General features: G+C 45.4%; 5 protein-coding genes and 4 pseudogenes across 6 annotated transcripts in view; 5 read left to right on the top strand and 4 right to left on the bottom strand.

Annotated features, from left to right (window-relative positions):
- Positions 1–9288, top strand: part of LOC134377897 (butyrophilin subfamily 3 member A1-like) — an 11860-nt gene extending 2572 nt beyond the window's left edge. Inside the window, 10 exon segments of the mRNA XM_063096702.1 lie at positions 1681–1815; positions 2054–2401; positions 2891–3172; positions 4913–5113; positions 5272–5292; positions 5381–5407; positions 6282–6308; positions 6730–6756; positions 8204–8748; positions 8750–9288. Of these exon segments, the coding sequence (XP_062952772.1) occupies positions 1737–1815; positions 2054–2401; positions 2891–3172; positions 4913–5113; positions 5272–5292; positions 5381–5407; positions 6282–6308; positions 6730–6756; positions 8204–8748; positions 8750–8926 (1734 nt within the window). The 5' untranslated portion in view covers positions 1681–1736 and the 3' untranslated portion in view covers positions 8927–9288.
- Positions 9289–13281: 3993 nt separating this feature from the next.
- Positions 13282–22495, top strand: LOC134378948 (butyrophilin subfamily 2 member A2-like). The gene is made up of 8 exons (XM_063098235.1): positions 13282–13471; positions 13921–14047; positions 15047–15394; positions 17720–18001; positions 19488–19709; positions 20109–20129; positions 20228–20254; positions 21891–22495. Exons 2-8 carry the CDS (start codon positions 13963–13965, stop codon positions 22493–22495), a joined length of 1590 nt encoding a protein of 529 aa, XP_062954305.1. The 5' UTR covers positions 13282–13471; positions 13921–13962.
- A 449-nt stretch (positions 22496–22944) lies between these two features.
- LOC134378947 (butyrophilin subfamily 1 member A1-like) lies at positions 22945–28781 on the top strand (annotated as a pseudogene).
- LOC134377948 (ragulator complex protein LAMTOR3-like) lies at positions 26511–26885 on the top strand (annotated as a pseudogene).
- Positions 28782–46527: 17746 nt separating the features above from the next.
- Positions 46528–55823, bottom strand: LOC134377899 (butyrophilin subfamily 2 member A2-like). Its single transcript, XM_063096705.1, has 8 exons — positions 55744–55823; positions 55167–55294; positions 53820–54167; positions 51218–51499; positions 49510–49731; positions 49090–49110; positions 48965–48991; positions 46528–47336 (listed from the first exon to the last, which is right to left on the bottom strand). Exons 2-8 carry the CDS (start codon positions 55249–55251, stop codon positions 46711–46713), a joined length of 1611 nt encoding a protein of 536 aa, XP_062952775.1. The 5' UTR covers positions 55252–55294; positions 55744–55823; the 3' UTR covers positions 46528–46710.
- Positions 55824–60139: 4316 nt separating this feature from the next.
- On the bottom strand, positions 60140–67486 carry LOC134378074 (butyrophilin subfamily 3 member A3-like; annotated as a pseudogene).
- A 5438-nt stretch (positions 67487–72924) lies between these two features.
- Positions 72925–94458, bottom strand: LOC134377902 (butyrophilin subfamily 1 member A1-like). 2 transcript variants are annotated; one of them, XM_063096708.1, is made up of 7 exons: positions 94120–94458; positions 86271–86393; positions 85675–86022; positions 84001–84282; positions 75870–76004; positions 75087–75113; positions 72925–74099 (listed from the first exon to the last, which is right to left on the bottom strand). In XM_063096708.1, exons 2-7 carry the CDS (start codon positions 86338–86340, stop codon positions 73486–73488), a joined length of 1476 nt encoding a protein of 491 aa, XP_062952778.1. In that variant the 5' UTR covers positions 86341–86393; positions 94120–94458; the 3' UTR covers positions 72925–73485. The 2 variants fall into 2 exon arrangements, with proteins under 2 accessions (XP_062952778.1, XP_062952779.1); XM_063096709.1 differs by lacking the exon at positions 94120–94458 and adding an exon at positions 88298–88364.
- LOC134378946 (ATPase PAAT-like) lies at positions 89335–99383 on the top strand (annotated as a pseudogene).
- A 2886-nt stretch (positions 99384–102269) lies between these two features.
- LOC134378945 (butyrophilin subfamily 3 member A3-like) lies at positions 102270–127056 on the bottom strand. Its single transcript, XM_063098233.1, has 18 exons — positions 126970–127056; positions 123933–124067; positions 123343–123690; positions 122576–122857; positions 120644–120844; positions 120465–120485; positions 120350–120376; positions 119444–119470; positions 118996–119022; positions 116862–117545; positions 115232–115308; positions 110829–110955; positions 109541–109888; positions 106829–107110; positions 105265–105432; positions 104803–104823; positions 104678–104704; positions 102270–103035 (listed from the first exon to the last, which is right to left on the bottom strand). Exons 2-18 carry the CDS (start codon positions 124015–124017, stop codon positions 102413–102415), a joined length of 3375 nt encoding a protein of 1124 aa, XP_062954303.1. The 5' UTR covers positions 124018–124067; positions 126970–127056; the 3' UTR covers positions 102270–102412.
- Between the last annotated feature and the right edge of the window lie 14666 nt (positions 127057–141722).

Raw genomic sequence — 141722 nt, 5'->3', positions numbered from 1 at the left:
TGGAGGGAGAGCCACCTGCACAGACCTCTGTTCCCTTGCCCCCTCCTAACCCCTCCCAATGCCCCTGCAGACCTCCTCACAGGCAGTTCCCAGGCCCAGGTACCCGAAGCACAGGGACTATGACTTCATCCTCAGTCTCCTTTGATTTGGACGAAATGGTGTGAGGAGTTAATATTTACTGAGCAACTAGTATGAGCCAGTCACTAGAATTACTCATAACAATTACAATTAAGTAATACGTAAAATTGTTAAAATTGAAAACATTCACATAAATTTAAAGAAAAGGAAGCGATGGGCCAGTGTCCTTTCACTACCCTAACCTCCAGTCTGCAGTTCAGCATGCAGCTATTGAGACCTTTTGAAATTACACATGTATGTGTACACAAGTCTACAGCTTTGCTTTTGTTTACTATACAGTCAGTAGGACAGCTCTGCAACGTGCTTGTTAATCACTTATGACATCTCCATCATACAGGTTAGTGACAACAAACCACTCTTTCCAACTGCAGAGTGGAATTCCCTCACAGGGATGAGCCGTCACCCTTCTCACCAGTCTCCGGAGGGGCCTGGTCGGTTCCTACTACTTACATACAATGAAAAGCAATGCCACTGTGCCAACCTCTGCACTCGTGGCACTACTGTGCTGAACTAGACATCACGAGTGCAATTGCTGAGTGAATTGTGCACATTCTGATTTTCACATTTCCCAATGTTTTAGGTGTTAACTAAAGTTCACATAGGTTTTGTCACATGACTGAGATCACACAGCTTGTGAATCACAGTGCCATTACCTATTTTCTACCCTCTTGCTGTCCCTAACAACTAACTTAGTGGGCCTGGCACATTGTGGGTTCTCAGTAAGTATTTGTTGACTGACTGAAGGAAGGAAAACACGGGAGAGAGCTGGTCCTACTCCCAGCATTCCCACTCACTGGCCTTGTGATTAAGAAACAGTGGGTTCAGCCCCTGACTGACTCTGGATCCTCCACAGGGAGTCTGCCCAGATCCTGTCCAGAGTCTGCTTGGCTGTGATGTGACTATGCTGATGGTCAGGAGTTGGTGTCTAGAGGAGTCCACAGTGTTACTCCCAGCGGGGCACACCTTCCAGTCACTTTGTTGGGACTCCTTTCCACCGGACTTCTTCCCAGCAGGAGGGAACAATACAGGAGTGGAGGGAGGGGGAAGGGAGGGGCCTGGGGCCAGTTCTCAGCCCTGTCTCTGAGGGATCCACCCAGAGGGGCTCTCCTGGGCTCTTCCTCTGTTTAGGGATGCACCAACTCTGAGTGGTTAGGTGGAAGCAAGCTAGAAACACAACAAGAACAAGCCATGCTAGCTGGCACACCCACAGTGTGGGAACAAGTAAAACAAGGGAGTCCATTGAGGAGGGTCCTGTGTTAATCAGAGGGCGATGATGGAGGCCTGGACCTGGCTGCCGCAGGGGAAGTGTGGGGAAAGATTCTGAGTATTTTCAGACAGTAGAATGGTAGAATTCCTGATGGAATAGCACACGTACATCAAACACATACATATTTTTACGGATGATCTTCCATGGTGAAACCCAACGGTGAAGAGACTTTAGGACAGACATTTCTCACAGCTGAGGATCTTCTTGGGTCACCACAGTTGAGTTAGGCCTGGGGAAGTGGAGGTTCCAACGTGGAATCGTATGTCTTCTTCCAGGCCATAGTGTCTGCCCCGTCCCTTCTGCTGAGTCGTGATATGCAGCACAGACGAAAATGGCAACTTCCAGGCCCTTCCTCCTGCTCGACCTCCTTGTGTGCCTCATCTTGGTCCAGCTACTCACCCCTTGCTCAGGTAGGAAATGATTCTGCTTCTATGTGTCTGAAGCAGACATTACCTGTTCACGCCCACTGAGAACCTGGAAGTCCCATCTGAAGTGAAGGTTCACCCATCATTAAGAGACAAGCTGAACTTCTGTTAGGCTCTCCTCTCTGGACTCTTTCTACCTTGCCTTCCCTACCTGAGAACTACCCTTTCTCTCATGGCCCCGACTCTAACCCCTCTGATGGAGCTTTCCCCTTTGGCTGACCAGCTCACTTTGCTGTAACTGGACCCCCTGGGCCCATCCTGGCTATGGTGGGTGAAGACGCTGATCTGCCCTGTCACCTGTCCCCAGCGATGAGTGCAGAGTCCATGGAGCTGAGGTGGGTGAGGTCTAGCCTTAGGCAGGAGGTGAATGTGTATGCAGATGGAAAGGAAGTGGAAGACAAACAGGCCGCAGCCTATCGAGGGAGAACTTCGATTCTAAGCGACGGCATCAGTGCAGGGAAGGCTGCTCTCCGGATATACAACGTCAGAGCCTCTGACAGTGGAAACTACCTCTGTTATTTCCAAGATGGCAAATTCTATGAAAAAGCCATCGTGGAGCTGAAGGTTGCAGGTGAGCCTCCGGGTTTTGTTCTGAAATCTTTCCTCCCTGGGACCTGGGGGAAGAGGCAGAGTTCCAGAATTCTTGGTGCAATCTCTTGCCCTGTGGCTCTGGTTGGGTTTGGTCAGTGGGGAGCTGTAGCAGAGGATATGGGGAGGGAGACCCTGCAGGATTGCCTCTGGCTGGCTGCGTGCCCTTACCTAGGATCACAACTCCTCTCAATGATACCATCCATACAAGACTCTCATCTTTTAGGTCTTCAAAACAGCTCCTTCTTCTCCTCCTTTGTGTATAGGGGTGGGTGGTGATATCCCATTGTAAATGGCCCTGGGGTACTGCACCAGTCCATGTAGTTTTCCCCTCACCACCACCACACTTTATAAACTGCTCCTGAATGAAACCCTCATTGAGATATCCAATGTGCCTGTGCCATCTCTCCTGTTGAGACCCTCCCTGGTGCAGGAGGCTTCCAGGTGTGTAGGCTGCTTTATCCTTCCACAGCACTGGGTTCTGATCCTCACATGGAAATGAAGGGTTATGAGGATGGAGGGATCCACGTGGACTGCACCTCCACTGGCTGGTATCCCCAGCCCCAAATACAGTGGAGAGATGCCAAGGGACACAGCATCCCAGCTGTGGCAGCGCCTGTGGTTGCAGACGAAGCAGGACTGTATGCAGTGGCAGCATCCGTGGTCCTGAGAGGTGGCTCCAGGGAGGGGCCATCCTGTACCATCAGAAATTCCCTCATCAGCCAGGAAAAGACAGCCAGGATTTCCATCGCAGGTCGGTACCCTTCTTGGCCTCAGGTATACCGAGCTGGACTGTGGCTATGGAAAGAAGGAGGGTGTGTGATTCTCCCCCGTGTGAGTCTCTCCTGCTGACCTGGGTCCTTGCAGTGAATACAAGGACCAGAGCAGGGACCTGGAGCCTCCTCCTTCCTCCAGGGGAGCTTCTCTCCTCCATAAATCTGGTTATGCCACTAACATTTACTGAAATTTTCCGGTCCAAAAGTGTGACAGGCAATGGGAATTGGGTGGAAATGGTTAAGATATGATCCTTAAGCAAAGACAAATGAGAAAATGGGGGGAAAATGTACTTGCAACTCATATCATGGAGAAAGAGGTAATCTCCTTGAAATATAAGAAGGTTTCAAAGACCCTAGTAGAAAAATTAGCAAAGAACAAGAATTATTAATTTACAGAAAAGAAAATAACACAGAAAAAGATTCTCAATGTTACTAATTAGAGAGGCGTATAGCAAAGAATTTTTCACTCATGAGATTGGCAAAACAAAGTGAAATCAAACTGAGGTGGTGGATAACACTTGCTGATGTCAGGAGCAGGGGAGGCAATAACTCTCGGGCATTTGCTATATTAATTCATTGTTTTTTGGTTTTTGATAGCTGGCCAGTTTAGGGATGTGAGCCCTTGACCTTGGTGTTCCAATACCCCACTCTAACCAACTGAGCTAACAACCAAACCCTAATTTGTTGAATTTTTGACATACATTAGCACAACTGCTATTGGGGGCTATCCAATGTCTATCCAAACTACATATTTGTTGATCCAAAATTCCACTTCTGCAGCTAGCCAGTTAGCTTAGCTTGTTAGGGCATGGTGCTAATAATGCCAAGGTCCAGGGTTCTATAACTGTACCCTTTAGCTGCCAAAAGTAAAGAAATAAAATTCTACTTTTTGGAATTTATCTGACAGATAAGATGGCCTCTATGTGTGGTGACCCACGTGAAATGCTATTTCTCATAGCATTATGATTGCACAAAGTTACAAGCTATGCAAATGTTTCCTGATGGGGAACTTCCATACAAGGAAATACTGCGCAGGTGTGAATGGAAACAAAGAAATTCTCGCTATACTAATATAGAAAAATTTCCGAGGTACACTTTACACAGAAAGAACAAGATGCAGAGCAATGGATATAGAATGCTATCTTTAGTGTAAATAGAGGAAAAGTAAGAATATATTTCTATTTATGTTTTCTAAATTTAACAGTTATATAACACTCGCTATATGTCAACCACTTTCTAAGCATTCATTTCATCCTTCTAACGTCAGGAGGTAGGTGCTATTATTACCCCCACTTTACCCATAAGGACACTAGGAACACACAGTTAAGTAACTAGTCCAGGGTCGCAGTGCTGGTCAAGTGGAGGAGTCACAATTAGAGCCCAGGCCCTCTGGCTGCACAGTTTATGTCACCATCATATTAAGCTGACAAATGAGAAGCTAATCGATGGGGAAGAGAGGAGGAGGGCTGTGTGGTGAGAGACTTGGGTATTAGAAAGTATCTCCATGCTCGTGGCGCTCATGTCACTCGGATAGAGGCGCACGTGCACGGTTCTCTGAGACTTTAGGAAGAGAAACATGACTTGCTCTCATGGGGTAAATGAGCGGCCCCCCCAAGCGCTGAGCAGCTGAAGCTCCGGACCCACGGGCTGGGGAGGGGGCGGGCGTGTCCCACCCTCTGCCCACAGCCCAGGCCCTTCGTCCCCTCGTCCCCTCGCAGGCCCCTTCTTCAGGAGCGCCCAGCCCTGGATCACAGCCCTGGCAGCGACCCTGCCGGCCTTGTTTCTGCTTCTCGCGGGGGCCGCTTACTTCCTGTGGCGACAGCAGGAGGAGAAAAAGGCTCTATCCCAGGAGAAAGAGCGAGAACAGGAGGAGAAAGAAAAGGCTCGGGCCGAAAAGGAGCAGGAACGAAGCGCGAGAGGTATCTGGCCTCGGCAGGGAATCGAACCCCTGGCTTCCAGGCCTGCGCGCGAACACCTCACCCCATCCCCACCCAGGCGCTGTGTAGTTTCTAAGGTTTATTTTCCAGAAGGTCCCCTCTCCGCTAACAGTTCGTGACTGCTTCTGCTTATTTTCCAGAGAAGCTCCAGGAGGAACTCGGTAAGTTCCTGTCTCCCCAGAGACCAGGCGTGTCTTCCTATCCCTGCTTCAAGCCACTCGATGACTCTTCCTGTTTATTCCATTGCAGAGTGGAGAAAAATCCAGTACATGACTCGTGAGTGGCCTGACATTTTCTCAGAATTCTAATCTCAGACTCTCTGCTTGGATAGTTTGCAGCCCTAGCTCTTTGCCCAGGGTTGACAAATGACCCCAGATCCTTTTACGGTGGGAAAGAAAATAGACACCCAGGAGTGTCTCTTTTTCTCCTTTTATTTCAATTATTTGATTTTGTTTGAAGGACAGCACAGGCCTTCAATCTCTCTCCTCTAGGGGCCCACAACCCTTTAGCCCCACAAAGCACAGAGGAAAATGCAGGGTACAATTGAAAAGGAAAGGGGAGAGGAGGACGGAACAACAGATGAGGTGCCTTCTCTGTGCCAGGATCTGCACTGGCTGCTTTACATCCTGTATGGGATGCGGAGAAGGAAAGAAGAACGGACGATTATAAGGAAAGGGAAAATCAGAAAAGATGGAGGGAGAAAACTGTCCCTCATAAACAGGAGTAGCTATAGTGACTCAGTTCTTAAACACTTATTGTATCTGCTATCGAAAATTAGTCCCAGAAATTTCCTCATTAAGTTCCCCAAATTCTTTTCAGAAGGAGGCAGGAAATAGCACAGATTGAAATAGATGGATCTTGTACACTTGCACATACACATATAGACATGGCGACACTTTCTCCCAGATACAGGAGCATAGATACACACAGAGTAGATCAGGCGGACCACAGCTGGGAAGACATTCACACGGTGCCTGCGGCATCACTAGGGGGCCATTGATGTTCCCTGACTTGAAATGAAGGAGAGGAGAGGAGAGCCTTGTACATGCACAGAGAGAAGGGAGGGAAGGGGGGGGTCAAAAAGAAGGGAAAGGGGATGACCCAGACATGGCAGAGTCCAGGTGACATCTATTCGCTTCTTCCATTGTAGGCGGGGAGAAGTCTTCAGCCTATGCTGGTGAGTGACCCTGAAGCTCTCTGAGTTTGCTGGGACATGTGCCCTGAACATTTCAACCTTTTCTCTGAAGGGAGCCATTGGCGTTGTCACTAGGAATAATGAGATCAAAACCAAACGCTCATTTTCTGTGGGGTTCCACGTCTGCTTTTCCAGAGGCTTTGAGAGAACCCTCCCCCTGCTGGACCACTTGCTCACCCCCTAGCAAAGCCTGTCCATGTAGCCCATGGCCCTCATGACAAAGGGAACACAGTCCACCATTTGTGAGAAGCCGACGCCCCTGATCCATCAGAGCTGTGGAGGAGAGAAGCTGGGCCTTGGAGAGATTGTGCAGAAAGAGGGAAAGACAGGACGTAATGAGGAGAATGGGGTGGGGGCAACGACAGAAATACTGACCTTTTCCTTGTCTGTTTCCTCCTCTCAGAATGGAAAGACGCCCTCTTTCAAGCTGGTGAGTGAATCACTGCAGGCCAGCAATCTGATGGGCCCTATTCCTTTTTCATCTCCAACTCTTGAGATTTGGGGAAGGGAAGTCCCCATAACTAGGAGAGTTTTCAGTGGGTGTCTTTAGTTCCCAATCGGAAAGGTGTGCCTAAGTCCAGGGCCCTTCCGCTGAGAGCCCAGGGAACTGGGGAGGGTTGCTGTCCTGGGCTTCTAGAGACCTTCATGGGAAGGAGGAAGCATGAAGGGTGGAGCCGAGGGGCAGAGGGAGGCTGCAGGACCCTGCAGGGGATGAGGATGGGAAATGCCAAGTGGAGAAGGCAGCGCGCAGGGAACTTTGCCTCTCCAGGGCTTCTGCCACCTACTGCCGTTGCGTGTCCTCTGATGAGTTAATGTTTCTGAGCTTCGGCCTCCACATGAGATGATGATCATACCTCCTATGCTGGGAGGTCTAAGGTAAAGACTGAAGGACTATGTATTAGCCAAAAAGCTAGCAAGAAAGATGGCATATTCAAAGTAAGTAGTTGAGGAGCGTTTGGAGAAAGCAGGGTCAAGAGAAACCAGTGAGGGAAAGTGAGGTGTCCCAGGCCTCACAGCAGTGGGGAGCTGTCTCCAGCCCTAGGCTTGGAGGGATGGGGAGGCAGGCAGTTCTTGGAGGCCAGAGGAAGCTGCAGCTCAAAAACAGGCTGCCTCCAAAGAGTCATGCCTTTGTCAGAGCAACACCATGTGATCCTTCCAGTCTTCTGCCAGGGCCTCCCACTGGCCACACCCAACAGGAAATCAGAGGACAAGGGAGCCCAGAGATGCTGTCCATACAGGACAGATTCCTGGGGCCCAGAAGAGGGTGTATGTGGGGGCACATAAAGCCCCCAACATAGCCCCTAGCACAGAGAAGGCATGGCACCTGTTACATGTCAGGTGCGTCCTCTGTGCCTTGCCCTGGGCTGAGTGAGTTACACTGTTGACTTATACAACCCTAAAGATTAGTACTTTTATCCCCACTTTTCAGGTAAGGAAATGCTTCAGGTAAGGCTCAACGATGTTCCATCACTTGGATGTGTGGAAAGAGAGACTATGCAGAAAGGAAAAAGTCATTCAGCTCACCACTGGTGGAGTGATAACTGAAAGTTAAATGTATGTGACTAGAAAGCTGAAATGGGCAGGGTCAATTTCAGGAAGAAGTAAGAAAAATGTAAAGGAAGGAGTCCTGTTGCCTTCTGAGCCAGCATCAGGATATCTGGCTAGGCAGACCTTGACCCTCATTTCACCCTCCCGTCCCCTTCCCCATTGGACACAGGACCCCTGGGGCTTTCTCCCATGTTAGTTACTGGAGTGACATTCAGGGCAGGCGAGGGGTGCCAGGCTCTGTTTCTGGCCTCCTTGGCAAGGCTCAGTCCTTGAATGCTGAGGCTGTGAGGTCCAGGAAGAATGGCTGAGCCCATCTTCAAACTCTGCAGCTGATGTGATTCTGGATCCAGACACAGCAAACCCCATCCTACGTATTTCTGAGGACCAGAGGAGTCTGCAGCAGGCAAAGGAGCAGGAGAATCTGCCAGACAGCCCTGAGAGATTTGATTGGCATCACTGCGTGCTTGGCTGTGACAGCTTCACATCAGGGAGGCATTACTGGGAGGTGGAGGTGGGCGACAGGAAAGACTGGCATATCGGAGTGTGTAGAGAGAACGTGGAGAGAAAAGGTTGGGTTAAAATGAAACCCGAGAATGGATACTGGACTATGGGGCTATCTGACGGGGAGAAGTATCGGGCTCTCACGGAGCCCAGGACCGAACTGAAGATTGCCGGGCCCCCTAGAAGAGTGGGGGTGTTCCTGGACTATGAGTCTGGAGAGGTCTCGTTCTACAATGCTCTGGATGGCTCTCATGTCTACACCTTTCCCCACACCTCCTTCTCTGGGCCTCTGTTTCCTGTTTTCAGAATTCTGACTTTAGAGCCCACTGCTCTGACTGTTTGCCCAGCACCAAAAGGAGCGGAAAGTCCCCATTGTTCCTGACCTAAACGCTGACCTTTCCCTGGAGACCCCACTAATCCAGGGCCCAGCTAATGGGAGCCAGGAGCTTCATGCTGATCTAAGGTCTCTGCTTCTCTCTGCCAGTCTGGAGCTGAGGGCGTCCTCCTCCAAAGCAGCCAGTGACAACTGTAAAGCTGTGTGCACACGCTGAGGCACTTCACTGGAAATAATACAGTTGTCTCCTGTGACAGTTGTGTTTGCTACCATCACGGAACCAAAACCAATCTTCCTGATTTCAAAGTCTCTATGAAGTGTAGCTAATAATCTAATGACTGTTTGGGATATATGAATTTGGGAGAAAGGAAGCTAGAAGAACTTCAGGATGTTTTTAACCACTCTGTGAAATCCATCTCCTGGAAAGGCGTATACACACTCCGGAGCATTGGTGGAGGTTCAGAGGATATTCCTTTCAGCTGACAGATGCTTTATCGTCATCACCACTGTTGCTCCTCACTGTATCCCCTCTGCCTGGCATGTTGTGGTTAAGTTCTATTTGTTCAATAAACTTGTCAATAACCCTCACTCTTCTCCTGAACTTTTTCTGTCCTCTGATGAGTCTGCTCACCACAGTGGTCTCCACACCCACTCTCTGACCACAGTTTCACAGCTTACCTCATTGAAACATCTGCACAAAATCTTTATTGTATTAGTTTTCCATTGCTGCTCTAATGAATTACTACAAATTTAGAGATTTAAAACAACTCAAATTTATTATCTTACATTTGCGTAGGTCAGGAGTCTGACAGATCTCACTGAGCTAAAATCAAGGTATCTGTAGGGTTCTTTTCAAGATGCTCTAGGGAAGAATCTGTGTCCTTATGCAGAGTGGTGGCAGAATTCAGTTCCTTGCAGTTATAGGACTGAGGTCACCGATACTTGTTAACTGAGGGCTATTCTCTGCTTCTAGCAGCTGCCACACCCTGGCTCATGGCTTTCTTCCTCCATTTCAAAGGAGCAAACATGGACTGAGCTCCTCTCAATCTTTGTATTTCTCCCTGTTCTTTCACTTTCTGATTCTTCGGCCTTCTGCTTTTAAGGACTAGATTAAATTGATTAGATTGAGTGTGATTAGATTGAACCCACCCAAATAATTCAAGATTATCTCTCTATTTTGAGGTCCATAATTTAATTCCATGTGTAATGTTCATTTTGCCATGTAATATATCATATTCATAAGTTTCGCAGTGGGCATCACTGGGCGATGGGGCACTATTCAGCCTACCACACTTACTTGGAAAGTGATCCCTGGAAACACAAGTGCAGAAATAAAGTGAGACACAGAAGACAGAAAAACAATTAAGAAATGGCATAATGGGCTTATTAATGGGCCCCTTACCATGTAGGTACGTGGGCTCAATCCCACCCTGGAATCTCTATGAAACCATATGAAATTGTGACATGAATCTCAAAATCTTCCTAAGGGTTGGCGAGCCTGGAGTGGAGCATTTACTCACAACTCCCATCGTCTTTCACTTGAACTGGCTAAAGTTTGCCCCTGGAGTTGTTAATTTTCTTGCACTTCCAGGCTGGACCATACATCTGCAAGAAAGCAAACACCACTGGAATTGGAGAAGGCTCCCAGAGAGGTAGAAGAAGGCAGGCCTCATGAGGTCTGAAGTTGTTATCCTTTCAGGAAACCGTCTGCCTCAGTTATGGGTGAACTGAGATGGGCCAAGAGGATATGGGATGAGGCATTAACAGCATCTGTTCACAGGGCCCTGCTGTGAACATAGTGAGTACCTACTAAATTCCGTCTGCCCTTCTTGTCTTCCATGGTGAGGGATGCCTGCATCCCCAACATGCAGCAGTAGTGACCTCCTTTCTTCCAACACACGTCCATGTCACATGGCCCTGCTGCCCTAACACATGGACTGGATGTGGGATGGACACCTGACCCAGGCTAGGCTAGGGGATCCCCATGTGACATCTGACAAGTTACACCTGTAAGAGGTATGCATAGGAGCTGTGGGAAGGCATATTCCACTCACAGTGTGGTCCAGAAAATCAAAGGTGGACTGCAGAGAGAGAAGACCAAAGCAGCAGTGCATAGAAAGCTTGGAGATGGAAAACGTTGGGGCAACTCTCCTGTCTCTGGTTCCTTTGGGGGCCCACTATCACTTCTGCTGTGTTTGGTGAGATATTTTCTTTTCTGAGAAGGTAAATGTACCAGTTACTATTGCTGCAGCCCTAAAAATTAGCAGCTTGCACACTGTTTCACTATGCTCATGGATTCTGAGAGTCAAGAATCTGAAATTTGAACGGGTAAGAATAGAAATGTTTGTTCTGTGTTCCAATATGTCTGGGCCTCAAAGGGAGGACTCCATGGCTGGAGGTGACTCACAGGAAGAGATGCAGACAGATTGCCTTCAAAGATTGGAGTTCGGCTGGCCAGTTGGCTCAGTTAGATAGAGCATAGCCTTATAACACTCAGGTCATGGGTTTGGAACCCACAGTGACCAGCCCCTAAAAAATAAAAAGAAAAAAAGAAATTAGAGTTTCTCGGAAAGAACAGGGGATCAGAAGTCACTCTGGGTTCTTGCAGTACTGCCATGTCCACCAGGTCCATAGAGAACCATACCAAGGAGACCCTCCCTCTGTGTTGACTCCTCCCAAGGCAGAGAATGATTAGGTCAGGTTCTCACCACCCAATGGGGCACACCCCAGTTGGACACGGTCTCTTGCTAACTACTGCATGGGCAGTGGACCCTTCTCCTGCTCAGAACATATGTTTCCCTCTGGCTCAGGCCAGCCGTGGCAGGTGCCCGGGCCTGGCTTCACTGGGTGCATCTGGCATAAATGGCCTCAGAAGGCCTGGGCCTCATTTTCTTCAGATAAAAGCTGTGGGTGTCCAGGCTCTTTGATCCTTATGGTCTCCCCTTCTGTGCCTTCTCAATAGCAACTCCTGCATGGGGTGATCATACTTACTACATTTTTATTCTCATTTGTGGCTGAACTCAGAAGCCTCTTTAATTTTAAACCAGAAGCATCAGGCGATGAGTGAAGCTGCTGTATGAGAAACAGACAGTTAAAGGGTCAGCACAATACAAAAAGCAGTTCTTGGGGCCTTCTGTAGCTTATTCTAATCAAAGATTTCCCTCTGCAGAGTAGAGAAGGAACCTGCTTTGGTAACTTATTCTGGGTACCTCTGATCCTCCTTCCCTGTCCAAGAACCACTGACCATGGGTGGCCTGATCCTGCTGCCACCTTGCTCTTGGCTCTGGTGCCAGATGAGTCAAGGAACAAGGTCATGCTGTTGGGAAAATGACCTACACAGACCTTTCTCATGCGTGCGTTGAACCACAACTGAGTGCACAGCCAGGGGTGGGCCCTGTAAGGAGAGAGGAATGACGTCGCCAGATACCTGTCCTGAGAAACAGACACTCCAGTTCCTGGGAAGATAACAATTGTTCCCTAAATAACAATTATGCAGGACAGAGTATAGGAACAGCAAAAACTGTGGGTGTCAAAAGAGGCTGAGAACATCCTGAGTTGTTCTTAGATGAGGTGGGCATCAAGGCCAGGCAGGATTTCAAGAGGCAGAAATGGAGGGAACAGGTCAGGCGAGGGGAATGTCATGGGAAAAGGAGTGCTGGCCTCAGGTGCAGGAGGGACACAAGCAAGGGGGATCCATTGCTAGCGGGTCAACTGCACAGTTCTGAGTTGAATCAAAAGGGGATCGTAGGACTCCGAGGAAGCATTTGGACACTTGAGGGGACTATTGAGAACTGAGACTTAGGGTGATTATTACAGAGAAAATCTATTCCTGGATTTTGGATTGGAGTCTGTGGGGCATGTTGGTGGCGAGGAGAGTATGTGTGGGTGTGGGTGCAGGTTGGGCCCAACCAGACCATCTTCTGGCAGATGTTAAGCCCAACTAGGAAGTCTCTGTCCACTTCCATCTCCTGCCCGCACTAGAATGCCACCTGCCTGAGGGAAAGGGCTTCTGACTCTCGCTCAGTCTCCTCAGCTTCTCTTACCCGACAGTTGTGAATGAGTGACGAGGTCTTCATAACAGCTGCTGCAGCTGCTGTCTCACTTCCTTCTCTACCCCTTCCCATCAGCCCTTGCCTGATCTCTGCAATCCTTCCCCTGCCGGCAAGACCACCCCGAAACAACCTCCAAAGCCAGGAACTAGAACAAGATATCTCTGGCTTGGCAAAGAAGGCTGCTTATGTTTACCTCATCTTCTCTCCACACACACTACGGCAAACAGAGGCCTCTACTCGTGGTTGGCATCAACGCCACAATCCGCGGGGGACCTAAAGGCCTCGGAAAAAACAAAAAGTGCCTTGTGTCTAAAGAAGTAAAAGGAAATTTAACAACGTAATCATCTCAAAAGGTTATTCGCTTGTGATTTTTTTTAAAAAAACTACTTCTGTGTATTCTACCCAGTAACTGGTGACAATTAAGGCCCAGGGACACCATTGGCTGGCTGACCACAGCCGGCCAATCCCGGGCTCCAAACCATTAACAGGAAATCTTGGGACACCGGACACTGAGAGAACGGGTCCCAGGTCTCCGTCCCGCAGCTCTGCACATCGCGACTGATGGGAGGTGAAGAAAAGTTTTCTCTCCGTCTTCCCGACGTTTTGTTCCCTGGTGGTGACTGTGCTCATGGGAGCGTTAGAAGAAAAGAGACGACCGGAAAATGGTCATCGAGGGTCGGCCGAGTAAGACGCGAGGTTAACTGGAGAAGGTAGGAAAGGGAGGGGAAGCGCTGCAGCTCCGGGGTGGGCGGGAGGGGGCCGGAATCTGCTGCGGAGGAAAAACGGGGTCCCTGGGAGAGGGGAGCCCCCGGTGGGTGCCCGGCCTGGCTGACGGGGAGGAAGAAGAGAAGGGAGGGAGTGCGGAAGCTGTCAAGTGACAACTGAGGGAAGTGCCCTGTGGCGAGAGACGTGAGCCGGGGAGGGCGGGCACCGCCTGCCTCCGCGTCGTACTAGTGGCTTATTTCATGGCGCGTCTCACGAACCCACCTGTCAGGAGGTACCTGAACCGTGGGACCAAGGAGGCTGCCCAAGCCCGAAGTTAGGACGCTGATGCGACCACATGGTGACGGGCGAGTTTGACGTAGATGGCAGCTGCGGTGCCCAGTCTGTTCTGCCGAGTTCTTCTCCTCTGCTGACTTCTCCTCCTCTGCACACCTAGGCCCTGGTCCCTGCCTGTACCGGTGACTCCGTCCTTGTACGTATGGAGCCAGCTGCCTCCGGACCCTTCTCCCTGCCGGCCGCCCTTCTCCTCTCCCTGCTCCTCAGCCTGTTTGCACGAGTCTCAGGTAGGGATGCATGCCACTAGCTCCTGTCACCTTCTCAGAAAGCAACACCAGCTCTGCAGTCTGCAAGGAGGAGGAGCCAAGAAGGACTGCAGCCCTGTGGACTCTTCTTTTAGTCTGAGCGTGTTCATCAAATTTATACCAGCGCTGCCCAAAAGAAATACGTTGAGAGCCACAAAGGCGAGCTGCGTATTTAGTTGTAACTTATCAAAAAAAATTTTTTTATACCTTTTATTTTAAAAAGTAAACAGAACCATAAAGTAAATTTTAATAATATATTTCATTTAACTGCAACTAAAGATTTACATTTAAGTCTATTTTACTACAAAATATTACAAATGAGAAATTTAACATTTTGCAATTTAATTCAATTTAATTTAATTTTTATTTTTTCTTAGAACCTGTCAGAGTGGTTTTTATTATTACAAATCATACTTATTCTTTATATTTCTTATCCAGTCTCTCCCCATACCCTTCTCCCTCCCCTGTCCCACCTCTGATAACCCTCGATTTCTTCTCTCTTTCTGAAACAGTAACAGGTATTCTGTTGATTTCCTTTCTAGATGATCTGTCCAGTACTAAGAGAGATGTGTTCAGCTCAACTTTTTAAAATTTTCACTTCAAAGTCCTGTGTGTATTTTACACTTTCAGGTCATTTTGATTGACACTAGGCTTGTGGCTCCCCTATTGGACAGCTCAAGTTCATGCTACACTCAGGCACTGCACTAGAATGGGAAATAGAGGAAAAGTCCTAGGGAGCGCAGGTCCCAGAGGTGATCAGGGTGAGCTCCTCAATATATTGCTAATGAAGCATTAGCAGCCTCAATAGGTACCGCTCCCAAGGGTCAGCCATGGCTACTGGTCCCCCAAATCCTTCCTCAGCCCAGGAAGTTCCTGTGGCCTTGGAAAGAATTTATGTGTCTCCCAGAATATCCATTTCCTTTCCTGCCTGAGATATTTGATGCCTAGTGTCCCCTCTGATTCTTCCCCTTTGTTGGGCAGCACAGCTTACTGTCGTGGGACCAGCAGATCCAATCCTGGCCATGGTGGGAGACAACATCACATTAAGCTGCCACCTGTCTCCCGAGAAAAATGCTGAGGACATGGAGGTGCGGTGGTTCCGGTCGCAGTTCTCCCCGGCGGTGCTGGTGTATAAGGGAGGGCTAGAGAGAGCAGAGGAGCAGATGGAGGACTACCGAGGAAGAACCACCTTTGTGAGCAACGACATCAGCAGGGGGAGTGTGGCCCTGGTCATACACAACGTCACAGCCCAGGAGGACGGCTTCTACCGCTGTTACTTCCAAGAAGGCAGGTCCTATGATGAGGCCATCCTGCGCCTCATGGTGGCAGGTGCGTCACTTTATCTTGCTTTGTTGCCTTTGCGCAGTGTTCCTTTTGAGGAAACCTTTTCTCTTAACCTTGGGCCCATTGCAGACCAACAGATTTTTGCCTGGAATGCCCTTTATGCGGGGAGGGTGGCTTCTTACTGCCCAAGGGCCACATGAGTGGGTTTTCTATGCTAAGCTGTGGGCATCACTGCTTGAGAAGCCCACACGATCTCAGCTGAGGCCCTGGGCAGGAGAGAGTGGTTAATCCCTGCAGATTATTCTTGTACCTGCCCAATCATTCAAACTCTGCCCTCTTGAGGGTGACAGGAAGCACTGTGAGGCATTGCACTTGCCAAGTGGAATAAACAAGGACTGCCCAGAGAAGGACATGTGCGTGTCTCGTTGTTGATAAATATTCATCTTGCCTTTGTCCCTTCCCCCAAACACTGATTGTAGTGAGAGTGGCTGACATTTAAATAGGTGATTTTATTAAAGCAAAATTAAGTACACAGGCAAACTTATGTACTTGGCCTGGTGGCCCCACCAACAAAACGAATGAGAATTCGGCTGGGAGGAATTTGTCAAGACTTCAAAATAGAAGCAGCATTTATACTGGTATTTCCAAGAGTTTATTACAATGGCTTTAAGGGATGACCTCACTCCTGGGGTCAGTATGTTATTCTTTAAAGGAAATGTTTGAAGACTGGAAAATCCTTTAAGACACATAAAAATCAATGGTGGTATTTCAGTCCATCAGGGGAGGTGAGGTTTGGAGACAGTGTGACCTTCCCAGGGGGTCTCAAATCATAACTGGTAGGAGACCCCATCATTGTTGCTCACAGTGGCAATGTTGTATGTAATTAATACAGAACATGAAGGAAGGAGGCTTTTTTGACCCTTGTGTCCTGACTCTGTTTGAAGCAGTACTTACCAGTTGACCCATTATGATTTGTGTGTGGCAGGAACTCTTTATTCTTTCCCTGTAACCATGACCTTGCTCTGGCCTGTCCTACTCTGAATGGGGTTGGCATAGGATTTTTTGTTTGTTGGATCATTCGGCTGACTGGTTCTGTCCTTAAGTCTTTTGTCTCCCACTTGCTCTTATTGAACCGTGTAAAATGTATTGTAGAACTTTCTTGTAATTAAGTTATTTTATTTGTTATTCTACTACACGGTTTCTGTGTGAGCCTTTAAATGTGCAACTAGGTTGTTTTTTTTTTTTTTTTTTTTTTCTCTTGGCAAAATCACATTGAACAGGAAGCGCTGGACAAGTGATTGCTTTAATTTTCTGTCTGATATAACTTGCTGGGGAGGCTTTACAAAGGAATTACTCAATGGAAGTTTGGATGGTCAGACACAACTGAAGGGCCTCCAGCACCATGTCTTTGCAGTTTTCTCACATCAGGTATTCTCTTTTATTAAAGGTTGTTTTAAAGACAGAATATAGTTAGGATGAGTCTGGATTCCTAGGGTTTTTAGTGATGATCTTCTGACATCAAGGATGTCACAGGGTCATCTTAAGGATATCCCAGTAGCGTCCAGATCTTTCTAATACATTGATGTTCTCAAGGGACTATAACTGAATTAGCTAATTGACTGAGCCCCTGGAGGGTAAACTTCTGTGAATCAGGGCAAGGATTGGCTTTGCAGGCCAGCTCTGTCCATTCTCCTAAGAAGCACCAGCTCCTGTGGGTAGTCGATAGCGGTGGTGCTGTGAAGCCCTGAACCTGCATAGAAGGGACACGGTCTTTCGTCATAAGGTTTCTTAATATTCTGTCAGCCTGGCAGGTTTCTGCCCTTGACATATTATTCTAGAGATTTAGGAAACCCCATGTACGGATAAGTCATCCCAGGAGGAAAAAGTGAAATCCTAAACCTGCCCCTTTCAGGTTAAACTAGACACACCCACCCAGAAGTGAAAAAATGATAGTGTTTGGCAGAATAAATTGAACAACAAGCATTTATTATAGACAGAGGGAGACGCTTGGTGCTGTGATGGGGCCTGTAGGTGGAGCACAAATGAAAGTGTCCAGTGTGATTTTCTCCTCAAGGAGCTTACAGTTTGTTTGTCATATGGTGTCACGTTGTTCTCCAGCACCAAGGTTCATTCTTGCTTCCTTCATCCTTCCTGTCCTCCTTCCTGTTTCTCGGTCCCTCTTTTCCTTCCTTCCTTTGTCCCTTCACAGAGGGGTCCTGTGGGAACGCATGGGACATGCACATTCAGGGGGGCTGGGTGCGGCCCACTTGCTCTCTCCCCTTCACTGGATGCCCACCATTAAGAGCTGCTCTAGGACACGTTGGCTGAGACACCCCTGCCTTTGTAGCTGAGCCTGGTCTGTCCCCTCAGGCCTGGGCTCTAAGCCCGTCATTGAAATGAAGGGCCACGAGGACGGGGGCATCCGGCTGGAGTGCACATCTGGAGGGTGGTACCCTGAGCCCCGCGCGGTGTGGAGGGACCCCTACGGTGAGGTCATGCCCGCCCTGGAGGAGGCTTACACAGCTGACGCAGACGGCCTCTTCACGGTCACCACGGCTGTGATCATCGTTGATTCCTCTGTGAGGAACATGTCCTGCTCCATCAACAACACGCTGCTTGGCCAGAAGAAGGAAACCGTGATTTTCATCCCAGGTCAGTTCTCTGCCCTCTGGAGACTCAGCCTGTGGAGGCGGATCCTCAGCAGAGAGATTGCAGCCCAGAATGGGGAAGGGGATTGAGGGGAAGGGTCTGGGGCCCTGAAGAGCTGGAGGCTACAGCTGAACTGAGGCCTTGCCCCCTGTCACAAGGGGAAAATCCAGTAGTCTCAGACCACATGAGTAGGAGCCTCTTCTCTGAGGGTAAATCTGATCTTTTTCCCTGATAGAGTCCTTGTGCTGCAGCAATTTTTAAACATCCAGAACATCAGAAAACACACAGTGTGGTATGGGTGGGTGTCTATCTACACCTGGAGGTGCTGTCTATTAAAGCCCTTCCTTTCCCCGTCTACAGACATCCGTAAATTCTCAACAAGTACTTTACACACATCTCCTCTGTTCATGGCACTGTTCCAGAACTGGACATAAATCACTGAACAAAGTTCACCAAGTTCACAGCCCCCATGGAGCTCACATTTTCAAAGGACAAAGGAAACTGTACAATGTAATGTTTCCTCAGAGATCTCACAATTCATTTGGCATTTTGATCTCCTGTCATTCTACACCATCACGGTCCATTCTTGCTTCCTTCATCCTTCCTTTGCTCCTTCCTGTGTCTTTTCCCCTCTTTCCCTTCCTTCCTTCATCCCTTCACAGGGGGTCCTGTGGGAATGCACGGACATAAATAAATGAAATAATTAATTTTAAAAAGTGATTAAATAATTAAAGTTCAAATTATATCACATGGTGACAAATACTATAGGAAATCAAGCAAGCGGGGCTAGGAATTGTCAGGGACATTAGCAGCATGGTCAGGAAGACATCATTGTGAAGATGGGAACTGAGCAGTCAAGGGATCAGCCAAGCAGGTGTAGGAGAACTGAGCAACCAGGAACAGGAACAGCACATGCAAAGGCCCTGAGGTAGATACATGTCTGCTGGTTTTGAGGAAGTCCAAGCCGGGATGCTGGTGATGCTGGAATGGAATGAGTGCAGGGAATGGGAAGAAATGAACTCACAGAACCTAAGAGACCACACTACATGTGGCAACACAGGCCACACTCAGGCCTGTAGTCTGAGAGAAATGGGAAGCTTTGGAGGTTCTGAGCAAAGCATTGACATGATGCAGATGGTAAGGGCACAGCGAGGAGGAGGGCATTGCAGCTCTCCAGGCACGGGGTGATGGGGCTTGTTCCCATGCGCTGGCTGTGGTGACTCAGCATGCCCGATGAGCCTTGATTACCCGGTCCTTCCCGTGCTGACTCCAGAGGTTTCTGCTCTTCTATCTCCTGGGGCCCAGCCCTGGCAGTCACTGTGGGGCCAGGAAAGGCAGAGCCAGCGTCACTTTCTCCATTTGATGTCTGAGGCAGATGCTGACCAAGCAGGGACCTGAGGGAGCTCTTCAGATGTGCTCCTGAGGGGCGGCCTCAGCCCGGCTCTCCTGTTTCTCACTAAATGGAATTTTTTTCTGGCTCGCTTTTCAGAATCCTTTATGCCCCACACATCTCCCTGGACAGTGGCCCTGGCTGTCTTCCTGGCTATTCTGATCATCCTCCTGGCTGGGAGCGTCTGTCTCATCAAGAAACTCCACAGGGAAAAAGAGATTCTGTCAGGGGAAAGGGAGTTTGAACGTGAAGAGAGAGAAAATGCACGGAAGGAACTGGGGAAAGAACGTGTGGAAAAAGAGAGAGAACGTCAAATGAAAGGTAAAAGAGTGGGAAGACAAGTCACTGTCATAGAAGGGACACAGCTGTGACAGGTGGAAGCTTGGGAACAGCAGAGGCACGCATCACGGCAGCAGTGAGGCTGGAACTCTGTCCAGTAGCTGGTCCCTCAGGGCCCTCTGTCTTCCACTTTGCACACCTTGCACTCAGTGACCTGGCTACGCACAATGCTCATTGTTAGACAAAAGTGAGCCTAGAAACGTAGTGGTACTGTCCAGCCACCTGATCCTGTGTCATTTCTGGTTTCCTACTGTTCCCAAGGCACAGGGGAGGGGACAGTGCTGTTCACGGAAAGGGGGCAGTCGTGCATCATTTAACACAAACCCAGCCTCTCTCGTTTCTTCTGTTGAGAACGTTATTTTGTTTCTGTTTCTTTTTTAGAGCAACTTCAAGAAGAATTGCGTAAGTTTAACCTTTCCTGAACCACTCAATGCACGAAGTGTGTTCTGCTCAGTCAGCTGTTACCTCATGACATTCACCTCTGTGTCTGTCCCTTGCAGGGTGGAGAAGAACCCTCCTACATGCTGGTGAGCGCAACTGACATACCCTCAGACCCTGAGCTTTCTCCCCATTCAGCCAGCCAACAGGACCCTAGAGCTGATGAACAGGGGGCCCAGGGCTGGGTGGGGGGCTGTAGGGTACTGGGGTCGGTTCACCAGCAGTGTCCCACCTGTGCTGGATCCCAGCTCTCCTGTCAGGGATTCCTGCAGCTCCTAATCAACCCTACAGTTTACTTCCCATGATCCTTCCATTATTATTATTATTATTATTATTGTTCGGTGACTTGCCGGTAAGGGGATCTGAACCCTTGACCTTGGTGCTGGCAGCACCACGCTCTGACCAAGTGAGCTAACCGAATAGCCTTTCTTAGAATAATTTAATACGTGATTACCAGAGGTCCCCCATACGTAGTGAACCTCCTCAAGAGTTCCATTTCTATAGTTATTGCTCTTGGATCCTGGATTAATTTGAAAGAGGACAATGCTGGCTTAGCTCTTTATAAACTGGGCGTTGGTGTAGACTCTCATTGAAGAGCCACATGAGGAAAATGCAATTAGGTTCCCCAGTAAACCTGACTCAAAGCTTTATAAATAGCCAGAAACGCCTTCCTGCTCCCAAAATGCACTTGTGCTCTACATGTAGCCTGCCAGGCAGAGGGTCAGGCGAGTGGAGAGCTCAGAATCCAACTGACCACTCCTAACGAGCACTCTGCATTTCATGATTTGTCACCTTCCGCACATAAGCACCAAAGAATCCAGGGTTTACTTGCTGCCATGACACACAGACCTTCCCTCTTTGGGTGAATTTCAAAATTGCTACAGTTAATTTGGGACACAATCCCTAGTTGTCATAATCAGATATTCCAACTTGGGGAAAGGAGGAAATCTTATTAACAAAATAGAAAGATAGATTGAATGACTAATAATATATGTAGATTAGATAGGTCTGCAGAATGTCCAGGGTCTGAAGCATTTCCTACACCCAGAAAGGTCATAGCTATAGATTTCAGACCCATGTTGTTAAAGCAAAACTGGATGGAAATATTTCCTCTTATGTTTGCCCCACATACTTCTCAGGAAACAGACTGGGTTTTGGGGATATTCATTATCCTTTATAACCCCTTGAAGGGTGCCCTTCTCAGTCATTTAAGTCAGTTGTCACTTGTGAAAGGAATACAAGGAACAAATGAAGAAACTCCATACCACCAAGGACACTGTCGTGAGAGACTCACCTTAATTAATTTATGAGACTAGGGCAGGGGAGTTGGGGTGAAGCAGGGGATGAACCATCTTCATTGGTTTCAGCCAAGTGGGAGTGTTTCCAGAGGCCTAGAGATCATATGTCCTAAATAGGAAAGAGGGCAAAATCTGAGAATGCTGAGAGAAAGTGGGAATTATTAATTTGGGCTCATTTGCTAATTTTCTTGATTTCTTGGCACCCCAATTCTCTTCTGCCTGAGGGCACTGCTCCTGTCTCTAGAGAGACTGAAGTGCAGCCTCAGTAATTCCTAGACTGTGAGCTCCTGGGATAAGTTGTCTTCATGAAAAAGGCCACCCTATGGGGGATCCCACCCCAGCTTTCTGGGACCTCTCTAGGACCAGGGATCATACAATCCTCAGGGGTCCTGAGACCCCCGGTCTAAACCTGAGACTTCCTCTACAGCTGGTGTGAGGCTGGACCCAGACACCGCTCACCCTGAGCTCTACCTGTCAGAGGACCGGAGAAGTGTGAAACGGGGCCCTTCCCGGCAGAGGGTGCCTGACAACCCGGAGAGATTCGACTGTCACCCTTGTGTCCTGGGTCGGGAGACCTTCAGTTCAGGGAAACATTACTGGGAGGTGGAGGTTGAAAACGTGATGATGTGGACCGTGGGGGTTTGTAGAGATGGTGTTGAGAGAAAAGGAGAGGCCTTGCTGGTCCCTGAGAATGGCTTCTGGACCCTGGAGATGTTTGGAAACCAGTACCGGGCCCTGTCTTCCCCTGACAGGATTCTCCCTCTGAAAGAGCGCCTTGGCCGGGTGGGCGTCTTCCTGGACTATGAGGCTGGAGATGTCTCCTTCTACAACATGAGGGACAGATCACACATCTACACGTGTCCCCGTTCAGTGTTTTCTGGGCCCCTGAGGCCCTTCTTCAGGCTGGGGTCTGATGACAGCCCCCTCTTCATCTGCCCAGCATTCACAGGAGCCAATGAGATCACGGTGCCTGAGGGTGGCCTCATCCTTCACAGGGCAAAGACCCAATTCCCTGGAGTCAGAGAAACATAGAGAAGCCATGGTCACCTCAGCTACATCTGCACAGCGCCCCCTGCTGGAAAATGGGCCCTTCTTCCCTTTGTCACACAAGAGAACATCTTCAGCTGCCTCCTTCTCACCCACTGCAGGAGCAGCCCCAGCTCTCCCCTCACTAGGCCATGGGGCAGGGTCCAGTCTGAGGGATGCTGTTGCTGCCACAGGGCTCCCATGCAGGAGGAAAGTGTGTGAAGGTGACAGGCTGAAAACCTGCTGCTTTAACATCTGGGCGACATGTTCAGCCTGAAGCTGTAGTTGGCATCAGACAGTGTGGACTTGGGGCAAGGGCAGCAGGACCCTTGTAATGTGGGAAGAGGGAGGGGACCACAGAGCTTCCTGAGGGAAGGAGGAAACCACACATGGAGTCAGAGCTGGAGAAAAGGGACCTTTCCTAAGAGAGCTGGGAGGGAGCCAAGGCTGTGAGCATGTTCAAGCCTCACCATGACAGCTACATGGCCCAGGAGCTGATGGCCCATTTCCACCCAACCCCAAAGATTTCCAGATCACAAGGTAAGGCCCCCCAGGCCTAGAAGTGGGATGAGGGAGGATGAAGGAGAAGGACTTCTCGAGATCTGGCCTGCCTCTGATGTCCCTGAAATAAGGAAGGCATCGGTACTCAGTCACTGAGTATGGCTTAAGGGTTAAGGTCCTAGTGGAACAGGTGAGTCCTGGGCCACGTCTAGCACAGGGTTCAGGTTCAGTTGGCACAGCAGTGGTGTCACGATTCCTGGTCTCAACATGCCTGTAGACGTTAAAAATTACTGAGGACCCTAATAGCTTTTTTAAAATTTGGGTTCTATCTTTAATATTTATGACATTAGAGATTGAAACTGACAGATTTTAAAAATAAATATTTTAATTTATATTAAAATAACATTAATAAACTAACTATAGTTTAAATAGCATTCTTATGAAAAATAACTATTGTTGGCAAGGCAAAATAAATTCTATTGAGAAGTGTGGCATGTTTAACTTCCCAAATCGAATGTCTGTCTGAATAGAAGATGGCTGGATCCTTGTGGCCTTTGTTTTCAATCAGTGGGGATATTGCAGGTCATTTAGACTCAAGAACACTTTCCTGTACATTAGTGAGAGAATGAGATTGAAACAACAAATTATGTTTTTATTATTATTATAGAAATAGCATTAACCTTGTTGACCCCTTGAAAGTATATCAGAGATCCACTAGGACTCCCCAGACCATATCTGAGAACTAAGATAGAAGATCCTGGTATTGAATTAGTGTGATGTGTGATGTTTAACTTTATATGTCACCTTGACTGTATTAAGTGATACCTAGAAAACTGGTAAAGCATTATGTCTGGGTGTGTCTGTGAGGATGTTTCTGAAGGATTTGGGCCTGTAAGTCGATGAACCGAGTGGGGAAGATTCACCCTCTATTTTGAGCACCATCCCGTCACTTGGGGCCTGAATAGAACAAAAAGGCAGAGGAAAGGCAAATTCTCCCTCTCTCTCCTGGAGCTGAAACACCCTGTTTCTCCTGCCCTCGGACATCAGAACTCCAGGTTCTCTAACCTTTGGACTCCAGTACTTGTAGAAGCAACACCTCTCACCCCTCAGTTTCTCAGGCCTTCGGCCTCTGACTGATAGTTACTTCTTCAAGTTCTGTGCTTATGAGGCTTTTGGACTTGCACTGAGCCATGGTACTGGCAGAATGCCTTTTGTGGGACTTCACAATTTCCGTAACTGTGTGTACCAATTCCACTAACATATCTATTCCATATACCGGTATCTATAACTATGTCTATACCTGAATCTATATATCATCTATACCTATATTTATTTCTATTTATCCTGTTCGTTCTGTCTGTATGGAGAACCCTGACTAACACAATCAGGCTTTGAAAATGCTGGCTTAAATGGTAGTATTTTGGATATTAGGTAATTCAGGAATCCAATTGTAAAACTGGGCAAAAAAATAAGTTTTTAAACAGTACAAAATTGTATTACTGCACTTACAAATGGATTTATAATGGAAAGAATTAGTAACATATTGAAATACCTGGATTGTTAAGATGGAAAACTGGGTTATTTATCTTTATGTGTATGTTTTAAGTTTATTCAATCAGCTATAATGAAAATACCAAGACTGTATGGTTTGTAAACAACAGAAATTTATTTTCCACAGTTCTGGAGGCTGAGAAATCCAGGATCCAGTCACTAGTAAATCAGAGTCTGCTGACAGCCCTATCCCTTGTTCATAGTCTTTTTGCTATATCCTCACATGGCGAAGGGGGGTGTAGTTCTCTGAGGTGTCTTTTATAAGGGCAATAATCCCATTCCTGAGAGTTCTACCCACCTCAGAGGAAAAATAGAAGGAGGAGATTTCAAACTTCCTGCCCCTCCCCTCATCCGGCCCTCCCCTCCTGACCTGTTTCCTCTGACTTGAACGGAGCAGCTGTCTTTCCTTTCTCCTGTCTGAGGCTAATCCTTCACCTGCACCCTGGGCCACCAACTCCCCAGCTTCCCCCAGGGCTTCTCTGTTCAGTCCATTCTTTCATTCATTCAACAAGGATTCATGAGCACTAAATATGTGCCAATCAGTGTTCTAGGTACTGGGGCACAGAAGTGAACATAACAGAAAGACCCCTTCCCAAAGAACCTAACTCTGTGCGGTAAGAGACAAGACAAAAAACAAGAAGTAAATATGTGGCTTGTTACTTGGTGATAAGTGTTTTGAAAATAAATAAATAAATCAAAGGAAAATCTGTAGTTGACATTTAAAATAGGAGACAGTGATGAGCAGGAGGAGCAGGCCACAGGAGCACTGGGGGGAAAGCATTCCATTAGAGAGAACAGCAGTGCCAAAGCCAGAGGCATGACCATGGGTGGCATGTGTCAGGACTGGCAATGAGGCTGCTGTGACTGGAGCACAGGGAGTGACCAGCAGAGTGGGAAGGGGCAAAGTCAGAGGGGTTTGAGGGCCAGATCACGTATGGCCTTAAAAATTATGCTGACCTTGGCTTTGCTTCTAAAAGGGGAGCCACTGAAGGTTTTGAGCAGAGGAGGGACTGGATCTGACCTGTGTTTTAAGAAGTTATATCAGATGCTAGACAGAGTGAGGTGGAAGCAGTCGGTGGAGGATAGAAAGCTGAAGATCGGCTGTGAGCTAGTGCAGTGATCCAGGTGACAGATGAGGATGACTTGTACTGGGGGAAACCCTGAGGAGGTGAGAACTGGTCCAATGCTGGGTTTATTTTAAAAATAAAGTAAAAAAGCTTTGCTGACAGAGTGAGATATGTGGTGCGAATGAAGGAGGATTTCAAGGGTGACTGCAAGCCATTAGTTCTAAAAAACTGGGAAGATGAAGTTACCAATATCTGAGATGGGAAAACTTAGAGACAAGAGACAAGAGAGGAGGTAGAGCTGAATCCAAAGTTCAGTTATGGACACGTTTATGGTTGAGGAGTCTGTTAGAGTTCCACGGGGAGGTGCAGAGTGGGCAGTTAGATCATCAATGGTACAGTCCAGCTGAGAGGTCAGGGCCAGAGATAAAAATTACATACTCAACCTTGCCCATCCTCTTCATGGTGGGTGAAGAGACAGAGCTGCCCTGTCACCTGTCCCCAAATGTGAGTGGTGAGCACACGGAGCTGCAATGGTTCTGGAAGAAGTTCTCGCCAGTCTTACTGGTGCGCTGGGACGGGCAAGAGCAGCAGGGAGAGCAGATGCCCAAGTACCGAGGCAGGGTGACACTGGTGGAGGAGAACATCACCTGCGGGGTGCGTTGCTGTGAGGGTACATCAGGGCCTCTGATGACGGGGTCTATGGATGATCTTTCAGAGATAAAGAAGCCCAGGAAGAAGCCTTCCTGCGTCTGAAAATCGCTGGTGAGTGCACAGGTTTTGAGATTTTCATTGACACCACGAGGTATGGGAAAGTGCTTTGTAACCTTTAAAAGTGTAACAGGGAACCTGGCAGCCCAGAAACCCAGGTGTGGAGATTGATCCTGCCAGAGAAAGGGTTCGTTATGGCTGATGATCTAAAGTGATTCCTGTATAAAAAGCAACCATGTGTGGAAGGACTCCATGCTATTGTTGTGTCAGATAGAGACGGAGTATCTGTTACTAAGGTGGCCAATGATAATGCTCCAGAGCATGCTTTGAGACCTGTTTTCTTATGTACTTTTGCCCTTGCAACAGACCAAGGGAGCAAACTTGGACTTTCAAAAAATAAAAGTATCATCTGCTACTATAACACCTACCAGGTAGTTCCATTTCATTATTTGCGTTTGGTGGTGAATGTCATAGCAAGCGGCAATACCAACACAGGACTAATCGTCAGCCTAGAAGAGGAACTTGCTCCACTATTTGAAGAGTTGAGACAACTTGTGGAAGTTTCTTAATCTGACATTGGTTTCAATGTGTTCCTTATCTTTATTATAACAATACAGTATCAATCCAGCAATCTTTAGGCAACAGTAATACCTGTATCCATGTACTCAAGAAAGCGTCCCCTTTTCCAACTTATACTAAAGAAAGAGCCTGTAGATATAATTTGTAGACAGATCAGTTGTTATAATTCCTTGTGTAGGATCTTTTCTTATTTAGTGAGATCTTGGGATACTGCAAAAAATGGTTCAGTCTATCACAGCTCATATGGAGTTAGTCCAGTCACTGAATATGGATGAGATTCTATTCAGTGGATCAGAATCAAAATGGTACATTCATCCATTTGAGCCATAAAATGCTCCCTACTGTACCATATGCCCAGGCCTGTGGAATGAAGCAGAGTGTTTTTATTGTGAATAGTAAGGACATATTTTTCTTTGGATTATATTTTATTTCCTTGCATTGAGTGTGAGGAAGATAAAATGGCTCTTATCACTAAAAAAATTAAAGTAAATAATAACAATCCTAAATTATTATCAATGTGCTTGCAATGTGCTAAAAACATCTGTAAATACAGTAGTACCTTTTAATATCATTCATGTTTAGCTACTCACATAAGCTTTCCATTTAATAACTGTGGTGCTGAAATCTAGATCTTGGCTCTATGACCATGGACCCTCTGTGGTGGCAGCTTGTATAGTGCATGTCCTCGTACTTGTAGAGGAGAAGAAATATCTTGAAGATCATTTCTAAAACCCTAGAAACTTGATGGGATACAACAATGGTTCCTTCATAAAGTGACAGACTTAATTTTTAAAATTCTAACTTCTGTTAACTCTTGTCAGATAAATGTTCAATCTCATATATAGACATAAATTTGGGTAAATACTTAGTGGCTTTGCTGTGAAACTCTGTAGAGTGTTTTCTGTAGTCTGTACAGTTACAAGAATAGATTCAGGCAGAAGAGGAAAGAAAAGAAGCCTCTGTGATAGAAATTTAAATGCTTGAGGGAAGCTGAGGTAGAAACTGTGTAAGAGAATCCCTGAATCTACATCCCAGCACGGGAATGCTATATCCTCCACCGTGATTCCCAATTCTCCCAAGGACATTCAGAGAGAAGAATAGGAAACAATTTTCCTTTCTCCCATTCTTGCCTATCCCTCAAGACCCAACAGAAGTTCTCCTTCCTCTCCAAAGCCTTCTCCTATATTTCCAACAACAGGGCTCCTTCTGATTGCTGGAGCTCCCTACCTGGACCACTTACCCACCTGTAAGCCATTGGTCCTGCTGTTCCCTCTGTCTGAAAGAGCCTTTCTTATGTCTGCCCATCAAACTCCTGTCCAAATATCAAAGAGCACCTCAAATGGCCATCCATCCTTTAGGGGAAACACTTGTGCCTCATCCCAAAATGGCATCTTTCTGATGAGGTGTGTGAAATGTCATTTTATTGATACTTCAGTTTCCTTTGAACTGAGAACTTAAGATGTCTCTACTCCTAGTTTTCCTGGGTTACTGTGTATCTCCCTTCTTACAAACACTGCAGCCCTGTACTTATAAGGCTCCAAGAAAGGTGTCCTCTAAAAGATTAAGGCCAGCTTGTCTCTCCATAGCTCTTCTCTCTTCATAGTCCCTACATCCATATGGAAGTTGAAAAAAGTGGAGATATCCAGCTGGAGTGCACCTCAATGGGAAGGTACCCAGAACCCCAACTGCTTTGGAGAACTCCCAGGGAGCAGAAGTTTCTGTCCTCATCAGAGTCCAGGAATCCCGATAAAGAAGGCTTGTTCATGGTGGCTGCTTCACTGATCATCACAGACACCTCCATGGAGAACGTGTCCTGCTGCATCCAGAATCTCCTTCTTGGGAAGGAGAAGGAAGTGAGGATTTCCATACCAGGTCAGTGGAACTAGTGCTGAATTCCTATGTTCAAACAACTTATGAGTCACACAACCTGGGACACCTGCCTTGATGTGACCTCATGACAGAGTTGTCCGCCTCCGCTCACCTTCGCAAAGTCTCCTGCATGATGGTTTGAGGGAGCTCCCCAAGATTTCACTAGATGTATAAGAATTCTGAAGGTACAAACTCTACACACCTCAGAGAGATTCCAATTTGGGGTTCTTACGAAATACATCTAAATTAGAAAAGCTTGTCAGTGGGTGTCATTGTGCGTTTCTGATACAAAGAGTCCTTCCTTTGAACAGCTAGAACATTTATATTATTTTTCTAGTTTTCCAAATAATCATCTGTTCCTTTGTGTTGCTTTGCCCCCCACGGATTTGTCACCCCACTTCCCCTGGGTGACTGAGACATAAAGGATTACTCAAAGCCCATCTTTTCTGAGCAGTGAGAGGCCCCGAAATGGTTAACTTCCCTTGGGAATGCTCAAGCGAGAGGCATCACTTCCTCAGGAAATTAACCCCAAATTGGGGTTCTCTTCCTGCATTTCTTTTCCAGACCAGGAAGTTACAGGAAGAGAACATAGGTGGGGTTATAGTTTAACAATATAGGCTGGTAACTTTCAGCGAAACAAGTCAGATGACATTCCCTTAGACAATTAAGTGATCTTACAGCAATTTCTCAGTATCTTTACATAACAATCAGTAACTAGTCTGTCCTTGAGCCAGCAACCTTGCTGTGTTACAAATCTTTATCTTACATCAGAGACTTTATAGCCTGAGGAAAATTTCCATTCCTCCACAAGGTCAATATCTGAAACTGCAAGGCTTTGGAAAACCAGGCCCTGTGAGGTACATATGCTTTATAGTACATTCCACAATCATCAGCTCTCACTGTTTATTAGAACTTTGTTCCAGTTCCAAGGGTCCTCAGTGAAGCAGGTTATCTCATTTATTCCCCAGATACTACCTCTGATTTAAACAGCAGCATCTCATGTCCAGTTCACTTGTTATCTCACGTCCATTTCCCCTGTAGTTTTCGCCAATTCTTGTGTCTTCTTCCCTGTGCTCTCCTTGCACCCTAGGAATCTATGTTTGCTTTCAGAGAGGCCTTACTTTTAAGATAATATACTCTTTCTTCAAATCGTTCTCTGAATAGATATCACTATTCATTCAGATTTCTAACAAGTAAACAAGTCTTTCTCCTTCCATTTGCCTTCAGCCTCTCAGGTGACTACTAACCCTCACTGACTCTCCACATTTCATTGAAACCCCACAGAAGGTTCTTCAGTGATTTCCCTAATTCAGTTCAATTCCATTCTGCTCCTCATCTTTCTTTTTTATTTTTTTAATTAAAAAAAATTTTTTTTTAATTTTTAAAAGATGACCGGTAAGGGGATTTTAACCCTTGACTTGGTGTCGTCAGCACCATGGAGCTAACTGGCCATCTCTATATAGGGATCTGAACCCAAGGCCTTGGTGTTATCAGCACCACACTCTCCCGAGTCAGCCACGGACCAGCCCTGCTCCTCATCTTTTTTGATACATCTGATCCCAATATCTATCCTCTTCTAGAAACTGTCTCCAAATTTGCCATGTAAAATATTTTATTTTCGTGATTTTTTTTGGCCACTTTTTTTCCTGTAGCTTTTATGATTTATTTTTCTGCTCCCGTTTGTAATCATTCCCTTAAAATCCACTTTCTGCACCTTTGAGTTTTCCCCTCTGGTAATCAACGTCACCTTCAGTCCTCTCCCTGGAGGATGGGGTGTGTGCTGATAGTCCCAACAGTCTAATCAAGCCTTAGTCTTTCTGGTGACCAATCCCCTTTGTGAAACTATCTAGGGGCCTCACAGTCATCAATCATATCATGAACATACAAATGACAGTGTTATTGCTCCAGAGATTCCACAGGTTTTAGGAGCTGAATGTCAGGAAGTGGAGAAGAAAATAAAATACATACTTCGCAATATCAGATCCTCTTTCATCCCTCCACCATATATAGGAGAGCCATCCTACAGATTTACATAGCACCCAAACAACAGAGGTCAGGGTTCAGATCCTCTTACCGGACAGCCACCATAAATATAGAAATACAGAAATAGATAGCACCCATATGAAGATGGTTCTCAGAAATGAATCTTTCATTCCAGTCTCTTTGCTGAGGGCCAGTACCACACTTCCAGCTGCCTGTTGGCTGTCTCTCACCCCTGTGTCTTCTGGTCTAGCTGTTCATTACTTTTGGACCTTTGATGAACCATATACCACTTTCCTTCTCCCTCCTTTTTGGTTAAACCTGTTAAAATTCTAGAAAAGAATGGCATTAATCTCAAGTGTACAGCTTGATGAATTTTTACATATTACATCCAATTTTCATTAACTGGATGTGAATTTTGGTAATTTTCGCATGGCTGGGAAGTGAAGCTAGTAACATGTATTTTTTTTATTTTAATTAACTGTTTTATTTTGAGATCATTTTATATTCACATGCAAATGTAAGATATAATATAGAGATCTCATGTACTCTTTTCCTTATTTCTCCCAGTGATAATATATTGCAAAACTCTAGTAAATACCACAACCAGAATACTAAGTATAATTCTCTGAAGATTCACCCAAGTTATTCTATGTGTCAATAGTTTGTTTCTTTTCTTGCTGAGCAGTTAGAATTCCATGTTATGAAAATACCACAGTTTTTAAATCACTTATCTGTTGAAAGACATTTTGGTTGTTTCCTGTTTGTGGTTATTACGAATGTTAACCTAAAAAAGAAACTGAGGCCAAATACATACAGCCAATGCAGGATTAACTGAGCCAATATGATGATTGCAGCTGGGGAGACACATAGATCAGGTCGCCCTACAAAACGTGTTCTGAAGAGGCCGGCAGAACTGAACATTCTATACTCACAAGAAGGGGGAAGGGTCAAAGGAGAGATAGTCCTGCCTAAGTACTTTATCAGGTTTTCTATTGGTTGTACATGATGTCTAGATTTGGGATTGTTACTAGTTTACATCCCACATGCAGAGATCTAGGGTAAGATTTCCAAGAAGCATCTTAGGTTATCTTACGGCTTTGTGATGTCATTATGGCTGCTTGTAAGTAAAATGGTCTTATGATAATGTTTTCTAGGACAGGAAGACACAATTACTGATTTATCCCAGATCTCCCAAGGCACTGTAATTTAGCTGAGCTGGTCACAACAGGCGTGTGTGTGTGTGTGTGTGTGTGTGTGTGTGTGTGTGTGTTTAATCATTTCCCCCTTTGTGATCAAAAATCTTTCATCTGAAAGCATTGATGATCAACTGATTTAGACATTTTGACCTGTCTCTGTGGGAAGGTTCCTTCCCAGAAAGTCATGTTTGCCTTCCTTAGACTTCCTTAGACTTAGGTCTAAGTCCAAATTTTAAGCGATATGGTAGTTGGGATGGGACGGTAACCACATCCTTTAATTCTTGGCAAAACTGAAAAAATAGATAGCTGTATTTGTTGCATAAATCATGCCCTTGGACAAAAGAGTGTACCAAAAAATAGCAAGAGAAAAAGAAAAAAAAAAAAAAAAAAAAAAACTAAGAGCACTTTTAACAACTTAAACTCAGTAGTAAGTTTAACTTGGCATCGTCCTGGGAAAATGTATATTAAAGCAATAATTCAACTTTGTAAGTAGTCTTGAGACATATGTCCTGGTTAGAATGTGAATTAAGAGGTAAGACATACAGTCTAACAAAAGTCTAAGACTAGAAGAGTTCCCCAGAGTAAAAAGTAAAAGTCCAAACGTTTCCGGAACTTTGATCATGGACTTGTCATCAGGTCAGGCTCAGAGTCTTGGAGAAGATATTTGCTCACAGGCCATAGGTGTCTGGTTATGAGTTACCTTCAGGTGAGACTCCTCAGTAATGGAGGAGGTCCACTGATGTGAATTTGCCTTTTTTAAAAATTAATATTGTTTTTTTTTTACATTCTATGATGTTGTCATCGAGCAGTTGGGAGGGAGGGGGAGAGGGGAAAGGGGAAGGAAATGGGATGGAAGAAGGAGGAATGAGGAGGGGTGGAATTGAGGCCTGTGCCACCCCCTCATTCCCACAGGGGAGACCAGGGGTTTCCAGTGGTGGCTTGGTCAGTGTCGGGCTGGGTGCAGATGTCGGGGGGTGTGGCAAAGGCCCTTGGTTGCCACCACTCCAGCTCAGGAACTTGGGGCCCTTCTTGCTGAGGCTCACTAGGGTAGTTGTGCATATCCGGGGGCTGTGGCTGACCTGAGGCCCCCACCTCAGGACTGGTTGCTGATGTTGGGGAGCATGGCCAAGGCCCCCAGCCCTCCTCCCTTTCTGGCTTTGTAGCCCAGGGGACTTCTGGCCCTTCTAGGTGTTATATGTGATCTTTGGTGAAATGAAACCTTTACTACTTAATATCAAACTTTGTCTCTGGTTGTGGGTACTCTGTTTTTTCTTTCAGTTCTGTATTGGATTATTTGCTGTTCTCACCACTTAAACTCTGCACTGGAACTAATTTGCTGTCCTTTGCTTACTTCTAAAATGGGGGAACTTCCTGTGGGGACCAGCACTTGAGTTCTGTGGTTGAGCTAAATTGCTGCTTTGCTGCTCATTCCCTAGGAAAGGCTCTTTGTGCAGCTCAGGTTTTAATGGTTGACTTTATAGGTACTTCTGTGTCTAGTGAGATCCTGTGCACCTGGGATGTGTGGACACTCTGGTCTGGGCCTGAGTCTTTTCATCAAACTGTTCCCCATACAATTCTGTTTCTGACCAGTCTCCTCTGAGTGGTCCTACACTGATGGGGGGGCAGATCAGCTGTCGTTGCTGTGCCCCAGTGATCCCTTGGTGGGCCCGTCTCCCCCACCACCCATGCTCCAAACACTTCCCATGTGCTGGTCCCTTGTGATGATTTGCTGGCCTCTGAGTGGCTCCTTTTTTTCAGCTGTGGCTCCTTGCTCTTATGCGGGTCTATGGGAAGCCTATTAGTAGTCTTGTTGGCCTGGGGGCAACCAAGGCCCTCTTCTCCCCTGCTGCCTCCAAGCAATTTCATCTGAAGGACACAGCTGTGGCTTTTGCCAGCTCCTGTTCCATGTGCTCAGCAGTTTCAGCCCAGAAGCAGCCAGGGCTCAAAACGGTCAGAACAGTTTTTTCTTTCTCTCATCGTGGCTTCTGCTGCCTTCACGCACTCCGTAGGTTTCTCCTCTTCCCCTGAGCTATAGCAGCCTCAGCTTGGCTCTCATTGTTTTTTTATAGTTGTAAATTGGTTGATTTGTGAGAGAGAGTGACGATGGAACCATCTGTTCCACCATCTTGATCAGAAGTCGAATTTGCCATTTTTAAATGAGAAATATAAATTCATGAGTCAATGTCTTTAAGCTTAGTTATGCAGGGATTGGTTAACAATCCCTGACATTGTGTCTTTTAATGTGGTTGGAAGGAATCCTCTTATTTGATGACATTTTTAATAAACAAAGACTCTGGGAGACCATTGTCTTTGATGTCTTCATCTCACAAGAGCTCACTGTAGTAAGAATACTTTATTAATTTAGAATTTTTCAAAAAAGAAAAAATGGGCCAGCCCATGGCTCACTTGGGAGAGTGTGGTGCTGATAACACCAAGGCCACAGGTTCGTATCCCTATATAGGGATGGCCGGTTAGCTCACTTGGGAGAGCGTGGTGCTGACAACACCAAGTCAAGGGTTAAGATTCCCTTACTGGTCATCTTTAAAAAAAAAAATAAAAGAATTTTGGGGGAGGACCTTTATAAGGCCTTGGCAGTAATGAAGAATGTCACCTTTTAGAAGAGTTGGAAGAGCTGATTGATCAAGTTATTTTTCTAGGTCTTTTCACATAAGTCTTCCCATTACTATTTTAAAGGGAGAAAGCTGATACTTTGTAAGTGGGGTAGAACACAAGTTATGCAATACCAGTGGAAGAGCCCTTGGCCATGTATTGTAAGTGGACTGAATTATTTGACCAGTAAAACATATCATTGTGGCGCCCAGGGGAAACTCCTCAGGAAGGGATATTTGCCAAAATTCAAGATTTTAGTTCAGATAATAAAAACTCCAAAAACGATGGACAGGCTAGAATTTAATAACAGGTGCACTGTAGTTTTATTCTAAAACATCACTTTTCTCTCTCTGATCCCATCTTCTTACCAAAGGTATTTACAACAAGACTAACCCATTTGTAAATTAAGTTTAGTCTGTGGCCTGATTATTTGCATAAAGTGCAGTAAGGATAGTGATTTATCAGACAGGCTCCTTTTAAATTGGCTTTGTTAGGACTTTTATAAGGAATGTTAGGTTAGACCTTCAAAAGTCTCTCAAGGCTTAGCGAGCCAGTGTACAGATCTGATTTCCTTTCTGATTGTTCCTGTAGAAATTGGGTGAATCCCCCTCTTCTGGAGGTTCCTTGCCAAAAATGACATTATTATTAACTGCAAGGCCAGACACCTTGTAAAGGAACATGTAGACAAGGTACTGGGCCAGTCTTTCTCTAAGTCAATTGGCTTTATAAAGTCACTCTCAATCTTTTAAAGAAGTCTGCTCCTATGTGATGATAGGACATTCCAGTCAAAGCCTTGGTAAAATAACAAGTGTTTTCAGTTGTGTCCTGCTACAGGACGAACAGATTCTCATTGAACTTACGGAAATAACTATATTGTCATAAAATAAGAATACTTATAAATAGTTTTAAAATCCTGGAGGGAGCAAGTAGGGATAAAAGTAAATTTTGTAATTTTGTTTATAAAAGTATACTTTACTAAATTGCTATAAAGCTACAAATATTCCAAAAGAAAAAAAAATCCTTAAATCTGGAAAACAGAAACAAAATAATCAACACTGTTTTAAACAAAAAGTCATAAAAATAATTTTATTCTCTTACCACTTTATTTTCATGAAATTAATATTTGTTTTGTTTGATTTTAGGTTAGCAATTTTATGAGTTCATTTTTTTTTATTGGAGTTTGAAATATTTTTCACCCGGTCCAGTTCAAATCTCAAAGTCATCAGCAAAGGTTTGTATGTTATAGAGTCTCTTTGTCCTTTTTATGAATGTCTCTGAAGACACAACATATATTAACTACAATTTTAACTCTTAGTAAGCCTAATTTCCAGTGAAAAACCTAGAAGACAGGCAATTTTGAACTGTTTTATATCAATTTTGTAGATGAAAACCATTTCCTAGTTTTTGAAAAGACATGTTTTTAAAATTTTTTAACAGATTTAATTATATTTAGCCTTTTGTACATCATGTAAAAGTAAGACATCATAGTATATTGCAGTAGTACCAGTTTTCTGTATTAGTCTGTTTCTGTTGCTTATAGCAGAATACCTGAAACTGGGTAATTTATAAAGAAGCAGAATTTGCTTCTTACAATTTGGAGGCTGGGAAGTCCAAGGTCCAGGGAACACACCTGGTAAGGACTTTCTTCTTGGTGGGAACTCTACACAGAGTCTTGTGGTGACCAGGGTATCACATGGTAAGAGAGTGGCCTGAGTAAGAGAGAGCCACATTTCTCACTTGCTCTCATTATAAAGCCATCAGAACCAAACCCATTACTCCATGAATGGATTAATTCATACACAAGGGCACAGTCCCCCAATCTAGTCACCTCTTAAAGGCCTCACCTTTCAAATACTTTAACCGAATTTCCCACTCTCTTAACAGTCTAACAATGGGGGTCACGTTTCCAATACATGAAATTTTGAGGGACACATTTAACCCATAGCATATATAAACTTAAGCCCATGTTTAATAATTAATGTTTCAGTATTTTAACTTAGTTAGAAATGACTCAAATATCTTATGATTACCTAATGCTTAATTTAATATAACATGACTTTAAGATTTTTAAATTCCTGAAAAGATTTTGTTGAAACTGTGATGAGTACATGCATAAACATTTATTCTAGTCTCATTTACTTAATTCACTTGTTTTAAATAGGTATATTTGAACTGTCTATTTGGAAAACCAAGCTAGACTTTTAGATTATGTGTAATCAGTTTGTTGTAAAAACAGACCCTTCTTGGTTGCTTGGGGCAGTTTGCCTTCTTTTAAAAGATATGGCTTGACTGGTTAGCTGCTAAAGCTGGAAGCTCATGAATTTAGAGGCCTTGTTTTGTGGATTTTTCCTTTGTTTGATTAGCCATATTAACAAGATCCTACCTAAGTCTGGCAGCTATCCAATTAATTTGTAACCAGTCTTCTTTTAACCTAGGCCTTTGAGACACTGGATACACTTATCCTTTCCCATGTTTCCCCCCTTAGCCATCCAGGGTGCCTTTGAAAGGCAGGGCCCATTCAGGTGCTAGATTTACATACCTGGGTGGATCTCGGGGCAGAGGGCAGAACTACAAAGATAATGTCTTATTCCAGCATGGCTCAGTGGCCAGTTCCTACCAATGAATCAAGTCAATATAAAAACTCCACTAGAAGCAGTAGTTTTATGATGTTTTTAAATGTCTAACAAATAGCATAAAATTTTACCTGACTGATAGAACTAGGCAAAAGTATCTAAATTATTTACTTTATTTTTTAAGGTTATTTATTTATTAATATTATTTTTTTTATATATTCTAAGATATTGTTGTGGAGCAGTTGAGAGGGAAGAGGACAGGGGAAAGGGGAAGGAAATACAGTGGAAGAAGGAGGAAGGGAGTCATGGTTGAGGCCCATGGCACCCCCCTCATTCCTGCAGGGGACACCAGGGGCCTTCCTGTGGTGGCTTGGTCATTGCTGGGCTGGATGCAGATGTCAGGAGGGTGTGGCTGAAGCCCTCGGTCCCTCACTTCTCCTGCTCAGGAGACCAGGGGTCTTCCAGTGGTGGCTCAGTGGTCATTGCTGGGCTCTTTGCAGATGTCGGTGGACATGAATGAAGCCTCCTGTTCTCCCCGCTCCCTAGCTTGGGAGTCCAGGAGGCTTCTGGTCCTTCTAGACTTTATAGATGTTCTTTGGTGACGTGAGACCTTTACTAGTCAGTATCAAACTTTGGTCTGTCGGCATTTTATTTTTTCTTTCAGTTCTGTGTTATTTTATTCACTGTTGCCACCACTTAAACTCTGCAGTGGAACTAATTTGTTGTTCTTCGCTTACTTCTTAAATGGAGGAACTTCCTGTGGGCCAGCACTTGAGCTAAGTTGAGCTAAATTGCTGCTTTGCTGCTGATTCCCTGGGGAAGGTTTTTTTGTGCAGCTCAGGTTTTAATTGTTGACCTTGTAGGTACTTCCAGGTCTCATGAGCTCCAGTGCACCTGGGTTGTGTGGAAACTCTGGTCTGGGCCTGAGTCTTTTCAGCAAACTGCATCCCCAGAAGTTCTATATTCCTGACCAGTCTCCTCTGAGTGGTCCTGTGCTGACTGGGGGGCAGATCACCTGTCCATGCTGTGCCCCAGTGTTCCTCCATGGGCCTGTCTCCCACATTGCCCATACTCCAAACACTTCCCTTGGAATGGGCCATGCACTGGTCCCTTGTGATGACTCACCAGCCTCTGACTGGCTCCTTTTTTCAGTTGTTGTGGCCCCTCGCTCCTATGTGGGTCCACAGGAACCCTGTTAATGGTCTTGCTGGCCTGATGGCCACCAAGGCCCTCTTCTCCCCTGCTGCCTCCAAGCAACTTTATCTGAAGGGCACAGCTGTGGCTTTTGCCAGCTTTGCTCCATGTGTTCATCAGCTCCAGCCTTAAAGAGCCAGGGCTCAAAATGGTGGGAGAGAACCCTTCTTTCTCTTGTCATGGCTTCTCCTGCCTTCCAGAACTCCATACGTCTCTCCACCTCTTCTCTGTGGTCTAGTGTCCCCAACTTGGCTGTCATTGCTTTTTAATAGCTGTAAATTGATTTGTGGGAGAGAGGGACATTGGGGACCATCAATTCTGCCATCTTGGCCAGAAGTCAAGCAATTTTCCAAAAGCATCTAAGTTAAATTTGAAAACATTTTTATTTACTTTACCAACAATTTAAAAAGTAGTTTTATTTATCAAAGATTATTAAAGCATTAAGGCTTATTTACTTTGTTTATAAGCATGCATTATTTCTAAGCCATTTTGGTACCATGTAGACAATATGCAAACACAAGTTAGACTATAAATGTAGACATAACACACCACATACATATGTATACACATGAAAATACAGATAGAAATAACATAGCTTTCATTAAGGTTTTTTATTTATTTAGTTTTAAAAGAGTTTTCTCTTTCTCTCAGACTCTCAATCTTTAATTACCTGTCTTACTGTCCTAAGCAATTGTTAGCTGGGCCACCCGAAGTTGTTTTTATTTCCAAAGGGAATAGCTCCTAGGTAGAACAAGTTAGAAGATCTGTATCTCAAGGCATACAGAAGAAATGTAAGGTCTTCCAAGAAAGAGCTTAAGGAATATTGTCTTTTAGGTCTGATTGTTCTTAAAGTTCCTCTGGATGGACAAAATATCCATTTTTTTTTTTAACTAGATTTGTTGCATTTTTTAAAAATTGGACTTGAGGATTCTTGCTGGAAAGTGGCTATAAACTTTAATTTGATCTGACAGGTTTATCAGCCATTCTCTAGAAATGCCATATTGAGGGTAGAATTAGGTTTAGGTATATCATTTAGATAAGACACAGAGAAGGATTTTAAAATAGCTGTTTAGGCAACATAAGAATTTACTGCAGGATTTTATAAGGAAATACATAGAAAATTTAGAAGACTGTTTAGAATAATCAGTTGAATGCCAGAAAGTCTAATTTTTGAGAATAATATAGTTAGACAATTTACTTTTTCTACTTAGTTTCTGCTCCTTAACTGGATTACTGAAAGAAGAGCAAAGCCCATTAATCAAGGAAAAGAAAAAAACCAAGGGTTTAGTAGACTGAAAAAAACTAATATAGTTTGAATTATTAGTTTTTAAGCCAAATTGAATCATCGAGCTCTAAAACCATGCTTTTTAATTTATATATTTTTAGCGAGAACACACAGTAAATATTCTTGACTTTTAAATTTTAAAGTAGTTACCAAATGATTCAAAACCAAAGTGGTATAAAGGAGCCATCTCAGGATCCAGCGCCACTCCCAAAAAGAAGGCTTTGAGAGTTGACAACACTTAGTACAGTAGCTGCAAATAGTCCTATTTAGCTCAGGGGAGAAATTAAACAACAAAATTTTTAATTTATTATAACCCAAATTTTAAATTAGAGATATATTTGAACAAAGGACTAAAAAATCCAAACAAATAAGAATTTTATATTCTTCCATGATCTAGACCCTTTTCAATGACAACTTAAAGAGAAAAGTTTACAAGTTCCATTGGCTGGAAATGGGTGTAACCCATGTTTTTGTTTGGCCATAGTTTTTATGCTCTCAGCTTCTTAGCTGACCAACTGTACAAAAAGTGTCTGTGTGTCTCTATAGACAGAAAGTTAAAAACATTGGTAAGATAAACAGGAAATCAAAAGCTGTCTACTGGGGTAGAAGGATAGCAAATATGTACCACAAAAGGTTAAGAGGGGTAGTTTTAAAACAACAACTTAAGCTAATTTTTATAAATATTACTTTAGTAAGTTAAAGGAATTTTGTGGTAAATTTTTTCATAGGTGCCTATAAGACAAATGTTTAAGATAGAGCCCTCTAAAAACTATATATATATATATTTTTAACATGACAAATTTGTTTTAAAGAGTGCATATTTGGTGATTGTAATTCAGAGGTCACTTTGAGTTATTTGGGCCTGTTTCCTAAGTCTTTGTAAAATAAAACACCATTAAAAAAGCAGCTGTTATTTCAAAGCATGCTGTGTAATTTTCCCTTAGCCAAAAAAAACTGAAATACACTGGTGTCCTGTCAATATCATGACCCAAGACTTCCACCTAGCGGCAGAAATAGGAATGACAGAATTCCCCCTTTCCCACACCTCCTCTCCAAAAACAGAGACAGCTGCAAAACCTTAACCTAGAATCTCCCACCATGCAGGGGGAACAGAAATTAGCAGTACCTCTTTCTGAAACTCCTATGGAGGAAGATGGAAACGCTCATTCTGAAAGGGAAAAGAGGCAGTTGGGGAAAAAAAAAAAAACCAGTTCAATATATCCTCTTATCTCAACCAAAAAGAGGGAGATCTGGCATCCTGAAGAAATTGACCCCTTCCTTACCTACGAAGCTCCTGGAGACGGATGGTATGATGGGCACCTTTTTTGCTGTTATGGAAAGCTCAAACTCAAGAGGAAACCCTGGGTGGTCAGGGGACGTGCTGTGGAGTGCCTTCATCATCACCAAAATGTTGACCTAAAAAGAAACTGAGGACAAATACATACAGCAAGAATTTATTGAGCCAAAGTGATGATTGCAGCCGGGGAAACACATAGATGAGGTCATCCTACAGAACGTGTTCTGAAGAGGCCAGCAGAACTTAACATTCTATACTCACAAGAAGGGGAAAGGGTCAAAGGAGAGATAGTCCTGCCTAATTACTTTATCAGGTTTTCTATTGGTTGTACATGATGTATATATAGATTTGGGATTGTTACTAGTTTACATCCCACATGCAAGGACCTAGGGTAAGATTTACAAGAAGCATCTTTGGTTATTTTATGACTTTGTGATGTGATTGTGGCTGCTTCTAAGTAAAATGGTCTTATGATAATGTTTTCTAGGACAGGAAGACACGATTACTGACTTATCCCAGATCTCCCAAGGCTCTGTCATTTAGCTGACCTGGTCAGAGCAGATTCTTCTGATTATCACATACACAGCTGTGAACATTCATGTACAGATTTTTATCTGAACATAAGTTTTCTTTTCTCTGGGATAAACACCAAGGAGTGCAAATGCTGTGTTTTATGATAGTTACGTGTTTGGTTTTTTAAGAAACCAAACTGATCTTTAGAGTGGCTGCACTATTTTACATTTCTACCAGCAGTGTGTCCATGATCCAGTTTCTCTGCATTCTCATCGACATTTGGAATTGTCGTTTTTTTAATTTTAGCTATTGTAATAAGAGTGTGATGACACCTTTTTGTGTTTTTAATTTACATTTCCCTGATGATGCTGAATATCTTTTTCAGTAGTTACTTGCCATCTGTGTATTCTCTTCGGTGAAATATCTGTTCATGTGTTTTCTAATTGGGTTGAGTTTTTTTGTTTTGATTTGTTTTATTGTTGAGTTGTAAGGATTCTTAATGCATTCTAGATATGAGTTTTTTCTCAGATAAGTGGCTTGCAAATATTTCCTTCCAATCGGTAGCTTGTCTTTTTCCTCCTCTTAACAGGATATTCACAAAACTTAAGTTTTTAACTTTGAAGTTCAGTTTATCAATTGATTCTTACATAAATTGTACCTTTTCTGTCAAGGCTAAGATTGCTCAATCCCAAAACTTTTCTCTTACTTTTTCTTTAAAGTTTTATAATATTACTTTATTATTATTATTATTATTTTGTTAGCATATTCATTATTACACATACTTATTCTCTATGCCCCTTATCCAATCTTTCCCTTTCCCCCTCCACTTCCCCTCTCTAATAACCATTGATTTGTTCCTCAGTCTGATAGATGAACTGTCCCTCTGTGGATTGGTTGCCTAGATGATCTGTCCAGTATTGAGATGGGTATGATCAAGTCTTTCCCTATCATCATAAAGCAGATGCTTCTATTACTCTGGAGTGTGCTTTGTGGAGAGAGGACCCCCGCCCTTTTTTTTTTGTCTCCACTGGTACCTTTCCTTGTGTCAGTGCAGTTGAGAGTCTCGTGTGCCATCTGCACGGTGGCTATGACTTTTTCTAGAGAGACTAGTGACTTTTGCCGTGGCCATAGTAATTGCGGTGGCTATGGGGGGCCACCTACGTGGAAATGATGTTTTTGGTGTGCCCTTTACCTGGTTATGGCTGGGTTCAGCTTGACTCCGGGAGGGCCCTGGAGTGGTGGCGGCAGCTTGCCTAGTTGCAGCTGGGTTTGGCTTCTCCGGGCTCCATGCCTCAGGCCCCCCTATAATTTTACTTTTTTATATTGAAATCCATTATCCAGCCCAGCAATGACCAAGCTGCCGTCAAAAGCCCCCTGTGTTCCCCTGCTAGAATGAGGGGGTTGCCATGGCCTCGACCACACCCCCTTCCTTCTCCTCTCATCCTGTCCCCCTCCCCTTTTTCTTCTCCCCTTCCCCCACAACTCCTCTGTAGCATGGCATGGTCCACGCCAGGGCAGGATCCTAAAGGAGTCAGCTTGGGCTGCCCTCTCCAAGTTGGCAGGACTGCCGGAGGGAGAGCTGTTGGCAAGGCCGCAGCTACGAGCACTTGCTACAACCGTAAGGGTTCCTGCCTCGGCTTCGTGGTACTGCTTTTGCTTTCTCTTTCGATATTTTGGTTAGTGTGACAGTTCTCTGAATTCCCAAAAGATTATAAAAATAACACAAATGATTATGCAGTCATTGAACTAAGCATTCCCACAGAGGATCCGAGTAAATTGGACAATTTAAAATTATCCCCTTATGATAAATTGACCACACCAACATATGTTCCAAAAGCACCGCTCGTGACTAAATATGAGCTGCAGCCTAAACACGCAAAGTTATATGTGGGATACAAAATGGGGAAAGGAAAAATCTGGTATCCCCCTAGGGGACGTCCAAAATATGATGTAAGTTGGCAAACATCATTTACTGAAGATTATATTAATGGCAAGAGAATGGTTGGTATTAATGGGAAATTATATGATTGGGATAAATTAAGTATATGGGAATGAAACGGTAGAATTCCCTTTACTTGGTGGTGTCCAGTTTTAAATAAATCATTAAAAATCAGGTATTGGGATAAAAATATATTCTGTAAAATTATTAAACCTGCAAAATTAGATCTTAGAAGAATAAGAGAGTACAGCTAGTTTTGTGAGGGATGGTGCTGTGCACAAGGACACTTTAACATTTAGATCAAAATTACAGGGCCACAGCCAATGCATAACCTTAAAATGTGCATGATAATGCTGCTCAAATATCCACTGTTCTTTTTCCATATGAATAGTAGGTTCATTTACATTTAAGACAAAATAGCTGCCACCCTGTTAATAGGGTGGATATTAACCACAGCTTGCTAACAGAAAAAGGTCACAAGATAACTTCAAGACAATGAAGGGATGGTTCAGATCTTATAACCTGATTCCAGGAAAAAGAAGCACCAGTTGATCACCTGAGACATGCTGACAAAGGAAAGGACTAGCTGACCTCTAAAAAAGTTTCCTCCCTGCTTTTAGGACTATTGATTTAAGCTTGCCAATACAATAAAAATAGTACCCAAAACCCCCCTGCAGAGAAAAATCTAAATAAAAGGCATTGTCTCATGCTCTACTGGGCTCCAGCTGCAACACGCTGACAGCCCGCAGAGAGAGAACGTGCATATTGATGCATTGAGGTCTCCATGTGTGTTTGTTATTTTTGCCGACCCTCTCCTTCCCTTTTCGGGTACCCACCCCTCGCTGAAAGCTGGACTTCGGCAGTAGCAACATCTTAGAATGTAAAAAAATGATAAAAATAAACAAATTTTTAAAAAATACAAAACATTTACTATTAGGAAATAATACAATAAGCAGAAAAGCTAAATAAGTGAACATATTCATGACAACAGGTTTTATAATTGCTAAAATTGGGAAGAAAACAATACATGCTAAAATATATTTTTATATTAATTAAAATAAATATGTTGTTAAAAAGCAAAAACAAACAAAAAACAATTCAGGTATTTTAGTATGTTACTGATTCTTTCCATAATATATCCATTTAGTTGTAATACAATTTTGGACTGTTTAAAAACTTTTTTTCCCAAAGGGCCGGCCCGTGGCTCACTGGGGAGAGTGTGGTGCTGATAACACCAAGGCCACAGGTTCGGATCCCACATAGGCATGCCCAGTTAGCTCACTTGGGTGAGCGTGGTGCTGACAACACCAAGTCAAGGGTTAAGATCCCCTTACCAGTCATCTTTTTAAAAAAAAATTAAAAATAATAAATAAATAAAAACTTTTTTCCCCCAGTTTTACAATTGGATTACTGAATTGTCTAATATCCAAAATACCACCATTCTGGCCAGCATTTACAAAGCCTGATTGTGTTAGTCTGGGTTCTCCATACAAACAAAACCAACAGGATGAATAGACATGAATACAGATAATATGGATACAGATACATGTATAAGTACAGATACAGATACAGATATATAGGAGTGGATATATTAGGGGAATTTGGTCACATGATTGTGGAAACTATGAAGTCCCACAACTAGAGACCCTTGGATGCCAGTACCATGGCTCAGTGCAAGTCTGAAAGCCTCACAGCGCAGAAGCTGAAGAAGTCACTGTCAGTCAGAGGCCGAAGGCCTGAGAAACTGAGGAGTGAGAGGTATTGCTTGTACAAGTCCTGGAGTCCAAAGGTCGGAGAACCTGGAGCTCTGATGTCTGAGGGCAGGAGAAACAGGGTGTTTCAGCTCCAGGAGAGAGAAGGAGAATTTGCCTTTCCTCTGCCTTTTTGTTCTATTCAGGCCCCAAGTGACGGGATGGTGCTCAAAATAGAGGGTGAATCTTCCCCATTCAGTTCATTGACTTACAGGCCCAAATCTTTCACAAACATCCTCACAGACACACCCAGACATAATGCTTTACCAGTTTTCTAGGTATCACTTTATACAGTCAAGGTGACACATAAAGTTAAACATCACACATCACAATAATTCAATACCAGGATCTTCTATCTTAGTTCTCAGATATGGTCTGGGAAGTCCTGGGGGATCTCTGATATACTTTCAAGGGGTCCACAAGGTTAATACTATTTCCATAATAATAATAATAATAATATTAATTGTTGTTTCAATTTCATTCTCTCACTAATGTACAGTAAAGTGTTCTTGAGCCTAAATGACCTGCAATATCCCCACCGATTGAATACAAAGGCCATGAGGATCCAGCCATCTTCTATTAACACAGACATTCGATTTGGAAAATTAAACAATATCATACCTCTCAATGAAATTTATTTTGCCTTAAATGGATTTTGCCTCATTTATTTTGTTTTATTTTGTTATTTTTCATAGGATCTGCTATTTAAAGTATAACTGGTCTATTAATATTATTTTAATCCAAATTAAAGTATTTATTTTTAAAATCTCTCAATCTTTAATGTCATAAATATTAAAGATAGAACACAAATTTTAAAAAACTATTAGGGTCCTCAGTAATTTTTAACGTCTACAGGCATGTTAAGACCACTGCTGTGCCAACTGAACCTGAACCCTGTGCTAGACATGGCCCAGGACTCACCTGATCCACCAGGACCTTAACCCTTAAGCCATACTCAGTGACTAAGTACCGAAGTCTTCCTTATTTCAGGACATCAGAGGCAGGCCAGATCTCGAGAAGTCCTTCTCCTTCATCTTCCCTCATCCCACTTCTAGGCCTGGGGGGCCTTACCTTGTGATCTGGAAATCTTTGGGGTTGGGTGGAAATGGGCCATCAGCTCCTGGGCCATGTAGCTGTCATGGTGAGGCTTGAACATGCTCACAGCCTTGGCTCCCTCCCAGCTCTCTTAGGAAAGGTCCCTTTTCTCCAACTCTGACTCCATGTGTGGTTTCCTCCTTCCCTCAGGAAGCTCTGTGGTCCCCTCCCTCTTCCCACATTACAAGGGTCCTGCTGCCCTTGCCCCAAGTCCACACTGTCTGATGCCAACTACAGCTTCAGGCTGAACATGTCGCCCAGATGTTAAAGCAGCAGGTTTTCAGCCTGTCACCTTCACACACTTTCTTCCTGCATGGGAGCCCTGTGGCAGCAACAGTGTCCCTCAGACTGGACCCTGCCCCATGGCCTAGTGAGGGGAGAGCTGGGGCTGCTCCTGCAGTGGGTGAGAAGGAGGCAGCTAAAGATGTTCTCTTGTGTGACAGAGGGAAGAAGGGCCCGTTTTCCAGCAGGGGGTGCTGTGCAGATGTAGCTGAGGTGACCATGGCTTCTCTATGTTTCTCTGACTCCAGGGCATTGGTCCTGTGGGCGGTTGTGGGTCTTTGCCCTGTGAAGGATGAGGCCGTCCTCCTCGGGTACTGTGATCCCATAGGCCCCTGTGAATGCTGGGCAGATGAAGAGGGGGCTGTCATCAGACCCCAGCCTGAAGAAGGGCCTCAGGGGCCCAGAAAACACTGAACGGGGACACGTGTAGATGTGTGATCTGTCCCTCATGTTGTAGAAGGAGACATCTCCAGCCTCATAGTCCAGGAAGACGCCCACCCGGCCAAGGCGCTCTTTCAGAGGGAGAATCCTGTCAGGGGATGACAGGGCCCGGTACTGGTTTCCAAACATCTCCAGGGTCCAGAAGCCATTCTCAGGGACCAGCAAGGCCTCTCCTTTTCTCTCAACACCATCTCTACAAACCCCCACGGTCCACATCATCACGTTTTCAACCTCCACCTCCCAGTAATGTTTCCCTGAAGTGAAGCTTTCCTGACCCAGGACACAAGGGCGACAGTCAAATCTCTCCGGGTTGTCAGGCACCCTCTGCCGGGAAGGGCCCCGCCTCACACTTCTCTGGTCCTCTGACAGGTAGAGCTCAGGGTGAGCGGTGTCTGGGTCCAGCCTCACACCAGCTGTAGAGGAAGTCTCAGGTTTAGACCTGGGGTACCCAGAACCCAGGAGATCATGTGATCCCTGGTCCCCAGAAAGGTCCCAAAAAGCTGGGGCAGGATCCCTCACGTGGCCTTTTCCATGAAGACAACTTTATCCCAGGAGCTCACAGTCTAGGAATTACTGAGGCTGCACCTCAGTCTCTCTGGAGACAGGAGCAGTGCCCTCAGGCAGAAGAGAATTGGGGTGCCAAGAAATCAAGAAAATTAGCAAATGAGCCCAAATTAATGATTCCCAATTTCTCTCAGCATTCTCAGATCTGTCCTCTTTTCTAGTGAGGACGTATGAATGATCTCCGGACCTATCCTTATTAGAAACACTCCGACTTGGTTTAAGTAGCAAAGATGGTTTATCTATTGCTTCCCCCCATGCTTAGATCAGTTAAGGTGAGTCTCTCACTACAGTGTCCTGGGAGATACAGCATTTCTTCAATGGTCCCCTGTATTCATTTAACCAGGGGACAACTGATTTAAATGACTGAGAAGGGCACCCTTCAAGGGGTTATAAAGGATAATGAATATCCCCAAAACCCAGTCTGTTTCCTGAGAAGTATGTGGGGCAAACATAAGAGGAAATATTTCCATCCAGTTTTGCTTTAACGACATGGATCTGAAGACTACAGCTATGACCTTTCTGGGTGTAGGAAATGCTTCAGACCCTGGACATTCTGCAGACCTATCTAATCTACATATATTATTAGTCATTCAATCTATCTTTCTTTTTTGTTAATAAGATTTCCTCCTTTCCCCAAGTTGGAATATTTGATTATGACAACTAGGGATTGTGTCCCAAATTAACTGTAGCAATTTTGAAATTCACCCAAAGAGGGAAGGTCTGTGTGTCATGGCAGCAAGTAAACCCTGGATTCTTTGGTGCTTATGTGCGGAAGGTGACAAATCATGAAATGCAGAGTGCTCATTAGGAGTGGTCAGTTGGATTCTGAGCTCTCCACTCGCCTGACCCTCTGCCTGGCAGGCTACATGTAGAGCACAAGTGCATTTTGGGAGCAGGAAGGCGTTTCTGGCTATTTATAAAGCTTTGAGTCAGGTTTACTGGGGAACCTAATTGCATTTTCCTCATGTGGCTCTTCAATGAGAGTCTACACCAACGCCCAGTTTATAAAGAGCTAAGCCAGCATTGTCCTCTTTCAAATTAATCCAGGATCCAAGAGCAATAACTATAGAAATGGAACTCTTGAGGAGGTTCACTACGTATGGGGGACCTCTGGTAATCACGTATTAAATTATTCTAAAAAAGGATATTTGGTTAGCTCACTTGGTCAGAGCGTGGTGCTGCTAACACCAAGGTCAAGGGTTCAGATCCCCTTACCGGCAAGTCACCGAACAATAATAATAATAATAATAATAATGGAAGGATCATGGGAAGTAAACTGTAGGGTTGATTAGGAGCTGCAGTAATCCCTGACAGGAGAGCTGGGATCCAGCGCAGGTGGGACACTGCTGGTGAACCGACCCCAGCCCCCTGCTGCCCCCCACCCAGCCCTGGGCCCCCTGTTCATCAGCTCTAGGGTCCTGTTGGCTGGCTAATGGGGAGAAAGCTCAGGGTCTGAGGGTATGTCAGTTGCGCTCACCAGCATGTAGGAGGGTTCTTCTCCGCCCTGCAAGGGACAGACACAGAGGTGAATGTCATGAGATAAAAGCTGACCAAGCAGAACACACTTCGTGCATTGAGTGGTTCAGGAAAGGTTAAACTTACGCAATTCTTCTTGAAGTTTCTCTAAAAAAGAAACAGAAACAAAATAATGTCCTCAACAGAAGAAACGAGAGAGGCTGGGTTTGTGTTAAATGATGCACGACTGGCCCCTTTCCGTGAAAAGCACTGTCCCCTCCCCTGTGCCTTGGGAACAGTAGGAAACCAGAAATGACACAGGATCAGGTGGCTGGACAGTACCACTACGTTTCTAGGCTCGCTTTTGTCCAACAATGAGCATTGTGCGTAGCCAGGTCAGTGAGTGCAAGGTGTGCAAAGTGGAAGACAGAGGGCCCTGAGGGACCAGCTACTGGACAGAGTTCCAGCCTCACTGCTGCCGTGATGCGTGCCTCTGCTGTTCCCAAGCTTCCACCTGTCACAGCTGTGTCCCTTCTATGACAGTGACTTGTCTTCCCACTCTTTTACCTTTCATTTGACGTTCTCTCTCTTTTTCCACACGTTCTTTCTCCAGTTCCTTCCGTGCATTTTCTTTCTCTTCATGTTCAAACTCCCTTTCCCCTGACAGAATCTCTTTTTCCCTGTGGAGTTTCTTGATGAGACAGACGCTCCCAGCCAGGAGGATGATCAGAATAGCCAGGAAGACAGCCAGGGCCACTGTCCAGGGAGATGTGTGGGGCATAAAGGATTCTGAAAAGCGAGCCAGAAAAAAATTCCATTTAGTGAGAAACAGGAGAGCCGGGCTGAGGGCGCCCCTCAAGAGCACATCTGAAGAGCTCCCTCAGGTCCCTGCTTGGTCAGCATCTGCCTCAGACCTCAAATGGAGAAAGTGATGCTGGCTCTGCCCTTCCTGGCCCCACAGTGACTGCCAGGGCTGGGCCCCAGGAGATAGAAGAGCAGAAACCTCTGGAGTCAGCACGGGAAGGACCGGGTAATCAAGGCTCATCGGGCATGCTGAGTCACCACAGCCAGCGCATGGGAACAAGCCCCATCACCCCGTGCCTGGGGAGCTGCAATGCCCTCCTCCTCGCTGTGCCCTTACCATCTGCATCATGTCAATGCTTTGCTCAGAACCTCCAAAGCTTCCCATTTCTCTCAGACTACAGGCCTGAGTGTGGCCTGTGTTGCCACATGTAGTGTGGTCTCTTAGGTTCTGTGAGTTCATTTCTTCCCATTCCCTGCACTCATTCCATTCCAGCATCACCAGCATCCCGGCTTGGACTTCCTCAAAACCAGCAGACATGTATCTACCTCAGGGCCTTTGCATGTGCTGTTCCTGTTCCTGGTTGCTCAGTTCTCCTACACCTGCTTGGCTGATCCCTTGACTGCTCAGTTCCCATCTTCACAATGATGTCTTCCTGACCATGCTGCTAATGTCCCTGACAATTCCTAGCCCCGCTTGCTTGATTTCCTATAGTATTTGTCACCATGTGATATAATTTGAACTTTAATTATTTAATCACTTTTTAAAATTAATTATTTCATTTATTTATGTCCGTGCATTCCCACAGGACCCCCTGTGAAGGGATGAAGGAAGGAAGGGAAAGAGGGGAAAAGACACAGGAAGGAGCAAAGGAAGGATGAAGGAAGCAAGAATGGACCGTGATGGTGGAGAATGACAGGAGATCAAAATGCCAAATGAATTGTGAGATCTCTGAGGAAACATTACATTGTACAGTTTCCTTAGTCCCTTGAAAATGTGAGCTCCATGGGGGCTGTGAACTTGGTGAACTTTGTTCAGTGATTTCTGTCCAGTTCTGGAACAGTGCCATGAACAGAGGAGATGTGTGTAAAGTACTTGTTGAGAATTTACGGATGTCTGTAGGCGGGGAAAGGAAGGGCTTTAATAGACAGCACCTCCAGGTGTAGATAGACACCCACCCATACCACACTGTGTGTTTTCTGATGTTCTGGATGTTTAAAAATTGCTGCAGCACAAGGACTCTATCAGGGAAAAAGATCAGATTTACCCTCAGAGAAGAGGCTCCTACTCATGTGGTCTGAGACTACTGGATTTTCCCCTTGTGAGAGGGGGCAAGGCCTCAGTTCAGCTGTAGCCTCCAGCTCTTCAGGGCCCAGGACCCTTCCCCTCAATCCCCTTCCCCATTCTGGGCTGCAATCTGTCTGCTGAGGATCTGCCTCCACAGGCTGAGTCTCCAGAGGGCAGAGAACTGACCTGGGATGAAAATCACGGTTTCCTTCTTCTGGCCAAGCAGCGTGTTGTTGACGGAGCAGGACATGTTCCTCACAGAGGAATCAATGATGATCACAGCCGTGGTGACCGTGAAGAGGCCGTCTGCGTCAGCCGTGTAAGCCTCCTCCAGGGCGGGCATGACCTCACCGTAGGGGTCCCTCCACACCGCGCGGGGCTCAGGGTACCACCCTCCAGATGTGCACTCCAGCCGGATGCCCCCGTCCTCGTGGCCCTTCATTTCAATGACGGGCTTAGAGCCCAGGCCTGAGGGGACAGACCAGGCTCAGCTACAAAGGCAGGGGTGTCTCAGCCAACATGTCCTAGAGCAGCTCTTAATGGTGGTCATCCAGGGAAGGGGAGAGAGCAAGAGGGCCGCACCCAACCCCCCTGAATGTGCATGTCCCATGCATTCCCACAGGACCCCTCTGTGAAGGGACAAAGGAAGGAAGGAAAAGAGGGACCAAGAAACAGGAAGGAGGACAGAAAGGATGAAGGAAGCAAGAATGAACCTTGATGCTGGAGAACAACGTGACACCATATGACAAACAAACTGTGAGCTCCTTGAGGAGAAAATCACACTGGACACTTTCATTTGTGCTCCACCTACAGGCCCCATCACAGCACCAAGCGTCTCTCTGTCTATGATAAATGCTTGTTGTTCAATTTATTCTGCCAAACACTATCATTTTTTCACTTCTGGGTGGGTGTGTCCAGTTTAACTTGAAAGGGGCAGGTTTAGGATTTCATTTTCTCCTCCTCGGATGACTTCTCCATACACGGGGTTTCCTAAATCTCTAGAATAATACAGCAAGGACAGAAACCTGCCAGGCTGACAGAATATTAAGAAACCTTATGACGAAAGACCGTGTCCCTTCTCTGCAGGTTCAGGGCTTCACAGCACCACCGCTATCTACTACCCACAGGAGCTGGTGCTTCTTAGGAGAATGGACAGAGCTGGCCTGCAAAGCCAATCCTTGCCCTGATTCACAGAAGTTTACACACCAGGGGCTCAGTAAATTAGCTAATTCAGTTATAGTTCCTTGAGAACATCAATGTATTAGAAAGATCTGGACGCTACTGGGATATCCTTAAGATGACTCTGTGACATCCTCAATGTCAGAAGATCATCACTAAAAACCCTAGGAATCCAGACTCATCCTAACTATATTCTGTCTTTAAAACGACCTTTAATAAAAGAGAATACCTGATGTGAGAAAACTGCAAAGACATGGTGCTGGAGGCCCTTCAGTTGTGTCTGACCATACAAACTTCCATTGAGTAATTCCTTTGTAAAGCCTCCCCAGCAAGTTATATCAGACAGAAAATTAAAGCGATCACTTGTCCAGCGCTTCCTGTTCAATGTGATTTTGCCAAGAGGAAAAAAAAAAAAAAAACCTAGTTGTACACTTAAAGGCTCACACAGAAACCCTATAGTAGAATAACAAATAAAACAATTTCAGAAATTACAAAAAAGTTCTACAATGTATTTCACGCAGCTCAATAAGAGCAAGTGGGAGACAAAAGACTTAAGGACAGAACCAGTCAGCCAAATGATCCAACAAACAAAAAATCCTATGCCAACCCCATTCAGAGTAGGACAGGCCAGAGCAAGGTCATGGTTACAGGGAAAGAATAAATGGTTCCTGCCACACACAAATCATAATGGGTCAACGGGTAAGTACTGCTTCAAACAGAGTCAGGACACAAGGGTCAAAAAAGCCTCCTTCCTTCATGTTCTGTATTAATTACATACAACATTGCCACTGTGAGCAACAATGATGGGGTCTCCTACCAGTTATGATTTGAGACCCCCCTGGGAAGGTCACACTGTCTCCAAACCTCACCTCCCCTGATGGACTGAAATACCACCATTGATTTTTATGTGTCTTAAAGGATTTTCCAGTCTTCAAACATTTCCTTTAAAGAATAACATACTGACCCCAGGAGTGAGGTCATCCCTTAAAGCCATTGTAATAAACTCTTGGAAATACCAGTATAAATGCTGCTTCTATTTTGAAGTCTTGACAAATTCCTCCCAGCCGAATTCTCATTCGTTTTGTTGGTGGGGCCACCAGGCCAAGTACATAAGTTTGCCTGTGTACTTAATTTTGCTTTAATAAAATCACCTATTTAAATGTCAGCCACTTTCACTACAATCAGTGTTTGGGGGAAGGGACAAAGGCAAGATGAATATTTATCAACAACGAGACACACACATGTCCTTCTCTGGGCAGTCCTTGTTTATTCCACTTGGCAAGTGCAATGCCTGACAGTGCTTCCTGTCACCCTCAAGAGGGCAGAGTTTGAATGATAGGGCAGGTACAAGAATAATCTGCAGGGATTAACCACTCTCTCCTGCCCAGGGCCTCAGCTGAGATCGTGTGGGCTTCTCAAGCAGTGATGCCCACAGCTTAGCAGGGAAAACCCACTCAAGTGGCCCTTGGGCAGTAAGAAGCCACCCTCCCCGCATAAAGGGCATTCCAGGCAAAAATCTGTTGGTCTGCAATGGGCCCAAGGTTAAGAGAGAAGGTTTCCTCAAAAGGAACACTGTGCAAAGGCAACAAAGCAAGATAAAGTGACGCACCTGCCACCATGAGGCGCAGGATGGCCTCATCATAGGATCTGCCTTCTTGGAAGTAACAGCGGTAGAAGCCGTCCTCCTGGGCTGTGACGTTGTGTATGACCAGGGCCACACTCCCCCTGCTGATGTCTTTGCTCACAAAGGTGGTTCTTCCTTGGTAGTCCTCCATCTGCTCCTCTGCTCTCTCTAGCCCTCCCTTATACACCAGCACCGCCGGGGAGAACTGCGACCGGAACCACCGCACCTCCATGTCCTCAGCATTTTTCTCGGGAGACAGGTGGCAGCTTAATGTGATGTTGTCTCCCACCATGGCCAGGATTGGATCTGCTGGTCCCACGACAGTAAGCTGTGCTGCCCAACAAAGGGGAAGAATCAGAGGGGACACTAGGCATCAAATATCTCAGGCAGGAAAGGAAATGGATATTCCGGGGGACATATAAATTCTTTCCAAGGCCACAGGAACTTCCTGGGCTGAGGAAGGATTTGGGGGACCAGTAGCCGTGGCTGACCCTTGGGAGCGGTACCTATTGAGGCTGCTAATGCTTCATTAGCAACACATTGAGGAGCTCACCCTGATCACCTCTACGACCTGTGCTCCCTAGGACTTTTCCTCTATTTCCCAATCTAGTGCAGTGCCTGAGTGTAGCATGAACTTGAGCTGCCCAATAGGGGAGCCACAAGCCTAGTGTCAATCAAAATGACCTGAAAGTGTAAAATACACACAGGACTTTGAAGTGAAAATTTTAAAAAGTTGAGCTGAACACATCTCTCTTAGTACTGGACAGATCATCTAGAAAGGAAATCAACAGAATACCTGTTACTGTTTCAGAAAGAGAGAAGAAATCGAGGGTTATCAGAGGTGGGACAGGGGAGAGAGAAGGGTATGGGGAGAGACTGGATAAGAAATATAAAGAATAAGTATGATTTGTAATAATAAAAACCACTCTGACAGGTTCTAAGAAAAAATAAAAATTAAATTAAATTGAATTAAATTGCAAAATGTTAAATTTCTCATTTGTAATATTTTGTAGTAAAATAGACTTAAACGTAAATCTTTAGTTGCAGTTAAATGAAATACATTATTAAAATTTACTTTATGGTTCTGTTTACTTTTTAAAATAAAAGGTATAAAAAAATTTTTTTTGATAAGTTACAACTAAATACGCAGCTCGCCTTTGTGGCTCTCAACGCATTTCTTTTGGGCAGCGCTGGTATAAATTTGATGAACACGCTCAGACTAAAAGAAGAGTCCACAGGGCTGCAGTCCTTCTTGGCTCCTCCTCCTTGCAGACTGCAGAGCTGGTGTTGCTTTCTGAGAAGGTGACAGGAGCTAGTGGCATGCATCCCTACCTGAGACTCGTGCAAACAGGCTGAGGAGCAGGGAGAGGAGAAGGGCGGCCGGCAGGGAGAAGGGTCTGGAGGCAGCTGGCTCCATACGCACAAGGACGGAGTCACCCCGGACAGGCAGGGACCAGGGCCTAGGTGTGCAGAGGAGGAGAAGTCAGCAGAGGAGAAGAACTCGGCAGAGCAGACTGGGCACCGCAGCTGCCATCTACGTCAAACTCGCCCGTCACCATGTGGTCGCATCAGCGCCCTAACTTCGGGCTTGGGCAGCCTCCTTGGTCCCATGGTTCAGGTACCTCCTGACAGGTGGGTTCGTGAGACGCGCCATGAAATAAGCCACTAGTACGACGCGGAGGCAGGCGGTGCCCGCCCTCCCCGGCTCACGTCTCTCGCCACAGGGCACTTCCCTCAGTTGTCACTTGACAGCTTCCGCACTCCCTCCCTTCTCTTCTTCCTCCCCGTCAGCCAGGCCGGGCACCCACCGGGGGCTCCCCTCTCCCAGGGACCCCGTTTTTCCTCCGCAGCAGATTCCGGCCCCCTCCCGCCCACCCCGGAGCTGCAGCGCTTCCCCTCCCTTTCCTACCTTCTCCAGTTAACCTCGCGTCTTACTCGGCCGACCCTCGATGACCATTTTCCGGTCGTCTCTTTTCTTCTAACGCTCCCATGAGCACAGTCACCACCAGGGAACAAAACGTCGGGAAGACGGAGAGAAAACTTTTCTTCACCTCCCATCAGTCGCGATGTGCAGAGCTGCGGGACGGAGACCTGGGACCCGTTCTCTCAGTGTCCGGTGTCCCAAGATTTCCTGTTAATGGTTTGGAGCCCGGGATTGGCCGGCTGTGGTCAGCCAGCCAATGGTGTCCCTGGGCCTTAATTGTCACCAGTTACTGGGTAGAATACACAGAAGTAGTTTTTTAAAAAAAATCACAAGCGAATAACCTTTTGAGATGATTACGTTGTTAAATTTCCTTTTACTTCTTTAGACACAAGGCACTTTTTGTTTTTTCCGAGGCCTTTAGGTCCCCCGCGGATTGTGGCGTTGATGCCAACCACGAGTAGAGGCCTCTGTTTGCCCGTAGTGTGTGTGGAGAGATGATGAGGTAAACATAAGCAGCCTTCTTTGCCAAGCCAGAGGAATCTTGTTCTAGTTCCTGGCTTTGGAGGTTGTTTCGGGGTGGTCTTGCCGGCAGGGGAAGGATTGCAGAGATCAGGCAAGGGCTGATGGGAAGGGGTAGAGAAGGAAGTGAGACAGCAGCTGCAGCAGCTGTTATGAAGACCTCGTCGCTCATTCACAACTGTTGGGTAAGAGAAGCTGAGGAGACTGAGCGAGAGTCAGAAGCCCTTTCCCTCAGGCAGGTGGCATTCTAGTGCGGGCAGGAGATGGAAGTGGACAGAGACTTCCTAGTTGGGCTTAACATCTGCCAGAAGATGGTCTGGTTGGGCCCAACCTGCACCCACACCCACACATACTCTCCTCGCCACCAGCATGCCCCACAGACTCCAATCCAAAATCCAGGAATAGATTTTCTCCGTAATAATCACCCTAAGTCTCAGTTCTCAATAGTCCCCTCAAGTGTCCAAATGCTTCCTCGGAGTCCTACGATCCCCTTTTGATTCAACTCAGAACTGTGCAGTTGACCCCCTAGCAATGGATCCCCCTTGCTTGTGTCCCTCCTTCACCTGAGGCCAGCACTCCTTTTCCCATGACATTCCCCTCGCCTGACCTGTTCCCTCCATTTCTGCCTCTTGAAATCCTGCCTGGCCTTGATGCCCACCTCACCTAAGAACAACTCAGGATGTTCTCAGCCTCTTTTGACACCCACGGTTTTTGCTGTTCCTATACTCTGTCCTGCATAATTGTTATTTAGGGAACAATTGTTATCTTCCCAGGAACTGGAGTGTCTGTTTCTCAGGACAGGTATCTGGCGACGTCATTCCTCTCTCCTTACAGGGCCCACCCCTGGCTGTGCACTCAGTTGTGGTTCAACGCACGCATGAGAAAGGTCTGTGTAGGTCATTTTCCCAACAGCATGACCTTGTTCCTTGACTCATCTGGCACCAGAGCCAAGAGCAAGGTGGCAGCAGGATCAGGCCACCCATGGTCAGTGGTTCTTGGACAGGGAAGGAGGATCAGAGGTACCCAGAATAAGTTACCAAAGCAGGTTCCTTCTCTACTCTGCAGAGGGAAATCTTTGATTAGAATAAGCTACAGAAGGCCCCCAGAACTGCTTTTTGTATTGTGCTGACCCTTTAACTGTCTGTTTCTCATACAGCAGCTTCACTCATCGCCTGATGCTTCTGGTTTAAAATTAAAGAGGCTTCTGAGTTCAGCCACAAATGAGAATAAAAATGTAGTTAGTATGATCACCCCATGCAGGAGTTGCTATTGAGAAGGCACAGAAGGGGAGACCATAAGGATCAAAGAGCCTGGACACCCACAGCTTTTATCTGAAGAAAATGAGGCCCAGGCCTTCTGAGGCCATTTATGCCAGATGCACCCAGTGAAGCCAGGCCTGGGCACCTGCCACGGCTGGCCTGAGCCAGAGGGAAACATATGTTCTGAGCAGGAGAAGGGTCCACTGCCCATGCAGTAGTTAGCAAGAGACCGTGTCCAACTGGGGTGTGCCCCATTGGGTGGTGAGAACCTGACCTAATCATTCTCTGCCTTGGGAGGAGTCAACACAGAGGGAGGGTCTCCTTGGTATGGTTCTCTATGGACCTGGTGGACATGGCAGTACTGCAAGAACCCAGAGTGACTTCTGATCCCCTGTTCTTTCCGAGAAACTCTAATTTCTTTTTTTCTTTTTATTTTTTAGGGGCTGGTCACTCATAGCCATGACCTGAGTGTTATACGGCTATGCTCTATCTAACTGAGCCAACTGGCCAGCCGAACTCCAATCTTTGAAGGCAATCTGTCTGCATCTCTTCCTGTGAGTCACCTCCAGCCATGGAGTCCTCCCTTTGAGGCCCAGACATATTGGAACACAGAACAAACATTTCTATTCTTACCCGTTCAAATTTCAGATTCTTGACTCTCAGAATCCATGAGCATAGTGAAACAGTGTGCAAGCTGCTAATTTTTAGGGCTGCAGCAATAGTAACTGGTACATTTACCTTCTCAGAAAAGAAAATATCTCACCAAACACAGCAGAAGTGATAGTGGGCCCCCAAAGGAACCAGAGACAGGAGAGTTGCCCCAACGTTTTCCATCTCCAAGCTTTCTATGCACTGCTGCTTTGGTCTTCTCTCTCTGCAGTCCAACTTTGATTTTCTGGACCACACTGTGAGTGGAATATGCCTTGCCACAGCTCCTATGCATACCTCCTACAGGTGTAACTGGTCAGATGTCACATGGGGATCCTCTAGCCTAGCCTGGGGCAGGTGTCCATCCCACATCCAGTCCATGTGTTAGGGCAGCAGGGCCATGTGATATGGACATGTGCTGGAAGAAAGGAGGTCACTACTGCTGCATGTTGGGGATGCAGGCATCCCTCACCATGGAAGACAAGAAGGGCAGACGGAATTTAGTAGGTACTCACTATGTTCACAGCAGGGCCCTGTGAACAGATGCTGTTAATGCCTCATCCCATATCCTCTTGGCCCATCTCAGTTCACCCATAACTGAGGCAGACGGTTTCCTGAAAGGATAACAACTTCAGACCTCATGAGGCCTGCCTTCTTCTACCTCTATGGGAGCCTTCTCCAATTCCAGTGGTGTTTGCTTTCTTGCAGATGCATGGTCCAGCCTGGAAATGCAAGAGAATTAACAGCTCCAGGGGCAAACTTCAGCCAGTTCAAGTGAAAGACGATGGGAGTTGTGAGTAAATGCTCCCCTCCAGGCTCGCCAACCCTTAGGAAGATTTTGAGATTCATGTCACAATTTCATATGGTTTCATAGAGAGTCCAGGGTGGGATTGAGCCCACGTACCTACATGGTAAGGGGCCCATTAATAAGCCCATTATGCCATTTCTTAATTGTTTTTCTGTCTTCTGTGTCTCACTTTATTTCTGCACTTGTGTTTCCAGGGATCACTTTCCAAGTAAGTGTGGTAGGCTGAATAGTGCCCCATCGCCCAGTGATGCCCACTGCGAAACTTATGAATATGATATATTACATGGCAAAATGAACGTTACACATGGAATTAAATTATGGACGTCAAAATAGAGAGATAATCTTGAATTATTTGGGTGGGTTCAATCTAATCACACTCAATCTAATCAATTTAATCTAGTCCTTAAAAGCAGAAGGCCGAAGAATCAGAAAGTGAAAGAACAGGGAGAAATACAAAGATTGAGAGGGGCTCAGTCCATGTTTGCTGCTTTGAAATGGAGGAAGACAGCCATGAGCCAGGGTGCGGCAGCTGCTAGAAGCAGAGAATAGCCCTCAGTTAACAAGTATCGGTGACCTCAGTCCTATAACTGCAAGGAACTGAATTCTGCCACCACTCTGCATAAGGACACAGATTCTTCCCTAGAGCATCTTGAAAAGAACCCTACAGATACCTTGATTTTAGCTCAGTGAGATCTGTCATACTCCTGACCTATGCAAATGTAAGATAATAAATTTGAGTTGTTTTAAATCTCTAAATTTGTAGTAATTCATTAGAGCAGCAATGGAAAACTAATACGATAAAGATTTTGTGCAGATGTTTCAATGAGGTAAGCTGTGAAACTGTGGTCAGAGAGTGGGTGTGGAGACCACTGTGGTGAGCAGACTCATCAGAGGACAGAAAAAGTTCAGGAGAAGAGTGAGGGTTATTGACAAGTTTATTGAACAAATAGAACTTAACCACAACATGCCAGGCAGAGGGGATACAGTGAGGAGCAACAGTGGTGATGACGACAAAGCATCTGTCAGTTGAAAGGAATATCCTCTGAACCTCCACCAATGCTCCGGAGTGTGTATACCCCTTTCCAGGAGACGGATTTCAGAGTGGTTAAAAACATCCTGAAGTTCTTCTAGCTTCCTTTCTCCCAAATTCATATATCTCAGACAATGTTTAGGTTATTAGCTACACTTCCTAGAAACCTAGAACGTAAGAAGCTTGGTTCAGGCTCCATGATGGTACCAAACACAAAGAACTGTCATAGGCGATAACTGAATTATTTCCAGTAAAGTGCCTCAGTCTGTGCATGTAGCTTTACAGTTGTCACTGGCTGCTTTGGAGGAGGACGCCCTCAGCTCCAGACTGGCAGAGAGAAGCAGAGACCTTACATCAGCATGAAGCTCCTGGCTCCCATTAGCTGGGCCCTGGGTTAGTGGGGTCTCCAGGGAAATGTCAGCATTTAGGTCAGGAACAAGGGGGACTTTCTGCTCCTTCTGGTGCTGGGCAAACAGTCAGAGCGGTGGGCTCTAAAGTCAGAATTCTGAAAACAGGACACAGAGGCCCAGAGAAGGAGGTGTGGGGAAAGGTGTAGACATGAGAGCCATTCAGAGCATTGTAGAATGAGACCTCTCTAGACTCATAGTCCAGGAACACCCCCACTCTTCTAGGGGGCTCGGCAATCTTCAGTTTGGTCCTGGTCTCCGTGACAGCCCAATACTTCTCCCTGTCAGATAGCCCCATAGTCCAGTATCCATTCTCGGGTTTCGTTTTAACCCAACCTTTTCTTTCCACGTTTTCTGTACACAACCCAATATGGCACCCTTTCCTGTCCCCCACTTCTACCTCTCAGTAATGTTTCCCTGATGTAAAGCTGTCACAGCCAAGCACACAGTAATGCCAATCAAATCTCTCAGGGCTGTCTGGCAGATCCTGTGGCTCCTCTGCACGCTGCACACTCCTCTGGTCCTCAGAAACAAGGAGGATGGGGTTTGCTGTGTCTGTGGGATCAGCCATTCCTCCTGGGCCTCACAGCCTCAGCATTCAAGACCTGAGCCTTGCCCAGGAGGCCCGAGTCCAGAGCCTGACATCTCAAGCCTGACCTGAATGTGACTCTAGTTACTAACATAGGAGAAAGACCCAGGGGTCCTGTGTCCAATGGGGAAGGGGAAGGTGAAATGACAGTCAAGGTCTGCCTAGCCAGATATACTCACACTGGCTCAGGAGGCAACAAGACTCCTTCCTTCTACCTTTTTCTTACTTCTTCCTGAAATTGACCCTGCCCATTTCAGCTTTCTAGTCACATACATTTAACTTTCAGTTATCACTCCACCAGTGGTGAGCTGAATGACTTTTTCCTTTCTGCATAGTCTCTCTTTCCACACATCCAAGTGATGGAACATCGTTGAGCCTTACCTGAAGAATTTCCTTACCTGAAAAGTGGGGATAAAAGTACTAATCTCTAGAGTTGTATAAGTCAAAAGTGTAACTCACTCAGCCCAGGGCAAGGCACAGAGGACGCACTTGACATGTAACAGGTGCCATGCCTTCTCTGTGCTAGGGGCTATGTTGGGGACTTTATGTGCCCCCATATCCACCCTCTTCTGGGCCCCAGGAATCTGTCCTGTATGGACAGCATCTCTGGGCTCACTTGTCCTCTGATTTCCTGTTGGGTGTGGCCAGTGGGAGGCCCTGGCAGAAGACTGGAAGGATCACATGGTGTTGCTCTGACAAAGGCATGACTCTTTGGAGGCAGCCTGTTTTTGAGCTGCAGCTTCCTCTGGCCTCCAAGAACTGCCCGCCTCCCCATCCCTCCAAGCCTAGGGCTGGAGACAGCTCCCCACTGCTGTGAGGCCTGGGACACCTCACTTTCCCTCACTGGCTTCCCTTGACCCTGCTTTCTCCAAACCCTCTTCAACCACTTATTTTGAATATGCCATCTTTCTTGCTAGCTTTTCGGCTAATACATACTCCTTCAGTATTTACCTTAGACCTCCCAGCATAGGAGGTATGATCATCGTCTAACGATGTGAAAGCCAACGCTCCGACACATTAACTCATTACAGGACACACAGAGGCAGTAGGTGGCATGAAGCCCTGGAGAGGCAAAGTCCCTGCGTGCTGCCTTCTCCACTTGGCGTTTCCCATTGTCATTCCCTGCAGGGTCCTGCAGCCTCCCTCTCCCCCTCGGCTCCACCCTTCCTGCCTCCTCCTTCCCATGAAGGTCTCTGGAAGCCCAGGACAGCAACCCTCCCCAGTTCCCTGGGCTCTCAGCGGAAGGGCCCTGGACTTAGGCACACTTTCCCGATTGGGAACTAAAGACACCCACTGAAAACTCTCCTAGTTGTGGGGACTTTCCTTCCCCAAATCTCAAGAGTTAGAAAAGAAAAAGGAATAGGGCCCATCAGATTGCTGGCCTGCAGTGATTCGCTAATCAGCTTGGAAGAGGGCGTCTTTCCATTCTAAGAGGAGGAGACAGACCAGGAAAAGGTCAGTATTTCTGTCGTTGCCCCCACCCCATTCTCCTCATTAAGTCCTGTCTTTCCCTCTTTCTGCATAATCTCTCCAAGGTCCAGCTTCTGTCCTCAACGGCTCTGATGGATCAGGGGCGGCGGCTTCTCACTAATGGTGGACTGTGTGCCCTCTGTCATGAGGGCCATGGGCTACATGGACAGGCTTTGATAGGGGGTGAGCAAGTGGTCCAGCAGGGGGAGGGTTCTCTCAAAGCCTCTGGAAAAGCAGACGGGGAACCCCACAGAAAATGAGCGTTTGGTTTTGATCTCATTATTCTTGGTAACAACACCAATGGGTTCCTTCAGAGAAAAGGTTGAAATGTTCAGGGCACATGTATCAGCAAACTCAGAGAGCTTCAGGGTCACTCACCAGCATAGGCCGAAGACTTCTCCCCGCCTACAATGGAAGAAGCGAACAGATGTCACCTGGACTCTGCCATGTCTGGGTCATCCCCTTTTCCTTCTTTTTGACCCCCCCCCCCTTCCCTCCCTTCTCTCTGTGCATGTACAAGGCTCTCCTCCCCTCTCCTCCTTCATTTCAAGTCGGGGAACATCAATGGCCCCCTAGTGATGCCGCAGGCACCGTGTGAGTGTCTTCCCAGCTGTGGTCCGGCTGATCTACTCTGTGTGTATCTATGCTCCTGTATCTGGGAGAAGGTGTCGCCATGTCTATATGTGTATGTGCAAGTGTACAAGACCCATCTATCTCAATCTGTGCTATTTCCTGCCTCCTTCTGAAAAGAATTTGGGGAACTTAATGAGGAAAATTCTGGGACTAATTTTCGATAGCATATACAATAAGTGTGTAAGAACTGAGTCACTATAGCTACTCCTGTTTATGAGGGACAGTTTTCTCCCTCCATCTTTTCTGATTTTCCCTTTCCTTATAATCGTCCGTTCTTCTTTCCTTCTCCGCGTCCCATACAGGATGTAAAGCAGCCAGTGCGGATCCTGGCACAGAGAAGGCACCTCATCTGTTGTTCCGTCCTCCTCTCCCCTTTCCTTTTCAATTGTACCCTGCATTTTCCTCTGTGCTTTGTGGGGCTAAAGGGTTGTGGGCCCCTAGAGGAGAGAGATTGAAGGCCTGTGCTGTCCTTCAAACAAAATCAAATAATTGAAATAAAAGGAGAAAAAGAGACACTCCTGGGTGTCCCCCCAAACCGCCACACCTATTTTCTTTCCCACCGTAAAAGGATCTGGGGTCATTCGTCAACCCTGGGCAAAGAGTTAGGGCTGCAAACTATCCAAGCAGAGAGTCTGAGATTAGAATTCTGAGAAAATGTCAGGCCACTCACGAGTCATGTACTGGATTTTTCTCCACTCTGCAATGGAATAAACAGGAAGAGTCATCGAGTGGCTTGAAGCAGGGATAGGAAGCCACGCCTGGTCTCTGGGGAGACAGGAACTTACCGAGTTCCTCCTGGAGCTTCTCTGGAAAATAAGCAGAAGCAGTCACGAACTGTTAGCGGAGAGGGGACCTTCTGGAAAATAAACCTTAGAAACTACACAGCGCCTGGGTGGGGATGGGGTGAGGTGTTCGCGCGCAGGCCTGGAAGCCAGGGGTTCGATTCCCTGCCGAGGCCAGATACCTCTCGCGCTTCGTTCCTGCTCCTTTTCGGCCTGAGCCTTTTCTTTCTCCTCCTGTTCTCGCTCTTTCTCCTGGGACAGAGCCTTTTTCTCCTTCTGCTGTCGCCACAGGAAGTAAGCGGCCCCCGCGAGAAGCAGCAACAAGGCCGGCAGGGTCGCTGCCAGGGCTGTGATCCAGGGCTGGGCGCTCCTGAAGAAGGGGCCTGCGAGGGGACAAGGGGACGAAGGGCCTGGGCTGTGGGCAGTGGGTGGGACACGCCCGCCCCCTCCCCAGCCCGTGGGTCCGGAGCTTCAGCTGCTCAGCGCTTGGGGGGGCCGCTCATTTACCCCATGAGAGCAAGTCATGTTTCTCTTCCTAAAGTCTCAGAGAACCGTGCACGTGCGCCTCTATCCGAGTGACATGAGCGCCACGAGCATGGAGATACTTTCTAACACCCAAGTCTCTCACCACACAGCCCTCCTCCTCTCTCCCCCATCGATTAGCTTCTCATTTGTCAGCTTAATATGATGGTGAAGACCACAAACTGTGCAGCCAGAGGGCCTGAGCTCTAATTGTGACTCCTCCACTTGACCAGCACTGCGACCCTGGACTAGTTACTTAACTGTGTGTTCCTAGTGTCCTTATGGGTAAAGTGGGGGTAATAATAGCACCTACCTCCTGACGTTAGAAGGATGAAATGAATGCTTAGAAAGTGGTTGACATATAGCGAGTGTTATATAACTGTTAAATTTAGAAAACATAAATAGAAATATATTCTTACTTTTCCTCTATTTACACTAAAGATAGCATTCTATATTCATTGCTCTGCATCTTGTTCTTTCTGTGTAAAGTGTACCTTGGAAATTTTTCTATTTTAGAATAGCGAGAATTTCTTTGTTTCCTTTCACACCTGTGCAGTATTTCCTTGTAGGGAAGTTCCCCATCAGGAAACATTTGCATAGCTTGTAACTTTGTGCAATCATACTGCTATGAGAAATCGCATTTCACGTGGGTCATCCCACAAAGAGGCAATCTTATCTGTCAGATAAATTCCAAAAAGTAGAATTTTATTTATTTCTTTTTGGCCACTGGACAGTACAGGAATTGAACCCTGGAGCTGATATTATTAGCACCATGCTCTAACCAACTCAACTAACTGGCCAGCCCAGAATCAACAAATATGTCGTCTGGATAGGCACTGGATAGCCCCCAATAGTGGCTGTGCTAATGTATATCAAAAATAAAACAATTTAGGGCTTGCTGGTAAGCTCAGTCGGTTAGAGCGGGGCATTGGAACAGTAATGTCAAGGGTTCAGATCCTGGAATGGGCCAGCTGCCCAAAAAACCCCAAACCCAAAAAACAACAAATTAATATAGCAAATGCCTGAGAGTTGCTGCCTCCCCCATTCCTGCCATCAGCATGTGTTATCAACCAACTTAGTTTTATTTTGCCAATAGCATGAATGAAAATTTCTTTAATATTCGTTTCTCTAATGAGTGACATTGAGAATCTTTTTCTGTGTTATTTCCTTTTCAGTAAATTAATAATTCACGTTCTTTGCTAATTTTTCTATTACAGTCTTCTAAACCTCCTTCTATTTCAAGGAGATTAGCTTGTTCTTTATGATATGAGTTGTAAATACAGTTTTCCCCCATTTTCTCATTTGACTTTGCAAAGAACTTTTCTTGACCATTTCTATCCAATTCCCTTTGCCTGTAGCAGTTTTGGACAGGAAAATTTCAGTAAATGTTAGTGGCATAACCAGATTTATGGAGGAGAGAAGCTCCCCTGGAGGAAGGAGGAGGCTCCAGGTCCCTGCTCTGGTCCTTTTATTCACTGCAAGGACCCAGGTCAGCAGGAGAGACTCACACGGGGGAGAATCACACACCCTCCTTCTTTCCACAGCCACACTCCAGCTCGGTATACCTGAGGCCAAGAAGGGTACCGACCTGCGATGGAAATCCTGGCTGTCTTTTCCTGGCCGAGGAGGGAATTGCTGATGGTACAGGATGGCCCCTCCCCAGAGCCACCTCTCAGGACCACGGATGCTGCCACTGCATACAGTCCTGCTTCGTCTGCAACCACAGGCGCTGTCACAGCCGCGATGCTGTGTCCCTTGGCATCTCTCCACTGTATTTGGGGCTGGGGGTACCAGCCAGTGGAGGTGCAGTCCACGTGGATCGCTCCATCCTCATAACCCTTCATTTCCATGTGAGGATCAGAACCCAGTGCTGTGGAAGGATAAAGCAGCCTACATTCCTGGAAGCCTCCTGCACCAGGGAGGGTCTCAACAGGAGAGATGGCACAGGCACATTGGATATCTCAATGAGGGTTTCATTCAGGAGCAGTTTATAAAGTGTGGTGGTGGTGAGGGGAAAACTACATGGACTGGTGCAGTACCCCAGGGCCATTTACAATGGGATATCACCCCCCACCCCTAGGAGAAGAAGGAGCAGTTTTGAAGACCTAAAAGATGAGAGTCTTGTATGGATGGTATCCTTGAGAGGAGTTGTGATCCTAGGTAAGGGCATGCAGCCAGCCAGAGGCAATCCTGCAGGGTCTCCCTCCCCATATCCTCTGCTACAGCTCCCCACTGACCAAACCCAACCAGAGCCACAGGGCAAGAGATTGCACCAAGACTTCTGGAACTCTGCCTCTTCCCCCAGGTCCCAGGGAGGAAAGATTTCAGAACAAAACCCGGAGGCCCACCTGCAACCTTCAGCTCCACGATGGCTTTTTCATAGAATTTGCCATCTTGGAAATAACAGAGGTAGTTTCCACTGTCAGAGGCTCTGACGTTGTATATTCGGAGAGCAGCCTTCCCTGCACTGATGCCGTCTCTTAGAATCGAAGTTCTCCCTCGATAGGCTGTTTGTCTTCCACTTCCTTTCCATCTGCATACACATTCACCTCCTGCCTAAGGCTAGACCTCACCCACCTCAGCTCCATGGACTCTGCACTCATCGCTGGGGACAGGTGACAGGGCAGATCAGCATCTTCACCCACCATAGCCAGGGTGGGCCCAGGGGGTCCAGTTACAGCAAAGTGAGCTGGTCAGCCAAAGGGGAAAGCTCCATCAGAGGGGTTAGAGTCGGGGCCATGAGAGAAAGGGTAGTTCTCAGGTAGGGAAGGCAAGGTAGAAAGAGTCCAGAGAGGAACACGAGCCTAACAGAAGCTCAGCTTGTCTCTTAATGATGGGTGAACCTTCACTTCAGATGGGACTTCCAGGTTCTCAGTGGGCATGACCAGGTAATGTCTGCTTCAGACACATAGAAGCAGAATCATTTCCTACCTGAGCAAGAGGTGAGTAGCTGGACCAAGCTGAGGCACACAAGGAGGTCGAGCAGGAGGAAGGGCCTGGAAGTTGCCATTTTCATCTGTGCTGCATATCATGACACAGCAGAAGGGACGGGGCAGACACTATGGCCTGGAAGAAGACATACGATTCCACGTTGGAACCTCCACTTCCCCAGGCCTAACTCAACTGTGGTGACCCAAGAAGATCCTCAGCTGTGAGAAATGTCTGTCCTAAAGTCTCTTCACCGTTGGGTTTCACCATGGAAGATCATCCGTAAAAATATGTATGTGTTTGATGTACGTGTGCTATTCCATCAGGAAATCCACCATTCTACTGTCTGAAAATACTCAGAATCCTTCCCCACACTTCCCCTGCGGCAGCCAGGTCCAGGCCTCCATCATCGCCCTCTGATTAACACAGGACCCTCCTTAATGGACTCCCTTGTTTTACTTGTACCCACACTGTGGGTGTGCCAGGAGCATGGCTTGTTCCTGCTGTGGTTCTAGCTTGCTTCCACCTAACCACTCAGAGTTGGTGCATCCCTAAACAGAGAAAGAACCCAGGAGAGCCCCTCTGGGTGAGGGGGGCTCAGAGACAGGGCTGAGAATTGGCCCCAGGCCCCTCCCTTCCCCCTCCCTCCACTCCTGTATTGTTCCCTCTTGCTGGGAAGAAGTTGGGTTGAAAGGAGTCCAGACAAATTGACTGGAGGGTGTCCCCTGCTGGAAGTAACACTGTGGACTCCTGCAGATGCCAACTCCTAACCATCAGCATAGTCACATCACAGCCAAGCAGACTCTGGACAGGATCCGGGCAGACTCCCTAGAGGTACTCAGAGGCTGAACCCACTGCTTCCTAATCACAAGGCCAGTGAGTGGGAGAGCTGGGAGTAGGACCAGATCTCACCCCCTTTTCCTTCCTTCAGTCAGTCGACAAATATTTACCGGGTAACCACAATGTGCCAGGCCCACTAAGTTAGTTGTTAGGGACATCAAGAGAGTAGAAAACAGGTAATGGCACTGTGATCCACAAGCTGTGTGATCCTAGTCTTGACAAAACCTGTGTGAACTTTAGTAATGCCGAAAACATTGGGAAATATGAAAATCAGAATGTGCACAATTGGCTCAGCTATTGCACTCATGATGTCTAGTCCAGCACAGTAGTGCCACGAGTGCAGAGGCTGGCACAGTGGCATTGCTTTTCAATGTATGCAAATAGTAGGAATTGACGCGCCCCCCTCAGGAGACTGGTGAGAAAGGTGAGGGCTCATCCCTGTGAGGGAATTCCACTCTGCAGTTGGAAAGAGTGGTTTGTTGTCACTAACCTGTGTCATGTAGATGTCCTAAGTGATTAACAAGCATGCTGCAGAGTTGTCCTACTGACTGTATAAGTAAACAAAAGCAAAGCTATAGACTTGTGCACACATAAATGTGTAAATGCCTTCAAAAGGTCTCAAAAGCTGCATGCTGAACTGCAGACTGGAGGTTAGGGCAGTGAAAGGACACTTTGGCCAACTGCTCCATTTTCTTTAAATTTATGTGGATGTTTTCAATTTTAACAATTTTACGTATTACTTAATTGTAATTGTTATGAGTAATTCTAGTGACTGGCTCATACTAGCTGCTCAGTAAATATTAACTCCTCACTCCGATTCCTCCCAGACAAAGGAGCCTGAGGATGAAGTCATAGTCCCTGTGCCTTGGGTACCTGGGTCTCGGAACTGCTTCTGAGGAGGTCTGCTTTTGCGTGGGGAGGGGGAAGAAGGGGACAAGGTGTTGTGTGCAAATACAAAAATAACTTTCTCATAAGCCTGTTTTGTCCTTGAAACTATATTTGCTTGCTCCACTAGTTTGAAATAATTTTCTCACAGGCCTACTTTGTTCTAACAGCATTATCTTGTTCTTGAAACTATGCTTGCTTGCTCCACAAGTCTGGCTATTAATCATGGGTTGGCTTCTGTAAATGAGCTGTTATCAGCACAGACCGCATATGCTAGCTGAAATACTGAGAAAAGAGAAAAAAAAAAATGTGTAAATAGCCCTGGAAGTGTCCGCCTCCTAAAAGCTCTTCAGTCTTAGGTTCAGGGTCCAGAATATCAGAGAACGAGCTTGTCTGGACCTGCTAGTGTAATAAACTCCTGGCTCTCCAACTTTCCAAGTGTTGGGATACTTCTTGCCTAGTCTGTTTTTCTACAACAAAGGGAACAGAGGTCTGTGCAGCTGGCACAGACCCCTCCCTCCACCCCTGCCTGAAAGCTGCTGCACCCTCAGACTAGACATTGCCTTTCACCACAGCCTCAGCTCCTCACAACTGCTCCTTATGCTGCTAGAGAGGGACAGCAATTTTTATCTTGGGGTCTCTGAGCTAGCAACTTCTGTGCTGTCCTACCAGTGGGAACACATTTTCATTTATTTTTTAGGATATTTATTGTTATTTCTTCTGATTATAGACAATTTTGAAAATGGAGAAGAATATAAAGGAATAAAAATTTAAATTATCTGTAGTGGTAATCATACACTTTGCTAGTGAGAATGCAAATATTTCTGAAGTATTTTAGCCATACATTTAGCAAAGAACTTAAAAATTCCACTTATAGGAATGACTCAAAAAAAAAAAAATCAGGGATTAACACAAAGATTTATGTTTAAGGCTGTTCATCATAGTGAAATCTACAATAGCAGAACATAGATACAATTTAAATATACAAATAAAGAAAGAGGTAAATAAGTGATGGTATTTTCATACAATGTAATAGCTTGCAGCCACTGGGAAGCGTGCTCTAGGTTTTTGGGAAGTGGAGAATAGAAAGAAAAGATACTGCAGCAGAAGACACCAAAGTGTAATGTTTGGATACAATGCTGCCTAATTATAAATAATTTCTCTTCAATAAAAACACAATTCGTAATGGCTGCATGAAAATCCCTTTTGTGATTGAACCATGCATTGTTTATTCATTCCCCACTATTCTTGATGTATGCTGGTTCAGATTTTTCTTTATTAGTAGTAGTTCTCTAACAAACATCTTTACATGGAAATCTATAAGGCACATCTCTTTCAGAATATTTCAGAATATGCTAGAAATGCTAGAGATAACCAGAACAGATTTTAAGGGTCCCTTGCTCCTTTCAGATGATAACATGTTCTTAAGAACATGGAGCTGGAAAGTTTCTTCGTTCAGGTCGTCCCCCTTCCACCAAATCCCAACGTCTGCAGGTCCTTACCCTTTGCATCCCCAACCCCCACCCCAAGCCCCTCAGCCTCTGTGCCAGCCCCTCCCTGCAGGCCCCTCTCAGCTCTCAGACCCTCCCCTCCCAGGCCCTGCTGCCCTGGCTCTAATCAATCTCCCCCACTCACCCCCGGCAGTCTGTCTGAAAATCACAGCCCACCGAAGAAGGGTAATCAGTAGTTCCCAGTCCTCTCTGTTACATTGAGAGTCTCTCATGTGGAAGAAACGAAACAGAAAGAAACCAGAGTTTGTCTGCTCACTGTGAGAAACAGTAAGAGCTGCTCTTTGGAATCAGTTCTGTGATCGGCACAGATCTGTTGTTTAGTCAGTTGCTGGGCAGAAACCACTGGGGAAGGTCAGAATAAAAACTGAAACTGCATGAAATTGTACACATTGAGAAGAATTCCAGCGCTGCCTCCCTTAGTGTTCGCGTTTCTCTGGGTTTGCCTGGTTGAGTCATTCTTGAGTGATATGCGTATGAAGGTCCTTCACAGAGTTCACGGAAAGCCTCGTGTTATCTTTCAATTCTGTTTTTCCATGAACTTTTTAAGGTACCCTTGTATAATAAATAAGTAGTTTTTAATATTCATCTTTTTAATGTCTTTTTTATGTAATAGAAATATCAGAAGAACTGAGTGGAAAAATAAAAAGACTTTGATGTGTGAAGGGAAGATACGAATGAATGAAAACGCTTCTGTGGCAGTCAGCTAACATCTGCTTGCATGTGGATGGGTCCATGCAAGAGGACAATCCTTTACTACAGAGCTAAATGAAAGTAGGAAGAGAAAGAAAACCAGACACAATGAACCGTTTTAAGCACCTCCAACATTCGGGTCTAGGATGCATTACCAAATAATATAATTTTCTGGTTTCCGGAGGCTGGGGTATGGATGACATCTCTGAGCTGCCAGACAAGTCCTAGTTTGCAACCCTCTGAATTCATTTCACATGGAAGAAAAATAAACCCTTGTTTTGTTTAAGCCAGTGCTACTTCCGGTCTCTGTTATCAGCAGGAAAACACACTTCTTCCCTTCTCAATCGCCCCCCTCCCCAACTTCCGCAGTTTATTATGAAACTTTTCAAACTTATAGCAAAGATGAAAGAATTTTCACTGAATACCAATATACCTGCCATCTGAATTGTACAATTAACATTTTAATAAACTTTTTCATTTTATTATAATCCATCCATCTGTTCGTCCCCCATCCATCCATTGTTATTTACTCATTTGTTTATTTTTAAATTCACAATCTAGGTTTTGGGGCTTGAAATTATGTCAGTAGAATGAAACATCCCACTCCTGCCTAGAGGATCCAAGTTACTTTGACACAAACAAGTAGCCCAGGTGCTGAGCTTGAAAGGAGTTTCTGGTCATGACACTTTAGTTCTCTGCATTTTGTAGTTTCCACGGTAACAGAGCCATGAGTCCACTTCTCAGCCAGTCCTCTACCCAAAGCCCTGGGAAAGAAATCCTGGGAGAAACAAGCATGTGACATGCATCAGGAAAAAATTCATTGATTCAATAACTTTTTATTGAGAACCTACTAACCTACCATCTAGTAGGTCTCAGGCACTGAAGCTCAAAATTGGTGAGGAGAGGTTCCAGAACTCCATGGATAGGAGCACAGTCTCTGAAGCCAGGCTACCTGTGTTCTTTTGGGCCACTTATACAACTTCTCTGTGCCTCAGTTTCCCTATCTGTAAAATAATAAAAATAGTTGACTTCTTGGGTGGCTGTTGTGAGGATGAAATAATACAGGCAACTTGCTCACAAGAGTGCCTCACACAGAATAAGTCATGCACATGTATGCTAAAAGTAAGCTTGGTTCTCCTCCTCAGGGTTGATAGTTTGGAGGTTTTCCTTGAGAAGACTGAGATGTCCTGGATTGGTGCCAAAGAAATACTAATTGAAGGGTGGGCTTCTACTGTTAAAGAGATAAGCCTGAGAGAGACCAAACAATATGTGCAGTTACTTCTTGCCTATAGGAAATAAGATAGGTATGTACATATATGTAAGAATAATTCAAGTCCCGTCTGTCCAGCAATTGCATGTTCAAGAATTTATTCTCATGACAAATGCAATTCATACCTTTATTCTGTGTAATTTATCAGAGCTTTGCATAATGATTTACATACAAATGTTTATAGCAGCATTAATTGTAATAGGAAAGAAAGAAAACCATCGTGATTATGCATAATATAATACTGGTGTTTACATAAAATAAGAATGTAAGGAAATAACATATATAGCATGATCCAATTTTTATTAGAAAACTACAAGTGTTTATTAGTAGAAACATATAAAAAGTTAGAGAATATGCACTTAACTATTGGTGAGGTAGAATATTTTAGGCTAGAAGTTATTTACAGAAAGGAAAAATAAATTTGCAAACTGGAAAGGAAATCTTGAAAAATATGAGGTGCAAAGTGCTACAAGGAACACTGAAATTGCTTAATTGAAGATTTATTGAATTCTGAGAGAGGAGAGGATGTGGCATTACACATAAGATCGTTAGACGTAGGGTCAACTCCCAGACCAGCAGGGTGCCCTGGAAAAGTGACTCTTCTCTATAAGCTTTGCTTAGCATTTCCCAGGGTTTTACATGGATCAAAATAAAGTCCTTGCATGAAAAGACTGTGAAATGGCAACACTGCATGCAGATCCAGCTTCCCGCTGCTGTTCCATTATGCAGGCGTTAAAGACAACCACTGCCACCAGGACTCTGCCTTTCTTTTTATCATGCTGTTCTGAGGAGATCAAGTTTGGACACCCTCTCCATCCCTCCAGTCTTTCCATCACTATTTCCTGTCTCTGCTTTCCCTTTGCAGTCTCTTTTTCAGTTTCCAGCTAGTGTGGCCACACCAGAGGAACAATCCAGTCAAGATGCTGCAGTGTTGTGTCATCCTTCTTTGGGTCCCCCCATGGGGGACATCAGAAAGTGCTTAGAAAGCTCCTGAACATCAGCAAGGACTGTGACCTCCGGAGGCCCGTCAACAATTGGGCAGATGGTCAGTGGTTTGTCATCACATGACCACAAGCACAATATAGGACGAAGGGGGCCAGAGAAAGATTCCTTGGGAAAAGTATAGATATGGGATCTGTCACTTATGTTGTAGAAGGAGATGGTTCCTGATTCATAGTCCAGGAAAATCCCAACCCGATGGAGGGCTCCTCTCACAAAGAGAGGAGTTCGAAGTGGGTTGAGGGCCCAGTATTCCTTTCCAGACAATTCTATAACCCAGAAGCCACTCTTGGGAGTCATGAGGATGAATCCTTTCCTCATCACGTTCTCCCTGCACACGCCAACCAGCCAGTCGGTCCTGCCTCCCACCTCCACCTCCCAGTAATGACTTCCCCGGGTGAAGCGCGTACAGCCCAGCACACAGGGCCACGAGTCAAATCTCTCTGGATTCTCAGGCAGTTCCTGATGTGAATCTTCCAGCCGAGCAGATTTTGAATCCTTATACAGAAAAAAGGAAGGATACGCTGTGTCTCGGTCCAGAGTCACATCAACTGGAGAGAGAGAGGGACAGGGAGAAAGCGTGACCATCAGGGAACATCAGAGGTTAGAGGGCCTGTCCTTCCACTATGGTTTGAATGTTCCCTCGAAATCTCATGTTGAAACTTAATCCCCATTGTAACAGTATTGAGAGAGTGGGAAAATTGAGTACAGTATTTGAAAGGCAGAGGCCTTTTTTTTTTTTTTCATGGAAAAAATTTGTATCTTTTATTTTTTTTTATTTATTTATTTATTTATTTTTAATTTTATTTTGAAAAGGCAGAGGCCTTTAAGAAGGGATAGGATCATAACAGTTAGTCCCTTATGAATGGATTAACCCATTCATGGGTTACTGCCTTAATGGATTAATGCGTCATTATGGACATAGACTGGTGGCTTTATAAGGAGAGCAGGTGAGCACATTAGCAAGCTCTTCTCCTCTTGCCAGCTGATGCCTTGTGCCACCTCAAGACTCTGTAGTGTCCACACCGAGAAGAAACCCCTCACCACGTGCACCCCCCAGACCTTCAACTTCCCAGGCTCCAAAACAGTAAAAAATCAATTCCATTTCCTTATAAATTACCAGCTTCAGGTATTTTGTTACAAAGAACAGAAAACTGATTAAGACACCTTCCTTCTCCAAAGAAAGAGAGCATTGTTACAGGAGTTGACAAGTCCTCTCAGAGGGAGAGCTGCTTGGCCTGCTCAGGGGTCTCCATTCCCCCAGCTCCCTGCCTCATCAGCAGCCATGGGGTGATATAAGAGCTGACTGTCCCTAGGGCTTGCAAGGCCTAATGGGATCCTCTCAGGGAGAGCTTATCTCTTGCTATCTTAAAATGGCTCCATATGTGTCCCAAAGAAATACTAAGCTTTTTCCACAACTTAACATCTTTTTCTGTTTGTTACTAAGAGTATCAGTGCTTTTCAGTTCCACCTATTCTAGGTCTTTGGATACTTGAAAGTTTATATCTCGGAGCCTAGAGAAGAGCCAAGCCACTGACCTGCATGCAATCGAGCCAGTTCCCAATCTGAAATAAAACAGAATCACAGGTCACTGTCAGTTTACAGAGAGAAATTCTTGCATATTTTACAATAAATGACAAAACTAAACAAATCAAATTTTTAGGAGCTTCTCTGTAAAATGAATAGAAATACTTCAAAGGCCCTCTGGAGCTGCAGATGTGAGGAGGGGGAAGAAAATAGGCATTGGAAAGACACTGGAAGCCTGTTACTATCTGTATCTGATTACTGAAAAAACATCAATCAATCAAAAATAAGAAATGTGTTTTGTTTCCTTTTGTTACCTTAGACATAACCTGGAAGTTCTTGATGGGTTAGGTTCAGATGTTAAGATACTAAGAGACTGTTGTGGCATGTGGGGGACTTGAGTGAAGGCAGCCCTGGGACCCTGTACCCATTCCCAGACAATGCCACAGCCCAGAGTCCATGCTCAGGTGTCACATGTTGAATGTGTGTCTTCATCCCGTTCTCCCCACACATGCCTATCACCCAGTGGATGATCCTGTGTCCCACCCCCACCTCCCAGCACTGTATCCCTAGGGGTGGGAATTGGTGATGAGACTTCATTGGTTCTCATGTTTTAATTAAGGAGCTGGGTTGTGATTCTGTGATAAAATCCCCCATTCCTCTTCAGAGTTCCAGACAATTGGAATTTCATTCTGAAAATCATGTCAAAGGACTCTAATGCAACCACTCATCAAGAATTTGATTCCTCATCTGACATTAACACCCATGACAAAAAAACCTAATACGCTATAACCTACCTATGGGAACAGTACCATATTGACTGTCTCGTTTGCTTTTCTTGTAGCATTTCCAAATGCAAAATATTCCAATGGTGACAAGTCCCAGGGATACAGAAAGCAACATCAAGGTTTTCCAAATCGGGAAAAGGGGAGCTGAAAGAAAATGCCCGAGAAATATGTTTGCAAAGATCTTCTGTGAAATCCAATTTCTACTGTGCACACAAGGACTACAGTAGGAAGTGACACTGCTTCCCTGTCTCTGTTCACCTTGCTTTAACCAACCCTTCCTTTGAAAGTGGCAGTGGCTGTACTTGCATGTGAACACTTTCAGAAATATGTCAATTCTAGCTGGGAGAAAGTAGAAAATAGAGAAATACAACAAACAATTTATTTAGGTAGGACCTGTATGATGAAAAAGAAATTTTACATATTGAGCTTGATGACATAATTTCTCTAAATGGAAAATGTGAGTATGAAAGTGGTAAGTAGCGAAGGGGAAATAGAATCTCTGTATGTCACAGAATATTCTAGAAAGTGGAGAGAAGGGATGGACTAAGAACCATGGCATCCAAGAAAGGCCACAGTAAGCTCCCTGAGTTTTCCTTTTGCTCATATATCCCAGACTTAGAGGTAAAGGAGCTGGCATCCTGCAAACACCAACATAAACACACAAAGAAAGCCCCAGCAAAAGCTTGTTCTTTTAGCCATAGGACCAGTGAAAAAACAGCCCAGTAAGAAAGAAAAATGTTAGACATTTTCCCCTCTACTCCACAAAAAGTAGGAAAAAAACTGGCTACCAACATACATGGGGAAAACACTGAGTGAGCACCTCGACCTCCATCTTCTTCAGGCTGTAAAAAGGCACCCGAATTCCTCTGACAACATGGTCTGGAGAATGCAAAATAGGGAGCCTCAAGTGTCATCCCCACATGCCTGGTTATGATCCCACAACCCAGGAGGCAGTGGGGACCACGTGGGGAGTCTGGACTTTCACTGGCACTAGGGAGATGTTCTTTTCCCTCCCAACCAGGGTGACGTCAGAGGAGAACAGTGCAGAGTCAGGACTTTCAATGCTGCCCAGTAGGGGAAAGGTGCAATACCTTTCCTCACCCATAAGGGGGACAGCAACACTCCTATAACAACAGAAACAAAAGAAAAGCTTGACACGTGTATTTAATCAAAGTTTTACATTACATGGGAGACTTCAGAAATAAAGACCCAAAGACTCAGGGAAAATTATTTTTATGCTTAGGTTTGATGAAGAATGGACAGTTGTGTAGAAATGTGCTTAGAAAAAAAAAAAAAAAACGTGATCTAATGGTAATAGACTGAAGAGGGGAAACCCAGCAAGGCCTGGCTGTTCAAATTCCGCTTGGCCCCTATGCACAGCATTCCTTCCTCCTGGGTATGGGGCAGGACCTCTCTGGAGTGAAGGTCTTCAAAGGAGAAGGGAGAGAGCAATATTTCTAGGTTTTACGGCTTGCTTTGGGGGAGAGGGGTTCTAGTGTCTATGACCCACCTTGAAGAAGAGGAATTCTGATTTGCGTGACTTGCTTCGGGAAAAGAGACAGGTGGGAGACAGGAGGGCAGCAGAAGGTCAAGAAAAACTTGCTGCTGAGGCCTTCCAATATCCATTTGTTCAAAGAACTCAGAATGCCAAGGTGCCATACTTTGGGGTATCATTTTCTGAGCCCCAACACTAAGAAGGAGAATACTATGAGCAATTTTGAAAACAAGTTTGACAACTTATGAAATGCACCAATTCCTGAAAAAATAAACTACCATAACTCACTGAATGTAAAATAGGTAACTTGAATAGACTTACAACCACTAAGAAAATTAAATTCTTATTTTTTAAATTCCCATACAAAAAACTCCATGCTAGATGGTTTCACTGGTGAATTCTACCAAATATTTAAAAGAGAATTAACACCAATTCTACTCAATTACATGCAGAAAATAGAAGAGGGAGGAAAGCTTCCTAATGCATTTTATAAAGCTACTATTACTCGGATATTAAAACCAGAAACAGATGAAATACTACCATTTGCAGCAACATGGATGGACTTAGAGAAAATTATATTAAGTGAAATAAGCCAGGCACAGAAAGAGAAATACCACATGTTCTCACTTACTTGTGGGAGCTAATCAAAATAAATAAGTAAATATACAAATAAACGAAGGGATGGGGAAGAAGAGACAATAATCACAACAATTCCTTGATCTTGTTAAGGCAAGTGAACAGATATGATGCTGATGGTGGGAGCATGGGGAGCGGGGAGAGGAGGGAGGAAAAGGAGGAATAGGTATGGGGACACGAAAATCAATACTACATTGTATATTGATAAATTAAAATAAAAATAAAATAAATAAATAAATAAAAATAAAAAACAAAGAACCATTTAAGGTTTTTTTCAAAATATGTAATTTTATATGAGTATGTTATCAATATGGATTCCACAGTTACATAAAATATCTAAATATCTAATACGTCTGGGTATATGTTATGAGTCATAATTATGGCTATTTTGTACAACCATTGTAGGCCATAAAAATAATCAAATTTCTTTGTCAATTATGTCATTAACTATGGGTATTTTGTCTTCATTGTTCACAGTAAAGTCCTTTACTCTGGTGCTTCCTCTAAAAGATCTTTACAAACAACTATAATCCTAAAGTTGTGTCTTCAGAGAAGTCCATAAAAAGGGTAAAAAGACTCTAACAGTTACTTTAAAATATAGACCTTTGCTGATGACTTTGACATTAACCAACTGGACTAGGTAAAAAAAAAAAAAAAAAAAAAAAAAAAAAAACAACTTCAAACTCCAATAAAAAAAAAGTGAACTCATAAAATGCTAACCTAAAATCAAACAAAACAAAAATTAATTACATGAGACTAAACTGACAAATAACTAAAATTATTTTTATGACTTCTTAAAACATTGTTGATTATTTTTGTTTGTTTTCCAGATTTAAGGAAATCCTTTTTCTTTTGGGCTATTTATAGCTTTACAGCAATTTGGTAAAGTATTTTTGATAAACAAAATTAAAACATTTACATTTCTCTACTTGATTCCTCCAGGATTTTAAAACTATTCATAAGTTTTCTTATTTTGTGACAATATAATTATTTACATAAGTTCAATAAGAATCTCTTCTTCTGGTAGCAGGACACAACTGAAAACACTGGTTATCTTACCAAGGCTTTGACTAGAATGATATATCTTCAGATAGGACCAGACTGCTTTAAAGGATTGAGAGTGACTTTATAAAGCCAATCGACTTGCAGAAAGACTGGCCTGGAACCTCGACTACATGTTCCTTTACAAGGTTCCTGGCCTCGCAGTAAGTAAAGAATGTCACTTTCTGGGGCCGGCCCGTGGCTCACTCGAGAGAGTGTCGTGCTGATAACACCAAGGCCACGGGTTCGGATCCCATATAGGGATGGCCCGTTAGTTCACTGGGTGAGCGTGGTGCTGACAACACCAAGTCAAGGGTTAAGATCCCCTTATCAGTCATCTTTAAAAAAAAAAAAAAAAAAGAATGAAGAATGTCACTTTCTGCCGAGAACCTCCAGAAGAGGAGAATTCACCCAATTCCCACAGGTACAATCTGAAAGGAAACCAGATCTGTACATTGGCTTCCTAAGCCTTTAGGGACTCTTAAAGGTCTAATCTAACATTCCTGATAAAAGTACTAACAAAGCCAATTAAAAAGGTACCAATATGGTAAACCACTCTTCTTACTGCACTTTATGCAAATAATCAGGCCAGAGACTAAACTTATTTTACAAATCAATCAGTCTTCTCGTATCTTTGGTAAAAAGATAAGATCAAGGAGAGAAAAATGATGTTTTACAAAAAAACTACAGTGTATCTGTTATTAGATATTAGCCCTGTCCATTATTTTTGAGTTTTTATTATCTGCACTAAAATCTTGAATTGGCAAATACCCCTTCCTGACGACTTTCCTCTGGGCTCCACAATGATCGAGAAATAGGTTTCACTGGTCAAATAATTCAGTCCATTTACAATACGTGGCCAAGGGCTCTTCCACTGGTATTGCATAACTTGCGTTCTACCCAATTTACAAATTATCAGCTTTTTCCTTTTAAAATAATAAAGGGTAGATCTACATGCCTAGATAAACAACTTTATCAATCAGCTTTTCCAGCTCATCTATTTTTATTTATATATTTTTTTAAAGATGACCAGTAAGGGGATCTTAACTCTTGACTTGGTGTTGTCAGCACCAGGCTCTCCCAAGTGAGCTAACTGGCCATCCCTATATAGGGATCCAAACCTGTGGCCTTGGTGTTATAAGCACCGCACTCTCCCAAGTGAGCCATGGGCCGGCTCTCCAGCTCTTCTAAAAGGTGATTCATTACTGCCAAGGCCTTATAAAGGTCCTTGCCAAAAAAAAAATTTTTTTCTTCTTCTTCAAAACTTCTAAATTAATTAGATTCCTACCACAGCAAGCTTCTGTGAGATGAAGACATCAAAGACCAAAGTCTCCCAGAGACTTTGCTTATTAAAAATGTCATCAAATAAAAGTACTCCTTCCAGTCACATTAAAGGACACTACGTCAGGTATTGTTAACCAATCCCTGTGCAACTAAGCTTAAAGACATTTACTCATGGATTCATGTTTCTTGTTCAAAAATGGCAAAGTTCTCATTAAAAATGAGTGGACCTCCTACATTACTGAGGATCCTCAACTGAAACTAACCCATAGCCAGACACCTACAGCATCTGAGCATTTTCTCCAAGACTCTGAGCCTGACCTGATGACAAGTCCATGATCAACACTGCTGAAATGTTTGGACTTTTACATTTTACTCTGGGGAAATCTTCTAGTCTTCGGCTTTTGTCAGACTGTACGTCTTATCTCTTAGTTTGCATTCTAGCCAAGCCATATGCCTGATGTTTACATACAAAGTTGAATTCTTGCTTTCATTTTCCCAGGCCTATGCTAAGTTAAACTTACTACCAAGTTTAAGTTGTAAAGTGCCCTTACTTTTTTTTTTTTTAAGTTCTCTTGCCATTTTTGAGTACACTCTTTTCTCCAAGGGCACAACTTGTGCAACAAATTCAGCTATCTATTTTTCCAGAGTGAAGGATCTAATGACCATCTTATCCCAACTCCCTTGTTGCTTAAAATTTGGACTTAGACCTAAGTCTAAGGAAGTCTAAGGAAGGTTAGCATGACTTTTGGGAAGCAGCCTTCCCACAAATGAGGGATCAGAATGTCTACCTGAGGTGATCATCAATGCTTTCATATGAAAGATTTTTGATCAAAAGGGAGGAAATGATTTTTTTAAAAAAAATCTGCTCTGACCAGATCAGCTAAATGACAGTGCCTTGGGATACCTGGGATAAGTCAGTGATCATGACCTCCTGTCCTACAAAACATTATCACGAGACTATTTTACTTAGAAGCAGCATAATGGCACCAGAAAGCTATAAAATAACCTAAGATTCTTCTTATAAACCTTACCCTAGATCCCTGCGTGTGGGATGTAACCTAGTAGCAATCTAATCTACACAATATGTACAACCAATAGAAAACCTAATACAGTAATTAGGGGGAGCTGTCTCTCTCTCCTCTATTATACCTTACATTTACATGTGAATCTAAAATGATCTCAAAATAAAACATTTAATTTAAAAAAAATACATACTAGTAGCTTCACTTCCCACCCATGCAAGAATTACCAAAATTCAAATCCGGTTAGTGAAAACTGGATGTAATACATAAAAATTCATCGAGCAGTACACTTGATGGGGAGGATATTGACATTAATGAGACAGAAATAAAACACACGTATTCCACAGGGCTAAAGCCAATACCATAGAAGGACCAAAGTCCTGTAGTGAAGAGGACCAAAGTCCTTAGTCTAGCCTGTAGTGTAGAAGGACCAAGGTCCTTAGTTTAAGCCAAAGCCCAGCTCTTTAAGAAAACACGTAGAAATGCTAAGATTAGGAAAGACCAGAAAACTTTCACAGGACTAAAGTCTTTGATGTAGAGAAGAGAATTGAAGCACAGCAAAAAGTGAATGCTCTGGGGACCTTTGCCCTTGGTGCAGCTAAACCTAAATGATGGGGAAGTATGTGAGCTAAAATCTTCAAGGATATTCTGCTAGTTAGTGGTTGGGGGACGTTTCACATCTTACCCTCAGCTATTTCTTTGAGTTTCTTGGGGAGCTAAGTGCTGCTATGGTGATTATTCCATCGTTTCTTTTTGTACGTCACATAGCTTAGTTTTACGACTTCTGATGGTAAATTGCTTGAACTATTTTAAATTACACCTGCTTTATTGAAAATTGCCATGTAGCCAGTTTGTTTATGTTTTCACTATGATTGATTAACCACCTGTGTTTCTTCTCTAACTTTCTGGTCTTTACAATAAAAACTGAAGCAGAACCTGACTCGGGGCTGTGCCTGGGCTCTCCTCTCTTGAAGGAGTTTTGCGTGGGTGCAGTCCCTTCGGGCTTCTCATTGCTCTGAATACATGGGCTCTGAGAAATCTTTCACATCTCTGTCACTCTGTGGGAGATGACAACTTGAGATTAATGCCATCCTTTTCTAGAATTTTAACGTAAGTTTGAACAAAAAGATAGAGAGAAGGAAAGTGGTATATGGTTCATCTAACATCCAAAAGTAATTAACAACTAGGCTAGAAGACACAGGGGTGAGAGACAGCCAACAGGCAGCTGGAAGTGTGGTACTGGCCCTCAGCAAAGAGATTGGAATGAAAGATACAATTCTGAAAACCATCTTCATATGCGTGCTACGTATTTCTTTATTTCTTTATTTATGGTGGCTGGTCAGTAAGAGGATCTGAACAGTTGACCTCTGATGTTTCGGTGCCATGTAAATCTGTGTGGGATGGCTCTCCTATGGATGGTGGAGGGAAGTAAGAGGATGTGATATTGTGATATTTGTATTTCATTTTCCTCCTCAGTTCCTGACATACAGCTCCTAAAATTTTTGGAATCTCTGTGGTGATAAGACTGTCTTTTAAATCTTCATGTTATGATTCGTGACTGTGGGGCCCCTAAATATTTTCTGGAAGGGATTGGTCACCAAAAGACTAAAGCTTGATGGGATTGTCAACACACACCCCAGCCTACAGGGAGGGGAGAGGACTGAAGGGGAAGGTGATTACCAGAGGGGAAAACTGAAAGATGTAGAAAGTGGATTCTTGAGGAATGATTACAAAGGAGTGCAGAAAGAAAAATCATAAAAGCTACAGGCCAAAGAGAATAACAAACATAAAATATTTTAGATGAAAATTTGGAGACAGTTACTAGAAAAGGATAGTTATCAGGATCAGGTGAATCAAAAAGATGAGGAACAGAATGAAATTGAACTGAATTAGGGAAATCACTGAAGAACGTTCTGCGGGGTTTCAATGAAATGTGGAGAGTCAGTGAGGTTTAGTAGTCACTTGAGAGGCTGAAGGCAAATGGAAGGAGAAAGACTTGTTTACTTGTTAGAAATCTGAATGAATAGTGATCTCTACTCAGAGAACGATTTAAAGAAAGAGTATATTTTTACTTAAAAGTAAGGTCTCTCTGAAAGCAAACAGATTCCTAGGGTGGAAGCAGAGTGCAGGGAAGAAGACACAAGAATTGGTGAAAACTACAGGGGAAAGGGACAGTGAGATAACAAACAGGTAAACTAGACACGAGACGCTGCTGCCTAAATCAGAGGTAGTATCTGGGGAATAAATGAGATAACCTGCTTCACTGAGGATGCTGGCAACTTGAACGACAGTCTAACAAACAGTGAGAGTTGATGATTATTTGGAAACTAGAAAAATAATATAAATGTTCTGGCTATTCAGAGAAGGGACTCTCTGTATCAGATATGGACAACACCCATTGACTAGATTTTCTAATTTAGATGTATTTCATAAGCATCCAAAACTGGAATCTCTCTGAAGTGTATAGAGTTTGTACCTTCAGAATCCTTATACATGTTGTGAAATTCTGGGGAGCTCCCTCAAGACATCATGCAGGAGACTTTGTGGAGCTGAGAAGGAAAAAGTGGACGACTCCGCCATGAGGTCACATCTGGGCAGGTGTCCCATGTTGTGTGACTCTTAAGCTGTTTCAACATAGGAACTCAGCACTGGTTCCACTGACCTGGAATGGAAATCCCCACTTCCTTCTCCTGGCCAAGAAGGAGGTTCTGGATGCAGCAGGACATGTTCTCCAAGGAGGTGTCTCTGATGATCAGTGAAGCAGCCACCGTGAACAGGCCTTCTTTATCGGGATTCCTGGACTCTGATGTGGATGGAAACTTCTGTCCCTTAGAAGTTCTCCACTGCACCAGGGGCTCTGGGTACCATCCCACTGAGGTGCACTCCAGCCGGATCTCTCCACTTTTTTGAACTTCCATATGGATGTGAGGGTCAGAGCCGAGAGCTATGGTGACAGAATCTGTTTTTAATCTTTCAGTGGACACACTTATTAGAGCCTTATAAACACAGGGCTACAATGTTTGTAACAAGGAATACACATAGTAACCCAGGAAAACTAGGAGTAGAAACATCTTCATTTCTCTTTTCAAAGGAAACTGAAGTATTGTCAGCAGGACACCCCAAGGTAAACTATAAAGGAATGTGGAAGTGTTAATTTTTTTTTTCCTTTAAGGTATATTTGCTTACAGGAATGGAAGGTCAGAGGCCAATAACCAGCTTCATAGCTCTTGTAAAAAGGGGAAACTCAGTGTTTGCTTATAGGAAATGAATGTCGATGTCCCCTACTGCTGTAAAGAGAGAGCAAACATGGTCACCTAAGCAACCACTAGTCAAAGGTAGCTGTGTTTGCCTATAGGAAACAAAGACTGGTAGGGCAGAGACATATGTCAGCAAGGCAACTAACAGTGCCAATGCAAGGAGAGATGGACAGCACCTGCCCCAAATACTCCCACCTATGCCAGAGATACCTCCCCAAGCTAGATTTAACAACCCAAGCCTAACACCACTTCAGGGAGAGTGTGACTTGCCAGAGCATGGGCATGCATCTCTCTATTCCCTAACAATGGAATAAAGCCTTTGTTTTGCTGAACCGAACTCAGTTTTGTTTCATTGGCTTAAGCAACACCAAGAGGGAAAATCTTGCATGCACAATCAGTAACAGTATCAAAAAAATGACATTCCACACACCTCATCAAAAGGATGCCATTTTGAGATCAGGCAAAAGCCCATTCCCTAAAGGACGGATGGGCATTTGAAGTGCTCTTTGACATGACATGCAAATAGGAGTTTGATGGCCATACATGACAAGGGTTCTTGCAGGCAGAGGGAACAACAAGACCAATGGCTTACAGATGGCTAAGTGGTCCACGTAGGGAGCTTCAGCTGTCAGAAAGAGCACTGTTGTTGGAAGTGGGGGGAGAAGGCTTTAAAGAGGCTTTGAGAGATAGGCAAGATCATCATGAGGCACTTGCCATGTTCATGTCTGTATAAAAGAATGTGCGTTTCTCTGACAATAGTTAATAGATTGTGGCATTTTTAAAATTAGGTCTGTGACTTATTAAAAAACCTCTCTTACATCCTATCAGGTCTCCAAGATTTTAAAAGCAATCTTCAAGATGTTTCTCCCCCCTACAAGTACAAGCACATGTACTACACAAGCTGCCACCAGAGGGTCCATGGTCATCATGGTGAAAATGCCCCAAGTATTTACAGATTATATTTTTTAGCACGTTGTGATCAGTGATAATAATTTAGGATTCTGTTATGCTTTAAAGGTTACAAAGCACTTTCCCATACTCCATGGTATCACTGAAAATGTCAAAACCTGTGCACTCACCAGCGACTTTAAGATGCAGGAAGGCTTCTTTGTGGGCTTCTTTATATCTGAAGGAGCATCCGTAGACACCAGCATCAGAGGCCATGACGCCAAGTATTCTCACAGCAACGTGCCCCTTGGTGATACCGTCCTCCACCAGCATCACCCTGCCTTGGTACTCAGACATCTGCTCTTTCTGTTGCTCTTGCCCATCCCGATGCACCAAAACAGCCGGCGAGAATGTATTTCGGAACCACCGCAATTCCATGTGCTCAGCACTCACATTTGGGGACAGGTGACAGGGCAGTTCAGCGTATTCACCCACCATGGCCAGGATGGGCTCTGGGGGTCCAATCACATCAAAGTGAGCTGCAATAAAATGAGTGGGACTTGACAGAATGTAGAGATGGGAATTGGGAACTGACAGAAACTATGCCCAGCCAAAGAACCAAATTCTTCTGCTGTTTCTCTTATTGCTTATCTTGAGGCATCCATCTGGACCCCTCCGGGGATCACTGGGAAGAATCACTGGGACTGTTCATATTTACAGAAAGAGAAATGATTCAACCCAGTAGCAGGGAGAGAGAGAGAAAGACAGAGAGAGAAGGAAGACCTACCTGAATCCAGAAGCTGCAGAAGAATAAGGATGAGCAGACCTTGGAGGCAGGAGTTTGGGAAAACTGCCATCTCCTACCTGTCTGGAGCAGCACGATAGTGGTGAGTCCCTCAGAAGCTTCATGCTAAGAGATAAATAGACAGAAGATATTACGGACTTTGTAGACCCTCTGCTCTACACAGTCTTCCCAACAGTTTTTTCCAACCTGGAGAGCTCTGGGCATTTGCATCTGAAGCCCTCTTTATGCCTCCTCCCCAGTGAGCATTTTCAGTCCATGCTGTGCATCAGCACCATCCCACCAACCTCCCTAAGTTTGGTCAACCATGTATAAAACAACAAGCGGGGCCCTGAAACTTCAAAAGCGACACAGAAGGGAAGCATAGTACCCACTAGCAGGTTGCACATAAATGGACAAATCAAAGAATCACTACACTAATAAGTCTTCTAAATACAATAATTTGTTATTTGCATTTAGGAAGGATTCAATTGGGAAATTCAGCCTGGGCAATTAACAGAAAAACAGAATCCCCTCAACTCTAGTCCAGTGAAGATGACTATTGATTACATGCTCTGTAAATCAGATGACCCTAATTTACATGCTCTGACCCTCCTTCCCCATTATCCTTTTCCCTCAATGCTCTTCAGTTTGCATCAGAAATCCTTTCCCTCACTCTTCTCCTGTACATTTTTCAAATTCACTATACTAGCAGTTCCTCCATTAGTGTGGTTAAACAATCACAGAAAAAAAACCAAAATGCCTCGAAATGTAGCAGCAGTCTTTGCAGGAATGGTGAGAAGCTTAGTACTCTGTAAGTCATTGCATAGGTAGGTTCATACTTGGGGATCCCTGCACAGAAAAAGCTGTCTCCTTTTATTTATAATAATTCAGCACTTGCTGTTAGAGTGATCTTTAAGCTAAGTGGGTGTGAGTGGCAGAGACAGTGACAAAGGAAATGAACTAGAGGAAGAAAAATCAAAAGATGGGAGGAGGTCACTACGTCATCACAGGAGAAGGCAAGAAGGAAAACTTGTGGCAGAGACTGAATTTATCACACTGGTGCACTTGATTGCTTGGGCAGGGTGTTCACAACCTGTTTGTGGGTAATAGATCTGCAACATAACCAGCGCCACTTAAGACAAAACCAAAGTACAAAGTGGTGCCGCCCACTGCCTCCCCTCCCCTCCCCCCTTCCCTTTAGGAGAAGCCTCCTGACTTAGAAACAACTTTCCAGCTTCTGCATCAGTGCAGTTCTCAACCCAGTTACATCAACCTGATGGTCCCTCCCCCCTTACGTTTCATGCCCAAAAGCTAAAATAAATTCTCGCAAACCCACTGTTGGAGCTGTCCACCACTTTCAGGGCAGCCAAGGGCCCTGTGCCACTCTGAGCACAGCCCAGCAGATTTCTTTCTTTAATAAAGCTTGAACGGCACCCGGCATATAGGCTCACTTTCTTTCATTATGGTGCCGAAAACCGGGAAGGATTTTGGCCGACATTGCGGATGATCCCCTCTCTCTGGGAGTGATTGGCCCTCAGCCACCCTTCCCGGACCTGCCGGAACCGGGTACACTAGGGACTCTCTCTCCTTTTGCCGTTTCAGACCAATGCATCCAACATCAGCCTCAATTCAGGGTGAGTCAGTGGGTCTGTCCTGCCTACTTGTATGGTTCCCCCGACTACTCTCTACGACTCAGGTCTCTACAAAAGCCCAGGCGCCTGGCCCAGGGAACCCTGATCGTGACCCCCAGCTATTGAAGGGCGCTTCATTAGCCAGTCAGTTGGCTTTTTGTTCTCTCAAAAAGAAGGTGGGCAACAGAGAGGACACTCTTTGTTGGCATGCTTCTTCTACCAGGACTGATTGCCCTTTCTCACCCTCTGAATGGGATCCTCACGATCCAAACCTCCACACTCTACATCCTTGGGCCGTCTCCTGGCCAATTTCTTGGCCTCCGGGGAGACATTAAAACTCAAATGCCTCTTAAAATGGATCCCAGTGGTCACAAGATGGTACACAATTTAGACACTCACCAAAACGGCAAAAGCTGTAGAGATTCCTTGTTCAGGCCTTCTTCTATCTCTGAATGTGTTCTTCTCTCTGTCAAAACTGTACTATGTGTCAAATTCTCCTAGCTCATGTTTGACCTCTCCTTCCAGACTCGGATCTATCTTCTGATCCGTCAGCCCTCCACATTTCTCTCTCTTCCCCCCACCTGGCCTCAACACGCTCGTCCTCAGCCCAACTCCTCTCTTTCTCCCCCTTCTCAGGTAACAACCCCACCTAAGCTCCAGCTTTTTATAACCCTTCCACGAAGTGGCTGGGATGGAAGGAATTGTCTAAGTCCACGTACAGGGAGCAGGTCTGGATGGCAGCTCAGGCACATGCTCAAAATAGTAGGCAGCCTGTGGGAGCCGTTGCTTTTCCTTGTACGGACCCAAATTGGAACTACCAGGCTGGCCATGGGGATCGGGATCTCCAGGATAATATGATCACACACCTACTTCACAGCCTCCAAAAGGCTACTCACAAGTCAGTCAATTATGAGAAGTTTAGAGAGATCACAGAGACCCACTGAAAATCCCAGCAAGTCCCTAACCCGCCTCTCTGAGGCTTTACATGAATACACACGTATAGACCCAAACTCCCCTGCAGGCATGGCCCTCTTACACTCTCATTTCATTACCCAATCAGCCCCTGATATTAAAAAAACTATAAAAGAGATCAGGCCAAATACCAGCTCCTGGCTAATGCCATCCAAGGTTTATATACTCCAAAGCTGCCTACCTCAAGGGACAAGGCACCCAGAACTGCTTCAAATGCAATCAACTGGGCCACTCAGCATGGGCCTGTTGTAACCTGTCCTCACTGCAAATGGCCAGGTCACTGGGGGATTGATTGTGCCACTCGCCAGAGGGAGTGGCCCAGTCTCCAACCTACAGCCTTTGGCTTCAGGGCCATCCCTACCGGAGCTTCTCAGCTTTGCCCAGGAGGAGGACTGGCAATGCCCAGGAGGAGGACTGGCAATGCCCAGGAGGAGGACTGGCGATGCCCAGGGCCTGAGGCCCCCATGGAGATCACCCCGCATGAGCCCACGGTAACACATCACAGCAGGTAAGCTGATCTCTTTTGTCATTGATACAGGAGCCATTTACTTTACCATTCCTAAGTATGCAGGACCAACAACCCCATCCTCTATCACAATAGTAGTGGTCATGGGATCAGAATACCACCCACAGATCACCCAACCCCTTTCCTGCACCCTACATCACACCCAATTCACACACAAATTCTTAAAAATGCCTCAATTCCCAACCACCTTACTGGGATGGAACATCCTTTTCAAATTCAAAGCTATTCTTACCCTAAACACTTTAACTCCAGCTACAATACTCCTGTCACAGGCCCCCCCAGACCTGGCCCCTGCAGCTTCCACCTTCCCCTCCCTCTCAGACAAGGTTAATCCCTAGTATGGGACGCTTCTTCTCCCTCCACTGCTATGCACCATTCCCCTATCCATGTTAAATTGCTGAACCCCTCTTTGTTCCCTAATGTCCCACAGTACCCCATCACTAACAAACACCTAATAGGCTTAAAACCCGTCATACACAAACTCCTTTCTTCTCATCTCTCACGGCCTACCCACTCGCCTTTCAATACACCCATCCTTCCAGTTATAAAGCTTAACAGCTCATACCATTTAGTACGGGACTAATCCTGACACACGCCATTCCAAACAACTTACTTGGGCAGTACTACCTCAGGGATTTCAGGATAGCCCCCACTTCTTCAGCCAGGCCTTAGCTCAAGACTTATCTGAACTTCCCCCAACCTCTAGCACTTTAATACAATATGTGGATGACCTCCTCCTTTGTAGCCCCTCCTATGAGGATTCACAGGCCCACACGGTTGCCTCCTTAATTTCCTGGCCTCCAGGGGATATCCAGTGTCCCCCAACGAGGCCCAAATTTCTTCTCCTTCAGTTCAAGAGTCTAATTTCTGAACTCTCTACTCCTACCACAAAGGGTGAAATCCTTTCTTTCTTGGGGCTTGCAGGGTGTCTGCACCTATGGATTCCTAACTTTGTTGTGCTGGCAAAGCCACTTTATGGGGCAGCCAAAGGGGATCCTGCCATTCCTTTAGATCCCACAAAGCCCATTCATTCTCCCTTCCAGTGATTAAAAGCCGTTCTCCTCACAGCCCCAGCTCTATCTCTCCCAAACCTATCTCATACTTTTATCCTATGCGTCACCAAAACCCAAAGATTGGCAGACGGGGTTTTGGGACAAAAGGCAGGAGATATTTTCTCCCCGGTTGCATACCTTTCTAAACAACTAGATGCCACATCTCGAGAATGGGCCCCAGCTTATAGACTGTGGTGGCAGCTGCCCTTTCAGCATAAGAAAGCTCTAAACTAACTTTTAAACAACAAACAGTCAAGACCTTCTCAGCCATAAGGTCAAGTCAATTCTCTCCCTTTCCCGCCTACAACTTATTCACCTTACTTTCATTGAAAACTCCCAGTTCTCCTTTAAACCTTGCCCTCCCTTAAAATCCAGCCACTCTCATCCCAAAACACTCATGACACTTAGAACACAATTGCATGGAGGCTTTAGACCTCTTTCTCAGTCCCTTTCTACACATCTCCCCATATCCTATTACACGGTTCATAGACGGGAGCGCAACCTCCACGCCCGCCCCCCGGGCAGGTTATGCCACAGTAAATCTAACACAAGCTACTGAGGCTGCACAACTCCCAAAGGAGGTTGGGGTTATACACTTCAGAGGACACCAACCCTCCAATGACCCCACAGCCCAGGGAAACAAACTGGCAGATCTAACCACAAAATAGGCTGCTCAATCACCAGCCCCCACTCTTCTCCTGCTCAGGTCCTTCTCATGGCCCTTAAGCCCTTATCCCAATACACACCCCAAGAAATACAACACCTTCAACAGTTGGGGGCACAGAGAAAGAACAACTGGTATACTCTCTCTGGTTGTAATGTCCTCCCTACTACACAAGCTGAGCAAATCCTTTCAGATTTCCATAATTCAGTTCATATAGGCTATGAACTCCTACTACGCCTTCTTCAGCCCTTATATTACTCTCCCACAAAAGGACACGCTGTCTTCTAACATTAGTAGATACTTTACCCTGCACTTCAGATGCTACAGCAGTAACGCATGCTCTCACCTCAGAAATCATCCCTTGTTTTGGCCTCCCCACCCGTCACTCACTCGCCTACGGGCTGCCCCCCCGCAAGCCCATGGGCCTCAGGCCCCTCCAACTTATGTATGGTAGGCCCTTCATTTTCACACCTCTACTTTCCAGCTCATCGCCTTTAGGCCAGTACCTCCCTACTCTTTCCCTCATTAGGGATCTTCTTAGGGAACAGACCAACCTTCTGTCACTTCATCTTTTCCCCACCACCCTCCCAGACTTTAAACTGAGCTCGGGACAGCAAGTGTATATTAAAACCTGAATCCAAAAGCCTCTCTCGCCACGTTGGGAAGGGCCTTTATACAGTACTTGCCAGCCCCACGGTAGTAAAAGTACTAAGAAAGGCCCCTTGTTATCGCTTATCCTTGGTAAAACTAGCACCTGAGACTGTACCCAAAAATCTGGTGACAGCAAGCCAGAGGGGTCCCTCTGCTCAACCCCCAACCCAACATCTCTCCTCACACTTCGTCCATTTTAGGACCCACAAAACTGAAAATCTCCAGGACCTTCGCTCTTCCCCCAATCCCAGAAGAAGGATGATCTTTCCCCCGGTGATTATCCTCTCACTCTTGCAGGCCTGCTTCACGTCCCTTGCACAAGAGCTACTATTATAGTATCTGTTCTAGTACTTGCTACAGGATTGGCAGCTGCCCCAGAGCAGTGTAACATTATAGGAAGATTTCTCTCCTGGCAATTCTTTACCTCCTATCGGTAGGATGCTTCTTAGCAATTTCATTGTGGCAAATGTGCCCTTTAAATTCTTTTGCCTCCCTAACCCTTCACATCCTTCCCAAGTTTTTCCTCCTATCTCAATGCTTCCCGTTACCTGGAACATGGAGGTTCCAGGTCCGCAGGGACGATGCAGTCCTCAGCGAATCAGACAGGTCCCTGAGTGACTCATCTGTCTTACGCTTTGTGAGAAACTTTTTGTGGTCACCCCCCTCCCTGTCAATGCAGCCCATAACGTTTCCACAAAAGTCTCTTCACTTTCCTCTAATCTCACCTCAGTGGGGACTGTCAGCGTTATGCAGGGCCTGCCCACACTCTGCCTCACTAAGACCAAACGCTTCCACTCACTTACCCCTCCTCATCCATGCCCTAAAACCGGAATGTTTCCTTTGTAAAACTATGTTATCCTGTTGCCTGACCCCAACTTGATTTCTTGCATATTCGTTTGGCTCATCCCTAACATCACCGTCCAGACAGAGGGGACTGGGACTAACTTCAGTCCCTCCCTCTCAGGAAGTGCCCCTGCTCCTGTAGGGCACTAATTGTACCTTTTAATTGGGGCAGGGATCCTTCCTGCAACTGGGACTGGCATAGCGGGCCCTGCTACTGCCTCTCAATTCTATCAAACACTCTCAGAAAACTAAGCATAGACAGCATCTCCTCCCTCCAGTGACAGGTCACCTCACTTGCCACAGTCGCTTTACAGAACTGTGAGGCCCTTTACTTCCTTACAGCCGAGAAGGAAGGCACCTGCCTCTTCTCAGGGGAGGAACGCTGTTATTACATAAATGAGTCTGGGGGATCCAAAACAACTTAAACCATTTCACCGAACCCTGGGATACCCTGGCTTATGCCCCTACTAGGACCCCTAACTGTGCCTCATCCTACTTTTTGGCCCCTGTCTCTTTTGGTGTTTCTCTAATTTCTTGCAGGATCGTATGCAGGCTTTCACCAGCCAAAAGATCGCTGAATTATCCCTGAAAGGAGGTTATCAGCCGCTCAGAATCAGCGACCCTTCCCGGGAGGAATACAGCCTCCCCACAAGAAACCAGTACACCGCTACCTAAATCTTTTATTTTTTCCATATCTTCGCCCATCTCCAGCAGGAAGTAGCTTCAGAAGAATGAGACCACCACCGTTTTTCCTTTTTTCCTATACTAAAAAGTCAGGAATAATAGATCTGCAACATAACCAGCGCCACTTTAGACAAGCCCAAGTACAAAATGGCGCCGCCCACCTCCTCCCCTCCCCCCTTCCCTTTAGAGAAGCCTCCTGTCTTAGAAACAACTTCCCGGCTTCTGCATCGGTGCAGTTCTCAACCCAGTTACATCAACCTAATGGTCCCTCTCCCTGTACATTTCGCGCCAAAAAGCTAATATAAACTCTCGCGAACCCACTCTTGGGGCTGTCCACCATTTTCAGGGCAGCCATGGGCCCCGGGCCAGCCTGAGCACAGCCCAGCAGATTTCTTTCTTTAATAAAGCTTGAACAGCACCCGGCATCTTGGCTCACTTTCTTTCAGTGGGGATGTGGAGGCATCAGAAAAATTGGGAGTTTTTAAAATTTACAATATTCATGAAAATCTTTTTAAGGCACATCTCTTTTTAGAACCTTTTGGAATATATTTCAGAGATGACCAGGAGATATGTTAAGTATCTTTTGGTCCCTTCTGACCATACTTACTTGCTAAGAACATGCAGTTGGAGAGTTACTGCGTTCAGGTTTTCCCGCTTCCACCAAATCTCAAACTCTGCAGGTCCCCATCCTTTGTATCCTCCCCACCCAGCACACTCAAGCCCCTCACCCCTTTCTCTGTGCGAGCGCGTCCCTGCATGCCCACCCAGCTCTCAGCCCCTCTCCTTCCAGGCCTTATAGCCCTGGCTTGTGTTCATTTTCCCCACTTACCCCTTGGCAGTCCTCCTAAAAATCACAGCCCACGGAACACAGGTAATCAAGAGCTCTCCATTCCTAAAACAAAAACTTCAGACAAACTAAACTTAGCAGAATTTATTGTGCAAAGAACCATCTGCAGATGGGCGGCCGTGAGAACCACACGATGCTCAGGAAGCCCAGCTGCACAAAGTGGGCAGTGACGCTGCGGCATCTACCGAACAAAAAAGGAAACGAGGGACAGAAACAGCCCGATTGCTTACAGCTCCAGGCATTTTCCCATCTGAGCAAGATCTGATCAGTTGGTGGCCTGCGAGCTAGTTGGTCTCGGCTGCTGGGATCGGCTGCCGGTGCTCCTCCTTTCTCCCCATTACACTTCCCTTTACGTTCCCCGGAGTTCAAAGGGCGCGGTACGGAGGCCCCCTCAGGCCAAGTGTAGTTAAGGGCCAGTGCATTCGCTGGGTTAGAGGGCGGAGTTACAGCAACGAGGTAAAGGTCAGGTGGCAAACAAAACAAACAAAAAAACATCTAGTCTAGTTTAACACTATCCTTTCCGTTATAGTGAAGATTCTCTAACCTGGAATACAGGAAAAGGAAAAAAGCCTGTGTTCTACACGCATTCTGAGCGGTAATAGGATCGCTTCCGACAATTCAGTTTTTTGATTGGCTCAGAGGTGGTGTCTCTTACCAGATGCTCAGCAGACACCACTGGGGAAGGTTCAATCTAAGTTAAAATTGCATTAAATTGTACACTTTGAAGAAAAATTCCAGCCCTAAGACTCATAGTGTTTCTATCTCTGTTTACCTGTTTGAATCAATAATGTGTGTATATGTGTAGAGTCAGTGTTTATACTCACCTGCTCCATGTCCTTTATATCGTAACAGAAATATCAGCAGAACTGTGCAGAAAAATTTTTAAAAATTTAATGAGAGAAGAGAAGAAGATGTATATGAATTAAAATGGTACTGTAGCAATGTGTCGATATCATTTGTCCGTGCATGGAGGAGATTATAACCTTCAACCACAGAGCCACATGAAGGAATAAATGGAATGAAAACAAACCCATTCTTCCTGTTTCAATACCTACAAAATTCAGATCCCAGATCCCTACCAAATTACGTCATTTTCTGTTGTCCAGAGGCAGTGCTTCCAGTGACTACTTGGAATGTTTCACATTTGTCATAAAATTATTTTGGGTGTTGCTGAGCATCTTCATTCAGCCTCAGCTCCTTGTTTGTGCTATGCTGTGTTTTCATGTGTATTTATTTCTCACTCTGGCAGTGGACCATGTTCTGAGGTTAAACTTTGGGTAAACTATGAATGGTGTCTATGTAAGGGGTCCTTGAGACAAACCTTGGGACCTAGCAGTTGCAACTTTATTTGGGTCACAGAGCAAAAATAAAGGTCCATACATCATGTAGGTCATAAAACTGACCCCTAAAGTAATTGTAACTGCTATGACTTAGCTTTAACCTTGGCTGTTGGAACTTTATTCTCCTACAACAATTTGAATTTAAGCCGTGTTGTCGAGCTGGCTTGTAAAATATCCAGTACCCACTTTTCTTACTAACGAAATCCCATTTTGTTGTTATTGCAATGTGCCCATTCCTCTTGTAATTAGGGAAGGCCAAAGAACTAAGTTTCAGCCAATGGATTGAGGGTGGAAGTTGTGCTTCTCAGAGAGATCCTTAAAAGGGGAGGCTAAGATATCAGGAAGACCCTTCCACTCTTCCTATTTCCTCCTTCCTCACGTCTAGATCATAGAATTTGAGCAGGAGGGTCAGCAGCCATCTTGTGACCATGAGGCAACTTTAAGATGAAAGCACATACTGAGACAGAAGAGAATAAATACTGGACACTGGGGCATGGATGACATCTCCCAGGTCCCAGAAGAGCTCTAGGCAGCCACCATTTGAATTTATTTATGTGAAAAAAACCAAACCTTTGTTTTGTCAAAGCCACTGGTAATCAGTCCTCTCTCATCAAGAGCAAAATGCAGTTCTTCTCCCTATCCCCACCTGTTTACCATGAAACTTTTCAAATATATAGCAAAGTTTAGTACATAATATTTATCTGTGGCCCTGACCTCTGAGGTGGACTGCACTATTGATTATCTAACTGCCCACTCTACATCTCCATGTGGAACTCTAACAGGCTTCTCAGTCTAAATGTATCATAACTGAGCTTGAGATTCGGCGCTACCTCCTCTCTTGCACCTTGCTTCTCAGTTTTTCCACCTTGGAAACTAGTAACTTCATCTTTCCAGCTATTGAAACATTCCTTCGTCCACAGTCCACATCTGACTTTATTGGCAAAGCCTTTTTATTTTATCTGTAAGATAAATCCAGCACTGGACGAGTTCTCACCACCTCAAGGCTTCCCCATGGTACAAGTCATCCTCATCTATCACCTGCATTACTGCACTAGCTCCCAGCTGGTCTTCAGGCTTCTATCCTCCACCCATTCTTCCACCTCACTCTGTCTAACATATGAAATAACTTCTTAAAACACAGGTCAGATCCAGTCCCTCCTCTGCTCAAAACCTTAGGTGGCTCCTCTCCCAGAGGCAAAGCCAAGGTCAGCACAATGACTTTTTTTTTTTTTTTTTAAGATGACCAGTAAGGGAATCTTAACCCTTGATGTGGTTTTGTCAGCACCACGCTCTCCCAAGTGAGCTAACTGGCCATCCCTATATAAGGATCTGAACCTGTGGCCTTGGTGTAATCAGCACCAGATTCTCCCAAGTGAGCCATGGGCCAGCCTACCATGATGACTTTTAAGGCCATATGTGATCTGGCCCTCAGACCCCTATGATATTGCCCCATCCCATCCTTCTGGTTATTCCGTGTGTTCCAGTCACACCAGCGTCATTACCAGTCTTGGCACATGCCTCCCGTACTTCTGCCTCTGGCTCTGGCACTGCTGTTCTCTCTAATGGAATGCATTCCCCCTGGTGCTCCTGTGGCCTGCTCCTCCTGTTCATCACTGCCCTTTTTTAGATGTCAACTACCGATATTTCTTACTCTAATTTATTTACCTCCTGAGCACTTATCACCATGTAAAACACCATGTATTTTACTACTTATTCAGTGTTTTGTCTGTCTCCTATCCTCAAAGTTAGGTTCTTTGGGAAGGGGTCTTTCTGTTATGTTCACTTCTGTGCCCCCAATACCTAGAACACTGATTGGTGCTATAGTTAGTGCTCATGATTCCTTGTTGAATAAATGAATGAATGGACTGAACAGAGAAGCCCTGGGGGAAGCTGGGGAGTTGGTGGTTCAGGATGGGGGCGAAGGATTAGCCTCAGACAGAAGAAAGGAAGGACAGCTGCCCTGTTGAAATCAGAGGAAACAAATCAGGATGGGAAGGTGCAGGTGAGGGAAGGGGGCAGGAAGTTTAAAATCTCCTCCTTCTATTTTCTTTCTGAGGTGTGGGGAGCCCCCCATGAATGGGATTATCACCCTTATAAAGGAGACTGTGGGGAACTACACTGTCCCTTCACCATGTGAGGATATAGCAAAAAGACTATGAAAAAGGAATCAGGTCCTCACCAGACACCAATCAGCTGATACCTTGATCTTGGATTTCCCAGTCTTCAGAAGTGTTGAAAATACATTTCTGTTGGTTATAAACCATCCAGTATTGGTACTTTTGTTATAGCTCACTAAACAGACTTTCACATAAACATCAACAACCTGGTCATCCATCTTAACAATTCAGGTACTTCAGTATATTCCTGATTCTTTCTATAATGTGCCCATTTGTAAGTGCAGTAATACAATTTTGGATGATTTAAAAACTTTTAGAGGACTAACTTGGCTGGAGGCTGCAGAATAGAGACCAGGACAGATGATGGCGGACTGACCACCACCTGATGCTGGCCTCTTCCTGGGAAGCTGCATGCAGGGCCCTGACCCAGAGCCTCCTTCTTATCACGGCTTGTCCTGGTGCCCTGGACTTCAACTTCAACTGGGAGGAGCTGCTGGCCCCTCCTGCTCTGGGCCAGGATCTGGTGATTTTGAAGAGAAGCCTGAACAGCCAAGATGAAAAACACTGCTTCCTTTACCTGAGGTGTGACCCTAAGGAGGTGAAGAAATCGTTTCTATTGGCATTTTAAGTTAAGCAAGAAATATGGAAGTACACCTAGGAGAGGAGTACTGTGGCACCAGTAGGGGCAAAAACAGTACTGTCCTGTATGATGGTGATCATGAAAAGATTATTTTGTACAAAAAAATATCTAAAATTGGAGTCTGCTACAAACACATGTAAAATAAAAGTTACCCACACTGTATATGCTACTGCCCATAAGTCACTTAGTGGCCATAGGTATCTTCGGAAGGCCAACAGTAGCCTAATGTTACATCACAAAGCCTACATCACCTCATCACATCATCACAGAAGGTTGCTTTCCTTTGGTGAATAGCAGTGTGTGTTCATCAGTAGTTGTGGTACACATGAGACCAATTTCAACAAATTCTTCACCAAGCTCTCCTGCCCTAAGATCAAGGATAGACCTTAACAAGGTCCAAACCATGATGGAGTCCATGGGGTCAAAGTTATGACCTGGAGCTCAGCAGTTGATGAATATGGTTAGGTTTCAACAGCAGAACTGTACTCCCATTGGAGAGCAGTGTCAGTCGGTTTGGGGAAATACTGCATACAAGCATATACCACAATCATCATCTACTTCAGGAGCCTTAGACCAGTCTTCCTCCACACTTTTGCCTTTTAGAACTGGATTGACATCTGAAAATATGACTGAAAACTTAAAAGATTACGTTGATAAAAGTACATAGCCACCTGGTGGAGGAAATACTCTAAACCTTGATGAGTGTAAAATTGTGCCACCAAACCATTCCCTTCTTGAAAACGATCTTGAAAATGTAGTATTTCTTACCAAAGAAAGCCAGTGACAACTTAAATATACCTAACTCTGAGTTGCTGCTTTTTCTATAGAATTTATATAGTCAAGTTACCCATCTCCTTGTGGGACACAATGCTGAGTGACAGGGAAACATTACCAGGCCAGTGAAACCATTCTTGGTGTTGGAATGGAAGAGCAACCTGTTTGTTCCTGCTTGGAAAAGATTCTTTCTAAAAATACCAAATTGGTGGAAAAGGAACTTATAGACTACATTGATCAGCGAATATATAAACTCCAGGAGCATATAGATGATAAGATTGCTTTGTTAATGGACTTGCTGCAAAATCCCTGTCCACTGGGATGCCTTTAAGACATTATGACTCTGGAGAAAGATTTTCAAATGGAGAAAGATAAGCTCTCAACATGTACAATGTACTGCAGATATTTATTACCTATTTATTACAAAGCCAAAACCCAAAAAAGGTATTTATTTATTTATTTATTTAAAGATGACCGGTAAGGGGATCTCAACCCTTGGCTTGGTGTTGTCAGCACCACGCTCAGCCATTGAGCAAACCGGCCATCCCTATATAGGATCCGAACCCGTGGCCTTGGTGTTATCAGCACCGCACTCTACCGCGTGAGCCACGGGCCAGCCTCAAAAAAGTTATTAAAAGCAGGTATTTAATGTCCATTAAAGGATCATTGTTTTACTTACATAAAGTGACCCCATTGTTCATTTTTACTACACTTGGTAGGGTAAATACATACTATACACTAATAGTTAACACGATACAGTCATAAATTATTTTTGTTTGCAATATTTTTCACCTTAACAGAAATTTATGTACACTTGTGTTGCATAAGTGTTTAAAATATTTATGGATTTCTAATGCAATTCATTGGCTTGTGTTTACAAAGACCTTATTTTATAGTTTTAGGAGTATGAAAAATTAATGCTTAAAGTATTTGACATGTTTTTCTTTTTCTGATTGTTCTTGGATACTTAAAACTTGGAGCCTTTAATTCAGATTATTCACATTTTGTGTTGTTTATCTGTAATAATGAATAAGATGCAGTGTTTGGCATGTGTAAATTTGTTCACATTGGGGCCATTAATACTATTTGTTTCAGTACAGTGGGGCTGTAGATAGGAAAATAAAAGAACAGAACCGGCCCATTCCTTGTTAGAATTCCTACTTTGGATTTAGTGTTTCATGTAATACAGGAACAATCATTTTGTTTGTTCTCCATAAACCCAGACAATATAAGAAAGTCTCTCCTTTTTGAATGTGATATAGGTTCTTCACCCCAGAGTCCTTTTCTGGTATGTTTAAAGTGTGAAATGCCGAGGCTCTGCATTGAAGGATTAAACAATATGAATCAAGGAGACTGCGATTCTCTCTGGCTGACTTAATTTTAAGAACGTATAACCATTGCACATGTGTTGAAGGGTGATACATTTGCATCTAAAAAATAAATGCATCCACTCTGGATGCTACTTGTCTTAAGTATATAGAATTGTTTTATTTTCAATTAAAAAGACAACAATGAAAAACTTCTTTTAGCTCAGTTTTACAAGTGGATTGCTGAATTATCTAATATCCAAAATACTACCATTTAAGTCAGAATTTTTGAAGCCTGGATTCTATTAGTCAGGGTACTCAAGAGAGAGAACCATCAGGGTAGATACACAGACATAGATAACGATACAGGGCAGTGAATTTATTAGGGGAATTAATCCACATGATTATGGAAACTATGAAGTGCCATGACAGGCCTCTTCAAGCTGGAGACCCTGGGATTGTACAAGTCCTGGAGTTCAAACGTTGGAGAACCTGGAGTTCTGATGTTTAAGAGCAAGAGAAGCAGGATGTCTCAGTTCCAGGAGAGAAAGAGAGAATTCCCCTTTCCTCTGCCTTTTTGTTCTGTCCAGGTCCCAAGTGATTGGATAGTGTCGCCCACACAGAGGACAGACTTTCCCCACTCAGTCCACTGACACACATGCCGATATCATCCCAAAACAGACACACTCAGACATAATGCTTCACCAGTTCTCTAGGTATTCCTTAATGCAGTCAAGTAGTCACATATAATTAACCATCACACTAATTCAGTTCCAGTATCTTCTCTCCTAGTTGTCAAATATGGTCTGGGGAGTTCTGGGGGATCTTTGATATACTTTCTACTTTTTTTTTATGTCTGTCCAGTACAGAGATATGAACCCTTGACCTTCGTATTCTGCCACCATGCTCTAACCAGCTGAACTAAGTAGCCAGACCCCTGGTATACTTTCAAGGGGTCCACAAGGTTAATACTATTTCCATAAGAATATTAATAGTAACATTCTTTGTTGCTTCAATGTCATTCTCTCGCTAATGTACAGTAACGTGTTCTTGAGCCTATATGATCTGTGATATCCCAACAGATTGAATACAAAGGCCTTGAGGATCCACTTGTCTTCTATTAAGACACACATTAAGTTTGGAAAAAGATAAACAACGACACAATTTTCAATAGAACTTATTTTGCTTTAGAAAGAAGTTATTTTTCATAAAACATACTAGTATACTGAACTATAATTGTTTACCAATGTTATTTTAATTTAAAATATATTTTTAAAATCTCTCAGTTTTAATCTCTAATTTCATGAATATTAAAGATAGAACCCAAATTTGTAAAAGCTATTAGGGTCCTCAGTAATTTTTAATGTCTACAGGCATCTTGAGACCAGGAATCTTGACATCTGTGGTAGACATGGTTCAGTACTCATCTACTCTGCCAGGACCGTAAGCCTCAATGCTTGAGAACTGACTTCCTATTGCAGGGATACCTGAGGCAAGCCAGATCTCGAGAGGTCCTTCTCCTTCATCCTCCTTCATCCCACTTCTAGGCCTGGGGTCCTTACCTTGTGATCTGGAAATCTTTGGGGTTGGATGGAAATGGGCCATCAGCTCCTGGCCATGTAGCTGTCATGGTGAGGCTTGAACATGCTCACAGCCTTGGCTCCCTCCCAGCTCTCTTAGAAAAGGTCCCTTTTCTCCAGCTGTGATTCCATATGTGGTTTCCTCCTTCCCTCAGGAAGCTCTGTGTTCCCCTCCCTCTTCCCACATTATAGGGGTCCTGTTGCCCTCGCCCCAAGTCCACACTGTCTAATGCCAACTAAAGCTTCAGGCTGAATGTGTCACCCTGATGTTAAAGCAGCAGGTTTTCAGCCTGTCACCTTCACACACTTTCCTCTTGCATGGGAGTCCTGCAGCAGCAACAGCGTCCCTCAGACTGGACCCTGCCCCATGGCCTAGTGAGGGGAGAGCTGGGGCTGCTGCCTGCAGTGGGTGAGAAGGAGGCAGCTGGAAGATGTTCTCTTGTGTGACAGAGGGAAGAAGGGCCCGTTTTCCAGCAGAGGACACTGTGCAAATGAAGCTGAGGTGGCCAGGGCTTTTCTATGTGCCTCTGAGACCAGGGAATTGGTCCTGTGAGCTATGGTGGGTCCCTACCCTGTGAAGTATCAGGCCGTCCTCAGGCACCACGATACCATAAGCCCCTGTGAATGCTGGGCAGATGAAGAGGGGGCTGTCATCAGACCCCAGCCTGAAGAAGGGCCTCAGGGGCCCAGAAAACACTGAACGGGGACACGTGTAAATGTGTGATCTGTCCCTCATGTTGTAGAAGGAGACATCTCCAGCTTCATAGTCCAGGAAGACGCCCACCCGGCCAAGGTGCTCTTTCAGAGGGAGAATCCTATCAGGGGATGACAGGGCCTGGTACTGGTTTCCAAACATCTCCAGGGTCCAGAAGCCATTCTCAGGGACCAGCAGGGCCTGTCCTTTTCTCTCAACACCATCTCTACAAACCCCCACGGTCCACACCATCACGTTTTCAACCTCCACCTCCCAGTAATGTTTCCCTGAAGTGAAGCTTTCCTGACCCAGGACACAAGGGCGACAGTCAAATCTCTCCGGGTTGTCAGGCACCCTCTGCCGGGAAGGGCCCCGCCTCACACTTCTCCGGTCCTCTGACAGGTAGAGCTCAGGGTGAGCGGTGTCTGGGTCCAGCGCCACATCAGCTGCAGAGGAAGTCTCAGGTTTAGACCTGGGGTCTCAGGACCCTTGGAGATTGTGTGATCCCTGGTCCTAGAGAGGTCCCAGAAAGCTGGGGCGGGATCCCCCATGTGGTGGCCTTTTTCATGAAGACAACTTATCCCAGGAGCTCACAGTCTAGGAATTACTGAGGCTCCACTTCAGTCTCTCCAGAGATAGAAGCAGTGCCCTCAGGCAGAAGAGAATTGGGGTGCCAAGAAATCAAGAAAAATAGCAAATGAGCCCAAATTAATGATTCTTAGGCTGGCCGGTTACCTCAGTTGATTAGAGTGCAGAATTGTAATACCACGGTCAAGGGTTTGGATCCCCTTTCCTGCCAGCCCCCCAACCCCACCGAGAAAAAAAAAAAGATTCCTACATTCTCTCAGAATTCTCAGACCTGACCCCTTTTCTATTCAAAACATATGATCTCTGGGCCTCTCTTTAGTTACAAACACTCTGACTTGGTTTAAACCGGCAAAACAGCTTTATGTCTTGCTTCTTCTGCCCCCCACCCCATAAAACAATTAAGGTGAGTCTCTCGCTACACAATGTCCTGGGTGCTACGAGATCTCTTCATTGGTCCTGTGTTACTTTAATCAGGTGACAACTTATTAAATGACTGACAAGGGCACCCTTCCAAGGGTAAAAAATGATGATAAATATTCCTGAAAGCCAACCTGGTGCTTGAGATGTGTGGGGCAAACATAGAGGGGAAATAGTTCCATCCTGTTTTGCTTTAACAACATGGGTCTGAAGTCTACAGCTATGACCTCCATGGGTGTAGGAAATACTTCAGACCCTGGACATTCTTCAGACCTGTCTAACTTGCATTTATTATTAGTCATTCAGCCTGTCTTTCTATTGTGTTAATAAGATTTCCTCCTTTCCCCGAGTTGTTATGTTGGATTGTGACAACTTCTGATTTTGTTGCAAGTTGATTGTCACAATTTAAAAATTCACCTAAATAGGAAAGATCCTCCTGTCATGTTACCAGGTAGACCCTGGATTCTTTGGTGCTTATGTGCAGAAGGTGACAAATCATGAAATGCAAAGTGCTCATTAGGAGTGGGAAGTTGGACTGTGTTCTCCCACTCGCCTGACCCTTCCATCTGGCTGACTACATGTAGAGTAATCAGTGCCCTCTCGGGAGCAAGAAGGAATTTCTGGCTATTTATAAACTCTTGAGTTGGGTATATTGGGAAAGCTTATACCTTTTTACTCATGTGGGTCTTCAATGTGCCAAGTCCACACCAACGCCCAGTTTATAAAGAGCTAAGCCAGCACCGTCCTCTTTCAAATTAATCCAGAATCCAAGAGCAACAACTACTGAAACATAACTCTTGGGGAGGTTCACTACATGTGGGAGACCACTAGTTATCACAAACTAAAATTCTAATCTCAAAAAGAAAGGATCATGGGAAGTAAACTATAGGGCTGATTAGGAGCTGCAGGAATCCCTGACAGGAGAGCTGGGATCCAGTGCAGGTGGGACACTGCTGATGAACCGACGCCAGCCCCCTGCTGCCCCCCACCCAGCCCTGGGTCCCCTGTTCATCAGCTCTAGGGTCCTGTTGGCTGGCTAACGGGGAGAAGCTCAGGGTCTGAGGGAATGTCAGAGGTGCTCACCAGCATGTAGGAGGGTTCTTCTCCACCCTGCAAGGGACAGACACAGAGGTGAATGTCATGAGGTAACGGCTGACTGAGCAGAACACACTTCGTGCATTCAGTGGTTCAGGAAAGGTTAAACTTACGCAATTCTTCTTGAAGTTGCTCTAAAAAAGAAACAGAAACAAAATAATGTCCTCAACAGAACTGAGAGGCTGGGTGTGTGTTAAATGATGCAGGACTGGCCCTTTCCATGAATGCCACCGGCCCCTGCCCCATACCTTGGGAACCACAGGAAACCAGAAACGACACAGGATCAGGTGGCTGGACAGTACCAGTACTTTTGTAGGCTCACTTTTGTCCAACAATGTAGCACTGAGCATAGCCAGGTCAGTGAGTGCAAGGTGTGCAGAGTGGAAGACAGAGGGCCCTGAGAGATCAGCTACTGGACAGAGTTCCAGCCTTGCCGCTGCCATGACGTGTGCCTCTGCTGTTCCCAAGCTTCCACCTGTCACAGCTGTGTCCTTTCAGTGACCTGTCCTCCTACTCTTTTACCTTTTATTTGATGTTCTGCTTTTTTTTCACACGCTCTTTCCCCAGGTCCTTACGTGCATTTTCTTTCTCTTCATGTTCACACTCCCTTTCCCCTGACAAAATCTCTTTTTCCCTGTGGAGTTTCTTGACGAGACAGACGCTCCCAGCCAGGAGGATGATCAGAATAGCCAGGAAGACAGCCAGGGCCACTGTCCAGGGAATTGTGTGGGGCATAAAGGATTCTGAAAAGTGAGCCAGAAAAAGTTCTATTTAGCGAGAAACAGGAGAGCCAGGATGAGGGCGCCCCTCAGGAGCACATCTGAAGAGCTCCCTCAGGTCCCTGCTCTGTCAGCATCTGCCTCAGACCTCAAATGGAGAAAGTGACGCTGGCTCTGCCTTTCCTGGCCCCACAGTGACTGCCAGGGCTGGGCCCCAGGAGATAGAAGAGCAGAAACCTCTGGGGTCAGCGCGGGAAGGACCGGGTAATCACGGGTCATCGGGCATGCTGAATCACCACAGCCAGCGCATGGGAACAAGCCCCATCACCCCGTGCCTGGAGAGCTGCAATGCCCTCCTCCTCGCTGTGCCCTTACCATCTGCAGCCATTCTCAGCTGAGCAGCGAATGTGACATCATGTCAGTTCTTTGCGCAGAACCTCCAAAGTTTCCCATCTCACTCAGACTACAGGCCAAAGCCTGTGTGTGGCCTGTGTTGCCACGTGTAGTGTGTTCTCTTCACTTCTGTGAGTTCATTTCTTCCCATTCCTGCATTCACTCACCCTGTTCCAGCCATATCAATATCACCTCTTTGGCTTCCTCAAAATTGGCAGAAATGTCCCCACCTCAGGACCTTTGCATGTGCTGTTCCCATTCCTGGGTTCTCAGTTCTCCAGCATCTCCTTGGCTGATCTCTTAACATCTCAGTTCCCATCTTTACAGCGACATCTTCCTGACTGTGCTGCTACTAATTGTTCACCCCATGTCCCTGACAATTCCTAGCCCCCCTTGTTTGATTTTCCTACAGTATTCATCACCATCTGATATATAATACCTAGTTTGAGTATTTAATCACTTGTTTAAGTTAACTGTATCATCTATTGCTCTCTGTCCCTTGAAAATATGAGCTTCATGGGGGCTGCAAACTTGGTGAATTTTGTTCAGTGATTTATCTCCAGTTCTGGAACAGTGCCATGAACATAGGAGATGTGGGTAAAATACTGGTTGAATGAATTTACTGATATCTGTGGATGGGGATTTTCCCCAGCTCTGTCCCTTGGGAAATCCCATGGACAGAAAGGGAGGGCTTCAACAGACAGCACCTCCAGGTGTAGATGGACACCCACCCATGCCACACTCTGTGTTTTCTGATGTTCTGGATGTTTAAAAATTGCTACAGCATAAGAACTCTATCAGGGAAAAAGATCAGATTTACCCTCAGAGAAGAGGCTCCTACTCATGTGGTCTGAGACTACTGGATTTTCCCCTTGTGAGAGGGGGCAAGGCTCCGGGTTCAGCTGTAGCCTCCAGCTCTTCAGGGCCCGGGACCCTTCCCCTCAACCCCCTTCCCCATTCTGGGCTGCAATCTGTCTGCTGAGGATCTGCCTCCACAGGCTGAGTCTCCAGAGGGCAGAGAACTGACCTGGGATGAAAATCACAGTTTCCTTCTTCTGGCCAAGCAGCATGTTGTTGACGGAGCAGGTAATGTTTCTCATGGAGGAATCAACGATGATCACAGCTGTGGTGACCGTGAAGAGGTCGTCTGCATCAGCCGTGTAAGCCTCCTCCAGGGCGGGCATGACTTCACCGTAGGGGTCCCTCCACACCACACGGGGCTCGGGGTACCACCCTCCAGATGTGCACTCCAGCCGGATGCCCCCGTCCTCGTGGCCCTTCATTTCAATGACGGGCTTAGATCCCAGGCCTGAGGGGACAGACCAGGCTCAGCTACAAAGGCAGGGGTGTCTCAGCCAATGTGTCCTAGAGCAGCTCTTAATGGTGGTCATCCAGGGAAGGGGAGAGAGCAAGTGGGCCGCACCCAGCCCCCCTGAATGTGCATGTCCCATGCATTCCCACAGGACCCCCCTGTGAAGGGACAAAGGAAGGAAGGAAAAGAGGGACCAAGAAACAGGAAGGAGGACAGGAAGGATGAAGGAAGCAAGAATGAACCTTGATGCTGGAGAACAACGTGACACCATATGACAAACTGTGAGCTCCTTGAGGAGAAAATCACACTAGACACTCTTCACTGTGCTCCACCTACATGCCCCATCACAGCACCAAGCATCTCTGTCTATGATAAATGCTTGTTGTTCAATTTATTCTGCCAAAGACTAATTTTTCTCACTGCCAGGTGGGTGTGTCCAGTTTAACCTGAAAGGGGCAGGTTTAGGATTTCCCTTTCTCCTGGGATGACTTCTCAGTACACCGGGTTTCCTACATCTCTAGAATAATACAAAGACAGAAACCTGCCAGGTTGACAAATTTTAAGAAACCTTGTGACCTGAAGACATTGTCCCTTCTCTGCAGGTTCAGGGCTTCACAGCACCACCGCTATCTACTACCCATAGTAGCTGGTGCTTCTTAGGAGAATGGACAGAGCTGGCCTGCAAAGCCAATCCTTACCCTGATTCACAGAAGTTTACCCCCCAGGGGCTCAGTAAATTAGGTAATTTTCTTATAGTCCTTTGAGAACATCAATGTATTAGAAAGATCTGGATGGTCCTGGGATATCCTCAAGATAAGAATGTCACATTCTTGGTTGGCTGGTTAGCTCATTTGGTTACAACACAGTGTTGGTAACAACAAGGTCAAGGGTTCAGATCCCCATACCAGCCAACCACCCTCCCCATCACATTCTCAATGTCAAAAGATTATCACCAAATATCCTAGGAATCCAGACTCATCCTAACTATTTTCTATCTTTAAAACAACTTTTAATAAAAGAGAATACCTGGTGTGAGGGAGCTGCAGAGGCACGGCGCTGGGAGGCCCTTCAGCCATGTGTGACCATCCAAACTTCCATTGAGTAATTCCTTTGTAAAGCCTCCCCAACAACTTATACCAAAGACAGAAAATTAAAGCAATCACTTAAGTCTAGTGCTTCTTGTTCAATGTGATTTTGCCAAGAGAAAAAGAAAAATCTAGTTGTACATTTAAAGGCTCAGAAAGAAAACTTCAAGTAGAATAAGAATTAAAATAACTCAGCAAATTGCAAAAAAGTTCTGCAAAATATTTCATGGGTTTCAATAAGTGCAAGCGTGAGACAACAGACTTAAAGGCAGAACCAGCCAGCCAAACAATCCAACAAACAAAAAAACAACAAACAAAAAATCCTACGACAACTCCATTCAGAATGGGATAGGCCACACCAAGGTCATGGTTACAGGGAAAGAATAAAGGGTTCCTGCCACACACAAATCATAACCGGCAAACCAGTAAGTGCTGCTTTCAACAGAGTCAGGATACAACGGTCAAGAAACCCTCCTTCCCCGATATTCTGTATTAATCATGTATAATGTTGCTGTTGCAAGTAACAAAGATGGAGTCTCCTACCACTTATAATTTGAGACCCCTACCCATGGGTAGGTCGCACTGTCCCCAAACCTCACCTTTACTGTTCTGATGGACTGAAATACCACCATGGACTTTTGTGAGTCTTAAAGGCTTTCCAGTCTTCAAACATTTCTTCTAAAGAATAATGCATTGTCTCCAGGAGTGAGGTCATCCCTTAAAGCTCTTTTGATAAACTCCTAGAAATACCAGTTTAAATGCCACTTCTATTGCAAAGCCTTGACAAATTCCTCCCAGCCGAATTCTCCTTGTTTTCTCTGTGGGGCCACCAGGCCTAGTACATAAGTTTGCCTGTGTACTTAATTTTGCTTTAATAAAATCATCTATTTAAATGTCAGCCACTCTCACTACAATCAGTGTTTGGGGGAAGGGACAAAGGCAAGATGAATATTTATCAACAACTAGACATGCACATGTCCTTCTCTGGGCAGTCCTTGTTTATTCCACTTGTTAAATGCAATGCCTGACAGTGCCTCCTGTCACTCTCAAGAGGGCACAGTTTGAATGATAAGGCAGGTAAAAGAATAATCTGCAGGGATTAACCACACTCTCCTGCCCAGGGCCTCAGCTGAGATCGTGTGGGCTTCTCAAGCAGTGATGCCCACAGCTTAGCAGGGAAAACCCACTCAAGTGGCCCTTGGGCAGTAAGATGCCACCCTCCCCGCATAAAGGGCATTCCAGGCAAAAATCTGCTGGTCTGCAATGGGCCCAAGGTTAAGAGAGAAGGTTTCCTCAAAAGGAACACTGCGCAAAGGCAACAAAGCAAGATAAAGTGACGCACCTGCCACCATGAGGCGCAGGATGGCCTCATCATAGGATCTGCCTTCTTGGAAGTAACAGCGGTAGAAGCCGTCCTCCTGGGCTGTGACGTTGTGTATGACCAGGGCCACACTCCCCCTGCTGATGTCGTTGCTCACAAAGGTGGTTCTTCCTTGGTAGTCCTCCATCTGCTCCTCTGCTCTCTCTAGCCCTCCCTTATACACCAGCACCGCCGGGGAGAACTGCGACCGGAACCACCGCACCTCCATGTCCTCAGCATTTTTCTCGGGAGACAGGTGGCAGCTTAATGTGATGTTGTCTCCCACTATGGCCAGGATTGGATCTGCTGGTCCCACGACAGTAAACTGTGCTGCCCAACAAAGGGGAAGAATCAGAGGGGACACCAGGCATCAAATATCTCAGGCAGGAAAGGAAATGGATATTCCGGGGGACACATAAATTCTTTCCAAGGCCACAGGAACTTCCTGGGCTGAGGAAGGATTTGGGGGACCAGTAGCCATGGCTGACCCTTGGGAGCGGTACCTATTGAGGCTGCTAATGCTTCATTAGCAACACATTGAGGAGCTCACCCTGATCACCTCTACGACCTGTGCTCCCTAGGACTTTTCCTCTATTTCCCAATCTAGTGCAGTGCCTGAGTGTAGCATGAACTTGAGCTGTCCAATAGGGGAGCCACAAGCCTAGTTTCAATCAAAATGACCTGAAAGTGTAAAACACACACAAGATTTTGAAGATTTAAAATTTAAAAATGTTAAAATTCTCATTTGTAATATTTTGCAGTAAAAAGCATTTAAATGTTAATTTTTGGTTAGTTGCAGTTAAATGAAATATATTATTAAAATTTACTTTATGGTTCTGTTTACTGTTTTTTTTTTTTTTTTTTTTTTTAAAGATGACCGGTAAGGGGATCTTAACCCTTGACTTGGTGTTGGCAGCACCACGCTCAGCCAGTGAGCGAACCGGCCATCCGTATATGGGATCCGAACCCGGGGCCTTGGTGTTATCAGCACCGCACTCTCCCGAGTGAGCCACGGGCCGGCCCTCTGTTTACTTTTTAAAATAAAAGGTATAAAATTTTTTTTTGATAATTTACAACTATATACGCAGCTCGCCTTTGTGGCTCTCAATGCATTTCTTTTGGGCAGCGCTGGTATAAATTTGATGAACACGCTCAGACTAAAAGAAGGGTCCACAGGGCTGCAGTCCTTCTTGGCTCCTCCTCCTTGCAGACTGCAGAGCTGGTGTTGCTTTCTGAGAAGGTGACAGGAGCTAGTGGCATGCATCCCTACCTGAGACTCGTGCAAACAGGCTGAGGAGCAGGGAGAGGAGAAGGGCGGCCGGCAGGGAGAAGGGTCCGGAGGCAGCTGGCTCCATACGTACAAGGACGGAGTCATCGGTACAGGCAGGGACCAGGGCCTAGGTGTGCAGAGGAGGAGAAGTCAGCAGAGGAGAAGAACTCGGCAGAGCAGACTGGGCACCGCAGCTGCCATCTACGTCAAACTCGCCCGTCACCATGTGGTCGCATCAGCGCCCTAACTTCGGGCTTGGGCAGCCTCCTTGGTCCCATGGTTCAGGTACCTCCTGACAGGTGGGTTCGTGAGACGCGCCATGAAATAAGCCACTAGTACGACGCGGAGGCAGGCGGTGCCCGCCCTCCCCGGCTCACGTCTCTCGCCACAGGGCACTTCCCTCAGTTGTCACTTGACAGCTTCCGCACTCCCTCCCTTCTCTTCTTCCTCCCCGTCAGCCAGGCCGGGCACCCACCGGGGGCTCCCCTCTCCCAGGGACCCCGTTTTTCCTCCGCAGCAGATTCCGGCCCCCTCCCGCCCACCCCGGAGCTGCAGCGCTTCCCCTCCCTTTCCTACCTTCTCCAGTTAACCTCGCGTCTTACTCGGCCGACCCTCGATGACCATTTTCCGGTCGTCTCTTTTCTTCTAACGCTCCCATGAGCACAGTCACCACCAAGGAACAAAACGTCGGGAAGACGGAGAGAAAACTTTTCTTCACCTCCCATCAGTCGCGATGTGCAGAGCTGCGGGACGGAGACCTGGGACCCGTTCTCTCAGTGTCCGGTGTCCCAAGATTTCCTGTTAATGGTTTGGAGCCCGGGATTGGCCGGCTGTGGTCAGCCAGCCAATGGTGTCCCTGGGCCTTAATTGTCACCAGTTACTAGGTAGAATATATGGAACCCGTTTAAAACAATTGTATGCAGCAAATAACTTTTGCGATCATCAGGTTTTTTAAATTTCCTTTTTCTTTTTCAGAAACAAGACATTTTTCATTTTTTTGCAAAGCCCCGAGGACCCCCGCGGATTGTGGCGTTGATGTTAACCACGAGAAGAGGCCTGTGTGTGTGTGTGTGAAGAAGTGAAAATGTAAACATAAGCAGCCTTCTTTGCAAAGCCAGAGAAATCTTTTTCTAGTTCCTGGCTTTGGAGGTTGGATGAGGGTGGATTTGCTAGCAGGAGAAGGATTTAGGGATTAGGCAAGGGCTGATGGGAGGGGCAGGGAAGGAAGTGAGACAGCAGCTGCAGCAGCTGTTAAGAAGACCTCGTCATTCATTTGCCACTGTCGGGTAAGAGAAGCTGAGGAGACTGAGTGAGAGTCAAAAACCCTTTCTCTCAGGTATGTGGCATTCTAGTGGGGGCAGGAAGATGGAAGTGAACAGAGACTTCCTAGTTAGGCTTTAACATCTGCCAGGAGAAGGTCTGGTTGGGTCCAACCCACACATATTTTCCTCCCCACCAACATGCCCCACAGACTCCAATCCAAAATCTAGGAAATAGATTTTCTCCACAATAATCATACTAAGGCACAGTTCTCAACCGTCCCCTCAAGTGTCCAAGTGCTTCCTCGGAGCCCTCTGATCCCCTTTTGATTCAACTCGGAACTTTGCAGTTAACCCACTAGCAATGGACCCCCCTTGCCTGTGTCCCTCCTGCACCTGGGGCCAGCACTCCCTTTCCCATGACATTCCCCTCACCTGACCTGTTCCCTCCATTTCTGCCTCTTGAAATCCTGCCTGGCCTTGATGTCCACCTCATCTAAGAACACTCAGGATGCTCTCAGCCTCTTCTGACACTCACAGTTTCTGCTATTCCTGTACTCTGTCCTGCATAATTGTTATTTAGACAGCAATTGGATCTTCCAGTGACTGGAGTGTCTGTTTCTCAGGACAGGTATCTGGTGACGTCATTCCTCTCTCCTTACAGGGCCCACCCTTGGCTGTCCACTCAGTGTGGTTCAACGCACGCATGAGAAAGGTCTGTGTAGGTCATTTTCCCAACAGCATGATCTCATTCCTTAACTCATCTGGCACCAGAGCCAAGAGCAAGGTGGCAGCAGGATCAGGCCACCCATGGTCAGTGGTTCTTGGACAGGGAAGGAGGATCAGAGGGACCCAGAATAAGTTACCAAAGCAGGTTCCTTCTCCACTCTGCAGAGGGAAATCTTTGATTAGAATAAGCTACAGAAGGCCCTAAGAACTGCTTTTTGTATTGTGCTGACCCTTTAACCATCTGTTTCTCATACAGCAGCCTCACTCGTTGCCTGATGCCTCTGGTTTATGATTAAAGTGGCTTCTGAGTTCAGCGACTAATGAGAATAAATGTAGTAACTATTTGATCATTCCACTCAGGACTGAGTTGCGATTGAGAAGGCACAGAAGAGGGGACTGTAAATGTTGAAGAGCCTAGCCAGGCCACAGCTTTTATCCGAACAAAATGATGCTCAGGGCTTTTTTTTTCCCCCTCCTAAGTATATTGGAAGCCTTTGTAGAGGCCCGGGGCTTTTGAGGCCATTTGTCCAAGAAGCACCCAGTGAAGCCAGGCCTGGGTGCCTGCCACAGCTGTCCTGAGCCAGAGGGCAACAGCTGTGTTCTGAACAGGAAGAGAGTCCACTGCCCATGAGGTAGCCTATCAAGAAGCCATGTCTACACCAATGAGGTGTGCCACATTGGATGGCGTCGACCTGATCCAATCATTCTGTCTTGGGAGGAGTCAACAGAGAGGGAGAGTCACCTTGGTATGGTTCTCCACGGACCAGCTATACATGCCAATCATGTAAGTGCTAGGACACAGAGTGACTTCTGATCCCCTTTTCCTTTGCAATAAAATCCAATCTTTGAAAGAAATCTGGGTGTATCTCTTCCTTTGAGTCACCTCTAGCCGTGGTGTCCTCCCAGATGAGTCCAGACATCTTAGCACCCAGAAAAACCATTTTTAATATTATGGTTAATATTCAGATTGAGATTCCTGACACAGAATCAACAGGCACAGTAAAACACTTGTGTGAGCTGCTAATTTTTAGGGCTGCAGCAATAGTAACTGGTATATTTACTTCACCACAAGAGAACAAATTTCACAGAACACACAGCCGTAAACTGGGTCTGTTACTGAATCCAAGTCTAGCTGCCTGCCCCCAGACAAAAACAAATAACTTGAAAGTCAAATGTTGGTAGAATAGGAAAAAAGTTACAGATGTTAGGGCAACCCATCTCTACAGTAAACCAGAAAGAGAATGGCCAGACTAAAGCCATCTCAAAGACTCAGATTTATAGAGTGTTTTTTAAAGAGGGAGTTTAGGGAATGGAATGTGGGAAATGAAAAGCAGGAGGGAGGGGGATGTGTAAGGGGCCAGGTGCAAATACTCATCAAGGCTTCATCTGACTCTGTTCTCCTCTTTGGTGTTGTCAAAGGGCCCTGCAGGATTTTTGATTTGCTTTGGGGTGGAATCAGCATAGCTTTATCGAAGTCTTCTATGGTTTCTCAGGGACTCGATAGTATGTATCTCACACAAGTTTGCAACTCCAGGCTGACTGGAAAACAGCTTTACTTTTATGTAAATACTGTCAGTCTGCACCTTAACCAAGGTTCAAAATATCAAATAACTATGGGAAAAGATGGAACTCAGAGAAAGGCATGTTAAGAAAAAACTGTCTTTTTTTTTTTTCTAAAGCCCTTTGGATTTAGACCGCAACATGCCTTCAGTCCTGCTCATTCTAACAGGCCCCCAAAGGAGCAAAACATGGGAAGGTTGCACAAACTCCTTCCATCTTCAAGACTTCTCTCTGCACTTTTGCTTCAGTACTGTCTCTCTGCAGTCCACCTTCCTTTGATTTTCCAGACCACATTGTGAGTAGAAGATTCCTTCCCACAATTCTCATGCACCCCTGCTATAGGTGTAACAGATTACCTGTCACTGAAAAATTCAGTCAACCTTTACTGGCCAGCCACGAAAAAAGAAAAAGGGCTGGCTAGTTAGCTCAGTTGGTTAGAGCACGGTGCTGATAACACCATGGTCCAGGGATGGATCACTATGTACACCGGCCACCAACAAAACAAAAACAAAAATTAAAAATTCAGTGGAAACCATGAAGGGAAGTCCTCTAGCCTAGACTGGGTCAGATGTCCATCTCAGATCCAGTCCCTGTGGTGGGGCATGGGGCCATGTGATATGGACACGTGTTGGAAGACAGGAGGTCACTACTGCTAAATGGATGCGGGTGGAAGCATCCCTCACCTGGGGGAGAGGGTGGGCAGACAGAACTTAACAGGCACTCACCATGTTCTCAGAGGCAGGGCCCTGTGAACAGATGCTGTTAATACCTCATCCCATATCCTCTTGGCCCATCTCAGTTCACCAATAGCTGAGGCAGACAGTTTCCTCCAAGGATAACAACTTCAGACCTCACGTGCCTGCCTTTCTTCTCCACCTGAGAGCTTTCTTCAGTATCAGTGGTATTTACTCTCTTGCAAAGCATGGTCCAGTCTGGAATTGCAGGAGAATTAATAGCTTCAGGGGCAACCTTCAACCAGTTCAAGTAAAAGAGGAAGGGCATTGTGGGTAAATGCCCCAGGCTTACTATCCCTTAGAAGATTTTGAGATTTATCCCACAATTTTATATGGTTTCATAGAGAGTCCAAGGTCGAACCCAGTTGTACATGGTAACAGACCCATGAATGAGCTCTTTATACTATTTCTCTCTTAATTGGCTTTCTCCCTACTCTGTCTCACTTTATTTCTGCACTGGTATTTCCTGGGATCACTTCCCAAATAAGTGTGGTTGGCTGAGTAATGTTCCTCCCTCCAATGATGCCCACTGTGAAACTTGTGAATATGATGTATTACATGGCAAAACGGACCTTACAAATGAAATTAAGGTTATGGACCTTAAAATAGGGAGATTATTCTGAATTATATTGGTACACTCAATCTAATCTTATGAGTCCTTGAAAGTAGGAGGCAGAAGAATCAGACAGACGCCCTGGAAGAAGAACAAAGAGAAATTCAAAGATCAAAAGGGACTCAGCCCACTGGTGAAGGAAGAGAGTCAGCAGCCAGGGTTGGCAGCCTCTAGAAGCTGGGAACAGCCCTCCAGTGACAATCTGCAAGGAATGGTGGTTTCAGTCCTCTAACTTCAAGGACCTGAATTCTTCCAACAATCTGAACAAACATGGAAATAAATTCTTCCCTAGAACCTCTAGAATGGAATTCAGCCTGCAGACACCTTGATTTTAGCCCAGTGAGATCTATATCAGACTTCTGACCTACAGACATGTGAGATAATAAATTTGTGTTGCAAGGAATGATTATGTTCTGTAATGATGAACATGCTAATTAATTACCCTGATTTGATCATCACACACTACACATAGGTATTGGTATTCAACTCTACCCCACAAATACGTTTATTCGATTATTTCCCAATAAAATTTTTTAACATAAAATTTGTGTTGCTTTAAGTCTCTAAGTTTGTAGTAATTCTTTACAGCAGCAATGGGAAACTAATATAATAAAGATGTTTTGCAGATGTTTCAATGAGGTAAGCTGTGAAACTCCGGGGAGAGTGTGGGTGAGCAGACTTCTCAGAGACCAGAAAAATACCAGTCGAGGAGCGAGGATTACTGATAAATGTATTGAACAAATATAACTTAACCACTACATGCAAGGGAAAGGGATGCAGTGGGGAAGCAATAATAGGAATGATAACGAAGAGGAGCTTTTCTGTAGTGTCCTTCATTTGAAAGGATTATCGGTTTAACATCCACCCATGATCAAGGGTGGATAGACTCGTTTTCAGGAAGCGAATTCCATAGTACAGTTAAAAAAACCTTGAAGTTCTTCTAGCTTCCTTTCTCCCAAATTCATGTATCCCGGACAATCTTTAGGTTATTAGCTACACTTCTTAGAGACTTTGAAAGCAGGAAGATTGGTTTTGGTTCTGTGATGGTACCAAACACAACTGCCATAGGAGACAACTGTATTATTTCCAGTGAAGTGCCTCAGCGTGTGCACAGAGCTTTACAGTTGTCACTGCCTGCTTTGGAGGAGGACGCCCTCAGCTCCGGACTGGGCAGGGAGAAGCAGAGACCTTACATCAACCTGAGGCTCCCATCTCCCATTAGCTAAGCTCGGGGTCACTGGGGTCTCCAGGGAAAGGTCAGGAAGTGGGTCAGGGACAAAGCGACTTTTCATTCCTTTTGACACTGGGCAAATGGTCAGGGCGGTGGGCTCGAAAGTCAGAATTCTGAAAACAGGACACAGAGGCCCAGAGAAGGAGGTGTGAGGAAAGGTGTAGACATGAGAGCCATCCAGAGCATTGTAGAATGAGACCTCTCCAGACTCATAGTCCAGGAAAACCCCCACTCTTCTAGGGGGCTCAGCAATCTTCAGTTCGGTCCTGGGCTCCGTGAGAGCCCGATACTTCTCCCCGTCAGATAGCCCCATAGTCCAGTATCCATTCTCAGGTATCATTTTAACCCAACCTTTTCTCTCCACGTTTTCTCTACACACCCCGATGTGCCACTCTTTCCTGTCCCCCACTTCTACCTCCCAGTAATGCCTCCCTGATGTGAAGCTGTCACAGCCAAGCACACAGTAACGCCAATCAAATCTCTCAGGGCTGTCTGGAAGATCCCGTGGCTCCTCTGCACGCTGCACACTTCTCTGGTCCTCAGAAACAAGGAGGATGGGGTTTGCTGTGTCTGGATCCAGAATCACATCAGCTGCAGAGAGTTTAAAGATGTGTCTGTGGGCTCAGCCATTCTTCCTGGACCTCACAACTTCAGCATTCAAGACCTGAGTCTTGTCCAGGAGGCGAGTCCAGAGCTTGGCACCCCTAGCCTGCTCTGAATGTGACTCTAGTTACTAATATGGGAGAAGGCCTCGGGGGTCCTGTGTCCAGTGGGGAAGGGGAGAGTGAAATGACGGTCAACTTCTGCCGAGCAAGATATCCTGACGCTGGCTCAGGAGGCAATAAGACTCCTTCCTTCTAGCTTTTTCTTATTTCCTTCCCAAAATTGACCCTGCCCATTTCAGCTTTCTAGTTACATACATTTAACTTACAGTTGTCACTCTATCACTTGTGAGCTGAATGACATTTCTGCATGGTCTCTCTTTCCACACATCCAAGTGATGGAACATCGTTGAGCCTTACCTGAAGCATTTCCTTACCAGAAAAGTGGGGATAAAAGTACTAATCTCTAGGGTTGAATAAGTCAACAGTGTAACTCACTCAGCCCAGGGCAAGGCACAGAGGACGCACTTGACATGTAACAGGTGCCATGCCTTCTCTGTGCTAGGGGCTATGTTGGGGACTTTATGTGCCCCCACATCCACCTTCTTCTGGGTCCCAGGAATCTGTCCTGTATGGACAGCATCTCTGGGCTCCCTTGTCCTCTGATTTCCTGTTGGGTGTGGCCAGTGGGAGGCCCTGGCAGAAGACTGGAAGGATCACATGGTGTTGCTCTGACAAAGGCATGACTCTTTGGAGGCAGCCTGTTTTTGAGCTGCAGCTTCCTCTGGCCTCCAAGAACTGCCCACCTCCCCATCCCTCCAAGCCTAGGGCTGGAGACAGCTCCCCACTGCTGTGAGGTCTGGGACACCTCACTTTCCCTCCCTGGCTTCCCTTGACCCTGCTTTCTCCAAACCCTCTTCAACCACTTATTTTGAATATGCCATCTTTCTTGCTAGCTTTTCGGCTAATACATACTCCTTCAGTCTCTACCTTAGACCTCCCAGCATAGGAGGTACAATCATCGTCTAACAATGTGAAAGCCAATGCTCAGACACATTAACTCATCAGAGGACACGCAAAGGCAGTAGGTGGCAGAAGCCATGGAGAGGCAAAGTTCCCTGCGCGCTGCCTTCTCCCCTTGGCGTTTCCCATTGTCATTCCCTGCAGGGTCCTGCAGCCTCCCTCTCCCCCTCGGCTCCACCCTTCATGCCTCCTCCTTCCCATGAAGGTCTCTGGAAGCCCAGGACAGCAACCCTCCCCAGTTCCCTGGGCTCTCAGCAGGAAGGGCCCTGGACTTAGGCACACCTTTCCAATTGGGAACTAAAGCCACCCACTGAAAACTCTCCTAGTTGTGGGGACTTTCCTTCCCCAAATCTCAAGAGTTGGAGAAGAAAAAGGAATAGGGCCCATCAGATTGCTGGCCTGCAGGACTCACTCACCAGCTTGGAAGAGGGCGTCTTTCCATTCTGAGAGGAGGAGACAGACAAGGAAAAGGTCAGTATATCTGTCGTTGCCCCCACCCCATTCTCCTCATTAAGTCCTGTCTTTCCCTCTTTCTGCACAATCTCTCCTAGGTCCAGCTTCTGTCCTCCACGGCTCTGATGGATCAGGGGCGGCGGCTTCTCACAAATGGTGGACTGTGTGCCCTCTGTCATGAGGGCCACAGGCTACGTGGACAGGCTTTGCTAGGGGGTGAGCAAGTGGTCCAGCAGGGGGAGGGTTCTCTCAAAGCCTCTGGAAAAGCAGACGAGGAACCCCACAGAAAATGAGCATTTGGTTTTGATCTCATTATTCCTAGTGACAACGCCAATGGGTCCCTTCAGAGAAAAGGTTGAAATGTTCAGGGCACATGTCCCAGCAAACTCAGAGAGCTTCAGGGTCACTCACCAGCATAGGCTGAAGACTTCTTTCCACCTACAATGGAAGAAGCAAATAGATGTCACCTGGACTCTGCCATGTCTGGGTCATCCCCTTTCCCTTCTTTTTGACCCCCCCCCTTCCCTACCTTCTCTCTGTGCATGTACAAGGCTCTCCTCCCCTCTCCTCCTTCATTTCAAGTCGGGGAACATCAATGGCCCCCTAGTGATGCCGCAGGCACCATATGAGTGTCTTCCCAGCTGTGGTCCGGCTGATCTACTCTGTGTGTATCTATGCTCCTGTATCTGGGAGAAGGTGTCGCCATGTCTATATGTGTATGTGCAAGTGTACAAGACCCATCTATCTCAATCTGTGCTATTTAGATGCCTCCTTCTGAAAAGAATTTGAGGAACTTAATGAGGAAATTTCTGGGACTAATTTTCGATAGCAGATACAATAAGTGTGTAAGAACTGAGTCACTATAGCTACTCCTGTTTATGAGGGACAGTTTTCTCCCTCCATCTTTTCTAACTTTCCCTTTCCTTATAATCGTCCGTTCTTCTTTCCTTCTCTGCGTCCCATACAGGATGTAAAGCAGCTAGTGCGGATCCTGGCACAGAGAAGGAACCTCATCTGTTGTTCCGTCCTCCTCTCCCCTTTTCTTTTCAATTGTACCCTGCATTTTCCTCTGTGCTTTGTGGGGCTAAAGGGTTGTGGGCCCCTAGAGGAGAGAGATTGAAGGCCTGTGCTGTCCTTCAAACAAAATCAAATAATTGAAATAAAAGGAGAAAAAGAGACACTCCTGGGTGTCTATTTTCTTTCCCACCGTAAAAGGATCTGGGGTCATTTGTCAACCCCGGGCAAAGAGCTAGGGCTGCAAACTATCCAAGCAGAGAGTCTGAGATTAGAATTCTGAGAAAATGTCAGGCCACTCACGAGTCATGTACTGGATTTTTCTCCACTCTGCAATGGAATAAACAGGAAGAGTCATCGAGTGGCTTGAAGCAGGGATAGGAAGCCACGCATGGTCTCTGGGGAGACAGGAACTTACCGAGTTCCTCCTGGAGCTTCTCTGGAAAATAAGCAGAAGCAGTCACGAACTGTTAGCGGAGAGGGGACCTTCTGGAAAATAAACCTTAGAAACTACACAGCGCCTGGGTGGGGATGGGGTGAGGTGTTCGCGCGCAGGCCTGGAAGCCAGGGGTTCGATTCCCTGCCGAGGCCAGATACCTCTCGCGCTTCGTTCCTGCTCCTTTTCGGCCTGAGCCTTTTCTTTCTCCTCCTGTTCTCGCTCTTTCTCCTGGGACAGAGCCTTTTTCTCCTCCTGCTGTCGCCACAGGAAGTAAGCGGCCCCCGCGAGCAGCAGCAACAAGGCCGGCAGGGTCGCTGCCAGGGCTGTGATCCAGGGCTGGGCGCTCCTGAAGAAGGGGCCTGCGAGGGGACAAGGGGACGAAGGGCCTGGGCTGTGGGCAGTGGGTGGGACACGCCTGCCCCCTCCCCAGCCCGTGGGTCCGGAGCTTCAGCTGCTCAGCGCTTGGGGGGGCCGCTCATTTACCCCATGAGAGCAAGTCATGTTTCTCTTCCTAAAGTCTCAGAGAACCGTGCACGTGCGCCTCTATCCGAGTGACATGAGCGCCACGAGCATGGAGATACTTTCTAATACCCAAGTCTCTCACCACACAGCCCTCCTCCTCTCTTCCCCATCGATTAGCTTCTCATTTGTCAGCTTAATATGATGGTGACATAAACTGTGCAGCCAGAGGGCCTGGGCTCTAATTGTGACTCCTCCACTTGACCAGCACTGCGACCCTGGACTAGTTACTTAACTGTGTGCTCCTAGTGTCCTTATGGGTAAAGTGGGGGTAATAATAGTACCTACCTCCTGACGTTAGAAGGATGAAATGAATGCTTAGAAAGTGGTTGACATATAGCGAGTGTTATATAACTGTTAAATTTAGAAAACATAAATAGAAATATATTCTTACTTTTCCTCTATTTACACTAAAGATACCATTCTATATTCATTGCTCTGCCTCTTGTTCTTTCTGTGTAAAGTGTACCTTGGAAATTTTTCTATTTTAGAATAGCGAGAATTTCTTTGTTTCCATTTACACCTGTGCAGTATTTCCTTGTATGGAAGTTCCCCATCAGGAAACATTTGCATAGCTTGTAACATTGTGCAATCATAATGCTATGAGAAATAGCATTTCACGTGGGTCATCCCACAAAGAGGCAATCTTATCTGTCAGATAAAGTCCAAAAAGTAGAATTTTATTTATTTCTTTTTGGCCACTGGACAGTACAGGAATCGAACCCTGGAGCTGATATTATTAGCACCATGCTCTAACCAACTGAACTAACTGGCCAGCCCAGAATCAACAAATATGTCGTCTGGATAGGCACTGGATAGCCCCCAATAGTGGCTGTGCTAATATATATCAAAAATAAAACAATTTAGGGCTTGCTGGTAAGCTCAGTTGGTTAAAACAGGGCATTGGAACAGCAAGGTCAAGGGTTCAGATCCTGGAATGGGCCAGCTGCCAAAAAAAACCCCAAAAAACCCAAAACCCAAAAAACAACAAATTAATATAGCAAATGCCTGAGAGTTGCTGCCTCCCCCATTCCTGCCATCAGCATGTGTTATCAACCAACTTAGTTTTATTTTGCCAACAGCATGAATGAAAAATTCTTTAATATTCGTTTCTCTAATGAGTGACATTGAGAATCTTTTTCTGTGTTATTTCCTTTTCAGTAAATTAATAATTCACGTTCTTTGCTAATTTTTCTATTACAGTCTTCTAAACCTCCTTCTATTTCAAGGAGATTAGCTTGTTCTTTATGATATGAGTTGTAAACACAGTTTTCCCCCATTTTCTCATTTGACTTTGCAAAGAACTTTTCTTGACCATTTCTATCCAATTCCCTTTGCCTGTAGCAGTTTTGGACAGGAAAATTTCAGTAAATGTTAGTGGCATAACCAGATTTATGGAGGAGAGAAGCTCCCCTAGAGGAAGGAGGAGGCTCCAGGTCCCTGCTCTGGTCCTTTTATTCACTGCAAGGACCCAGGTCAGCAGGAGAGACTCACACGGGGGAGAATCACACACCCTCCTTTCCATAGCCACAGTCCAGCTCGGTATACCTGAGGCCAAGAAGGGTACCGACCTGCGATGGAAATCCTGGCTGTCTTTTCCTGGCTGAAGAGGGAATTGCTGATGGTACAGGATGGCCCCTCCCCAGAGCCACCTCTCAGGACCACGGATGCTGCCACTGCATACAGTCCTGCTTCGTCTGCAACCACAGGCGCTGTCACAGCCGCGATGCTGTGTCCCTTGGCATCTCTCCACTGTATTTGGGGCTGGGGGTACCAGCCAGTGGAGGTGCAGTCCACGTGGATCCCTCCATCCTCATAACCCTTCATTTCTATGTGAGGATCAGAACCCAGTGCTGTGGAAGGATAAAGCAGCCTACATTCCTGGAAGCCTCCTGCACCAGGGAGGGTCTCAACAGGAGAGATGGCACAGGCACATTGGATATCTCAATGAGGGTTTCATTCAGGAGCAGTTTATAAAGTGTGGTGGTGGTGAGGGGAAAACTACATGGACTGGTGCAGTACCCCAGGGCCATTTACAATGGGATATCACCACCACCCCTATACACAAAGGAGAAGAAGGAGCAGTTTTGAAGACCTAAAAGATGAGAATCTTGTATGGATGGTATCCTTGAGAGGAGTTGTGATCCTAGGTAAGGGCATGCAGCCAGCCAGAGGCAATCCTGCAGGGTCTCCCTCCCCATATCCTCTGCTACAGCTCCCCACTGACCAAACCCAACCAGAGCCACAGGGCAAGAGATTGTACCAAGAATTCTGGAACTCTGCCTCTTCCCCCAGGTCCTAGGAAGGAAAGATTTCAGAACAAAACCTGGAGGCTCACCTGCAACCTTCAGCTCCACGATGGCTTTTTCATAGAATTTGCCATCTTGGAAATAACAGAGGTAGTTTCCACTGTCAGAGGCTCTGACATTGTATATTCGGAGAGCAGCCTTCCCTGCACTGATGCTGTCGCTTAGAATCGAAGTTCTCCCTCGATAGGCTGCGGCCTGTTTGTCTTCCACTTCCTTTCCATCTGCATACACATTCACCTCCTGCCTAAGGCTAGACCTCACCCACCTCAGCTCCATGGACTCTGCACTCATCGCTGGGGACAGGTGACAGGGCAGATCAGCATCTTCACCCACCCTAGCCAGGATGGGCCCAGGGGGTCCAATCACAGCAAAGTGAGCTGGTCAGCCAAAGGGGAAAGCTCCATCAGAGGGGTTAGAGTCGGGGCCATGAGAGAAAGGGTAGTTCTCAGGTAGGGAAGGCAAGGTAGAAAGAGTCCAGAGAGGAACACGAGCCTAACAGAAGCTCAGCTTGTCTCTTAATGATGGGTGAACCTTCACTTCAGATGGGTCTTCCAGGTTCTCAGTGGGCATGAACAGGTAATGTCTGCTTCAGACACATAGAAGCAGAATCATTTCCTACCTGAGCAAGGGGTGAGTAGCTGGACCAAGCTGAGGTACACAAGGAGGTCGAGCAGGAGGAAGGGCCTGGGAGTTGCCATTTTCATCTGTGCTGCATATCACGACTCAGCAGAAGGGACAGGGCAGACACTATGGCCTGGAAGAAGACATACGATTCCACGTTGGAACCTCCACTTCCCCAGGCCTAACTCAACTGTGGTGACCCAAGAAGATCCTCAGCTGTGAGAAATGTCTGTCCTAAAGTCTCTTCACCGTTGGGTTCCGCCATGGAAGATCATCTGTAAAAATATGTATGTGTTTGATGTACGTGTGCTATTCCATCAGGAATTCTGCCACTCTATTGTCTGAAAATACTCAGAATCCTTCCCCACACTTCCCCTGCGGCAGCCAGGTCCAGGCCTCCATCATCGCCCTCTGATTAACACAGGACCCTCCTTAATGGACTCCCTTGTTTTACCTGTACCGACACTGTGGGTGTGCCAGCTAGCATGGCTTGTTCTGTCTGTGGTTCTAGCTGGCTTTCACCGAAGCACTCAGAGTTGGTGCATCCCTAAACAGAGGAAGAACCCAGAAGAGTCCCTCTGGGTGAGGGGGGCTCAGAGACAGGGCTGAGAATTGGCCCCAGGCCCCTCCCTTCCCCCTCCCTCCACTCCTGAAATGTTCCCTCTTGCTGGGAAGAAGTTGGGTTGAAAGGAGTCCAGACAAAGTGACTGGAGGGTGTACCCTGCTGGGATTAGCACTGTGGACTCCTCCAGATGCCAACTCCTGACCATCAGCATAGTCACATCACAGCCCAGCAGACTGGGCAGGATCCAGGCAGACTCCCTAGAGGTAGTCAGGGGCTGAACCCACCACTTCTTAATCACAAGGCCAGTGAGTGGGAGAGCTGGGAGTACGAACAGGTCTCACCCGCCTTTCCCTTCGTTCCTTCAGTCAGTCAGTCAACAAATACTTACTGAGAACCCAAAATGTGCCAGGCTCACTAAGTTAGTTGTTAGGGACAGCAAGAGGGTAGAAAATAGGTAATGGCACTGTGATTCACGAGCTGTGTAATCTCAGTCATTTGACAAAACCTATGTGAAATATAGTAACACCTAAAACGTTGGGAAATGTGAAAATCAGAATGTGCACAATTGGCCCAGCAACTGAATTCGTGTTGTCTAGTTCAGCACAGTAGTGCCACGAGTGCAGAGGTTGACATAGTGGCATCGCATTTCATTGTATGGAAATAGTAGGAACCGACCAGGCCCCTCAGGAGACTGGTGAGAAGGGTGACGGCTCATCCCTGTGAGGGAATTCCATGCTGCAATTGGAAAGAGTGGCTTGTTGTCGCTAACCTGCATAATGGAGATGTCCTAAGTGATTAACAAGCACCCTGCAGAGTTGTCCTACTCATTATATAAGTAAACAAAAGCAAAGCTATAGATTTGTGCACACATACATGTGTAAATGCCTTCAAAAGGTCTCGAAAGCTGCATGCTAAACTGCAGGATGGAGTTTAGGCCAGTGAAAGGACACTTTGGTCCTTTGCACCCTTTTCTTTTAAAATTATGTGAATGTTTTTAATTTCAACAATTTTACGTATTACCTAATGATAATTGTTATGAGTAATTCTAGTGACTGGCTCATACTAGCTGGTCAGTAAATATTATCTCCTCACACCGTTTCCTCCAATACAAAGGAGCCCGCGGACAAAGTCAGAGTCCCTGTGCCTTGAGAACTGCTTGTGAGGAGGTCTGCAAGAGTGTGGGGAGGGGTCGATGATGGGACAAGGGAACAGAGGTCTGTGCAGCTGGCTTTCCCTCCAGCCCTGCCTGAAAGCTGCTGCACCCTCAGACTAGACACTGCCTTTCACCACATCCTCAGCTCCTCAAAACTAGAGAGGGGCAGCAATTATTATCTTGGGGTCCCTGAGCTAACAACTTCTGTGCTGTCCTCACAGTAGGAACACATGTTCATGTATTTTTTACAATGTTTATTGTTCTTTCTTGCTGATTATAGACAATTTTGAAAATGGAGAAGAAAATAAAGGAGTAAAAATTTAAATAATCTGTAGTGGTAGTCATATACTTTGCTAGTGGGAATGCAAATATTTCTGGAAGTATTTTAGTCATACATTTAGCAAGGGCCTTAAAAATTCCACTTACCGGAATGACTCAAAAAAAAAAAAAAAATCAGTGATTAACACAAAGATTTATGTTTAAGGCTGTTCAACATAGTGAAATCTACAAGAGTAGAAAGTAAACACAGTTTAAATGTACAAATAAAGAAAGAGGTAAATAAGTGATGGTATTTTCATACAATGTAATAGCTTGCAGCCACTGGGAAACATGCTCTAGGTTTTTGGGAAGTGGAGAATAGAAAGAGAAAAGATACTGGCGCAAAAGATAACAAAGTGTAACATTTGGATACAATGCTGTTAAACTATAAATAATTTCTCTTCATTAAAAACACAATTCATGGGCCTGCCCTGGCTCACTTGGGAGACCGTGGTGCTCACAACACCAAGCCAAGGGTTAAGATCCCCTTACCAGTCATCTTTTAAAAACAAAACAAACAAACAAAAAAAACCCCCCACAATTCATAATGGCTGCATAAAAATCCCTTTTGTGATTGAACCATGCATTGTTTATTCATTCCCCACTGTTCTTTATGTATGCTGGTTCAGATTTTTCTGTATTATAAGTAGTTCTCTAATGAACATCTTTACATGGAAATCCTTAAGGCACATCTCTTAGAATCTCTCAGAATACACTAGAAATACTAGAGATAACCAGAACAGATTTTAAGGGTCCCTTGCTCCTTTCAGATGATAACATGTTCTTAAGAACATGGAGCTGGAAAGTTTCTTCGTTCAGGTCGTCCCCCTTCCACCAAATCCCAACGTCTGCAGGTCCTTACCCTTTGCATCCCCAACCCCCACCCCAAGCCCCTCAGCCTCTCTCTGTGCCAGCCCCTCCCTGCAGGCCCCTCTCAGCTCTCAGACCCTCCCCTCCCAGGCCCTGCTGCCCTGGCTCTAATCAATCTCCCCCACTCACCCTCTGGCAGTCTGTCTGAAAATCACAGCCCACGAAGAAGGGTAATCAGTAGTTCCCAGTCCTCTCTGTTACATTGAGAGTCTGTCATGTGGAAGAAACGAAACAGAAAGAAACCAGAGTTTGTCTGCTCACTGTGAGAAACAGTAAGAGCTGCTCTTTGGAATCAGTTTTGTGATTGGCTCGGAGGAGGTGCTTCCTCAGTTGCTGGGCAGAAACCACTGGGGAAGGTCAGAATAAAAACAAACTGCAGGGAATTGTACACACTGAGAATTCCAGCCCTGCCTCCCTTACTGTTCACATTTCTCTGGGTTTGCCTGGTTGAACCATTCTTGTGTGATATGCGTATGAAGGTCCTTCACAGAGTTCATGGAAAGCTTTGTGTTATCTTTCAATTCTGTTTTTCTGCAAACTTTTTGAAGTACCATCGTATAATAAGTATTTTTTAATATTCCCCCTTTTTTATGTCTTTTTTATATATTAGAAATATCAGAAGAACTGAGTGGAAAAATAAAAAGACTTTGATGTGTGAAGAGGGAAAGATGTGGATTAATGAAAACGCTACTGTGGCAGTCAGCTAACATCTGCTTGCATGTGGATGGGTCCATGCAAGAGGACAATCCTTTACTACAGAGCTAAATGAAAGTAGGAAGAGAAAGAAAACCAGAAACACTGAACCATTTTAAGCCTCTCCAACATTCAGGTCTAGGGTGCATTACCAAATAATATAATTTTCTGGTTTCCAGAGGCTGGGGTATGGATGACATCTCTGAGCTGCTAGACAAGCCCTCGTTTGCCCTCTGAATTCATTTAAATGAAAGGAAAATAAACCCTTGTTTTGTTTAAGCCAGTGGTACTTCTGGTCTCTGTTATCAGCAGGAAAACACACTTCTTCCCTCCCCTCTTCACCCCCCCCCCCCGACTCCCCCACTGTTTATTATGAAACTTTTCAAGCTTATAGAAAAGCTAAAAGAATTTTCACTGAATACCAATATATCTACCATCTGGACTGTACAATTAACATTTTAATAAACTTTGCCTACTTTATTATAATCCAATCCATCTGTTCATCTCTCATCCATCCATCCATTGTTGTTTATTTATTTATTCCTTTGTTTATTTTTATGTTCACAATCTAAGTTTTGGGGCTTGAAATTGTGTCAGTAGAATGAAACATCCCACTCTTGCCTGGAGGATCCAAGTTTCTGACACAAATAAGTAGCCCAGGTGTTGAGCTTGAGATAAGGAGTTTCTGGGCATGACACTTCAGTTCTCTGCACTTGGTAGTTTCCTGGGAAACAGGGCTGTGAATCCACTTCTCAGCCAGTCCTCTACCCAAAGCCCTGAGAAAGAAATCCTGGGAGGATACATGAATGTGAAATGGCAGGCAATAATTCATTGACTGAACAAATTTGTATTGAGAACCTTCCAACCTATCATCTAGTAGGTCTCAGGCACTGATCTTCAAAATTGGTGAGGAGAGGTTGCATAATGGAGTGGATAAGAACATAGTCTGTGGAGCCAGGCTGCCTGTGTTCCTTTGGGCCAGTTACACAACCTCTCTGTGCTTCAATTTCCCTACCTTTAAAATAAAAAAAGTAATAGTACTGAACCTTTTGGGTAGGTATTGTGAGGATGAAATGAGATAATACAGGCAATTTGCTCACAAGAGTGCCTCACACAGAATAAGTCCTGCACATGTGTGCTAGGTAAAAGGTAAACTTGGTTCTCCTCCTCAGGGTTGAGAATTTGGAGGGTTTCCTTGAGAAGAGTGAGATGTCCTGGATTGATCCCAAAGAAAGGTGAACTGAGGGGTGGGCTTCTAATGTTAAGTTTAAGAGATAAGACTGAGGAGAGACCAAAATATATGTGCAGTCAGGAAATAGATAGGGGTGTACATATACTTAAGAATAATTCTAGTTCCTTCTGTCCAGCAATTGCTGAATTTATTCTAATCACAAATGCAATTTGGACCTTTCCGTGGAAATGATCAGAGCTATGCACAACCATTTATGTACAAAGTTGTTTACAGCAGCATTATTTGTAGTAAGAAAGAAAGAAACCCATCTTGATTACAAGTAATGTAATATCGGTGTTTACGTAAATAAAAATGTCGTGAAATAACAGATATAGCAAGATCTAATTTTGTTACAATACTGTGTATTTGTATAAACATATAAAAAAGGTAGAGAATATGCCTTTAAAGTGTTAATTATGTAAAATATTTTAAGCAGGAAGTTATCTACAGAAAGGAGAAGTAAACAAATTTGCAAACTAGAAAAGAAGTCTTGAAAAATATGAGGTGAAAAGTGCTACAAGGGTCATTGAAATTGCTTAATTGAAGATGTATTGAATTCTCAGTGAGGAGAGGGTGTGGCATTACATCCATCATTAGAGGTAAGGTCAAGTCCCAGACTAGCAGGGTGCCATGGAGAAGTGACTCTTCTCTATGAACTTTGTTTAGTATTTCCCAAGGAAATACCATACTTCATGTGGAGCAAAATGAAACAAAGTCCTTGCATGAAAAGACTGTGAAATGGCAACACTCCATGAAGATCCAGCTTCCTGCTGCTGTTCCATTACTCAGGCATTAAAGACAACCACTGCTAGCAGACCTCTGCCTTTCTTTTTATCATGATGTTGTGAGGGGATCAAGTTCACACACCCATCTCCATCCCTCTGCTCTTTCCATCAGTATTTCCTGTCTCTGCTTTCCCTTTGCCATCCCTTTTTCAGTTTCCAGCTGGGGTGGCAACACCAGAGGAACAATTCTGACAAGATGCTAAAGTGCTGCATCGTCTTTCCTTAGGGCCCCCCATCCCCCGAAACCACGCAGCCCTGGAGCACTGGAAACTAGCCCCTGCCTTTGTCTGGCCCCCAAAAGACCGGGAAAGACAGGGCTGCAGCTCTGAGAGCAAACGTCAGAGGGGCTCAACCTCCACCTTTGGCTAAGATGGGAGCTCTGGGACAGTTGTCCCTAGAGGCAGCTCCTCATCCCCTGCGCAGAGTTGTCCCCTGGAGGTCCGCCTGAGAGAAAGTCCAGCACCAATGACCTCAGGGACAGATGGTCAGAGGCTGGGTGATAGAACCAGAGGCAGAAGAAAGGCCGAAGAGGCCCAGAGATGGAGGTTTGGGGGAAAGTGTAGATGTGGGACCCATCAGCCACACTGTAGAAGGAGACATCCCCTGCCTCATAGCTCGAGAAGATCCCCACCTGGCCTGGGGTTTGCTCAGGGGGAGGATGGTTGGGGGGCGGTGAGGGCCTGATACTTGTTAGCTTCAGGTTCCAAGGCCCAGAATCCATTCTGAGGTGACTCCGAGATTCCCCAAGTCCTTTCTGTATTTTCTTCACAGACGCCGAGCTCCCAGTAGGTCCCATCCCCCACTTCTACTTCCCAATAATGTCTCCCAGAAGAAAAGGTCTCATGGCCCAGCACACAAGTGTCAAGACCAAACCTTCCAGGTTTTTCAGGGACGTCCTGCCTTGTGTTTTTCTGCCTCACACTTTGGCCATCTTCAGACAGAAAGAGTTCAAAGTAGACAGTGTCGGGATCCAAGGTCAAGTCAGCTGCAGAAAGCGAGAGAAACGAGAGCACCAGGTCAACGCTGGCATGTCAGGGCCTCCGTGACTGGGAGAAAAAGGAAATGAAGTGATCGTAGCCCACAAGGCCCCTCCCTTCCTCCTCAAAACAGCTGGAGTGACGAGCATCCTCCCAGGTGTCCTCAAGGACGTGCTGAAAGAGCCACTGGGAGAGCTCTAGACACTGTTAGAAAGAGGAGATCCCCCAGGCTGCTGAGATCTGGGATCCAGGTCCCAGGAGCAGGGCAGCTGTTCAGGAATGTCCTCTCCCCACCTCGTCCTCTCATCCGCCCCAGCATTTTCACACAGTGCTCGCATGTCCCTGCACTTTGGTTCCATGCTTCTCTCCTCTACTAGACCTGGACCCGAAAAGGGAAAGACTGTGTTTGTTCATCCTTGAGCCAGGTACTGACAGTGAGACAGTGAGAGGCTCAGACAAGTCACATGGGAGAAACTTTTCTGTGTTCACCAAAGACTGGCTCCTTCTCCCCCTGGGGACACAGCTGGATGACTTTTCCCAGCTTCCTTGGGTACCCAGGAGAAGAGTCAGCCACTTTCAGGCCTGGCCCATGAGAAACCTCCTGCACAACATTCCTAGCCCTTCTTTCCCCTTTGCTGGCTGAATGTGGAGGTGGGTGAGGCCCTAGGTCTGGGTGGAGCAGAGCTCTGGCCTCCCACGTGGTCTGTCCTGAGCTCAGAAGCCATGGAGAAGTAAACTTCTATTGTGTTTATCTAATGAGACTCCGGCGTAGTTTGCTACAATAGTTAGGCTGCCCTGATGAATACCAATCACGACAGAAAGTGAGTTCCCCTTACAGGCTGTTTCCATGAAAAGAATAAAGGACAGTTGTTCTATGTGCTGGATTCTGAGGATTCACAGAAGACAAAACACAGTCCCCGCCCTCAGGCAGCCCTTGGTGAACTCAGTCCTGTAACAAAGAAGCAAATAACAGAAATTCAAAGTGAACGTCTATGAACTCCCATCAGCTTTTCCTTCTTAAAGCTTTCTCAATCTCCTTCTAGTTTCTATTTCATTTACTTGCTTGAGAGAATCTTTAAAAATGGATTACTTTTCTCTTTAATTGCCCAATATATACTCATATACAAGTCAGTCTCCAGAACTCAAACTATCTCTTTGGCAGTTGATAGAATATTGAATTTAGCTTGGTGTGAGTTGCCGTTGGACAAATTTAGGAAGCTGGTGGATTTGGAGCTTGGGAAAGATTAAGGTAAGAATGTAGGAGGACTCTGCATGTATATGGATCGTGTGCAGAGTGACAAGTGACCAAGGAACCCCTGGGGAACACCACACCTAGAAGGTAGACAAGGACAAGGAGTCAGCATCCCTTGACTCAGAATTTATCAGCTGTGTGACCTTGAGCAAGTTACTTGAAATTCTTGCATTTCTTCTGGTTAAAGGGATCAGATTAGGCACACCTCCTGACCACGGGAGAGTGCATAATGTAGGGATTAATGTATACCTTCTAGGACCAGGGCTGGTGTCATAGCATCACCACCTCCAGGATCTGTGAATTGGAGCTATTTCTGTCCCCTCTTTGTGGGTTAATTTCCTCCAGTGTCAATAGGCATAATGATGGTACCTACTGCTGAGGCTGTTGACAGGACCACAAATGTGAGACTCATGAAAAGTACTTGGACCTGTGCCTAGTGCATGACAACAGCTGCTCCTCAAATGTTAGCTATTGGAAAAGAGTATTTACATAATTTTATTTATCCTTCCTTTCTAGATTCTCCATGGGGGGCCAAGTATGAAGTGGCACCTCTGCTCTGAGGGGAGAGGAGCTTAGGTGGTCAGAAGTGCTAGATCTCCTCAAAGAGCACCTTACCCACTTGGGAGTGAATGTCTTTTCAATTAGACTTTTTAGTTGTACCCTTAGGCCTACAGTGCTGAAAATATTGAAGAATAGAAAAACCCAAGAGAGAACATGTGTGGCAAAGTCTTTCAGAAGGAAAAAGAAGGGGCCGGCCCGTGGCTCACTCGGGAGAGTGCAGTGCTGATAACACCAAGGCCACGGGTTCGGATCCCATATAGGGATGGCCAGTTGCTCACTGGGTGAGCGTGGTGCTGACAACACCAAGTCAAGGGTTAAGATCCCCTTACTGGTCATCTTTTCAAAAAAAAAAAAAAAAAAAAAAGAAGGAAAAAGAAAAATGAAAGGCTAAACCTTGGAAAGGAATGGGGCTCGGGTGCTGAACTGCGATTGGGGCAGCTCTTGGTCTCGAGGCTGTGCACATCTGCCCTGAGCCTCCGTTCATGGCCCACCCTGTCAGGCCACTATTTGGAGCTGGAAGCTGGAGAAAGACCACTAAGATCTTTTCTTACGGAGTCTTGGGCCCAAGACCTTAGGAATTAAATGGCCACTCAGCAGCACAGTCCTGGGCTCTTCTCCAATCCGCGATAGAAAAAAGAGAAGTGAGTCTCCCTGGCTAGAAGCATAAACTCGCTGGCTCTTCCTGTGCCCTGGCTGCCTTTTCTTACCCTCCTCAGCATCCTCTTCACTCAGCTCTGGCACTTATCTCACTTCCCCTCCTTACGTTCCCTGCGAGGATAGTGTCCAGGCAGAGGGAGGCCAGAACAAATGGGCTCTTCTATTTCCCTGTCTTGGTCCCTAAGTGTGGCCTTGGACTCCACTGGGAGCTCTCTAGCCCCTCTCTTTGTTCTCCACATTAGATAGCTTCTGTGCCTCAGCAGCTGAAAGGCACCAGCATGTGCAAACTCATGTGAAGGCTGCCTTCAGTTGGGACCCAGCCTTGGAAACAGGACAGAACCTTCTCTTCTTCCCTGTGATCATGGCCCACTCACTGCCATGGTTAGGCACTTTCCAAGTCTATTCCAAGACCTAGCACAATGTGACCAACTGCCTGGAAATCTGTCTCTTTATTTAGTTAGCCTCATCAGGAAGTGTCTATTTGTTATGGTTATGATGTCACCTCTTGCTGCCATTAGGGACCCCCAGAAATGCAAATTTTCTTTAGCTGTATTTGGCTAGCTGTTAGGATGTCCTAGGCACTGTGGCTTACCATCTAGTGGCTCATGGCTCTCCTGTCTACTCCATCTGTTATTATCTAAGACTCATTATTCGTGGAACCCAGAGCCAGTTAATTAACTACTCAATATCTTCAGCCTGTTTCCTCATCTGTAACATGGGGATGAGAGCAGTTATGTCAGTTATTTGGGGAGGACTTGGCATAACACCTGCACATATTAACCCCTCGTTCAATGTCATTAGTTTCCATCTTGAAAGGTTCAATCATGATCCCTGCACTGATGACTCCTAAATCCATCTTCCCAGGAGACAGCATCAGCAGGTGCCTGGTGTGGAGTTGGAGTTTTAGTTTGAAGGTGAAAGGAAAATCTCTTTTGGCATGAGAAAATGTTTACATTGGGAATAGCAGTGGGACAGGTGCTGGGGGAGATGGTAGGCAGGGGTGTCATTTACGTTGTAGTCTAGGGAATGATGCCAGCTGGAATTGCACAATGCAGCTCGTCCTTATTAGAGAGCCAGATGGTACAAGACAGCAAGACCAGGTAGAAATGTACTGTGACACTCCAGGCAAGAAATGATGAGGCCTTGAAGCAAGGCCCTGGCCATAGGTATGGGGAAGGGAGTGGATTGATTATTACCATTAATAATAGCTAATACTTATATAGAACCCACTGTGATCTTGGCATTGTGTTTAGGGTTTTACACATATTAACAATACTCACTACACTAGGAGGGAGGTACTCTTATTTCCGACATTTCATAGATGAGGAAACTGAGGCCCACAGAGGTTAAACAACTCACCCAAGGTCATACAAGTGGTTGCTGGCTGTGCTGGGACTTGAGCCCAGGCAGACTGGCTCCAGAGTCTGTGATCTAACCAGTAAGTTGGAGGACTGGAAAAGAAGTGCAAATAGCAGGACTTGGCTGTTAGTCAGATTGTTACAAGTAACATGGAAAACCCATCTTTGTCCCAGTTGCAAAAAAAAAAAAACAGTTGAATATTTCTGTACTCTGTAGCTCTGTGGTCACAAGGTTGTGCTTGTGTTAGCAAGAAAACCACAGGCTGTCAGCTCTCAGCTCTTTCTGTACTCTGTAGCTCTGTGGTCACAAGCTTGTGCTTGTGTTAGCAAGAAAACCACAGGCTGTCAGCTCTCAGCTCTTTGCTGTGTAGATGAGAAACAGGCTAGCTTTCTAAGACCCCTCCTCAAGTAACCACACTTCCTGCCCTTATACCCAGGTGTGTTAAAGACCCTTACCCAAAAGCTTCTTCAATACATGTGTTTGTGGGAAGTTTTATGCTTTGCGGAAACTTGCATATTTCAGCCTCTTTAAGCCAGCTGTGCTGGCTTTTGCAAAACATCCTGTATGCCTAACAGGATGTTACTAGCTGCCAATTAAAGTTAACACAAATAACAACATATTATATAAAAACCATCCATTTTGCTTTTGTTCATGGAAGTAATAATGAGGGGGAGGGACGGGTGGAAAGCCCCTGCTAAAGGCTAACCGCAAAATTAGCATATGCCCTCCAGGCTTGCTTGCATTAGCTAAACTGTATCAGGCGGGCTAACGAGCACGCCACGAAGGGCTTAAAAGTAAAAGTAACCCTGGACTCGGGGCCACAGTCTGAATTGGCTGCTGTGGCTCCGGCCGGGAATAAATCCTTTAAAACTCCCTTCTGAGTGTGTTTCCTTAAAACTCGGCTATGACAAGATGTGGTGGGTGAGAGAGAGCGGCACGGGTTGAAAATGACTGTGAGGTGGTGTCATTCACTCAGACACAGAGGGGGGCAGGGTTGGTGAGAGTTCAGTTCAGAGGGGGGCAGGGTTGGTGAGAGTTCAGGGCCACACTGATGGTGAGATGCCTCTGGGGCATCGAGAAGCATTGAGTTCAGGGGGTGGGTGAGTCTGGGGACAGACATCCAGGGGTTGGTGGGGTCAGCTTATGGGGTAGAGCCCTGAGAATAGATCAGACTCTACAGGGAGCATGTATGGTGTGAAAAGGGAGCCCAGGACCAAAGTCTAAGGAATATCAGCAGTTACGGAGCAGTAGAGCAAGAATTCTGAGAAGGAGCTCTGCAGGAGTGGGACAGAACTGAGAGAGGGCCCAGGGAAGGAATGAGGCAGATGCCCAATAGGGAGGAAGACCTACTCAGGGAGGTCTATGAAGAAAGGACAGAGAAGTGTATATGGGATTTAATGGCGGGGAGGCCACGAGTAACTGGCAGGGACCACTTCCACGGTGTGGTAGAGTAGTGGTCCATCATCAAGGCAGACAGGGAGTGTGGACCATGCATATCCAGGATGAAGGTGAAGAATTAGCTTTAGACAGGAGAAAGGACTAGTTATTGAAATCAGAAGATACAGATCAGGAGAGGCAGGTGTGGGTGGTTGTGGAGGAAGTTTGGAACCTTCCTGTTTTATTTTCTCTCTGAAGGGGGACTTTCCTTCACCATCTGAGACACTGGTAAAGAATGTGGTGATGTGGCTAAAGGCTAAGGTTCACCACGACAGCGATGTGCTGTGTGTTCTGTACCAGGTGTCCTGCACACCTTATCTCATCCCTAACATGTGCTCAGAGCAGTAGGTGTAATGAACTTAACTTCTAGGTGAGAAAAATAGAGTTTCAGAGAGATTAAGGAAGCTTCCCTGGTTTGTCTGAATAAGTAGAATAAATAGGGGTCTACCAAATGCGTTGACCAGGGGAGGAAATGGGCACAGAAGCTTGACACTACGTGATGCGTTTGGGGCAGTGCAGGTGGTGAGGTCAGGCCAGTGTGGGGTGGCACGTGTGAGCGAAAGTCCAAAGATGGAGCAGAAGTAGGAAGACTGGATATTGAGTGCTTGCAGGGCACGTATGAAGTCCGGGGAAGCTGGTCTTTATCTTTTAGGCCAGTGTTCCTTCAGTTGAATTATGAAAAAAACTTGTTTAGACAAAAACTAATTTATAGATTATTTCTGAAAATATATCTTCAAACTCCTGAAGGAGATGGGAAGTAATTCAAAATGTAGCATTAAAAATTAATGGGAGGTCATTTGTCACCAACGTGATTATAAACATAGCAGTTAGCTTGGAAACTGGAACCACTTGCAATAACTGATTATAAGAATGTTAACCAGATGATGCAGAGTCTATTTAAGTTGTGTTTTCTTAGATTTAAATTGACATTAAAAATTTTAAGTGGTTATTTTAGAACTTACACATCTCTATAGAATCCCCCACTGTAATAAAACTGCAGGAGGCAACGAAAAGCCACAGAATGTTTGAGAATGCAGAGGAATGTAATCAGATTTCTGTTTTAGCAAGTTTACTCTGAAACTCTATCTTATGGCCCATACTGTAAGAACTTTTTAGAAGCAATGTGTTGTTTTTCAGACTTTCTGTATGTTTCCTGATGTTTATTTAAACTGCAAGTATTCAAATGAAAAGGGCAGCAGTAGCTCTTGGGGGAAGGGAACAAGAGCCCAAGAGGTAGAGTGGTTTATTGGTGGCCGCAATTGAGAGGACGGTCATTGTAAACTGAGTCCCAAGGATCTGTGATAAAAGAAGAAAAAAAAATTGGTAAGTGATCTATGCTCGACAAGGGGCCCTGGGTTAAGTAGTAGAAAGGACTTGCCCACAGAGGGGTAAGTCTTAAGGGGGATAAAAGAGCCCTCTTTTGGGGTCCATGCACAGTGAGTTCAGGAGCTGTCCCAAAAGTAGGAACTCTAGATCATAGTCAGGGTTACATCTCTGGCCAAGTAAACGGGGTAGGGTTTGTGAGGAAGGACCGCATTAAAAACCTCAGTAAAAAGACCCTCTTGATCCTCTTCATGTCTTTCCTCTCCCTTTCCATCTGTCCAATCCCTTTCCCACTGTCTTCTTGGGACCTCACTGCCTTGGTCTTCTGATGGCTTTACCTTTGAACTGGCATTCTTGCTCTTTCTCCCAGTGAAGTTTCCAGATGAAGCCAAGTGCACCCGCCAGGAGAAGCGCCAGCACAAGCAAGCGTGAGGTTTGAGCTGCCAGGCAAGGAAAGTCCTTCTGGAAGAGAGCGTCTGTGTCGGAATTGCTGAGCACTATTCCTGTGGAAAAAAACAGGAAAAAGCCAAGGGCAGGGAGGCACGAGAGCTGCACTGAGGACGCTTCAAGGACCCCCCAAGATTCATGGTCTGGCCCAACAGCAGGAAGGGACTTGGCTGTCACAGAGACCCCATTTTCTCCCACAGGATGGTTGAAAAACCAAAAAACCTGAGAATCATACCCCCAAAGAAAGGCTTCTGGGACCTGTGTTAAATCAGGGAGGCAAAATGACCACTGAGAAATGACTGGAAATTGTTCTTTGTTCCTCAGATCATGGGAACAGGAGCCTTCCATTGAGGATCACCTTGAAATGAGAATCACCTTGAACATGGGAGCCCCTCATGTTATGTGCAATTGTTGAGTGAAGTATTTTGGGGAGGGAAAGAACTATGGTAGGAATTAGAAGTCCTCAGTACTAGCTCCATCTCCACCGCTTACTCTACATGTGGTTTGTCTTGATTTTCCGCCTATAACATGGAGAATTCAGTAACACTATCTGTGTCAAATCACTAAGAAAAGAACTTGCCTACGTAAGTGATCTTCTATGCATGGGGTTTTTTGTTTGTTTGTTTGTTTGTTTGTTTGCTCCAGGGGCAAACCTGAACAAATGTATGAGTTTCTTCTGAACTTTCTTTACCACCCAGCCCATGCTAGTCATTTAGTAAGCACCCAATAACTACCATTGAGTTGGAAAAAAGGAGTGTAAGCCCTGTTTGTCTATCAGATAAAGGATTCCATATAAATAGAAATTCTTTTCAAAGATGTTTTGCAAATTCAGTGAATCATGTGCATAGAAAAAGTTAAATTGATAAAATAAAAACTACCCACACAGCCAGAGTCATAAATGGACATAAATGTAATGGCCTAGGGCCAATCCATGCCCCATAAGCAAATTTCCTCCAAATATCTGACAGATATTTTTGTTGTAAGGATTAAAGGAAGAGGGAACTATCCGCTGGTGTTATCTTCTTAATATGGTGGAAATTTGTACTAAAAAACTAGTTTCTGGCAATTTTTCCTAATACCTGAGCACCATGTTTTTTGTTAGGTGAATCATAAAGTCATTATCTCCCACAGCAGCCCACACAGGCCGTCTCATTTGCTGTATTTGTGTTCCTACTTCATAAAATTTAATCCTAGAGTGTGTAGTGTTTTGTATCATTCACTAACTATCAAAGGATAGTCTTAACTTCCCCAAATACTGGTAACTTTAGCGTAAAATCCTAATAAAGGATAATTGTCAATAGAGGTAACAATATAAGAACCTGTGTCAAAGATATTGCTTAGATTACTAATTTATGAGGAAACCAGCAAAAAGGTTAAAACTGTTTCCAGTGAGGATTTGATTTACAGAAACTTATATTCTCTCTCAGAGAAATCGTTCGCGTTACCAAGAACAAGAATCACTTGTATTACTGTCAGTGTTCCATGTGATCTGTCTCTTCAGAGTTGTGAAATAGCCCAGAACAAGTAGGGTGCATTCCTATAGAAGCAGATATCCCCAGCTTGAGGTCCACTACACAACGTCAGTATTCACTGAAAAGATACCCAGTCATATTTTTTGAACATATTAAAGTTTTTCACAATTTTTCCTGACACTTCTTTCTTTCTCCTACAGTGGCGAGCACAAAGCAGGCAGGCAGTGGTGGTTCACACTAAAGCAGCAAATATTAGATAAGATATTAAGCAGATGAACAGGCTACTTCCCAAGAAATACTGCTTAAGTAGGGCTTAAAAAAAAGACCAAAAAGAGATTTCCAGCAATGATCCAGACCATTTGCAACAAGCCTAAGATGAAGAGAGCAAACTACACCCATGCACAGCCCTCCATCCCCTCAAATGGCAACCTCACCAGTCTCCTTCAGTGACCTCACATCCTCGTTGTATTAGTCTATTTCTGTTGCTTATAACAAAATACCTGAGACTAGGTGATTTATAAAGAAAAACGACATTTGCGCTTACAGGTTTTGAGGCTGGGAAGTCCAAAGTCCATCTGGTGGTGGTGACAGTGACTCAGGAATCTCACATTGCAAGATGGTGGAAGCAGAGAGAGAGAAAGAGAAAGACAGACTCTCCTCTTCTTTTAAAGCCCTGAGAACCACTCACCTGACCACCATTTTAAATCCATTAACTTCTGCACAGTCCTACAATCCAATTACCTCTTCAAGGCTCCACCTTTCAATCACCATAATAGAGTTTCCCACCCTCTTAACAGTGACAGTGGGGGCTAAGTTTCTAATACATAAAACTTGGGGGGCACAATTCAAGCTTCGATGAGTTTGGGGGGGACACAATTCAATCTGCTACACTTGTATAAATGCTGAGTCTTCAAGGACTTGGCATCTCCTGGCGGAAGTGCTGTCTGCAGCACAGGCCTCTCTCCTGTGGTGGTAATCCATCCCATCCTTGTATGTGACCGAAGATGACTGCACGTGCAGCTGTTGAACCTCCATGTGCTCAGTTCTCATCTTGTGGAAGAAGGGACTGGGGACATTGCTGTCCTCCACACCTTGACTAGAAAATCAGTCACCTTGGGGGTCACTCCCGGTCAGTTGATCTGGCTAACAACCAGTAAGGAGAGGAGGTAAAGATAGGTATGAGTGAGGGAAGGACACTGGACTAACCTAAGGATGGACACTCCTGTTCCTGGGAGAATGCAGAGACAATCTGAGCTCCTTCTTTATTTTTGTCCATAGTACTTATCATGTTATAATCAACTTATATTTTTATTTGTATATTAACCGCCTCTCTGCTCTAGAATGTAAGCTCCACAAAGGCAGATTTTTGTCCGTTTTGTCCTCTGCTGAGTCCCCAGCACCTAAAACAGAAGGTAGGTAGAATTGTTAGATAAAATACCTATTTTCATTGACTAAATTGGGCAACCCTAGACATAGGGGACTCTCAATAAATATTTATGGAATGCATTGATACTGATTTCCATTTGGATCTTTAGTTGGGAAACAGACAAGCCAAGCAAGACAGCAGGCAGAGGAAAGCTTGGAAGCCTACTTTTCCCATTCATGCCATGAACAGAGTCGCTGTCGTGGATGCAGGAGGCAGCAGTCGGCCAATGGACAGCCTGACACAGGCAACTGCTCGGCAAGGGTTAGCTGTTGGGGAGATAAGAGAAACCCAAAGAAGTCCTTTCAGCACAGATCCTGTAACAGTAGACAGTTTGCAGCCATCACTGCGTTCACTTGCCGAAATGTGTGCTATCCTAGTGCTGTTCTCTATTTCCCTTTATAATTTTTTTCTAAAATAAACATGAATTATTTTTAAAATCAGAAAACTCATAAACATAAATGATTATTTTAAAGATTAATGCCTGATCCTAGCATCTAGATAGCCACAGGTAGGTCACTTCTTCTCTGAACATCGAGGGTTTCACTTATAAATCAGGTGGTTGAACCACAATAATTTCTATAGTTCTCAGTAGTGTTTGGAAAACTTTTGTTGTTAAGTCTTAATATGCTCTATAATATAGAGTCTATATGTATGACATCATATTTTGGTGACTTAATTTCTTCCCACATGCAGTGGTTGCCTTAGAATGTGGAGGTAGCTGTAAGGCCTGATGAGCAGGAATCGTTTTCATCAGATCACTGGTCTCTGACCATCTTCAGTCAGTTAAGAAACATGGATTAACTGTGCCTGGCATCTTTCTCTGTGTAGTTGTGAGCACATAAGTCGATAAACATAGTGACTGCTTCCCATGGTTCCGACACTGTATTCCAAGAATACACACCTGACTATGGCCAGCAGCCTCTGGATGTGTTAAGATGACAGAGGTTTCAACACAGCATCATGAGAATATGCTTGTTTTTTGAGTTTGGGAATTTTTTCCAGTTTTCCCAGACTCTACTTTGCAACCCCTCTCCTCTTTACAAAATGTCTGAAGACACCCCCCCCCCCCTCAGGGATTGCTACTGCATTGGAAAAAGGAAAATTGTCAAAATCCCTATGGAGTCAGTACAGGTCACAGATAGACATCTCGGGGTCTCATTTTAGATCTGACACCAAACCGTATGATCTGGAGCTAGTCCCTTCAACTGGTTGGCCTTCAGTTCTACCTTAGATTGCACGATTGGGCTTCACTAGATCACCTC

Source organism: Cynocephalus volans, chromosome 5 (assembly GCF_027409185.1).
Source record: "Cynocephalus volans isolate mCynVol1 chromosome 5, mCynVol1.pri, whole genome shotgun sequence".
NCBI classification, from domain to species: domain Eukaryota; kingdom Metazoa; phylum Chordata; class Mammalia; order Dermoptera; family Cynocephalidae; genus Cynocephalus; species Cynocephalus volans.
The sequence above is the reverse complement of the archived record's forward strand: the minus strand, read 5'-3'. Positions and strand labels throughout refer to the sequence as shown.

What these genes read in the sequence shown, in the direction of transcription:
- LOC134378948 (XM_063098235.1), top strand. Translation starts at nt 13,963, where the DNA reads ATGGAGCCAGCTGCCTCCGGACCCTTCTCCCTGCCGGCCGCCCTTCTC. An exon ending in CCTGCGCCTCATGGTGGCAG is followed by an intron (nt 15,395 to 17,719) that starts GTGCGTCACTTT and finishes CTGTCCCCTCAG; the next exon opens with GCCTGGGCTCTAAGCCCGTC. An exon ending in AAGAACCCTCCTACATGCTG is followed by an intron (nt 20,255 to 21,890) that starts GTGAGCGCAACT and finishes CTTCCTCTACAG; the next exon opens with CTGGTGTGAGGCTGGACCCA.
- LOC134377899 (XM_063096705.1), bottom strand. Translation starts at nt 55,251, where the DNA reads ATGGAGCCAGCTGCCTCCAGACCCTTCTCCCTGCCGGCCGCCCTTCTC. An exon ending in GAGAGAACGTCAAATGAAAG is followed by an intron (nt 49,111 to 49,509) that starts GTAAAAGAGTGG and finishes TTTCTTTTTTAG; the next exon opens with AGAAACTTCAAGAAGAATTG. An exon ending in GAAACTTCAAGAAGAATTGC is followed by an intron (nt 48,992 to 49,089) that starts GTAAGTTTAACC and finishes TGTCCCTTGCAG; the next exon opens with GGCGGAGAAGAACCCTCCTA.
- LOC134377902 (XM_063096708.1), bottom strand. Translation starts at nt 86,340, where the DNA reads ATGGCAGTTTTCCCAAACTCCTGCCTCCAAGGTCTGCTCATCCTTATT. An exon ending in CCTGCATCTTAAAGTCGCTG is followed by an intron (nt 84,283 to 85,674) that starts GTGAGTGCACAG and finishes CTGTCACCATAG; the next exon opens with CTCTCGGCTCTGACCCTCAC. An exon ending in AGTGGGGATTTCCATTCCAG is followed by an intron (nt 76,005 to 84,000) that starts GTCAGTGGAACC and finishes ATTTTCTTTCAG; the next exon opens with CTCCCCTTTTCCCGATTTGG.
- LOC134378945 (XM_063098233.1), bottom strand. Translation starts at nt 124,017, where the DNA reads ATGAAAATGGCAACTCCCAGGCCCTTCCTCCTGCTCGACCTCCTTGTG. An exon ending in CGTGGAGCTGAAGGTTGCAG is followed by an intron (nt 122,858 to 123,342) that starts GTGAGCCTCCAG and finishes ATCCTTCCACAG; the next exon opens with CACTGGGTTCTGATCCTCAC. An exon ending in AAGAACCCTCCTACATGCTG is followed by an intron (nt 103,036 to 104,677) that starts GTGAGCACCTCT and finishes CTTCCTCTGCAG; the next exon opens with CTGATGTGGCGCTGGACCCA.